General features: G+C 56.1%; 5 protein-coding genes and 1 non-coding gene across 17 annotated transcripts; 2 read left to right on the forward strand and 4 right to left on the reverse strand.

The window, feature by feature from the left end:
* Positions 1–9,136: 9,136 nt before the first annotated feature.
* On the reverse strand, positions 9,137–42,905 carry SAP30BP (SAP30 binding protein). 4 transcript variants are annotated; one of them, XM_061392822.1, is made up of 12 exons: positions 42,680–42,865; positions 41,355–41,464; positions 38,992–39,039; positions 21,968–22,010; positions 16,982–17,070; positions 14,709–14,800; positions 13,861–13,921; positions 13,144–13,195; positions 12,147–12,205; positions 11,299–11,379; positions 10,932–11,016; positions 9,137–10,719 (listed from the first exon to the last, which is right to left on the reverse strand). In XM_061392822.1, the coding sequence occupies exons 1-12, from the start codon at positions 42,783–42,785 to the stop codon at positions 10,538–10,540; spliced, it is 1,008 nt and encodes a 335-aa protein (XP_061248806.1). In that variant the 5' UTR covers positions 42,786–42,865; the 3' UTR covers positions 9,137–10,537. The 4 variants fall into 4 exon arrangements, with proteins under 4 accessions (XP_061248806.1, XP_061248808.1, XP_061248807.1 ...); XM_061392824.1 differs by lacking the exon at positions 11,299–11,379 and having other exon boundaries at positions 42,680–42,905; XM_061392823.1 differs by lacking the exon at positions 38,992–39,039 and having other exon boundaries at positions 42,680–42,867.
* TRNAC-ACA (transfer RNA cysteine (anticodon ACA)) lies at positions 36,405–36,477 on the forward strand. Its single transcript has one exon. It is a non-coding gene; the product is annotated as a tRNA-Cys (tRNA).
* A 55-nt stretch (positions 42,906–42,960) lies between the features above and the next one.
* Positions 42,961–73,179, forward strand: RECQL5 (RecQ like helicase 5). Of its 3 annotated transcripts, XM_061392819.1 has the most exons (20): positions 42,961–43,134; positions 43,656–43,793; positions 44,806–44,927; positions 45,916–46,434; positions 47,226–47,328; positions 48,024–48,135; positions 49,284–49,446; positions 51,347–51,426; positions 68,684–68,902; positions 69,141–69,240; positions 69,372–69,408; positions 69,530–69,588; positions 69,675–69,748; positions 70,265–70,358; positions 70,592–70,726; positions 70,975–71,513; positions 71,657–71,747; positions 71,942–72,160; positions 72,340–72,409; positions 72,499–73,179. In XM_061392819.1, the coding sequence occupies exons 2-20, from the start codon at positions 43,667–43,669 to the stop codon at positions 72,597–72,599; spliced, it is 2,964 nt and encodes a 987-aa protein (XP_061248803.1). In that variant the 5' UTR covers positions 42,961–43,134; positions 43,656–43,666; the 3' UTR covers positions 72,600–73,179. The 3 variants fall into 3 exon arrangements, with proteins under 3 accessions (XP_061248803.1, XP_061248805.1, XP_061248804.1); XM_061392820.1 differs by lacking the exons at positions 42,961–43,134; positions 43,656–43,793 and adding an exon at positions 43,819–44,709; XM_061392821.1 differs by lacking the exons at positions 68,684–68,902; positions 69,141–69,240; positions 69,372–69,408; ... (7 more) ...; positions 72,340–72,409; positions 72,499–73,179 and adding an exon at positions 57,971–58,053 and having other exon boundaries at positions 42,986–43,793; positions 51,347–51,435.
* Positions 53,041–58,133, reverse strand: SMIM6 (small integral membrane protein 6). Of its 5 annotated transcripts, none has more exons than XM_061392826.1 (4): positions 55,187–55,267; positions 55,033–55,108; positions 54,769–54,901; positions 53,780–54,074 (listed from the first exon to the last, which is right to left on the reverse strand). In XM_061392826.1, the coding sequence occupies exons 1-4, from the start codon at positions 55,239–55,241 to the stop codon at positions 53,889–53,891; spliced, it is 450 nt and encodes a 149-aa protein (XP_061248810.1). In that variant the 5' UTR covers positions 55,242–55,267; the 3' UTR covers positions 53,780–53,888. The 5 variants fall into 5 exon arrangements, 2 of the variants coding, with proteins under 2 accessions (XP_061248810.1, XP_061248811.1); XM_061392827.1 differs by having other exon boundaries at positions 54,769–54,796; positions 55,187–55,262; XR_009731498.1 differs by lacking the exons at positions 53,780–54,074; positions 54,769–54,901 and adding exons at positions 53,041–53,445; positions 58,047–58,133 and having other exon boundaries at positions 55,033–57,921.
* SMIM5 (small integral membrane protein 5) lies at positions 59,785–67,282 on the reverse strand. 3 transcript variants are annotated; one of them, XM_061392830.1, is made up of 4 exons: positions 66,320–67,281; positions 63,264–63,393; positions 60,845–61,004; positions 59,785–60,400 (listed from the first exon to the last, which is right to left on the reverse strand). In XM_061392830.1, the coding sequence occupies exons 3-4, from the start codon at positions 60,969–60,971 to the stop codon at positions 60,291–60,293; spliced, it is 237 nt and encodes a 78-aa protein (XP_061248814.1). In that variant the 5' UTR covers positions 60,972–61,004; positions 63,264–63,393; positions 66,320–67,281; the 3' UTR covers positions 59,785–60,290. The 3 variants fall into 3 exon arrangements, with proteins under 3 accessions (XP_061248814.1, XP_061248815.1, XP_061248813.1); XM_061392831.1 differs by lacking the exon at positions 63,264–63,393 and having other exon boundaries at positions 60,845–60,999; positions 66,320–67,282; XM_061392829.1 differs by lacking the exon at positions 63,264–63,393 and having other exon boundaries at positions 66,320–67,279.
* A 5-nt stretch (positions 73,180–73,184) lies between the features above and the next one.
* On the reverse strand, positions 73,185–103,076 carry MYO15B (myosin XVB). The gene is given in 62 exon segments (XM_061389889.1): positions 73,185–73,614; positions 73,782–73,922; positions 74,007–74,140; positions 74,253–74,398; positions 74,655–74,770; positions 74,912–75,057; positions 75,190–75,286; positions 75,413–75,490; positions 75,593–75,687; positions 75,780–75,895; positions 75,996–76,072; positions 77,261–77,337; positions 77,723–77,795; positions 77,892–77,952; positions 78,125–78,270; positions 78,688–78,845; positions 78,954–79,065; positions 79,271–79,412; positions 79,497–79,615; positions 79,749–79,867; positions 80,003–80,078; positions 80,823–80,882; positions 81,091–81,245; positions 81,654–81,870; positions 81,984–82,074; positions 82,191–82,632; positions 82,998–83,304; positions 83,307–83,567; positions 83,666–83,769; positions 83,938–84,027; positions 84,225–84,309; positions 84,429–84,505; positions 84,602–84,702; positions 84,978–85,139; positions 85,613–85,685; positions 85,914–86,092; positions 86,178–86,413; positions 86,516–86,611; positions 87,601–87,731; positions 87,932–87,989; positions 88,300–88,356; positions 88,988–89,081; positions 91,664–91,827; positions 92,062–92,179; positions 92,600–92,724; positions 92,876–92,921; positions 93,009–93,127; positions 93,332–93,409; positions 94,528–94,653; positions 95,601–96,074; positions 97,083–97,215; positions 97,291–97,349; positions 97,447–97,560; positions 98,467–98,628; positions 98,742–98,855; positions 99,009–99,072; positions 99,219–99,322; positions 99,575–99,694; positions 99,967–100,045; positions 100,185–100,294; positions 100,461–100,524; positions 100,908–103,076. Coding segments are annotated over 62 exon segments (9,771 nt in total). The 5' UTR covers positions 102,941–103,076; the 3' UTR covers positions 73,185–73,554.
* Positions 103,077–103,360: the final 284 nt, after the last annotated feature.

Here is a 103,360-nt window from a genome sequence, read left to right on the forward strand (position 1 = left end):
CTCCAGACCCTGGGCCGGGAGCCATCGCCCCTGCCCTGGGGAGCCACCAGGAGCCCCAGACACACAACCCGACAATCAACGCCGCGCACCCCCTCTCTGTGTGCCGGCACCTAGGACGAGCCCTGGGCTGCCCCAGGCCAGGTCTGCCTTCCCAGCATCTTCTTAGCCTCCCCAACTCCCCAGCGCACTCACCCCGTGTGCACAGAGGGAGCTCTGGGCAAGAACTGGTTCTCTGAGTGTCTGCAGACAAGCTAATTAAACCTTCTTAAAGCAAGAGTAATGCCCCTCAAGAGGCAGCACCCACCTGAGGTGGAGAGACACTCGAATGGTTACAGCTGTTCTTGACAAGCTGCTTCACAAATCTGAACTCCCCCCTCCCCATCCTCTCTCAAGTGCTGCTGGTTAAGTGATTAAACTCTCTGGTGTTGTTCCATGACCTCAACTTGGTCTTTTTCTCTGGCCCCACCTTGCACAAATGCCCCCTCTCTCCCCCAACCAAGCAGCTTCAAGCCAGCATCTTTTGCAAACAGCGACTGGGGCTCTTTTACACCAGGCTGGTCCCTTTACTTGGGGCCTTCCCACCCTCACCCAGCCTGGTTTATCCTCCTTATCCTTGAGGGCCTTATGCTGATGTCACATGCTCCAAGGAGCCTCCTTGACCTCCCTGAACCCTGGACTGGGTTGTGTGCCCCTGGGGCATGTTTGTTTTTTGTTTTTTTTTTTTTTTTGTCATTTGCCACACTGGTTTGAAATAATCTGTTTAGGGATCTCTTCCCTATTGCATGGTGAACCCCAAGGATGGACACGGTGTAGCACATCTTTTGATCCGCACCACCTAGCTCAGTGCCTGCACATAGCAGTTGCTCAATAAACGTGTAGTCAACCCAGAAGGGATCGTCACACGGCCTCCCTGAGCCTCAGCATTCTCATCTGTAAACAGACGCAAACACCGCCAGCTCTCAGAGTGACCCTAGGAACAGCTGGGATTGACTGAGGAGCCACCAAGGACACCAAGGGCTCACTGCAACTGCGCGAGCCACAGGACTCCCCTTTGCCACCTTGCCCAGTCATCTGAGATCTGCTCTGCATGGGCCAGGGGCTCAGAGGCTGGCTCCTGGAGTCGGGAGCTCTGCGGCAGAAACCCCAGTTTGGTTGGGGTACCCAGGTCATGCCCTACGGATCTGAGCTACTCCAGCAGTCGCCCAGTCCACCCCGGGAAATACAGGCTCAGGGAGCAGCTGCCGGCACCATCCATCAGGGGTGTACCCCACAGTGGGGGCTGCTGATGCGCCCTCCGAGAGAAGGAGAGCCCGGCCCAGAGGCAGTAATACCACAGACTCCACTGAGCCCAGCAACCCCTTCCTCTCCTCATTCCAGACCCCTTTAAAAATGACTAATGGAGCGCTTCCCTGGTGCCTCAGTGGGAAAGAATCTGCCTGCCAATTTAGGAGACACGGGTTCCATCCCTGGTCCTGGAAGACCCCACATGCTGCAGAACAGCGAAGCCGGTGCACCGCAACCGATTGAGCCTGCGCTCTAGAGCCCAGGAGCCGCAACCACTGATGCCTGCGCACTCTAGAATCCATGGTCCGCAGCAGAGGCCTCTGAAATGAGACGCCCTCACACCGCAGCTAGAGAGTAGTCCCCACTCGCAGCATCTAGAGAAAAGCTCGCACAAAGAAAACTTAGCACGGCCAAAAATAAATAAAATCATATATATAAAAAATGACTAGGGGGACTTCCCTGGTGATCCAGTGGTTAAGATGCAAGGGTCCAGTGCTTCAAATGCAAGGGGCGCAGGTTCGATCTCTGGTTGGGAAACTAAGATCCTACATGCTGTGCATCACAATCCAAAAAAAAAAAAAAAGACTAGGAGAGCAGGAGTTTGGCAGCAGTTGAGAGGTGAGACGTGCACCCTGAGAGGCCCTCAGAAGACAACTCATGAGGTCCCTCGGGTTTCTTCAAGTCTGGAATTTCATTACCCGGAACCTGAGTATAGACCTGGGTTGGGGGATGGTCCATGAATCATCTGAGATCACGTGTGAAACTCAAGGTGTATCTGACACGGGAATGTGGGTTTGCCAGGAAAAGGATCCTTTGATTACACTGAATTCCCAAATAGGTACTGGTCCCCAAAGGGTTAAGGAGCTTTGTACTACATATTACTTCTATATAAAAAAAAATAATAAGACAAAACCCCCTATTGTCTGATTCTGCAGCCTTAGGGCCAGAGTGAGTCTGGTATGTAGTGGGGTTTCCTTCTGCAGACTTTGCCAAAGAGCTGAGGTCCCTGAAACAGAGGTCCAGGAACCTCAGATGGCAGCTCCCACCTACCCACGCTCATTCCACAGCCTCAGGGAGGCCACACTTGCTCCCTCATTAGTTCAATCATTTATTCATTGACAAGCATTTAACGGGCTCTTAAGCCAGGTGCCTGGGATCGCAGAGGAATGAGCCACACCACCTGCTTGCTTCATGGAGCTCACAGTTTAAACCATGGGCATCCGAGGTGGGCGGCGTATTCTCCAGGGATGCGCCTACTTTTTGCTTGACCGTGTACATCAGTTACGGTACCCGTTTCTATAAAGAAACAACTTAAATGATAAATGGACAGTGGATGTGTGACCAGAACAGTTTGGTGACCCTTCTAGAGACCTTGTATTAACCCCCACCACAGTTGACTGTTTAATCTTTCTTACCCTTAAAACAGTCTCTCCTCTCTCACCCCCAAACATTGACTTAAAAAAAATCATTTTATTTATAGATTTTTGGCTCTGCTGGGTGCTTGCTGGTGTTCGGGCTTTTCTCTCGCTGCAGGGAGCAGGGGTTACTCTCTCGTGGTCGTGCAACTGTTTCCCATCGTGGTGGTTTCTCTTGCGGAGGGTGAGCGGGCTTAGGTAGTCATGGTTCCCCGGCTCTAGAGCACAGGCTCAGCAGTTGTGGCAAACGGGCTTAGTTGCTCCTTGGCACATGGGATCTTCCTGGACCAGGGATCACACCTGTCCTCTGCATTGGCAGGTGGATTCTTAACCACTGAGCCACCAGGGAAGCCCTCCACTATTTTTTGCTTGACGATGTATGTCACTTACTGGACGAGTGGTACCCATTTCTATAAAGAGCTTAAATGATAAATGGACAGTGACTGTGTGACCGGAACAGTTTGGTGACCCGTCTAGAGACCTTATCTGGATTTGTCTGGTTACTTCCTCATGGTGTTATTTGACTTGATTTTTATCCTCCTGTAAACTGGAAGTTATGTCTAAAAGCCTGATTAGATTTACAGTTTCTCGTCAAGGATGGTCTTAGGAGATGCTGTGTTTTATCGGATGGCACAGGATGTTAGCTGCCTCACCATCTCTCTTAATTGTAAAAATGCATTTTCACTTTATGATTAAGAAGTAATTAAGAGGGGGTGATGGCGTTTTGTCATCCTGCCCTTTTCCCAACAAACTTTCACTAAACAGTTCTAGCATCCATTGTTGATCCTTGCTTGAATCAATTATTCTTTGGGGGTTGAAGAGTAGACTTTCTGTTTCTATATTTAATAAAAGATATTCTTCAAATTAAAAAAAAAGGTTTCCTTCACCAACTGGGAATGAATTGTACACCTCCAAAATACAGGGTAAAATCTTTTCTTTTTGAGTTATAGAACTTTAAACAATTACTATTACATTACAAAACAACCCCAAAGATTTTTTTAAGTTGTAGTAAAAACATAAAAATTACATCATAATCAGTTATTTATTAGGCTGTACTTCGTGGCTTGAAGAATCTTAGTTCTCTAACCAGGGATTGAACCCAGGCCAGGGCAGCGAAAGCACCAGACCACTGGACTGCCAGGGAATTCCCTTAACCAGTTTAAACGTATAGATCAACAGTGTTAACTATGTACACGTTGCTGGGAAACAGATTCCCAGAACTTTTTCATCTTGCAAACTGAAACTCTATACCCATTAAATGGCTCCTCACTCCCCCAACCCTCGGTTAACTATCATTCTATTTTCTGAATCAGTGATTTTGACCACTCTCAGTTCATTTCAATCGCTCAGTTGTGTCTGACTCTTTGCGACCCCATGGACTATACAGCACTCCAGGCTTCCATGTCCATCACCAACTCCTGGAGTTTGCTCAAACTCATGTCCATCGTGCCAGTGATGCCCTCCAACCATCTCATCCTCTGTCATCCCCTTCTCCTCCTGCCTTCAATCTTTCCCAGCATCAGGGTCTTTTCCAGTGAGTCAGTTCTTTCAGGTGGCGAAAGTATTGGAGTTTCAGCTTCAGCATCAGTCCTGCCAATGAATATTCAGGACTGATTTCCTTTAGGATGGACTGGTTGGATCTCCTTGCAGTCTAAGGGACTACTACTACTCTAGTGCCTCACCTGATTGGAATCACACAATCTGTCTTTCTGTGTTTGGCTTATTTCACTTAGTATAAAGCCCACAAGCTTCCTCTCTGTTGTAGCATGTGTCGGGGTTTTCTTCCCTTAAGGCTGAATAATATTTCATTGTATGTATAGACCACATTGTTTTTATCCATTCATCTGTCAATGGACATTGGGTAGCTTCCGCCTCTTCAGTTCAGTTCAGTTCAGTCGCTCAGTCCTGTCCGACTCTTTGCGACCCCATGAATCGCAGCACACCAGGCCTCCCTGTCCATCACCAACTCCTGGAGTTCACTCAGACTCATGTCCATCGAGTCGGTGATGCCATCCAGCCATCTCATCCTCTATCGTCCCCTTCTCCTCCTGCCCCCAATCCCTCCCAGCATCAGAGTCTTTTCCAATGAGTCCACTCTTCACATGAGGTGGCCAAAGTACTGGAGTTTCAGCTTTAGCATCATTGCTTCCAAAGAAATCCCAGGGCTGATTGTAAATTAAGCTGCTATGAACACGGTTGTGCAGTCATTATCTTCCAGACCCTGCTTTCAGTTTTATTGGATATAAACCCAGAAGTGATGGACCGCGTGGTAGTAGTTCTATTTTAAATTTTAGAGGCCCACCATACTGTTTTCCATAGCAATTGCATCATTTTATAATCCCATCAGCAGTGCACAAAGGTTAATTCTTTTAATTCTAACTTTCAGAGTAGAGAGTTGATATATTCAACTTGAATGGTGGCAAATACATTTTTTCTGTTTTTTCAAATCAAATACCATGCACGAATGGATTTTCACTTACCAGTAGTTTACACTGGTGATGTTCTGATATAATAAGCAAGATATGTTTGGTTTTTGTCTACGGTTCTTGGAAAAGCTCTGGAGCAATATAAGTGAAAGTAGAGTCTTTGTTATTCATAAGAAGCCCCTTTCAATAACAACAGAGTTTATGTTAATGAGGTGACTTTTGGAAAGCCACTATGGTTGGGGGCACTGGTTGCCAACAGAGTTTATGTTAATGAGGTGACTTTTGGAAAGCCACTATGGTTGGGGGCACTGGTTGCCAGGGGAACCAACCACGTGTTGGAACTTTCAGCCTCAATACTCCCCCACCCTCACCCCAACCCCCAACCTCCAGAGAAGGGGGACGGGTTAGAGATTGACTTCCTTCTCCAAAACAATGTCCAATGATTTAATGAAGCATGTAATGAAGTGTGTGCGTGCTCAGGTGTCCAGTCATGTCCGATTCTTTGCTACCCCGTGGACTGTAACCTGCCAGGCTCCTCTGTCCATGAAATTCTCCAGGCAAGAATATTGGAGTGGGTTGCCATTTCCTTCTCCAATGCATGAAAGTGAAAAGTGAAAGTGAAGTCGCTCAGTCGTGTCTGACTCCTAGCAATCCCGTGGATTGCAGCCTACCAGGCTCCTCCATCCATGGGATCTTCCCGGCAAGAGTACTGTGGGAACCCCCAATTTACAGCCAGTCAGTTGGAAGTCGAGGAGGCCAGGACTTACAATTTGCTTCTGGGTAGGAGACAGTCTTATGGGATGGAGCCCCTTTCACCTCTGGGGTTGGTGCTGACTCTGAGCAGTTGGCATTAGAAGTGTTTGGTTGTGAAAAGCCCGCGCACTTGGTGTGAGAGCTTAGCAGTGTACAGTCAGCAAGGGAGTTTTTCCTTTTTCACAATAATTGGTCAGCGGGAGGTCTTTTCAAACCAGTTCCTCTGACCTTTGAAACCCTCCTTGCAGTCCTCCCTGCTTTCTGGGACACACTGGTGGAGTTCCACTTAGATTTCTGGATTAGCCCTTTCCCTGCGAGCAGCCCTGGTTCCTTTTTGGGAGGGAAGGGTAAGATTCGGGTGCTACATGTGCCCCTTGCTACACGGGGCCAGCCATTGCTTCTGGGTCCTTCCGAAGGACATAGCTGATTTGAATCATGAGCTCATATTGATATTTCCAATTCAAATTTAAAATGAGTTTTCTTTGTCTCTTTCCTCTCTATACTTTAGGTTTTGTATTTCCTCCCTGTCTTACACAAAAGCATATTCCCTGCACTGTTCAGCACCTTGCCCTTCATTTCTCCTGAGGACCATTCCAAATCTGGTCACAGCTACCTTTCTTATTCTTTATGTTCAAAGGACCTTGACTTTTTTTTTTAATTATAAAGATTTTATATTTTTGGTCACAAGGCCTGTGGGATCTTACTTCCCTGACCAAGGATCGAATCTGCGCCCCCTGCAGTGGAAGTGTGGAAATCTTAACTCTGGACCACCAGGGAAGTCCCTGGAGATTTTCAACATGCATAAAGGCGTTCCTTCACATTAGGGAGAACACCCACACCCTTTCTCTGCAGGTGTGTGTCTCTGCCTTGCTCCTGCCTTAAATAAACAAACTGTTTCTCTGTATGCACCTCCCACACCCTGATTTAAAAAAAAAAGAACAACAAAAAAACCCCTCATGCATAAAATTAGAGAATACAGGGACTTCCCTGGAAGCCTGATCCAGTGGTTAAGACTCAGTGCTCCCAAGGCAGGGGCCATGGGTTTAACCCTCACCTATCTGGGAACTAAGATCCTGCATGCTGCATGGTGTGGCCAAAAAACGCCCCCTCCATCCCTCGCATCACCTGGGCTCTTATCTCATGCCCGGCACTTGGGACAGTGCTGTTGGGCTGTGTGGACAGATGCTGCAAGGCAGTAGTGTTATCTGAGATGCAAGAAAGAGTAGGGAGCACCGAGAAAAGAGCAACTAACGTCCGGGGGAAATCAGGAAAGGATTAAGACAATCTGACCTGCATGAGAAACGCTGGACTGGAAGAAGCACAAGCTGGAATCAAGATTGCCGGGAGAAATATCAATAACCTCAGATATGCAGATGACACCACCCTTATGGCAGAAAGTGAAGAGGAACTCAAAAGCCTCTTGATGAAAGTGAAAGTGGAGAGTGAAAAAGTTGGCTTAAAGCTCAACATTCAGAAAACGAAGATCATGGCATCCGGTCCCATCACTTCATGGGAAATAGATGGGGAAACAGTGGAAACAGTGTCAGACTTTATTTTTTTGGGCTCCAAAATCACTGCAGATGGTGACTGCAGCCATGAAATTAAAAGACGCTTACTCCTTGGAAGGAAAGTTATGACCAACCTAGATAGCATAGCCAAAAGCAGAGACATTACTTTATCAACAAAGGTTCGTCTAGTCAAGGCTATGGTTTTTCCTGTGGTCACGTATGGATGTGAGAGTTGGACTGCGAAGAAGGCTGAGTGGCGAAGAATTGATGCTTTTGAACTGTGGTGTTGGAGAAGACTCTTGAGAGTCCCTTGGACTGCAAGGAGATCCAACCAGTCCATTCTGGAGATCAGCCCTGGGATTTCTTTGGAAGGAATGATGCTAAAGCTGAAACTCCAGTACTTTGGCCACCTCATGTGAAGAGTTGACTCATTGGAAAAGACTCTGATGCTGGGAGGGATTGGGGGCAGGAGGAGAAGGGGACGACAGAGGATGAGATGGCTGGATGGCATCACTGACTCGATGGACTTGAGTCTGGGTGAACTCCAGGAGTTGGTGATGGACACGGAGGCCTGGCGTGCTGCGATTCATGGGGTCGCAAAGAGTCGGACAGGACTGAGCAACTGAACTGAACTGACCTGCAATTAAGAAAATCTTCCAAGTGTCAGTGCTGAGGTTGGGAGTGAGAAAGTTGGGAGGAGCCAAGCATGGGGGTGTGGGGGGTGGGGAGGAGGGGAAAGGCTGGAGGAGTGATGAGAATGCTGGTGGCCTTGCCTGCCTGGCTGATGTGGGTTCTCCTGTGGTCAGTGGGAGACCATGTGACTAGGTAAGAGCTGGGGGGCAGGAAGATGCTGGCCAGACTGGAGCTTGGATGGAAGAGTTCGAGTCAGCAGATGAGGCGAGAGCAACTGGGGGCCGGGGCAGCAGTGACAATGATGGGGAGGGGTTCCTGAAGTGACCCACAGGGTGAGGGGAGAGCATGGGGGTCCAGGGTGCAGTGGCGAGCCCAGGGTAATCCTGATGTCATCACCCAAGATGGGGACCTTGGGGAGAGGGTGGGGCTGTGTGGGTGGGCGGGAGTAGAGTTCAGCTTGGACAGGCTGTGAGCAAGGACAGGGCACTCTGGGACACCCAGTCTTCAGAGAAGGCCGAGAACCTGCCCCTGTGGCTCAATGGGACTACAGTGGGCAGGCACTAGACCCGATTCACAGGAGAGTTAACCGAAATTCAGCAGGACTAAAGACCTTCACCCACTCACCAGGCTAGTAAGTGGAACAGCTCTAACTCCGGGCTGTCCAACTCCCAGACTTCTCTCCCCAGGGCCCTTGTGACTGGGGCCCCGAGGGGGAATAGCCATTACTGATCGGATGGCTTGGTGGCACGTCTGGGAGGGCCTGGAGGACAGTCGAAGGCCATGATCCAGGCTGATTTTATCATCTCTAGAGGGTGCTTCCCTCCTTGGTCTAAAACAAGGAGGAGCTGGACTGACCAACAACAAGCCTGGATAGAGTACTCTATAAACGTATCCCTGGTGGCTCAGCGGTAAGTTAGCCACTAGTGCCTGATAATGCAGGAGACACAAGTTCAATCCCTGGGTTGCGAAGATCCCCTGGAGAACACAATGGCAACCCACTCCAGTATTCTTGTCTGAGAAACCCCATGGACAGAGGGGCCTGGTGGGCTACAGTCTGTGGGGTTGCAGAGTCAGACATGACTGAGCAACAACAGCGATGCATAAATCATCTCGTAGGTTCCTCACAACCAGCTCAAAAAGCTTTATTACCATGATTTGACAGAGAAGACTTACAGAGCAAAAGGCCTGAGACACACATGACTCAAACACAATTTGTTTTAACCTGGGCTCCAGAGCAGAGGTGCTGACTCCGAGGTCCCAGCTGCCGCCACGAGCTCCCTGGGGCCCTGGCGGAGGCTGCAGGCGGGAAGCCCTCTCTCTCTCTATGTCTGAGGGCTGCGAAGTTCCTCAAAGAACAGGGAGACATGCCCTCTTCTGCAGCTGGGGATGTGTTTGTGGGGAGGGGGCAGGGGTGGCTCCATCTCTACTCTGGGGGCCGCAGGGCTGGGTCGTCACACTCCCCCAGTCATGCACCAGCATCCGGTGCCTCCTGGGGACCACTTTTCTGAACCCCTGCCCACTCTGGGGAAGCAGGTCAGCTCTTCACAGCCTCGCTTCCTTCTCTGACGCTCCGCCCTTCCGCTGGTGGGGAGAGAGCTGCCTGAGAGCAGGAAAAGCACTCTTTCCCTCCAGACCCGGGACTCCAGGCCTGGCAGCTGCTGGGAAATCTGTTCTGGCCCCAGAGGAGCCCAGCGGCCACTGGCGCTGCCCGAGGGCTGCTGTGGGGCAGAGATAACAGGCACAGGAAGGGTGGGGTGGCAGATCCTCCCAGGAGCTGGACTTAACGTAAACAATGAATGGCTGCCCAGCCAGGCCAGGAGGTGACTCATCTCCCCACTGCAACCTGCCCCCTCCCTGCGAGGGTCAGGGGTCAGCTCCCGCCCTTCTGGTGACTGGTGAGACTTCAAAGGCCAGGGTGTGTCCAAGAGGTGGTTGGAGGAGGGCTCAATTGCGCCCAGGGGAGGACAGGCTGGGCTCCTGACAGCTGGTGGGGTTCAGAGCTCCAGGACCAGGGCAGCGGGAGCCCGGGCCTTCCCCCCTCTACCCCTGCCTGCCTGTGCCAAGAGACGTTCACTGGGAATGACCGAGGTGACTTCTCGGGCCACCCCCTCTGAGCCGGCTGCAGGCTGCGGTCACCCCACTGTCAACCCCGAGGTGAGGATCCAACCGAGAAGACGAGAGGACACTTGAGTTTTCACATTTGCCTGAAAACAGACTGTGAAGAGACCAGGGCATCCAAGATGCTGAGACGTGAGGACGCGGCACTTTTAATCGGGCGCAGACCCCGTGGCGGGGACGCCGTCCAGAGCCCCGCTCCTCTGCAGCCCCGTCTCTTCCAGGCCAAATGCCACCCGGAGTTCCTCGCAGGGAGGAGGGAGAGGAACGGGTCCCAGTCCTGAAATGTACAATGTGGAACCTCCCAGAGGCCGCGGTCTCGTCAGGTCCCAGAGTGGCTCCTCCCCTCCATTGAGGGGAGACTGTCCGAGCCACCCTAAGCCGGTCCCTGGGGTCCCTCGCGTCACTGCTTGGCCTTCTTCACGATGGTGCCCACGGCAGAGATAACGGTGGTCTTGGAGCCGCTGGCGCTGGTGGTCACGGTGACAACAGCTGGCAGGGTGGCCGTGGTGGTGAGGATGGTGGGCTGGGCTATGGTCGTCACCGGGATGGCTGAGTCCCACTTGCTCTTTCTCTTCTGGGCATCTGGGGACGAGGCCAGAGAGAAGTCAGGGCCCACCCAGGCCAGTGGTCTGAGACCAGGGAGCACAAACGGCAGGGACAGCCCCAGGAAGCCGAGGGCAGCCGGGGAGCCGGGACCCACCCCAGGCCCAGAGCGCCACCACCCTGCTCCCGCAGATAAGGCGGGAAGGGCCTGGCTGCGTCTGCGGGGGAGGCGGGGAGCGGAGCCGCTGTACCTGCGACGGCTGTGCTGGCCGTGGTGGTGGTGGTGGCCGTGGCGTTGGTCGTGGTGCCCTTCTTGGTGCCCGTCACAAACTCAATCTGGGGGTGAGAGGGACGGCCGTTAGTCAGGACCTGCGCACAGTGCGCATCCACATCTTTTTGCCAGCTGTCTGCTCCTGGGGCACAGGAGGCAATTTGGCACTGCACGAGGGAAGCACTGAGAACCAGCTGTGACTGTCCAGCAGGGGAAGCGTTGGAGAGGCGCCTGGAGAGGACGGTTAATCCTCGGAAGAGAGCTTCCCGCAGACACCGGGCCCCTCCCGCCATGGCCATCTCTGCGCTGCTGGGGCACCCCTGCCCGCCCAGGCCCCGCCCTCACACCTCGGGGGAGGCGGTGCCCATGCGCACAGGGGAAGGACAGCTCCGGCCCCCAGGTGCTGCAGACACGTCCCTGCAACAAGCCTGGGGTTTGGAAAGGGGGAAGGAGAGAGAGTTGGCAAATTCAATCAAGGGTTAAGAATGAGGACCCCTGATCGCCCTAGCACCAGCTCCCAGAGAGATCAACCCTGTGGCCCCAGGGAGGGGGGCAGGGGACACACGTCCTGGAGTCCACATGTGCTGCGGGAGGAGGACCAGGCTAAACCACAGGTGGAAGGGCGGGCGTCCTGCGGCTGTGTTCTCTCTCTGAGACTCCGGTCAGAAAGGGCACAGCCCAGAGGACTTGTTTCTCACGGCCAAGTTTCGGTCCCCTGAAGGACCGAGACCAGAGGCAAGCAGCACGCTCAGGGTCCTGACGTGAGGGGTCACCTGGCCACGGGAGGCACACGGAAGCACTCAGGCGGGCTGCAGAGGCCAGTGCTGGAAGCCAAGAACGGCACAGACCAGGCACAGACCAGAGCGCCTTCCTCCGTTTAGGCTGAGGAGACTGCCGATGGGCCCAAAGGGAGAAAGCCCCCAGGGCTCGGCAGCTATAAGGGTGTGTGTCGGGGGAGGGGACATAATGCAGCCAACATTAAGTCCCGAGAAACCAAGTGGAAGCAGCCTGGGAAGCGTCTTCAAGCTGAGTCATGGAGGCTTAAAATCCAGCACATCTAAGGCTGCTCACAGTGTCGCCGGGTGATGAACCAGCGGTGGGGGGTGGGGGTAAGGGAAGCCCCCTGGCTCAGCCTGCAGGACCCATGCGCCTCAGACAGCTGCCCCCTTCATCAGGACGTCCACCCATCACTTACTTTGGTTCGCTCCTTTTTGGCCTTTTCCAACTTGTCCATTTCAATCTTCTGGGCTTTGGCTATGAAGACAGGACAGGTAGTCACAAAGCAGCGGATTAAACAAGAAGGTAATTTGGGCCAAAGCAGCCCAGACGGCTGCCTGCCGCTCTCCCGGGGCTCCTGCTTGCAGCATCGCTTTGTGATGGGCAGTCACGAGCCAGCCCTCAGCCAGCACGAAGCTGGGCCTCACAGTCCAAAGGCCCCGACGCTGGGGCTGCGCACCGTCTGGAGGGGTGAGCTGCTCCTGGGCTCCAGCCACGGGGGAATGCTGGCCTAGGGTAACCACCTCCTCAGCAACCGGGATCTTAGATTTGCACTGTTTCTTTTCTGGCCTGGCTGCACAGCACGTGGGATCTTAGTACCTTGACCAGGGAATCAAACTTGAGCCCCCTAGAGTGGAGGTACGGAGTCTTAAGCACTTGACCACCAGAGAAGTCTCTGGATTTTTAGATAAAACACTAGCACTAAATTCAAATTAAAGCAAGACAGAACTTATAGGGGCCAACACCACACACCACGGGCCAGCTCTGGTGGTCCACAGGCCGCTGCTTTGGGACCTGGCACCCGAGGGAGCGGGCCCCTTGAAACTCCTCCCAGTTCTCCCAGCCGGCCCCCTGCCTGGGACCCGCCCACACCTGCTGGGCCAGCCTCTGTGCACCTTCAGACCTTGTTCGGACAGTGTCCGCCACAAGGCTGCCCACCCTCCCCTGGCCCCTGGTTAGGTGGCCCAGCCTGCATCTTCATCACTCCACTCGTTATTGCTGGAATCACTCCTTTGATCCTGTCTTCTTCGCTGTGTTGTAAGCTTCTTAAGTCAGGGATGGGGGTCTGGATGGTTCAAGGCTGCATAGTCAGCTCCTCAGACATGGCCGAACACGGAGGAGACCCTGAAACCTGTGTTGCCTAATGACTGGAGGGACAGATGGATGGGTGAGTAGGCAGATGAACGGCTACCCACCTAATGCCTCATAGTAGGAGTCTTCAGACCAGCCGTGGGGGTCAAACATATCCTGAAAAAGAAAAGTTCAAAGTTGCTGCTGCTGCTGCTAACTCGCTTGTCGTGTCCAACTGTGCGACCCCAGAGACGGCAGCCCACCAGGCTCCCCGTCCCTGGGATTCTCCAGGCAAGAACACTGGAGTGGGTTGCCATTTCCTCCTCCAATGCATGAAAGTGAAAAGTGAAAGTGAAGTCGCTCAGTCGTGTCCGACTCCTAGTGACCCCATGGACTGCAACCCACCAGGCTCCTCCGTCCACGGGATTTTCCAGGCAAGAGTACCGGAGTGGGGTGCCATTGCCTTCTCTGTCAAAGTTGCAGAAAGGGCCAATAAATGGAAATGACTCAGAAACCACATGCTTCTCCCCAAGTCTTTCCATGGATCTTCCTGGCCTGGAGTCTCTGGCCTTCAAGGGCAGGGAGGCTCAGATGCTATCCCGTCTCCAGCCAACCCTTCTTAGGAAAGTGAGGGCAGAAAAGCACTGTGGATGGCTGATCTACGCGGCACGGCGAGTCCAACCAGCAGAGGCCCCGGGCTCAAACAAGGGAGAGGGGGACAGCTCTCCTCTGCTGGCAGCATGCCACACGGACCTTTCAGTGGCTCCAGGTTGAAGCCAGTGGAGAGGGCGCAGGGCCCTGGGTCCCCTCCCTCACCCGCCGCCTCTGCAGGTGGCACATACCTTTGGATAGTTGGTGCCGAGTTCGTCAATCGCACAGAACTGGATGAGCTTCTCATAGATGCTGAAAAAAGAAGACCACAGGGTGCTGAGCGGGCCTGAGCCCGAGGCCCTGCGTAGCACCGGATTCCAGGAGGTCAGAGCCATTTAGCACTTGCGTGCAGACCAAGTCTTTAGCCCAGTTGAACTATTCTAAACAAGTTTCCAAACAGGAGGGCAAATGTCCACTGACTTGACATTAAAAGTCACTTCTGGCCTTCCAACCTTCCACAGAGAGGGACTGGGGCCAGTGGCCAGAGCGAGTATGGTGTCAAGATGAGGTTTCAACTGGACATCAGACCTTCAGCCTGTGGGGCTGGGTTGGGGCCTCCCCATTTAGGCCCACAGGGGCAAGGGCAGCTCTCGCCAATCGGCACATGAGGCTCTTTCCTGGGTGTGTCACTTGCTTGAACACTGGACAGAGTGAGACCGAGACACAGGTCTGTTTGTCAAACCTGCATACAGAGTCAACAACTTTCTAGAGGTAGGAGGACCTGGGGTGACCATCTAGACAATCCCCTCCTCGCACAGCTGAGGACACTAAGGCCTCAGATCACGCACTCCAGGAGGAGGGAATGAGAGCCCAGGCAGAACCACCAGCCCACGTCTCGCGGCTTCCCCTCCGAACCTGCTGCCTGGCTCTTCAACGGCAGACGAAGCCTCAGCGAGGTTAACGCAGTCCGGGTGACAGTCCCTTTGGGCTCAGCTGGGATCTGAGCAGGGCCTCTCCCTGCACCTCTCTGGGGGCATTCCTGTCCCCAGTCCAACATCACCCCTCCCACCGTCCCCCTGCTGGCTCACAGAAAACTCACCTGGGATTCCGAAATTCCTTCTTCCTCTGGATAATGTAGTTCATGTCCATCCCCTCCTTTATCTTCCGCTCATACAGCTTCTGGATCTTGTCCTACAGAAGGGGGACAAAAAGACGATGGTGACGGAACCCCTCACGATCCCAGCCTGTGGTCATGTGCTGTGGACACGAGGACCTGGGGGAGCCACGTGAAGCCCTGCTCCGGCCAGACGGTCTTCCTCCACCCAGTGCAGACGAGACAGACAGAGACCAGTCTGCTTTCGCTGTGCTTTCTCCTGATCCCCTCTGGGTGGTCAGCAGCGGGAGGAATAAGAAGCTGGAGCTAGAGAAGCCATGGAGAAGACAGTGAACAAACCCCACTTGGGGATCAGCTACTGAATCATCTGAAGAGGAGCTTCAAGAGTTAGTGTTGACAGGTGGGGGCTGAATGCTGGATTTTAATTTTAACATGGGGTTAAGACCCAGCAGGAGACCTGGGAAGGCAGGAGAGGTGTCACAAGCCTCCCCAGTGTCCTCTGAGGGGAGGCTCACAGCTGGCCAGTCCTTGTCACTTTACCAAGAGGCACTGCTGGGGGTCAAGAGCCAGTTTCTCATCCAGTCTCCCCTCAAGCTCTGTTCTCTGGCTCAATGGAAAACCAGAGAACCACCTGGCAGGGTCCAGGCCAGTGTCACAGGTGTCCTGAGGCCCACAGAGATGATACCAGCAACAGATGGCGTCAGGGCTGCCCGGGGAGTTGAAGAGGCCCCAGGAACCCAAGCCTCAGGGCCGGGCCACCTCGGAGGAGGAGCAGGCTTACCCAGCGAGACTGGCGCTGGCCCAGGGCAGGGTCTCTCGGCAGCCTCCCCAACTAGTGGCAGCTAAACACAGACTGTCCAGGAGGAAACCACTTGGGGTGCTCTTCACCTGCAAGAGGAGGTGGGCGGGGGGGCAGGGCCTGAGCGAGGTCCTCTGGAACGTCAGGAAAGGAGACCCACTCCTGTCAGGAGTCAAGACTGCCCAGGGGAAGCACTGAGCTGGAGACAGAGGTCTGTAACATGTTTGCCAGGCAGAGAGAAGCCGAGCGCATGCCTCTGTGTCCTCGCTCTGCAGGTGATGGAGGCAGGCCTTCCCGGAAGGCTCGGCAGGTGGGGGCACTGCTGTATCTTACAGATGAGTTCTCTGTGCGCCCTCGGCCGTCAGGTGGGTTCTCCTATCTCAGGGGAACTAAAACCTTTGCTCAGTGTCATGGTTTCTGCCACTAGCAGGATCTAAAAAGGAGAAACATTTTGATATTCAAGGCTGGGGCTGGCTATCTCTGCCTGGTGACTGCTGGACTGTCCTTAGGCTGCGGCTTGTTGCCTGGAGCGTGAGTGGCACGGGGCCGGGGGTGGGGTGGTATGTGGTGGTGGTGGGGAGACGACTCAGCCAAGGGAAGGGGTTTCCAGGAAGAGAAGGGACTGTGTGCGGCAGCCCAGCCCTGCTCGGCACCCACCCAGGTCGCCGCATGCCCAGCCCCAGCCCCATCAGTCATCCGTCCGTCAGCGTGTGCGAGCGCTAGCGGCGTAGCCAGAGGCCCCGCTCGGGGGCAGCCGTGGGTGTCTGCCCTACTGTCACAAGGTCCCCTTCAAAGGGGAACACGCAGAGGGACAAGGAGAAACCGCCACTGAGGCTGACAGGGAGGAGTAAGGCCAGCTGTTCCCTGAGGGCCTGCTCCCGAGGTGAGCGCACTCCACACTCCATCTCCGCAAGTCAGGGATCATCAGACAGGAAGCCAGTGAACCGCCATTTTAGGAAAACGAGGACTGAAGCGCATGCATTTACACGCGTGTGCATTTGCGGAGAAGGCAATGGCAACCCACTCCAGTGTTCTTGCCTGGAGAATCCCAGGGACGGTGGAGCCTGATGGGCTGCTGTCTATGGGGTCACACAGAGTCTGACACGACTGAAGCGACTTAGCAGCAGCATTTGCATTCCTACTTGTTTCTTGAACATTCTGATGACCCCTCAGGTTCTTAGCCAAGTTCCTTCGGAGACATTCCCTGGGCTCAAGGAGGCCCAGAACAGGCATGTTGTTTGCTCTGCTGGCAGTGTCCCGGGGCAGGTGGGGGCCCAGCTGAGGCTGCAGAGGCAGCCGGGGGTAGGGCGCCGGCTCCTGGGAGCGGCCTAAGTGAGGTCACCAGGACTGCAGGCTCCTTCCCACTTGGGCTGTTTCTTTTCCAGAAGCCGCTTAAAGTCAGACCCAGCCAGACACCCGCCCAGTCTGCACGGGCCTCAGCAGCTGAGCGTGCACGTACCTGTAAGTGGTTTGAGCACCGGCCAGGGGGCTCTGGAGGGATCTTGATCTCATCAGGTGACATGTTCCGGACTCTTTCAGAAAAGGAGGCTGCAGAGAGAACAGAGGAGTTCTGTGGGTGCGCGGGAGGGTCAGGGTGGGGGCCCGACATGGACAATAAAAAACCCTTCAAGACAAGAAAGGTACATAAAGTGTTTTCAAGGAGGGATCACACACTACAAAATGGTAAAACAGGGCATGCAGAGTGGCTCTCTGAGGGTGCATCTGAGTTGAACTTAAATGACCTGAAGGAGCCAGTAGGTGCAGTGGGGAAAGAAGTTCAGGCAGAGGGCGCGAGCGGCCATATCACAGCCAGGCCCAGAGGAAGGACTGTGTCCTGGGGTGCTGGTGACTGTGGTGCTGGGAGGTGGGAGGGGCAGACCCATGACCCGCAGCCATCTGCCCCTTTCTCTGGTGTAAATTCTCCCGTCATGGCCAATCAATTTCAAGCTACCAATGTGAAGTTGTGAGCTCAGGGCTGGGAAGACATGCGCACAAGGCTCTGCCTCCCACGGGCTCTGCCCCTGAAACACCCTCCCAGGATCCTGGGGACTCAGAGCTGCTTGGTGCTGTCCTTCTGTCTCAGGCTCTGCTACCCAGGGTCCACCAGAAGCTCAGGGTTCCCTGGGCTTCGGGACTCAGCATTCAAAACTGCTTTGTACATAAATGACATCTATTCAATACAAAACGACCTGCTGGTTATTAGCTTCGGGTCCTTCAGCAGTAAATCAATCAACCCTCACTCGGTCCACTTCATTCCTGGGAACAACAGGCCTGATTCTGAAGTGAAGACCCACAGCTCCCAAGGGCCAATTCCCTTGGCGATGTGCCCTTGCCCACCCGTTTCTCTCTCCCTCCATTCCCCTCCCTGCTGCCTCCAGCCACCCTGGCAACTGCAGAGTCGTGCTCTGGATCACCCAGACAATGTGCTGCTTGTTGTAAGATTCTGTCTGTGCTTTTCAAGGCATTCGCTCAAGAAAAGGACTATGCAATGAGCAAACAGCAGGCAGAGCAGGGTGGGGCAGGATGAAGGCAAAGAATGGACAACCCAGCACCACTAACACCCAGCAAGTACCCACTGGGCACCGACATGTGCCAGCCCTGGCGGGACTCTCTCAGCCCCTAAATGGCCGCCTAGACTACCAGTGGACGGCCGGGTGAGCCTTTCCCTTCTCTCCTGGGGCTGGATTAATATTTTCTTAGCAGATAAGGTGCTTTGATTTCTGCTTTGAGCTTCACTTCTCAGCTGCTGCCAAACGAGCCTGCACACACTGAGGCTGGAGCTCGAGCCCAGGGACCATCTCCCAGCAAGGCTACACGTGCCGATTCTCACTGTCGGAGGAGCCTCCCTGGATATGCCCCAGAGCAGGGCGTCGGCGTGTCATCCTGCTGTGGACCGAGACACCAGTGCGGTCTGGGAGCACGCTCCACCATGGGGCCGTGTGCTTCTCTTTGCTCAGCCCCTTCCGTCTCCTGCCTCCTGAAGCAAGGGTGACACCCTGATCTCATCCCAACTTCCTCCTTCCTCCCAGCCCTGGGAGAGGCAGGCGTTCTAAGCTGGAGGCTCAAGCAGGCTGCAGAGGCTGGCTGAGAGTGGGACTGCCTGGGCTGTGCTGGCTCTCGCGTTTCATAAGCATCAGCACCAAAAGCCAGGAAGGCCAGGGCAGGCTCTGGGTGCACAGCAGGGGGAGACGGCTCCCCTGGGTGGGGAGTGTGTGTGTGCACGTGACAGAGAGACAAAGAGCGCCCTTTGGCGTTTGCCAGGAAAGCCTTTTGGAAAAACAGGGCGTGCCGCTGTTGCCATTAGCAACCCACCCACCCAAGCGGACAGAGTGACAGGGAGGGGAGAGTCCTCCCAAGCTCGTGGGCTGGGACTGGGCTGGGAACAGAGTGTTCCTCTCTGGAACAATGGCGAATGAAGGCACACATTCAGAAAACGCGGTACAAGTTTCTCTTGCAGATTTCAGGAGCAATCTTCCTGCAACTCTGTCCTTCCTAAGTCTCAGAATGCATCTGAAGCAGAAGACATCAGACCCACACATAGGGCTGCTGGAGCCGCCACAGCTGCCTCAAATCAACCTCCCTGGAAACACACCGAGACGTGTGTCCAGGCCCTCGGGGGCAGCCCAGGTCTGTGGCTGCTCTGGGTCTGCTGGGGTGTTCTGGGCGGGCACTGTACTCAGGCTCTGAGAAGCCTGCTGCCGTCAGCGTGATTCACCCTGGGTGCACGCCCACCTCACAAAGCAGCGCAGGTATCCACAGCTGCCAGGCATGGATCTGCACAGGCGCGGCTCGTCAGCGGGGCGTGTGTAACGGCAGGAGTCAAGGCACGCCTGGTGGGTGCTGTGGGGCTGGAAGCAGGAGGCAGCGGAGTGTCTCTGCCTCACCAGAGACACAGAGAACTCAAGTGGATGACCGCCCCAGGGCCACTGCTCCAGGACCGCCCACGGGGCACCTGGAGGGGAGGACTGGGTGTCCACTCACCTGTCAAGCAGCTACAGCGCTGGGGAGCCCTTAGCCAGCTTCTCTGCTCCACTAAACCTGGGCCTGTCTACACAAGTGAAAACGCTGTCCACACCAGCGGAGCAACCTGAGTCCTCCATCCAGAGGCAAGGACGGAAGGCGCTGGGCCCAGGCAAAAGGGGGACACCCAGGGCGCCATGAGCGGAAGCCACTCTGCAAGTCATCTACCCCCTCCTCAGTGAGAAATGGGAACAGGAATCCAAACTAGGAGGCTTCAAGTTTCACCCATGTTTTCTATGGGAGAATGGATTCAAGAAACTGTGGTGTAACCCCACAATGAAATAATATTACCAATCAAAAAAAAAAAAAAAAAAACTATGGATATGCTCAAAAACATGGAAGGGTCTCAAGAACATTATGGGAAATGAATAAGCCAGACAAAACAAACAAACAAGGAATCCATCTGTATTAATGGTTCTTGGGCAGGGGCAATTTTGCCTCCAAGTTGACATGTGGCAATGTCCAGAATCATTTTTCGGAGAAGGCAATGGCATCCCACTCCAGTACTCTTGCCTGGAAAATCCCATGGATGGAGGAGCCTGGTGGGCTGCAGTCCATGGGGTCGCTAAGAGTCGGGCACGACTGAGTGACTTCACTTTCACTTTTCACTTTCATGCATTGGAGAAGGAAATGGCAACCCACTCCAGTGTTCTTGCCTGGAGAATCCCAGGGACGGGGGAGCCTGGTGGGCTGCCGTCTGTGGGGTCGCACAGAGTCGGACACGACTGAAGCGACTTAGCAGCAGCAGTGTCATTTTTCGTTGTTGTATCTGGCAGGGAGTGGAGACTGCTATTGGCCTCTGGTGGTGGGCAGAGACCAAGGATGCTGCTAAAACACTGTACGACGCACAGGCCAGGCCGCCACAGCAAAGAATTACCCAGACGAAGATGTATGAGAAACTCTAAAGAGACAAACCTATAGTGAAGAAAAGAGATCACTGCCTGCCTGAGGCCAGCGGAGGAAACGTGTGCAAGGGGATGGCACGGGGGACACTCTACAGTCACAGAGACATCTTCGTCAGGACTGTGGCGGGGGTTCCACTCTATGTAAGCTGCCCCTCACAAAGCTGCTTTCAAACGGTGACAAGGAGAGGCAAAGTCAAAGCTGTTTATCGACGAGTTTAGGGCCGAGGTGGCTGAAGCCCACACACATTCCTGCCAAGCGAGCGCCGCTAGTAGGAGCCGAGAGCGCTGCCTGGCTGCGTTCCTGGGGGCGGCTCCGCCCCCACTCCGTCCTGCCGTGACAGCAAGGCTGAGGCTGCAGTCCAGGGCCGGCCCCGTGGACCGCCTGCTCGGGGAAGGCCACGGGTTTCCCAGGGAGCTTGCTCTGCTCCCTCTGCCTGTGAAGCCAACTGCACTGCCCCTATGGCACCATTTTCCCAAGATCAGGCTCTCTGGTTTTAGGAAAATTTGGGTTTTTTTTTTAATAGGAAAGACTCATACCCCATTCATCAGAAAACCCGGGGCTGAAGGGCAGAATCCCGCTGAGCATCTGGGCTTCTCCACGTGGTCAAGGTCCTACCCAGTCTTTCCCTCAGGAGACAAACGTAACGAATGATGCTTAGGTCTTTCAGTCACGATAACCAGGATGGGTCCCCACCTGCCATTCCTGGTGAAGGCATCCTGTCCAGAAAAAGGACAGGTTGGAGGGGCTGCTGGATACAACATTTCCAGCCTGGGGCTCACCCGGGCAGGGCGAGTGAGCCGCAAAGGCGCCACCTGGGCGAGGGGAGCAGGAACCCCGCTTTGTGAGGATTGAGTGGGCGGGAAGAGATGGGCAGTCTCGCCACGGAGGGGGAGGGCCAACCCCCGACAACGTGAGGCTGGGCCAGGCCTCGGGGGAGCCCTGACAAAGTCCATGGCAGAAATGAAAGGAGTCGAGAGACCTCCTGAAAGGCTGAAGAGGCTGGGCTAACACGGGGCTGGGATGACACGCGGGCCGCATTCCAGAACCGTAACCGCCCTGGCCAGTTACACAAAGGGCCCCAGGCTCCAGGGCTGGGAGGCATGCTCCCTCCCGGGGACAGAGCAGCATGCCAGCAGAGGCCACATGTTTGCGCCCTGAGCCCGTGAATATGCCAGTGGAGAGGCTCGGGGGGTCCAAGGCCGGAGGCCAGGCGCACAGCACAAGGAGAACAAGCTCCCAGCTGGAGGGGCCCGAGTCCCTCTTGACAACACTGGCAACTGACCAAAGCTCCCTGAAACGCACCATAAATACGGTTTTCAAAGAATTGTTCTCTGGGTGTCTCACCCAGACATCTTAGGAAATGCCAAAGGCCCTGAGAGTCAGAGTCCAGAGACAGGCTCGCAGCTGAGCTGCTGCCTCGGTGGAAGCAGAGAGAAACCACCTGCGTGGCTGGAAGCCAGCTGGCTCTGGGTGAGGCTCAGAGACCTGTCCCTGGCACCTTCCACCCCAGGGTACTCACCAACTAATTCCTGGGGATCTCGTTTTTCTACTTCTGGGTTATCCTGCAAGGAAAAAGGAAAACACAAGGAGTAAGTGTGCGGCTCCCGACCCAGAGTCACTCTCCTTACTGACACCACTCAGGATTTTTTAGGAAGGAGAAAAGGTAGAAGCATTGCAAGGAACTTAGAGAGCGAGCGGACACTTTGGGGTTCCTGAGACCCCTGAACCTCCGAATATCCCTTCTTCCTTCATCAGAGCAGCCGGGATGCTCCAGCCACCTGCTTCAGTGTCTCCTCCATGGCCTCCAGCAGTGACAGCACCCCCAATGCCAAGGAGAGCAACCAGCAGCCAGCCAGCCATCACCTGCAAACCTGGACCCTGCCCACGGCTCCCCCGGGCCTGGCCAGCCGCCCCAGCACACAGCACCCCGCCTGGTGCCCAGGAAACAAGAGGTGGCTAGAGAATCTCAAGACCAAAACGCAAAAGGCTATCTCCTCCCAAGAGATTTTTCTCACTTTCAGCTTCAGCAAAAAAGGGAGGCCTTATCACAAGGGGGCAGTTCATGGAACTGGGGGCAGGCAGGCAGGAGACCATCAGGGAGTCACACACCGCCCTCAGGACAGCCCAGCGCAAGGCGGCCTGGCTCCGTCTCCCAGCTCACCTGCTGGTTTTCTTCACACTAGCTCGGTCTCTCCAAAGAAAGCTCTCTCTGATCCTTTATGTGAGCCCCTGCCCCCAGAACCCACTACCACGCCGTGTCCTCTGTTCTGGAGGTATACAGAGCCCTAGGGGCAAAGGTTTCTCATCAGACCACTCCGGATCTCACTGCTCAGGTAAAGGCTTCCCTGCTGATCCAGTCGTTCCAATGCAGGGCGCACAGGTTCAATCCCTGGTTGGGGAACTAAGAGCCCCATGTGCCACGTGTTGTAGTGAAGAAAATCCAGTTCTGGCCACGGTCACATGGCTAGGCACCTACTTTCCTTGCTTTTGCTGCCCCAAATGCATAATGTTTGTTTTACGTTTTACAAACGTAAAAACATAGCTGTTCTCCCCATTTCTGGAGAAACCGAGCCCCTCAACACAGGTCGGGGTCTCAGGTGCCATGACGTGGTAATGATCGCAGTGGCAGAAGCTGTGCTCACGAGGCTGGATCTTGTGTCCCCTCCCTTTGATCAGTGAGGGAGGAGATAAGACAGTAACAATCATGGACCCGACGGGCACGTGGAGGCGGCTGGGCAGCGCTGTGTATCCCACTCATACGATGCGACTTGACACCAAGGTGACGTCTCAGAAGGCAGGCACAGGGAGGCCACCAACCCCCCACCCCCCAGGCTCTAAGACCAGAACAGCAGTTCTTAACCCCCTTCTCCAAAAAGTCCCTAGGATAGGCCAAAACTCCCTCATTCTTTGGAACACTGCAGCTATTCATTCGACCTAGACGGGCATAACGTCCAGGCCAGGCTGCTTAGCAACCACTGCCCCCAGTCACCCGCCCCCTGCCAATCAGGTGGGCAAAAAGCAGAGGCACCCCCAGAGGGCTGCTGAGCCAAATTCAGGTTGGTCATCAATCAGCCCCTCCACAGACAGCGGGTCTCAGCGGGCCCCACAACGATCCCTTTGTAGCTGTGACTCTGGGGGAACCCATGCTGAAGTGTGTGGCACGCTGGGCTATAAAGGTCCTAATTCTCCCTCCAGGGGACAGCTGTCCGGGTGCTCACTGTGGGAAAACATCACTTGGCCACATCCTACCTCCCCTCTGGGGCCATCTGGCTGGTCCCACAAGCCTGATGCACTAACTCTTCAAAGGCCTCCTAGGGCTCTTTCCCAAAGCGCTGCCCTGGACCCTTTGGAGGCCAAAATGCAGAGCAGCAAGGAAGGAGGCAAGCCAGCCACGTGGGAATTCTGCTGTCTGCTCCGGGGGCACAGGAAGTTAGTCACCAAACCAGTGAGGAGTCTCTTCAAAGGAGAAAGGACCTGTTCACACCACAAGCTCCTCGTGAGATTAAAAGGGGTGAGGCTCCTGGGCCTGCCTTTGCCCAGTGATGGGAGGTGGAGCGGGTGGGCAGAGGCGGAGATTCCTGCGTTTCACAAGGGCCTGGGCTGGCTTATCTGAGCTTTATTTAGTCACATCTTGGGGAGAAAAAGAGATGATGGGGCAAAATCACAGAGAGGAAGTCTTTTTTCGACTATCTTCAGGTTTTCCTTTTTTAACCTGGCTCCTCATTTTCCCCCAGATTTATCTTTCTATACATGCTCCCTTCCCCAAATTAACCTGGTAGTTGGTTTCAATATGACAACTAGTCTCTGCTTTTCTACTCTCACGGCGTGCACCTCAAGTCCCATGAAACTGTGGCCTTTTATTTAATTCCAAACCAGCACCCCCCAGAAAGAAGTTCTGCACCCTTGCCCCTTCCCAGCTGGAATCCAGCTCCACATTATCTGCAAGCGCAGGGACCCAACCGCAAGCAAAGATTCTCCTGCCTTGAGACAACCCTAAAAGCCAAACACCTGAGCCTCCGCAGGCTGGGAGCCACAGACTATGGCGAGGCTTTGGAGTCTGTGCTTGTTCAGATCCCCCACTTGCGTCACAGGCGCCTGTGTGATTCCTAAGGCCCCGGAGAATCCAACAATGGGACTCTGTGCCTCCTGGTGGCCACACCTTGTTATGCTTCAGCAGGGAATTCCTCTGCCCTCTGACGTGGACAAGTGGGCTGTGGGTCTGCTGAGCTCCTGGGAATGTGGCCTGGTACCAAGGTGCCCCTGAAGAAAGCTGACGACCCAAGTGCTTCCAGATCTGAAAGGAGCCTGAACCCCCGCTGCCCCAACCTGAGCCTGAAAAGGGCTGGACTACACCCCACAAGGACCTGGAGCCACGGCAACATATGTTTTTGGAATGGAGTTGGCTGCAGGACATTAGGGGATGCTGAAGAAAGTCCAGCAAGGAAGGAGAGTCAGGGTGTCCGGTGAGACCACTGAGGACAGGCGTCAAATACCCCAGAGACGCTTTTTAGAACCACTTATGCTCAACAGTCCATCGAGGCAACTTTCATCCAATGAAGCTGCTCTGAGGGCGAGGACGGGGCTCCGCATTAAACACAAAGACCCATGGGACAGTCACGCCTCAGATACCAGGAACTCAGCGCAAAAACAAACAAAATGCCCAGGATAGTTATCTTGGAAGCCAGCCATGGTGTTAGAAAAAACAACTGATGAAGTATTTAACAGGGCTATCTCCTTCGGAGACTGAAGGAAGGTTCACGTGTTAAACTGCCAGCAGTTCAAGAAACCGGTTTGACAAAACTTGCTAGAGAGAGACTCGGTATATCCTTAAAGAGGCAGGAGGGGAGGAGAGGACAAGAGCAAAAAGTAACAAAAACCCACTGTTCCTTTCCTTCCCCCACAGCAGGGTTTCAGAAGGCTCACAGGAAGCCTGCCTTGACTTGTCGAATCCACCCTCCCTGGCCTCCAGGTGGATATTCCGTTGGCCACAGAAATGAACTCAGCCTAGAGATCCAGTTATCAGACAGATGACCGTCTGCATCAGCCGGGAGGCATGAGTCCAGGTCTCCTGGACGTGACAGCACACGCCCCCTCAGACACCCCGGCGGGCGCTTTTCACCCAGTTTCTCAGGAAGGTGGAGACAGGGTGTCCTGCCTGGGACCGCGTTGCACATAGCAGTTCCTGGGGGAAAGACCAGGCAAACCTGGTTTCTGCCCTCCAGTTCAAGTCCTGTTAAGACACAGGAAAAACAAAGCAAAACAAAATCCGTATCATCCCACGAAGCCAAGTGAGAAAGGAGGAAGGAGAACCCTGATGCCTCTTCTTCAGACCGTCTGCACCCTCTATCCTCCCAGGGCTTAAGTCCCTCTGACCAGGGTATGAGGCGGCTGCCGTGGGCTGGGGCCGTCCCTGGAGGGCTGTGATCTGAACCTAACAATTTTGGTTTTGCAGTTCATCGTGTCTGAGACTTGGAAGAATCTAACAGCCCTGTGACAGGGGCCGCATTTTTAGGAATTACAGAATCTGAGATGTGGTTTCCTCTGCAGAGAATATAAAACTCCAGCCACCAGCAAAACCGTGACCAGAGCAGAGGAAGGAAGTGAAAACAACATGGCTCCATGACGCGGGACGTGCGGCCACGTGAGCTGGAGGGTTTACTCAGCAGAGGAGCCACAGCTCCTGGTGGCGAGGATGGAGGTTTACAGCCAACACTTCATCAACCCTTCCGAGAGTCAGCCCCACAAAGTGCACTTGAAGCTCTGGGGTCCAACCTGAGACAAGGCAAGTTGGCAGCTGGATTCCACCACATCTAAACTCTGCCTTTTCTCCCCACGTTCAGGAGCACTAGGCACAGAGAAAACCCTCTGAGCAGAGGGCAAAGGACAGCCGCGCCCCGCTCCAGGGGAAAGAATGTTCCAGACTAGGTTTTCTGGCCGATGATGAAACGCTGCATCTTAAAAGTAGGGGGCAGCTGGGGAGGCAGATCAGAGAAACAAAGCCTCCCAAATCTTCTGTCCTCTCAGACCTGGGGCTCCCGAGCAGTTACAAAGCCCTGGTGACATTGCACTCCATGAGCAGAGATCCCACTCAAAAAGAACCCTCACTGTGGCCTGAGGCCCCAGGCATGCTCTGCTGGCCATGTCGGCCTCCTCCCCTGCACCAGGGAAGGAAGCAGGCCTCCACCCCACCCCCACCTGGCCAACGAGAGGACACTTGCCCTGTTCTGTGCTCTGTCTTATATACCATTGTGTTCCCAGCACCTGCAACAGTCGGTGCCCGGCCCACAACAGGTGCTCAAACACTGATCTCACACACCCACCCTCCCCTCCTCCACACACACACACACCCTCCCCTCCTCCACACACACACACACACACACACACACACACACACACACCCTCCCCTCCTCCACACACACACACACACACACACCCTCCCCTCCTCCACACACACACACACACACCCTCCCCTCCTCCACACACACACACACACACACACCCTCCCCTCCTCCACACACACACACACACACACACACACAACTCCCTCCCCTCCTCCACACACACACACACCCTCCCCTCCTCCACACACACACACACACACACACCCTCCCCTCCTCCACACACATACACCCCCGCCCCTCCTCCCCGCCACCACCCACGCCTAAGCAGCCAGTGGTCAGTTTTTCTTCAGTCTAGTTTAGGGTTTCAAAGCAAACATCACCTGCAATGCTGAACCCCCAGACTCCAAACCTGTTAAAGTCCACAGGTAGTTTCAATGTGTGCACTCAACAGAAAGCAAGGCAGTGGAGGAGCTACAGGAGCAGAATTGCAATAAAGGTTGATACGGGGTAGGCAGGAAGGTGTGTGTGTGGCGGGGGCGCGCACCAATACTGAATTTAAAACACCTTAAGTCTACCTTGTTGCTTCTGATTTGAATACACAAAAAAATAATTATTGTAAAGTTAATTCATTTATTTATTCCACAAATAACTTATCAAGCATTTATTACGTACCAGGCAATGGGCCAAACACTGGGCACGTGATCTGAACAAAACTCAGTCTTGGGGAATAACGTTAGGTATCATGCTAAGCACTTCAGTGAAAGATCTCATTTAGTTCTCATGACAGCCTTGTGAACTTGTGGGCAGACAATCCTGCTGTTTCAAGAGCCAAGGAAGCCCCGAGAAGGCCCCTGAAGGCTTCAAGCTGACGGACAAACGAGGTTTTCTGTGACACGTGAGTCACTTCAGGATGCCCAGAAAGCAGCCATTCCAAATGGCTCCAAGCTCCAAAATAAAATCATTGTGGTCTGACAGACAGTGTTGGGGGCATGGACTAAGAGGCAGGAACCGCAAGACTCAGCAGCAGTCACTGAACCCAGTGCTGCGTGGGGGCCGCCTGGCAGGGGTTGCTTTACCTACACACCCAGGAGAGCCCAGGAGAAAGCCCATCACCAGCACATTTCCTTCAGTTGTATCCTGATGGTCAGGACTGGGCCACTGCCATGGCAGGCTGCCTGCCCGTGGATGGAAACACTCAACTTATCAAAACACTCAACTTATCAGAAAAATGGGCGGAAGCTGGTGGGGCCGTTTCGGATTCAATGGACTTGCCTTCACTCCCAGCTCACTGCTGGGAAGGCTCAGCTCCACAAAGAGAGGTTTCTACAGGAAAGGGTTAAACAGGTGTCTGCCAAGACAAACTAAGCCAGCTTCAGGGCTGGCCTTGGAGATGGAAGCAAAGGCAGGGAGGGGGAGAAGAATAGTCTCTCCGAAATCCTGGCTTCAGTAATGCCCCCATGGCTCCGCATGGCGCTAAGGCTCTGTCACGTGGAACCACCCAGACTCCATGTGAAGGCAAGCTCTGGCTGGAGCCACCTCCCAAGGGGAGACTATGCTGACTATTTCAAACGTAACCACAGATCTGATTCAAGACACTTGAAGATGCAGAGGGGGGCTTCTTTACCACTGAACCACCTGGGAAACCCAATGTTAATACAAATGAGTAAAATCCTGTCAAACCCAGGAATCCTACAGTAGCATCTCAAGGGACATGGACTGAAGCAAGGAACAGAGGTGGGAAGTGCCGGATCCCTAAAGACAGGCAGCTTCCCTTCTACAACATAAATTTCAAAAAGCTACGTCCTCACTGGGGAAGGAGGCACCCAGCCACACCTTGGTTAGAAATCCGTGGCATGTGGCCCCGAAGGGAAGGAAGTCTGCTGGGGCCTGCGTGGCTGGCGGGCGGGTGGGCCGGGCATGCAGCGGCTCCTACTTGGATGCAGAACCGCGCAGGGGCAGGGTGGGGCTCCTGGGAGTCTCCGCTTCAGCTGAGCGGGGCAAGTACAGTCAAGAAGGCCCTGCTGGCAGCGGTGGGACTGCCAGGATAGGGAGTGAGAGGGACAGTAATGGTCCTTCTTCCCTTTGCAGGAGATCACAACTCCCAGCAACCGCAACGTTTCTCCCAGCGGTGTTTCGGCTACACATGTGGCCAAGCTGCCTTCCGAAGGCGGTGAGACAAAGGACCTACCTTGAGTTTTTTTCAATCTGGACAAGAGAGCTATTTGCACAGCCTGCCCTGCCTCTGTCCCTCTGCCTGCTGCTCAGATCATCACCCAGATGGACTTGCAGACCCTAGCCTGGGGTGGGTGGGTTCTCCCTGGTGTGCGAATTCTGTCACTTACTCTGTGAAGACCACCTCCGCCTTGTTCAAGAGCAGCCCAAAAGAAGGCCAAACGGCCACTCACTGTGGTGAGAGCAAGGCAATGCTGGTGGTAAATAGGCCTGGGTATTTTCAACAGTTCAAAGGCCAAATACAACAGCCAGAAGACAAGACCAGATGGCTCACAAGCCGGGAATGGTCAAGGGCCATTTCCTTCTCTGCGCTTAGGTGAGTCACACTGTCTTGTTTTTTTCTAATCAGTACTTAAAAGGATCATGGATCTGGAAGGCAGAACACGGGGGCAGGCAGGAAGTGAAAACCAAGATGGAGGGACCGAGCACACACCCTGCTCCTCACACCCTAGACAGAAGGCACCAAACGCTAACACACGTCCATCAAGTCTAGTAACAGCCCCGTAAGGCAGACTATCCTCTCCACTGCAGAGGAGCAAACCGACGCAAAATACAATGAAGCAGTTTCTTGCCCGTAAATGTCTACGTCGGAATTCAAACTCCAGCCCGACTGCAAAGCCTAGAAATACCATTTCCCAACTTCCTGCTTCCTCCCTTGAGACTAGGAGGCTGTGAATGGCCACAATTTCTATGAAACCCTTGGTTCAACCACTGGAAAAAGTGGAAGTGTTAGTTGTTCAGTTACGTCCAACTATTTGTGACCCCATGAACTAGAGACAGCCAGGCTGCTCTGTCCATGGGATTCTCCAGGCAAGAATACTGGAGTGGGTAGCCGTTCCCTTCTCCAGGGGATCTTCCTGACCCAGGGGTCGAACTTGGGTCTCCTCCTGGATTGCAGGCAAGATTTTTTACTATCTGAGCCACCCAACATTAAAGAGCCAGGAGGTGAAATTCCTCTCCAGGAATGACTCCAGAGCAGGTCACAGGCAGACAGGTGTTACACCCTCCACTTAAGGAGAAGACGGCCAGATCTATTATCTTTTAACTATAATGATCAGGGGAAACAGCTCAAGAATTCATGGTGTCCCAGTGAGTAATGTCTGAGTTTCCGTGAACGGAAGGGCAGGTCCTGAAGACCTAATCACCCACACACTGGGCGCTGCCGCCCCATCCTCAGCCTGGAGATCTCCTGGGGCTTACAGAAGGAATACCAGATCCTGAAGCCTACTGAGCCGGCCTCCCTTACTGGGTGAACAATCCCGCAGACTTCCAATGAGAATTTACATTTTAAAGAATGAATTATTTCTTGTGACTTGTGTGAAGAGCATGGCACATTTCCTGTCCATCAGGGCCTCTCACTGAAAAGAAATTGCCTATACAACACTTTAGTCAACAACTACAAAAATACTTTCATATCTTGCTATTCTGATGTGCCATTTCTGGATTTTATCTTAGCTGAATATATGAGAAGGACTAAGGGAATTGGTGTGAAAAAATGTTTTGCTACTGACTGGCATTACTACTAGAACAAAAGTTGGTGAATCTCAACCTCTTCATCATTCTCCATTTGTTGAAGGTATTTAGAAAATTATAAAAACAATCTTTCCTAAAGTAGTTTTATTGAGATACAAAACCCACCTGTAATTCTCAAGTGTAATTTTTCATTTATGTCATGCTATTATATAATTATGTTTCCCAGGTGGCTCAGAGGTAAAAAATCCACCTGCCAGTGCAGAAGACGCAGGTTCGATCCCTGGGTTGGGAACATTTCCTGGAGAAGGAAATGGCAACCCACTCCAGTATTCTTGCCTGAGAAATCCCATGGACAGAGGAGCCTGATGGACTACAGTCCATGGGGTCGCAAGAGTCAGACTAAAACAACATTATAGAATTACCCAGACTACTGGAACACTGAAGATGTTTATAATACAAATAAGAACAAAACTGGATACAAAATAGTTAACCCTGTTACACTGCTGCGGCAAAGTCGCTTCAGTCGTGTCCAACTCTGTGCAACCCCATAGACAGCAGCCCACCAGGCTCCCCTGTCCCTGGGATTCTCCAGGCAAGAATACTGGAGTGGGTTGCTATTTCCTTCTCCAATGCGTTAAAGTGAAAAGTGAAAGTGAAGTCACCAGTCGTGTCCGACTCTTAGCGACCCCATGGACTGCAGCCTACCAGGCTCCTCCGTCCATGGGATTTTCCAGGCAAGAGTACTGGATAGAAGAATAAAAACGGCTACACTGTCAGGATCGTGATATTAGGTGATTTTTTCCTTTCATTAAATATTCAATCTTGCTATTATGATAGTCTGACAACAAAATATGCACAAAAACAAAACCCTGATAAGATAACCACCAGAAAAAGTGCCATATGACCCTTTCCATGTCAAAGACCTCTCAGAGGTCCACATTTAAACTCTAACAAGATAACCTTTGCTCTCCCATCCTGAAAAAGAATTCTCAGTACAACAATCCCCAAGGGTGGATTCCCCAGAAGCTCACCAAGCAAAGGCACACAATGGCCCATCTCCGCTGGCTGCAAAAGGCCTCTGGTTCCTCTGCCACCCCCACAACCTGTCTCTGGAGTATCCTTCAGGATGACTAGAACCCTATGCTGCTTGTTCGTGAAAAGTCTGGCATCTCCCTTTCTGATTCCAGAGCCCTGGAGGTACAGCCAACAGACCCAAAGCCCAGGGAGGAAAGCATTTTGCTCTGCACGGATCCTGCGGAAGCTGGCGCCTCTTTCCGTGCGTGGTCACTAAGAGAATGCTGGCAGGCTCCTGAAGTTCTTCCTAGAATGGTGTCAACAAACTCCTGGGAAACGAGCTCTGTGGGCTGCTTTCGGCCTCCAGACCTTTGATTCTGACATTTTCAAAGATCATTAATAATGCTGGGCTGGGGAGAAGCGGCTGGAGAGGACAGGAAGAGTGTGAGTTACTGAGTCAGTTCTGCCCTAGGCAAATCCTTCATCTCAATTCCAGGTCAATTAGTAACACTTGGAGACCAGGACGCTGGTCCTTCTTGAGTTCAGGTGTGTGCGTGCGGCCACTGAAGGCAGAAGCCCACTCAGCCCACTGAGCCAGGCCTCCACCAAGCCCCAGTGCTCTGAAACTCTATGAGTACCCACCAACACAGCGATGCCACACTGCCAAACTGTCCATCAAGGCACCCCAGGAAGCGGCCGTGAAATTTACAAATTTTAAGGCAAACAAATTTCTCAACATCTTGTCTGATACCACACTAATTTATGGGTTGTTTTTCCAATGTGACTACACTAAACTGTGGGGCTTTCCAGGTGGCTCCGTGGTAAAGAACCCGACTGCCAGTGCAGGAGACGCAGGTTCAATCCCTGGGTTGGGAAGATTTCCTGGAGACAGAAACAGCAACCCACTCCAGTATCCTTGCCTGGGAAATCCCATGGACAGAGGAGCCTGGAGGTCTACAGTCACGAGTTAGCAGCCGAACAGAAACACACTAAATCATGAGGACGCTGATGCTGATTGTTTGGAGAACATACTTACTGAACAGAACTGTTAGGTTATTTCTTTTGGCCTAGGAGTTCTGTGAAAAATTCCTGTGACACCAAGGATGCTGTGAACTGAGAAACTATAGTAACTTCTGACCTCCAGGATGGGGATGCGGAATCAGACTGCCAAGCATTGCTTAAAACTCCATCTTAGGCTGAGAAAGAACACATCCCTACACATTCTCCTCTATCGCTGCCACCACCGCCTGGTATCACAGCCCTGACTTCAGACGTGCCCCAAGTGGTTGAAGTTTGCCTGTTGGCCCACAACTGGACGGAAGCCACGCCAGCACTCAACCCAGGTCTTCCGACTCCAAACCCACCAGACTGGCTCTGGGTTGTGAATTCCTCATTTTTGCACTACTTTTGGGGTTTGAAGGATTATTGTAATGCTTTTTCTGAACTGGGGTTGTTCACGCCTTTTAAAAAATGCTGGAACAATTTTTTCCCCCACCCCATGTCACCTTCTTGACCCAGAAACACTATTTTGTTTTGACAGATGTTTGCTCCTTGGGCTTGGAGGATTCCTTCCCCGGGTCAAAGCCTGGACCAGCGCGCCTTGCCCCGCAATGGGAGGCTGGGCCTCCCAGTGAGTTGCCCACAGGCTGCTCCAGCTCACCTGTGCCAGCTCATCAGTGCCCGTGTTTTGTTTGCAGAGGAAGAGAGTGTGTGTCAGGGACAGTGGGTTGAGTGGAAATACCTTTATCTACAGGAACAGTGGGAGTGGGGAAAAAAGATAAACAAGGGGAAAAGTTCCAGGGCAACCGAGGTAAAACAAGGACAAAGGGGGGTGGCGCAAGGGAAGCGCGTGGGCCAAGGGCAAACAGATGGAGGAAGCACTTGAGCTTTAGGGGCCCATCCCTGCGGTGAGGAGCCGGACAGAGGGCTGCCCCGCCCGGTCTGCCTCTGTCCAGGACAGCAGCGCCACCTTCTGTTCAGTAACTGGAACACCTGAGTCTGGCTGCTTGTTGAGGCGAGGTGAGAACAAGACCTGATGGAACAGAAGTGCCCGGCATCCTATTTCTGCGGGACACTCTGCCACCTCCTCTAAGCCCCTCTTCTCTGGTTTAGGGCCAACCCCAGGGCCCAATCCCTGCCACCCTGGGCTGATGGATCAGGAACACAGGCTCCCTATGTGGGGGGAGTAGGGGGGTGGGGGCAGTGGGGCCTGGAGTTCTCATTTCTTCCTCAAACTCCCAAATATGGGACTCTGCACTCATAGGTCAGGGAAGGCAATGGCACCCCACTCCAGTACTCTTGCCTGGAAAACCCCATGAATGGAGGAGCCTGGTGGGCTGCAGTCCATGGGGTTGCTAAGAGTCGGACACGACTTCACTTTCACTTTTCACTTTCATGCATTGGAGAAGGAAATGGCAACCCACTCCAGTGTTCTTGCCTAGAGAATCCCAGGGACGGGGGAGCCTGGTGGGCTGCCATCTGTGGGGTTGCACAGAGTCGGACACGATTGAAGCGACTTAGCAGCAGCAGTACTCATAGGTAACCCCAAACATCAGCGGGATAAAAATGAGGGCCATTTCCAGTCTCTGTATTCTACTTTTGTACTCCCCAAAATTAACAGATAATAAAGTTGGAAAATACACAACTTTGCTTATCCACAATGCCAAGTCCTTTCCAAAGAAGCACCTTGGGGGTTTACTCCAACTCCAACCCTCATATTTCTTTTAGAACATTGGTTCTAAAAGACTAGCAGTTTCATAAAAGGCCCAGAAACAGAGTTCACTACCTCCTGAAGCAGCTTGACCCACTTTTGGCCTGAGAAGACGGGCAGTTCTTTGTTCAGTTCAGTCGCTCAGTCGTGTCTGACTCTTTGCGACTCCATGGACTGCAGCATGCCAGGCCTCCTTGTTCATCTCCAACTCCAGGAGTTTACTCAAATTCATGTCCATTGAGTCAGTGATGCCATCCAACCATCTCATCCTCTGTCGTCCCCCTCTCCTCCGGCCTTCAATCTTTCCCAGCATCATGGTCTTCAAATGAGTGAGTTCTTCACATCAGCTTCAGCATCAGTCCTTCCAATGAATATTCAGGACTGATTACCTTTAGGATGAAGTGGTTGGATCTCCCTGCAGTCCAAGGAACTCTCAAGAGTCTTCTCTGACACCACAGTTCAAAAACATCAATTCTTCAGTGCTCAGCTTTCTTTATGGTCCAACTCTCACATCCATACATGACTACTGAAAAAACCATAGCTTTGACTAGATGAACCTTTGTCGACAAAGTAATGTCTCTACTTTTTAATATGCTGTCTAGGTTGGTCATGACTTTTCTTCCAAGGAGCAAGTGTCTTTTAATTTCATGGCTGCAGTCACCATCTGCAGTGATTCTGGAGCCCCGAAAAATAAAGTCTGTCACTGTTTCCCCATCTATTTGCCATGAAGTAATGGGCCAGATGCCATGATCTTAGTTTTCTGAATGCTCAGTTTTAAGCCAACTTTTTCACTCTCCTCTTTCATCAAGAGGCTCTTTAGTTCTTGGCTTTCTGCCATAAGGGTGGAGTCATCTGCATATCTGAGATTATTGATATTTCTCCCGGCAATCTTAAATCCAGCTTGTGCTTCATTCAGTACAGCATTTCTCATGATGTACTCTGCATATAAGTTAAATAAGCAGGGTGACAATATACAGCCTTGACATACGCCTTTCCCAATTTGGAACCAGTCTGCTGTTTCATGTCCAGTTTTAACTGTTGCTTCCTGACCTGCATACAGATTTCTCAAAAGGCAGGTCAGGTGGTCTGGTATTCCCATCTCTTTCAGAATTTTCCACAGTTTATTGTGATCCACACAGTCAAAGGCTTTGGCACAGTCAATAAAGCAGATGTTTTTCTAGAACTCTTGCTTTTTCGATGATCCAGCAGATGTTGGCAATTTGATCTCTGTTCCTCTGCCTTTTCTAAATCCAGCTTGAATACTTGGAAGTTCACGGTTCACATATTGCTGAAGCCTGGCTTGGAGAATTTTGATCATTACTTTACTAACGTGTGAGATGAGTGCAATTGTGCAGTAGTTTGAGCATCCTTTGGCACTGCCTTTCTTTGGGATTGGAATGAAAACTGACCTTTTCCAGTCCTGTGGCCACTGCTGAGTTTTCCAAATTTGCTGGCATATTGAGTATAGCACTTTCACAGCATCATCTTTTAGGATCTGAAATAGCCCACCTGGAATTCTATCACCTCCACTAGCTTTGTTCGCCGTGATGCTTCCTAAGGCCCACTTGACTTCATTACGTGAAGGCAAACATCTTCCCTGCAGCTCTCTGCATTCCTTGAGTTCCACATGGGGCTGCCACCTCCCTGCCCTCAAACAGACAGAACTTCCAGCGATGCCCTGGTCTTTCCTCTCCCAGCTCCTTAACTTTCTCCACTTGACATCATTTTAAGTCCCCTCACCTCTGCTCTCCTCAGAGCACACTCCAGTTTAAAATGCGGCTTCCAAAATCCCAAAACAAGCCCAGTGACACGTGTGGCCGGCCTGGGAAGCGAGCCAAGGGGGCGCTGGTCGTCACAACTAACGACTGAAAGCTAAGTGTCTGTTACATTTCGTTAATCCTCATGAAACAGACCAGGCAGATTTGATGATGCAGGTTTATCATCCTTGGGATGCTCTGCTGCCCTCAACATGGCTCAAGACCTCCATGAGGCTAGCAGCCAATGGACATGCAGAGGGCAATGAAAGCAGCTATCAGTTAACTAACATTACCCACCCAAGATTTTTGGTTTTGAAAAACAGTGGTTCTCAAAGTTGATCTGTAGACCCCTGGGGGTCTACAGGGTCAAAACTCCTTTGTATAATACTGAGTAAGATATATATTTGCCCTTTTCACTGTTACAGGACTTCCCTGGTGGCTCAGATGGTAAAGCGTCTGCCTACAATGCAGGAGACCCAGGTTCAATCCCTGGGTCAGGAAGATCTCCTGGAGAAGGAAATGGCAACCCACTCCAGTATTCTTGCCTGGAAAATCCCTTGGATGGAGGCGCCTGGTAGGCTACAGTCCATGGGGTCACAAAGAGTCTGACATGACTGAGCAACTTCACTTTCACTATTACGTTTACAGAAGTAACAATGTAACTTGTTGGCCCTTTAGAATAAACTGAAGCGGCACAAATTTAGCAGTAGTTAAATCTCCGTTTAAAAAAAAAAAGTCAATTTCACTTAGGAACATCCCTGGTGAAGCATTAAAAATGATTAACCTTGATCTTTGACTTGTCTGAGTTCTTTTTTTTTTTTTTAACATTTTGTGTGACTGGGTTACAAGCTGAACAAGCTGCTTTCTTCATGGAGCATCATTTTTGCTTGAAAAAGTAACTGACAAACTAGTTATTCAGACTTACGAAGTTGGCAGGCATTTTCTTAAAGACTAAATCTGTCACTCATGGTTACTTACTGGCGATAAGATTCAAATTCTCTAGCAAAGACGAGAATCTGAGAAAATACCTACTTCCCACTGTGAGCACGACCGCTTTCTGATATTTATTGATTCGTCTGATGAGATCAGTAATGTTGTTAACAAATAAGCATTTTTTTGGACACCGTAGAACAAAATGTGTCAACACTTAGGGGGCCCACATAATGCAGTGAGCCGACACCGTCCAAATCACCAGTGTCTGATGATGTGATACCAAGTAGGAGAAAAAGAGGCATTGACAGTGGGAGAGACCCAAGGATTTTAACGAAGCGGAGAACGAACAGTTCATTGGTAAGGATTCACATTCCGGTCGCAACCAATCTTTAGGAAACTACCGTCTGCAGCGTTTTGATGACGCGTCAGAGGACACCCACAAGGACTTGTAGGGCTACCAGAATACTCTTTTCCAATGACCTGCCTGCCGCAAGCCAGAGTTTCCTCAAATTCTTCAACCAAAACACCATAATGCAACAGACCGAACACAGGAGCAGCTATAAGAACCTATTAATAGCTGTCTATTCAACTAGACATTAGACATTAAGGAGACTTGTAAAATAATACCATGTTTTGTTCTTTTTTTTGGTGATAATTTCTCATAAAAATGTTATTTATGTTAGTATGTAATAGGTATGTTATTTTAAAATTAAAAAAAATATATTTAAAACCTCAAAAGATAAAACCAAAATGAACAGAAGTTCTTTGGGATTCTTGCTTTTGACTGTGTAAAGAAACCAAATTGGGGGGTGGGTGGGCGGTTCAAGAGGGAGGGGATATATGTATACTTATAGCTGATTCACAATGTTGTACCACATAAAGTAACACAACACTGTAAAACAATTATTCTCCAATTAAAAAAAAACTTTTGAAAAGTGCTATAATTAAAAGCAGATCTTAAAAAGCCAACGTAGGGAGGAGGGCCATCTAGTGGAAAAGAGAGTTATGACAGCAACTCATTTGCTAACAAAATAAATGACATCTGCGGTGACACATCCTAAGACTAGAAACGTCACACACTTAAGGCAGAAATATGCAAAAGTAACGGTTTGAAAAGCAAAAGTACTGTTAAATATTGACCGAAATAAAACTTAAATGTGACAGAAAAGTTCCAGAAGAGGGAGGGGTGAGGGGGTTGAGGTGGAGACTGAGACCTGGACAACAGTGTGACGCCAGCTTGGGCAGAGGAGGGAGCTGGGGCAGGACGAAGGGCAGGGAACACGCAGAACTCATGCTGGGGGCCGCTTCTAGTCCTTGGCGATGCCAGAGGACTCAGTCTTTCTGCCCCACCCCCGGGGCCTCTGCTGGCCACTGGGGACCAGAGGACGTCTGAGCTGGTGGAGCTCAGTCTGGTTCCGATGCTCACCCTCCACGAGAACTGCGTTGGGTCACCCTGAAGGCTGGGTTTTGTGTTGATTTCCAAGGGCTCCCTAACATGGGGGATGGGGGTGGGCTGTGTGTATGTGTCTTAACCTTTATCACAATGGGGTCGAAGATGTGTGAATTACTCCTAGCTGCTACTGGGATGAAAAATAAGAAATGACCATGCTGTTTCTAAACAAACCATTCTGTATGGTTTACTGGAGAGTGGGAGGGCACTAGCTTGGAAAAACAAGGCTTAGGCTCAGCATCCCCAGTAGCTGGAGGAGGTCTCATTTTGTCTGGCCCTCGATGGCCCTTCTTCATGTCTGGACAACTAAAGAGAACCCACAGTGCACGAGGCAGCCCTTGTGGTTTCCTGATTCTAAAAACATTCCTACACCTAACCCACCTGCAGGGGCACAAAGCCCACCTGGATTTAGAGAACAGGTAGGGGGCTGCAAATTAAGCTGCCTCAAGACAGTCCAGGGTGGTCTCCAGTTCTCTTAAAGCTGGGTTGATCCCCACCCCACCCCACCCCCAAATTACACTGGTTACACGTATGTTAGTGGGACAGATCTGGAACCAGACATATGAACTGAGCCATGATGTTAAAAGTGCCTTGTTCATATCCAGCCACCCCACCACAGCCAACACCAAATACCTTTGGGTCATCAGCCTCAGGTTTTTCAGTCTCTGAATCGTCATCTTCCTACAAGACAAAGAATTTAGAGGATTAAGCTTAAAGGAGCGGGCCAGGTTCTCACATGCACAACTAGGGTACGGAGCAAACGTGCCCAGCCTGGCGCGTCCCACCAAGAATCCCTCCCCCACCACATGACCCAGGCTCCAGAGAAAGAGGAGGGGAAAAAGAGATGTTCTGGGTAGGAAAAACAGAACATCAGCCGCTCAAAGTCCTTACTCCAGCAGGGCCATGGTCTATATCAATGAAAATGCCTGAGATTAAAGACTGCACACACAAAAATGGAGAAAGGTTGCAATACACTTGAGAAAAGAAGATCAGGCCCCACAGGATAAAGCAGGCATGGAGTTGCCAATGAAATACACATGATTTCATAGTACAGAAATCTTTTTTCCCTTCTTTGCCTTTCATGTACACAAAGACATCAGACTTCGAGCTCCCGTGACAGCATTCACCTCCCTGAGTGCCATGACCCTTCACCCCAATGCTATACCCGAGCACGTCAACCCAGCAACATCTGCACAACAGCATGAACAGTAGGAAGGCAGGTATAAAATGACCAGGGCAAGTGATCTGGGAAAGGCAGGACTGTCCTGGGACCCAGCTGAGGGGACCCCGCTCCATACAGGCTTTTGGAGAACTAACCCATTCTAGGCAGCCTTGTTCCTTATCCAAATGGCCTGCCTGACACGGAGCATCATGTGGGTATGACATTTTCCAATGCGTGCCCCAGCCTCACACAAGCTAGTCCACCATTTCACTGAAACCCAATGAAGGTCAAAGATCAGCTACCCTGTCAGGCAGCTGTCTCCTGTGTTCTGTTCCACCATGAGTACACCCCAATGCACGGGAGCTGTAATTTCACATCCAATAGAAAGTTTCATTTGAAACTGCTGTTTTCAATCACTCTAAATGCCCCCCTCCCCATATGAAAGAGCACACAAGATGTGAATATAACCACCACCCGAGAGACTTCAACTAGCCTGATGGTTTTGAGACTGAATTGTTCTGCAAGGTGTCAAGAGAGCCACAGCTTTTAAATACAATCTGCTGCGAATGAAACCCATCAGGCTAAACAATCAGAGATGTAGCTCAGCTAGATATAGTCACATTTTAGAATGTCTATGTTGGGACTGGATGCGAGGATTTTACCAAAATGTGAAATAAAGCTTAAATATGGTGAAAATTCTATGCAAAGTAAATGCAGAACATCTCAAAAACACACATCATGCAAATTTGCTGAAGGAAATAGTTACTGGATGTTAAGCCAGTATGTGCTCTCTTAAGAACAGTCAGGAAAATGAAACAACTTACAAAGCTTTTCTAAACAATTTTAGTCAATTCTGAATTATTAGCAATAATGGGGGAGGGGATACCTCAAGGGATAAAAATATCTTCCAAAAGAACAGAATATACAAAACGCATTTTTGTTTAATTTGTAAAGCATTTTAACTCTAACGTTTATGTAGCAATGCATAACATTTTCAAACAAATAATACAGAACATTCAGTTCAGTCACTCAGTCATGTCCGGCTCTTTGTGACCCCATGGACAGCAGATGCCAGGCTTCCCTGTCCATCACCAATTTATTAGATGTTTTAATTAAAGCTGTTGCTAACCAACCAGATTTTATATTGAGATACAAGTTTGTATGTCTGTGTTAAGCACCAGTCTGAATCCTTGTTTTTCTCTAGACTTAAGTTCTCCAAACTTTTAAATTTTAGGTGACAGTGTATCTAAAGTCTTTCTGGTTAAATTAAGATGCAAGTTCTCTTTTCTTTGCTAGTCAGCACATACTAAACTTTAAGCAAGATTTGATGATCAAGAACACTCTGATAAAAAGTGCCAAGTAGAACATCAAGAAAGGATTTAATAAATACCGAATCACAAATAACGGTACTTCCCAGTCTTTTTAATAAACTGAAAGATTTGAATGAGCCCCAACCAAGATTGCAAATAATACAGAATTGACTGCAGATATAAACAATACATCAGTTGGGATGAATGCACTGTTTCAAATGGAATAAATTATCTAAACAGGGAAAACCAACATAAAACACCTATTGATATCTGGGGTAAACAAAACTGTCCACTACTGTTGCCCCCAAGTTTCAATACAAAGGTTAATACAAAATGGTTCAGGTGAAAAAATTAGATTTTCAAAGAGAACTACAGATATCCAATCCAATTTTCTCAACTGATACTAAACACACCAAAAAAAGGGGGGGAGGGGGAAATGGAACACTGTTGGTACAGGTCAGAAAGTTTCTGACAAATGAAATGATGCTTTGAGCAGCTGTGGATTTGGGAATAGATTTACCTACCGAAGGTTTGCTGTTCTCCTCCTCCTCCTCTTCATAACCATCTTCATCACCCGCAAGGCGAGAAAAGTCATCGTCTCCATAGGCTTTGGATACCAATCCGCCTTTCTCGTCTTAAACAGAAGAGAAAAATAAGATGAATTGGGAAGAGAATGGAGAAAAACATTTGAGTAATTTGAGTAGCCAGGACTATCTCTGAAGAGACAAGGAAAACCTAAATCTCATGTAAGTGACCACTGGCCCAGATTCTGTTTTGGGGAAGACTACAAAATTTAGTGTATGAATTCATTAAAAGAACAGGAAAGAAAGCAAAGTAATATTAAATTTCATTTTTAATGCTTCCAATCCACCTATGCCAACTGAAGCATACTTTTCTCTGAACCGTTATATCGCGTTGTTTAAGCCCCTCTTTTGATCTGCCTATGTCTACTTTGTATAATAGGCACCAATGAACTAGTCTTCCCATACAAGACAAGGACTCTGTCATCATCATTTTTGTGAGTCCTCCCCTAGGAAGTGGACCTTAAAACACGGGTGCCTTGAGAGGTTCCCAATCATATCTACTTGAGAAACAAAATATTTTTCTATGTTTAAAACAAAAACAACAATCCCCCCCACCCCCACCCCCCACCCCCGCCAAACAATGCAAATTACTGGGAAACCAGCAGAGAACTTCCAGACAGGCCAAGACCACTTGCACTGAGAAGCTAACAGTCCAAGCCCCTCCATCACTTCCCGATGAGGAAACAAAGGCTCAAATATGTTGGGTGACTTGCTGCCTCTCTTCACTCCCATATAAATCTGTTCCCACTTCTTACTACTGTTATTCTCAACGTGAGTACGGTAACAAAACACTGATGGGCTTTAAACAACTCACAAACTAACGGAATCGCCAAGAAGCCTTGGAAGGATCACAAATGCTCAGGTCCTTCCCCAGATCTACTGAATTAAGACTCTCTCGCGGTGGAGACCGGAGGTACAAAGCTCCAGGATATGTCTAGGGCATATTATTAATTAAAAGGTTCGCTCTTCCCCACAAACAAGCCCGGAGAAAACAGGTAGTGGTTCAGTAGCCTTGGATCCTCTCTCCCCTGTGTCCATCCTTCTGCCCAGCACGGAGACTTTCAGTAAATTACGGAAGGATAATCCAATCAACGGAAGGAGACGGTCCATTCGTGCTACAGAGCATACAACGCTCGGTCTAGCCCAGGACCCTGAGTGCCCTTTAGGGCTCCGGGGCCCGATACTTGGGACCATCTCTTTCCCTCCCGCCGGCTAGGGGAGCAGTAACCTGATTCTCCCTTTCCACTTCCCTTCTCGGGCCTCACCAGCCGCGCTGCCTGCCGTTTCAACTCCAGCCTCTCCATCAGACTCGGCCTCTGAATCTTCATCGTAAACTGCCAGAGACGACAGAACATTCTTCTTCCCCGCCATCTTACTTCCACAGCCCCGGCGTGGCTCACTTCTATGACTCCGAAGAGCCGACTTCCGCGCAGAAAGGCGACTTCTTCCGGATCCCAGGAGACCCCGCCCCCTTCCAGACCGAGAACCAATCAAAACGGCTCTTTCAGCGCTTGGCTCCGCCCCTCATGCCAACGCTTGCAGAACGTCATCACTGCGCGACGGACACAAGCTTCTGTGGGATTTACCTGACACTGCTTTTCCAGCAGTTTGGTTTTTCAGTTACCTGAGGCGTATGGGGGTCTTCGAGTAGTTCCCGAGCCAGCAGGCATCAGCGGCCCGACAAGAGCCCTTCGCTTCTCGGAGCCCACGGCCGGCTCTGATATCTTGGGGTTAAGAGAGGGAGGCTTTGGCTGGGGAAGGGAGAAAAGAGCGGATCTGGGGCTGAGTAGAGGAAAAGGGGAGGGCTGTCCTCCGGGGGGTGGGGGAGAGGGTGGTGGGAAGAAGGGGTCAGGTCAGGTCCCGGGGGAAGAATGGTTGTCAGTGGCAGTGCTTATGGAGAAGAGGGTGGATCTTAGGGAAAAAAATTTCATCTTCTCCAAACTGTTCCTAAGACATTTATGTTTCGTCTCGTGATCTGATTTCTAGCTCTGCGCTGTACTGTGGCCTGGAATAGTTCGAAGATTTTATTTTCACTGAGCATAAAAATAGAGATGTTAATTACTCAAGAATGTATTGCTCCAGGCTCTTCACCTGGATCTATATTACTTGAAAATAGTGCATTGTTTGAGTATAATAAAGCAAATTTATACTCATAGAGAAAAGTAAGCAGTCTTTTAAAAGCAGAACAGAGGTTTCTAGTTGCAACCAATGATCATCACCTTTGCCTTAACCTTTGGCCACTGTTGGTAAAGATGAGTACCCACCCTTCCTCTCCTTTTGACCCTGAGCGTCGAGTCCGGAGCACGTTGAAAAAGGTCTTTGGGTTTGACTCTTTTAAGACGCCTTTGCAGGAGAAGGCGATCATGGCTGTAGTGAAAGGTAACATTGCCAAACTATCTGTGTTTACATTTGTGCTGCTGCAGAGCACTTTCCTTTTTTTAAAAAAATATTTATTTTTATTTATTTGGCTGCATAGAGTCTTAGTTGTGGCACATGGGAACCAGTTCCCTGACCAGGGATCGAACCCAGCCCCCCTGTATCGGGAGCACAGAGTCTTAGCCACTGGACCACCAGGGAATTCCCTGCAGAGCACTTTCCTTCTGACCCTTCCTACCTCCCCACCCTTGGGTATATTTGGTTTTGGAGATATAGACATGTCACCCTAAACTTACATGTCACCCTAAACTTACAGTTTTATCGGCAGAACCACCCAACTGTTCTGATTCTGACAGTTCACAGTCAGGGCTAAGGTTGTCTTTGAAAACACTATACATTTCCATTCTCTTTTGTTTGGTGTAGACAGCAGTGTGTGTGTGTGTGTGGGGGGGTGTGGTTGGCAGGAATAGTCTTAAGGCAGTCATCTTCCAGGTAATTTCTTTGCTGAAGATAGAGTGGCTTGGGTCCCAAGTAGGGAAGGAGTAATAACATTATAAACCGGAGCTGTGTTGACAGACGGAGGTTGTCAAGAGGGGAGCAGGAATGTAATGTCAGTGACACGGTAATATTTATAAACAAAATCCCTCTAAGTGATGTTGTATCCATGTCTACGCAGAGAAGCTCATCCATCCAGAAGAATTCCGCTTTCGTTGAATCCTGATTCAGCTCTACCTGATTCGGTTCAGCCATCCATGTCCCAGCAGACTCTGACTCCTTACCCGTGTAGTAGTTACCACTTCTGGGAATGATTGGCTTGCATTGCTGAATCTCCCTGGATCGCTCCCCTTTTCCTAGAAAGGATGGGAAGCGAATTGCAATTATATTGAGACCCTTCCATGTGCCAGACACTCTGCTAGAGGTTTTTCTTACATTATCCTTTAATTATCAGCAGCCTTGATGAGGGGAATATACAAAAGGCAGGAGCACTGAGATGTTGCCCCCTTGTCTTTTGCAGGTGATAAGGATGTCTTTGTGTGCATGCCCACTGGGGCAGGAAAGTCCCTCTGCTATCAGCTCCCTGCTCTGTTGGCTAAAGGCATCACCATCGTGGTCTCTCCTCTCATTGCTTTGATTCAGGTGAGGCTCAGGGGAATGAAGATGGCAGCCCAGAAAGTTTAGGGGACTTTTTTTTTTTTAGTAGCTAGAAGTTTTACTTCTTTTGCTGGTCTCTTGCTTTTCTTTGATTTGTCTTTGTCCCTCTGTATTGGGTTTCTGAATTGCCTAAATGTGGGGCTCTCCACTAGTGCATATCACTCTGGTGGGTAATGATTGAGTCCTCTCTGTTTTGATGGCCTGAGGTTCTTACCTTCCTTTGTAACTTTTTTTCTGGAGGAACATGGAACTGTATGTGTATGTACACATACATTCTCATATGTATACACGTGCACTGTTGATGTTCTAGAAGATGCAGATGGGTAGAGCGGTAAATTGATATGGGGGAAGCCCTGGTATGTTCTGCGTGCTTCTGGTGGGCACACAGCTGTGAGACAGAAAAACAGATGAGAAACTTGTTGGGATGTTGTTAACTGTACTTCTGGCTATATTTAAAGCCTGCAGCTGGGCTGGTAGAATCAGAAATGAGGAAGTGTGGCTGTGTGGGTAAGAGCCATCCCCCATGAAGAAAAGGAGAAAGAGAGCAGGCAAGGCAGAGAACAACAGTGACCATGCTTCGTGAGTGTGCCCTAGTCTCAGGCTTTGTACTAAGTGCCTTCAGGGTGTTAACTTGCCTCTGAGGCATAAAAGTTCATTTAATCCTTGCAACAATCCTATTAGGTAGTTTTACTCTTTTTTTAGTAAAGAGAAAGAAAATGAGTTAGTTGAAAGTTCAAGGACCAGCTGAAGAGCATGTGGTAATTGAGCTGGGATTAAAGCCATGTCTGTCTAGCTCCACACTTCCAGGACTTCCTCTTCTGTACCTCTTTTATGCAAAGAGAAGACACGTTGGAGGGTGGGAGGAGGACAATTTATGCCTGTGAACTACCCTCAGGGAGTCGCTGCGACATTTACCTCTGAGTCCTGAGGGCCACTTACTGTCTGTCTGGGCCTCTCCCTCTTGTGCCTTCAGGACCAGGTGGACCACTTGCTGGCTCTGAAGGTCCGAGTGAGTTCCCTGAACTCAAAGCTGTCAGTGCAGGAGAGGAAGGAGCTGCTCTCCGACCTGGAGCAGGAAAAGCCCCAGACCAAGCTTCTGTACATCACGCCGGAGATGGCAGCCTCCACCTCCTTCCAGCCCACCCTGAACTCCCTGGTGTCCCGCCACCTGCTCTCCTACCTGGTGGTGGATGAAGCTCACTGTGTTTCCCAGTGGGGGCATGACTTCCGCCCTGACTACTTGCGTTTGGGAGCCCTGCGCTCCCGCCTGGCAGACGCCCCGTGTGTGGCTCTGACCGCCACGGCTACCCCGCAGGTCCGAGAGGACGTGTTTGCTGCCCTGCACCTGAAGCAGCCAGTTGCTACCTTCAAGACTCCCTGCTTCCGGGCCAACCTCTTCTATGACGTGCAATTCAAGGAACTGCTTCCTGATCCTTATGGGAATCTGAGGGACTTCTGCCTTAAGGCTCTTGGACAGAAGGCTGATAAAGGGGTGAGGGCACCGAAGTCAGGGGTTGAAGGGCCAGTGGGGTGCTAGCCACAGCATAGAGATAGATTCTCGTTTCTAAAAACTTTGGTTTTTTCCAGCTTTCTTAGCCAGGACTAGCTGTAGCTTCTCTTTTTGAGGGGCTGCACTGTGTGGCAGAGAAGGCAATGGCAGCCCACTCCAGTACTCTTGCCTGGAAAATCCCATGGACGGAGGAGCCTGGTAGGCTGCAGTCCATGGGGTCGCGAAGAGTCAGACATGACGGAGCGACTTCACTTTCACGCATTGGAGAAGGAAATGGCAACCCACTCCAGTGTTCTTGCCTGGAGAATCCCAGGGATGGGGGAGCCTGGTGGACTGCCATCTATGGGGTCGCCCAGAGTCGGACATGACTGAAGCAACTTAGCAGCAGCAGCACTGTGTGGCATGTAGGATCTTAGTTCCCTGAGTAGGGCGTGAACCTGTGCTCCTTACGGTGGAAGCCCCAGCTGTAGCTTCTTAAAACTCGCACACAAGCGTTTTGGTTTCCTGGCATTGTTTCACCTACTGGGGTTCCTGGACTCCTCCTCCTTTACAGACCTATCCAGGGCTTGAAGGGAGGAGGCAGAAAGGTTGGAAAGGTTGAGTTCTGAGCCAGTGTGGTCCCGCCTTGTTAGAAAGTGGCAGGGCTGTGCTAGGTGGTCTGCCTCAGAGGAGACTGTGAGGCTGAAAGAGCCACTTTTGAAGCGGCCACAGCATGATGGGCTGAGTGTTTTGTTTTCCCAATGCTTGTTTTCTCCCTGTGTCTCCAAATTCAGTTGTCCGGCTGTGGCATCGTCTACTGCAGAACCAGAGAGGCCTGTGAACAGCTGGCCACAGAGCTCAGTTACAGGGGTGTGAACGCCAAGGCGTACCACGCAGGTAAGGGGCGCCTGGGCTCCGTGGCTCTCCTCACTCGGAGAAGCCTTTTGGCCAGTCTCTTATTCCTTAAGAATCCTGGCTGATCAGATGGTCCATCATCTAGTTCCAGATACCCAGGCAGAGCTAAAATGATTCACTTAAATCCACAAAAAGGTGCCTAGACATGAATGAGATGTAAAAGGACCTCCTGAATTCTTGTCGTCACCCTGTGCCCACCCAGCAGCAGGTGATGAGTTTTTTTAGTCCAGGAATTGGTGTTGTGGCAAGAGCACAGGCTCTGGAGGCCAATGAAGACATGGGTGTTTGGGGGTTGCTTTTTGTAATATTCATTTGGCTGCACTGGGGGTTAGCCGTGGCACTTCCTTGTGGCATGCGAACTCTTAGTTGTGGCGTGGGGGATCTAGTTCCTGACCAGGATCAAACTCAGGCCCCCTGCATTGGAAGCACGGAATCTTCCCTGCACCACCAGGGAAATCCCTGGACTTGGGTTTGAATCCTGGCTCTCACATTTATGAGAGAACCTTTGCCACGCACAGGCCAGGGTCTTTATGTTGACTGGCTCAGGCTCGGTGGCTTAAGTGCCTGACCCAAGGTCATACACCTGGTGGGTGATGGATTCACAGTGTGTGTGCCGGTAGGCCCCAGGGGAAACCCACGAGAGATGTGAGTTCCCTTCCTCACCTTCTCTGTTCTAGGGCTGAAGGCTCCTGAAAGAACACTGGTGCAGAACGAGTGGATGGAGGAGAAGGTCCCTGTAATTGTGGCGACTATTAGTTTTGGAATGGGAGTGGACAAAGCCAATGTCAGGTGAGTTCTGGTTCTTGTCTGACTCCACCATTCGGGCCCTGGCTCAGGGTGGGGCGGGCCACCTGGTGCTCTGCCTGGAGGACCAGGACTGTGTGTCCTTCTAGGGTCGGGGGCCGGGGGGAGGGAGCGGGGAATGGAGGCCCCAGGACAGCGTCCCAAGTCCGTAGTCCAGACGCTGACAGTCCTTGTGTGGTCTGCCCCCTGGTGGCAGAGAAGCACAGCCCACCCTCAGGCTCACCCTTTAACACAGCCCTACTCACTCTCATCTTAGCCACTGGAGCTTGTGAGAGAGTGGAATGAAGTATCTTAAAACCACTCCCTGTGGGAAGGCAAAGGCAAAGATCCTGTTACTGTCGCCCCTTCTTGCTGCTTACTGGACAGTCCAGCAGAGATGGGTGCGTCCCAGCCTCCTGGCCCCACACTGGCCACTGTTGGGGTGTCTTTTACCTCCAGCCACTCTTGACCTTCTGGAGATATTTTGGGCTACAGCCCCAAGTCCTTTGCTCGGATTAATACCAACAGTAATGCCTTGTGTGACTTACAGAGCACTTTTGCACATTTGGTCTCATTAAGCCTCACAGTGACCCTGCCTTGATCAGCGTAGGAATTAGACCATGAACTGCACTTGAGAGAACGTGGACTTTGGAATCAGGGCTTGAACCTTGGGTCGGCTGTGTCTTGTTAGGGGCCAGCTTTGGAATCAGACACCCCTAGACGCAAATCCTAGCTCTACCATCTCCTAGTATGAATTTACTTTTCTGAATCCCAAGTTTATTGCCTATAAAATGAGGCTAGCTCACGTGGTGATGACTCTAATGATTAAACAAGACAAACATATACACTGGCTCATAGTAGGTATTTAGTAAATGTTATCTTTTTTGCTCTTCAAAGATGTTGTAGAGGACTTATCCAGCTTGTAAGTGTCCTAATCTTATTTAAGTCTGCCACTTTTCCTATGGGCTGCTCCATGGCAGGGAGGCCTGCTGGCGGGCTGCAGGTGTCCTAGCCTTGTTACCCTGGGGTCCCGTCTCTCCCTGCCAGCCTCCCCGCTCCTGGTACCTGTGAAGGGCCCTGCTCAGCCATCCCAGAGTCTCTCCTCCCCTCAGCCTTCCCCCCACATCTCATGCTGGTTGTCCCCTGGATCCTAGGTTTGTTGCCCACTGGAATATTGCCAAGTCTATGGCTGGGTACTACCAGGAGTCTGGCCGGGCGGGCAGAGATGGAAAGCCTTCCTGGTGCCGCCTCTACTACTCCAGGAGCGACCGTGACCAAGTCAGCTTCCTGATCAGGAAGGAAGTTGCAAAACTCCAGGTGAGTCCTGGACAGTAGGAGCCCTTCCTGTCCGAACCCACCGCTCCACCATTTCACACAGCGTATTTCTGAACCCAGATAGAGCTTCTGTAATCTGGAGGGGTGCTCCTGAGGCTCGAAAGTACAAGGGGGCGCATGGGGTGTTGTTGGTAGATAGCTTGTAACAAGGTTAGACTTTTTTCTTTATACTTAGTGTATCTTCGTACAGTCTGTTGTGTGCGTGTTATTTTCTGTAGTCAGGATCAAGCCTGCCTTGGTGGTCTACTGGTTAGGACTTGGTGCTTTCACTGCTGTGGCCCCAGGTTCAATCCCTGCTCAAGGAACTAAGATCCCAAAAACTGTGTGGCCCAAAGCAAAAGGATTAAGGTTAGTCCTGTGTGTCACCTGGGGCTGGAGATCCAGTGAAGATACTTCTGTAATGTAAAGTAAAAATCCATAAAGCTATCTTTTCAAAAAACCAAATATTTGGATACATAAATAATCTTAAGTTTCTATAAATCCTAAACCTATGGAAAAATTCTGTGTGGTGAAGATACCATCAAGAGAGGCAATAGATAAATAATAGACCTGGAAAAATATTTAACGTAAAAGGTAAACCAGAGGTTAAAGTGGGCAATAAATAGAGAGCTTTCCCAACTGACAAGAAAAAATAAAGGATACGAAACAAAAATTCCCAGAAAAACTCATCAAATGATATATCCAAAGATGTTCAAATCTGGTCATAGTCAAGGAAGTAAAAATTAAATAAAATCTGACACACGTGGAAAAGAGCTCAAACCCTGTTGCTAGTGGGCACGTGTAGGAAGGAGTGTCTACACTTTGCCAGGAGAAAAACGCAGTGTTACAGTCTTTTGAGGAGGGAAGCAATCTAGCAATATCTATTTAAATTTTAAAATACAGGTAGGGAATTCCCTGGTGGTCCGATGGTTAAGACTTTGGTCCAGTGGTTAAGACTCTGTGCTTCCACTGCAAGGGGTGAGGTTTGATCCCTTGTCTAGGAATTAAGATCACACATGCCAAAAAAAGATAAAGAGTGCATATACATACATACATGCTGCTGCTGCTGCGAAGTCGCCTCAGTCGTGTCCGACCCTGTGCAACCCCATAGACGGCAGCCCACCAGGCTCCCCGTCCCTGGGATTCTCCAGGCAAGAACACTGGAGTGGGTTGCCATTTCCTTCTCCAATGCATGAAAGTGAGAAGTCAAAGTGAAGTCGCTCAGCGTCCAACTCTTCGAGACCCCATGGACTGCAGCCTACCAGGCTCTTCCACCCATGGGATTCTCCAGGCAAGAGTACTGGAGTGGGGTGCCATCGCCTTCTCCGACATACGTATATACTTAGGTATATATGCTGCTAAGTCGCTTCAGTCGTGTCCGACTCTGTGCGACCCCATAGACGGCAGCCCAACAGGCTCTCCCGTCCCTGGGATTCTCCAGGCAAGAATACTGGAGTGGGTTGCCATTTCCTTCTCCAATGCATGAAAGTGAGAAGTGAAAGTGAAGTCGCTTAGTCGTGTCCGACTCTTAGTGACCCCATGGACTGCAGCCCACCAGGCTCCTCCATCCATGGGATTTTCCAGGCAAGAGTACTGGAGTGGGGTGCCATTGTCTTCTCCGTAGGTATATGTAGGTACACTTTAAGCTAGGTAGCCTATTTCTGGAACTGAGTCACCTGAAATTGCTTTAAAAAAGTGACCTGGGACCTGACTAGAGCTGGTACTTTGGGGAATTTCTATTTTCCAAAAGCTGCTCAGGTGAAGCATGGTCAGGTGTGGAGGAGGCTGTTTCATGAATGTCTTAATTAGTGTCCTTTGCTGTTTTTCTGTCTCATCATTTGTTGGGCTATGTGGTCGTCCAACTATGTAAGACTTTTGCTGAATAGTTGTTTCTTGTCTCCAGGAAAAGAGAGGGAACAAAGCATCTGATAAAGCTGCAGTCTTGGCCTTTGATGCCCTGGTGGCCTTCTGCGAAGAGTCAGGGTGAGTGACGTATCTCGTGTGTGGAGCCAAGTGTTGAGACCTTTCCCTCCCCCGTCACCATGCGTTAACCAGCTCATGCAGGGCAGCTCCTGGGCCAGCAAGGGACCCCTGCCTGCTGAGGGCCATCGTGTGGGATGTTTCCTGTCAGGGAGCATAGAAGGTGGTACTCCTCGGAAGGAGTTTCTGAGGCCCTGCACTTTTCCATGTAGGGCCTCAGAAACTCTGGCCCTGTGAGGATTCATTGCGGATTTTGGGTGGTCACCCACCCATCCCACTCTACCCACTTCTGGAGTGGCTGGCCCCGTGAATGACTCAGTTCCAAGAGATGTGACCAGTTCTGCACCACTGGCGTTGTGGTTGTCACATGCCACGGAGCTGGACCACTGGCTTCACTTGTAGGGTAGTCAGTCTCTTCCCAGACCCAAACAGAAACATGTGGCTCAGCTTATCTCTTAGGGGGCGGAGGGTGCGGTATTGTGCTTGGAGAGATATCATATTTCTAACGTAACAGCAGCCTGCCCACTTTGGAAACCACGTATCTGTTTGATCCGCATCTGCTGCTGGAGGGGGCTATGAAAGAGCCTGATAGCTGCTCAGGGTGGGCGCCGTGCACGAGCAGCTGTGGGCACACTGTGTGAGGGACGTCTGGGAGCATTCGAGACAGGCTGGGAGCCCTGGCATTTGTATAGCGCTTGGGTCAAGAAAAGTCTTTGATTCCTCTGCTCTCATTGGTTAGATCTCATTGGACAACCTGTAAGATAGATGCAGAACTTATGGCTTCAGACATCGAGTGGACCAGAGAGGTCATGGTCATGAAGCTCACAGTAGGACAGATGATAATCCCCATCTCCCGATTGTCAGGGACGTGCACGTTTTCATACACACACGCCACCTTGGTTTTTGCCGGACTAGATTCAGGAAGCACGGAGCTGATTAAGTGCATGGTACTCGTGTCCAGCAGAGGTTTGAGGGTTTCCTCTGGAGACCAGAGAGGCTCTTACTTGGGCTGTATGTTTTGACTCTCACCCCCTCCTCTTCACTGATGAGTTGGTAGCCCCTGGGTTGAAGCTGTTCCCTTCTCCAAGCGGCCATCTCTCATTTGGCCTCGCGAGACCATGCCCAGCAGAGGTGGTCAGGACCCTTGCCCACAGCCCCTGTGACCAGAGCCCTTTGTAGGCACTCATACTATGAACTGCTAAATTAGGCCTCCTTTGGCTTCTTGAGTGAAGCGCTTGTCCTGAAAGGGCTCTGTGTCCTTGCTAGGTATCAGAGTCCCCTGTTCTGGAAAGCGCCCTGGCTGGGTTCTTGTTGGGGATGAGTCTGAGTCTCTGTAAGGCTGTCCGGAGGCTTAGCTCTGCCACATCTAGGCTGCAGCAGCTCACCACACAAGAGGCCAGATCCTCCCAGGGGCCTCTGCCTTCTATCTCAGCCCAGGGAGCTGGGGCCTCTTAATGTGTCAGGGGCCGAGCACTGGGGGGCCTCCTGTTGCCCTGTAAGCCACCTTATCTCTTCTGTCTCTCTTGTTGCATGTGAGGATGTCTGATGCCAGGACTTCCAGGCCCTGGGATGGAGTCAGCATGGCTGGTGTGGCTAGATTTGAAATTGCTCTTTGAGTGAAAGAATGTTTCTTTATTGAACAGATGGTACATAGCACAAAGGCAAAGCCCCTTCTCCACCAGACATTTGCCCCTTTTCTAAGAATAGCCTGGTTTGAGGTTGACACTGAAGCAGCTGTTTGCGAAGGGAGGGCACCTGGCAGCAAGGGACAGGCCAGCATGGTGGCGTCAGCAGAGGCGGGGACATGTCTACAAAGGCTGCATTGTAGGGTCGGGGTGCATGGGGGCTGGGGGGCTCTGTAAGGGATACCTGGGCATCTCTGGGACCAGAGAAAAGACATGCAGGTCATATGAAGGCCAGTGTGGGGCATCCAGCCGGCTTCCTCTCTTCTCGGTGTGTAGCTGCTTTCTCTGAGTGTGACCATGAAATGCATTTGATTACTGATGACATGGCCAAATTTACCTTTGAGTGTAAAAAGGAATAGTAATTAGGTTGAAAGTAACCTCTGGCCCAGAGGCCTCTGCACCCTGAGATAGGAAGAACTGCTTTGGTTTAGGCCTAGGTTGTACTGGGCTCTGTCGTCTCCCAGGGTCTCCAGGCTCAGAGAGCCGACGGTTCAGGCATCCCTCTGTGTATCCGTTCCTTTGCTCATTTCTTTATTCATTCATTTGTTCCATCAGCAAACACTGACTGGTACTGACTCTGGGCAAGGCACACCGGAAAAGGGGTACAATGGGGAACAGAAAGAGACCCAGTCCCTGCTTTTTGGTACTTGAACCAGTGGGGAAGACAGGCATTTATCAGATAATCATATGAAAAATGTTTAATTCCAGACTGTTAAAGAGCTTTGAAGAAAGAGTCCATAGTGTTTTGAGAATGGCCCCCTTGCCCGGCAGAAAGTCAGGTCACGACTCTTCCTTCTGGTTGGTCGTTTTGTTCATGGGGAGGAAACCAAAGATAATAGCAAACAAGACGAGAGACAGGACCGTGGTGAAGAACAGGATGATCACTGCCAGGCCCCCCTGGTCCCAGGGGTTCTCCCAGAACTCCATCTTCCAGGAGTATTTCGAAAGCATTCTGTCCATTTGAACCTGGAAAGGCAGGGACAGAGGCCCTGAATGCCGGGGCTTCTCCACAGCCCTCCCCATGTGCTACTGCCTACTCCCCTAACTCCATCCTCTGGTGCCATCTCAGAACAGCAGCAATCTCTGCAGTTAGTGGGCACTGAAGGGACACTGGGTCTTGGGGCTCGGTGCCTCCAGGAGGCAACGGATGGGCTTTCCTCCTCCGCAAAAGTGAAAGCAGGGCCTGGCATCAAGGGCAGGGGTGGGGGTGGTCCAGTGCGCTCTGCCTTCCCCAGGCCTTTCCTAAACAGCCCTGCTGTGATCAGGGACTTTCTCTCCCATCCCTGAGACCTGCTCAGCCAGAACCTGCAAAGCACTGCTGTAGGGACTTCCCTGGTGGCCCAGTGGTTAAGACTCTAATCCTAACCCCAGTGCAGGGGGCACAGGTTTGATCCCTGCACGCCACGTGACACGGCCAAAAAATAAGTGACAAGCACTGATATAGACCCTTCCCAGTTTTTCTGCCTCAGTTGCGAACATCTGGGGAGCATTTTAAGAGGTCCTCACTGGAGCCAAGGAGTGGACAGACTCAAGCTGGGAGCTCAGCCGGCTTCCTTAGAGGCAGGACCAACTAATCATCTTGAAACACAGCTGAGACGGGCAGGCTGCGAGCCAGTAGCCAATTGAAGGGAGTAAAGGCGGAGAAGGAAGGTGCCATTACCCGGGTCTGCTGCTCTCGGTCTTGTGTCCTAAGAGAGGGTGGATCAGGGGAATCCTCCAGAGCCACGCTTTGCAGGGACCGAGCTGAAGACACTGCCAGGAGACCAGAGCTCTGCCCCGACTCAGAGAAGCAACTTTTGGGAGGAAAAGGGGTCGCCCTGATGGCTGGCCCTGACCAGACCTGTCTGCTGTCACCAGAGCAGACAAAGGTGGCCTAGGGCCTGTTGCCGAGCAACCACATTCCCTTTCAGCCTTTCACACTTACCCCCTCTGCTGTGTTCTGCCCTCTTGCGATGCTGTTTTGGAGGGCTGCTCAGGGCGTGTGGGTTGAAGTGTCCTGGCTGAGACAAATCAGAATTGGAGTCGGTGGGAAGAGAATGGCTCCAGGGCCCTTGCCCCAGGCCACCTGTCCCCCTCACCTGTGTCCACTGAAAGGACCTGCTCAGGAGGCCCCAGGGCTGGGGCGCCACCCATGGCTGTTTGCTGTCCATGGCACCGGGTAGATGATTAACCACAGCTCCCGCTGGCACCTCCTGGAACCAGCATGGGGGTGTTTATCACCAGCGAGGCCCCGGCTTCCTGCGGAGGCCTGACTTCTCCCTTGGTATCTTTGTTGCTCAGGCCTGCCTCAACTGTGTCTTGTGGGTTCCCACCCCTGGTGTGATGGAGCAGCCAGGAAGCAGGAGTGGGGCCTGTGCCCTGGTGCGTGGAACCTGGTGGCCGCCATCCCTCCTTAAAAGACAGGAGTCGAGTGTCCACGGTGGCCAGGAACTGCGCTGGCACCTTGTGTCCAGTTGTGAGCAGGAGAGGCGGGCTCTGCCCTCCCGGGGGTTCCATTCTGGGGCCTGTTAGAGGCATGTGGCAGCATTTCTGAAGGCCTGTTCCCAGGCCCCTCCTCTGGGTGTGTTAGAACCCTGTGCTTGGTAAAGCTCGCCAGGTGATTCTCACGTGCAGCCGGGGATGGAAGAGGTGGTGGGTGGGTTCTGTGAAGTCCTTCTTACCTCTCCTGGCCTCACTGACCCCGGCTCACCTGCTGCCTCGCATTTTCTTCCGTAAAACACACTGACTAATGCCCTTGGCCTGCCGGGGTCTACGCACACCCTCGGGCTTCCGCTCCATCAGCTTAGTTGGATGCTTATCAAGAGTCAGCTATTTGTTCCCCAACCTGTTTTGTGGCAGCTGTAGTTGTTATTATAATTACATAATTGCACTTAACATTACATGAAAACGAAGCAGTGGTGATAGCCGAAACCCCAGTTTTACAACCAGGGAACAGGCATGGAGCGGTTAAGTAGCTCACCCAAGGTCACACAGCTAAGAAGTTACTGCTCTGAGGTTTGGACCCAGCTGTTCCACTCAGCTGCACAATCTGAGCTCTGAAGTGCTTTGTCGGACCTCAGAACAAGCAGAGAGAGAAAGTATTTCTTTCTGTAAATACTACTTGACCACTTCAGAATCATTCAGATGGCATTTCTGTCAAAAATAGATGTGGACAAGACAGCTGTAAACAGTTCCTAAAAATGCAGAAGGATTTCACAATCAGGTTTCTTTGCAGATGCCTTTTTTTTAGAAAGCTGACTTCTATTTTTTTAATTTAAAACAATATTTATTTATTAGACCACGTCGGGTCTCAGTTGAGTCACGCGGGGTCTTTCACTGCAGTGCACGGACGCTTTAGTTGTGGTGCGCAGGCTCAGGAGTTGTGGCACGTGGGCGGAGTTGCTCCGAGGCAATGTGGGGTCTTAGTTCCCTGACCAGGGATCGACCCTGAGTCCCCAGCATTGCAGGGTGGATTCTTAACCACTGGACCACCATGGAAGTCCCCTTATTCTGCCTCAAAAAAGGAAAATTTAGCAGATAGACAAGTCAGGAAACCTGATCAGCAAACCCACACTCAGAGAAAAGATGTGTGCGTCTGTGTTTCCATCTCATGAGGAGTGTAGAATATGTATGTCTCATGTACGCAAACATTGCTTTAATTGACTTTTTCTATTAATTGCTGACCCAGGTCAGAAAATTCTTCTGAAATGATCGCCAGGAAGGGAGTGATAGACGGGAGAGGTAGAGGATGCTGTTGGTGCCCTTGGCATGGCCTGGGCCCAGGGGACTCCCCTAGGAGGAGCAATGATTAAGTTGAGATGTGACGATGATGGAAGAGTGAGAATTAGGGGACAGCCAGCTGCTTCCCGAGGAGAGTGAAGAAACATTTTCTAAGTACAGAATTATTTTGTTTTCAGTAATTTTTTAAATAATCATTTTGTTGTTGTTTGTACCGCGTGGCTTGCAGAATCTCAGGAACCTAACCCAGGGGATTAATCAGAAACTGGATCTGGACCATGGCAGCGAAAGTCCAGAATCCTAACCACTAGGGCACCAGGGAACTCCTTGTCCTCTGTGTTTTAGGCTGTGGAATTTGTTGTTACCCACAAGCAAATATCTTGTCCTGAAGGTTGGTTACTTGTAGATTGCTTTCAAACATTAATGTTCGGGAAAACAGATTTCAGAGCAAACAGTTTTATGTGGCCTCTGCTAATGAGATTCTTGCACCGGCGGCTTGACCGTAGTTTCTGAGATGTGATGTCTGGACAGTAAAGTGTGCAGATCCGAAGCGTAGAGTGAAAAACCCTCGTGAGGCACCGAGACCACAATTGTGGGCACTGTTGGAGCAGAGGCCATAAGCAGGGGTTGTGGCATGAAGAGGTGTGGAGACCAGCGCCGAGACTGGCGGGGACACTGCGGCAGTGACTGCAGGTAGACGCGGCTGGCGGCCTGGCCCAGGGTGGCACGGCAGTGGGAGCGGAGAGGTCTGGTCGCCAGCCTCAGCCGGGTGTTCTCTGGGCTTGGACAGCCTGACGGCGCCTCTCCCATGGCCCCCACCTGCTTTGCTGCACCTCCTTATATAGTCCCTCCTACACTGGGAGGGTGGTTGCTGTCTCCTCTCCATGCCTATCTTCCCCAGAGGGCCGATCAGAGTGTGTCAGGCTGCTGTTGTGCACAAGGAGGTCTGGTTGGTTGAGCCGCAGGGGCTTGGAGCCTGCTTGGGACCTGACGAGACAGCTGCGGGGGAGCCACTGGTGGCGGGGCTGTGCTCCTGGAAGCCCCTGAGGGTGGGGACAGCATCTTATTTGGAGTCGGCAGTTAGGTACTTCCTGGCCTGGAGGAGGAAAACACGAGTGAACTTCTGTCCACTTGCAGGTGCCCAGGGCTGCCCTGGTCCCCACTTCTTGGCAGCTGCACCCAGGAGCCTGAATCTTAGAAAAGAGGTTCAGTGTCAGTTACCCTGACGAAGGATGTTCTCGATGCTGATGAGCCTGCTGAAGGAAGATCACACGGGGCTGAGGTTGCTGTGTCTTCTGAACTGAAGGCTTCCTGGGGAGCCTGCAGCCACGGGTGCTAGGCCCAGAAGAGGCGGGGCTCCACGTGTTCCGCCTTCCCTGTGTTCTTCTTCTGGGAGGGAGCCCAGATGGGCCCCACCCGCTCACAGGGAAGGGTGTAGGGTGGGGCTCTTCGGGGCCTGAGATTGTTAGGTGGTGGGTGATGCAGCCTTATCAGCACTGCAGCTGGAGGCCTGGGTGTGGTGAGCCAGACAGGCGGGTCCTGCCACTGTTCAGCTGGTCCGGTTTAGGCAAGGTACCTACTTCCTCACCTTTGAAAAGGGGATCGTAATGGTCCCTTTGGCATGAGGTTGTTGTGACGATTAAATGGATTAATCTGTGTCAAAAGGCTTCAGACATGCCTGCGGGGGGGATGAGCCCTCGGTGCATTTTAGCTACCTCTGTGCTCACCGTTATTGTCATTATTATCACTATTATTCTGAACCCCATTCTTTCGTGATGGTGGTAGAAGGGTACAGTGTACAGACAGATTCTTGCATTTCTTTTGTTTTCTGTGGAAGCATTTCCTCTCTGGGTCTTCCACCCAAACCAAACCGTTAGACAAGTCCCTGGACACCAGGGAGGGAAACCAACCAGGGAGAGGGCTTCTCCTGCCGGCCTGCCAGCTGGAGATGGTGGAGTGGCGGGGGCTGGCATCCCCCTCTCCTCGCTGTTTCCCGAGTGGCTGGGGCTCTGCCTCCAGGCAACCAGGACAGGCTGCACAGGCCGAGACGATGGAGGTGTGTAAAGAACGCGGGGCTCTTTATGGCTCTGATGGACCGGTGTTGGGGGAGGGTGGCAGGTGCCATGAGAGCCTCTGCCTCCCCTGCGCTCATTCCTGGGTTTGTAGTTCTACCTGGAAAGTTCTGTGGAGAGAAAGTAAACTGCAGGGCAGGAGGTGGGCATGCTGTTGTCAGCAGGAGCAGTCCTTAAAATGGGTCCACGTTGCTCTGGCTCGGCCCCCCGAATAGAGGGGCAAATAAGGATGCTTCGTAGCGGTGGAGCTCTTAGGATATGCCCAGTGCTGGGCCAGGTCATCGTGCCAAGGCCATCTTGGTTTATCCTCACAGGCTTACCCCAGGAGGAGGGTACCAGGATTGTCCCCATTTCACAGGGGAAGGAAACATGGCTTTGGAAGGTCAAGTCGCTAACACCTATTCATGTAGCTGGTCGAGGGTGGGGGATGGTGGCGAGGATTTGAACCCAGACCGTCTGGCCCGTTGGGGAAAGGATGTTGCGGTCGGGAGGCAGGTTATGGATGACAGTAGGGACCTCACCTCTCTTATTCTGGAAGTTTAGGGGGACCTGCTAGGATAGGGCGTGCTGCCTACAGTTAATGGCCGTGGTGACCGTGGTGTGGCATTCTTGAGCCCGGCACCTGCCTGGGGCAGATACAGCCTCCATCGCGGCCGACCAGGCATCTGGGAGGCAGCGCTCGGCAGGAGGGGCCCTGCAGCCTCCCCTGGTTCCGGAGTCTTGCCACCTTCCCCCCATGTGGCATTCTTGCCTGCGTGTTTCTCCAGCTTCCATGGGCACAGGGAGAGCAGAGGCTGCAAGGAGAAGTCACTGGCCACACCCCCAGGATCCTGGCACGCCGACCTCCCGATGCACAGGGCCCAGCCCAGGGAATAGGGCACCACAGAAACACATAACCAGAAAGCCTTTACTGGAAAGAAGCAGGCAAACACTGGAAAGAAGCAGGCAAACCCTGGAATAGAACACTGACATGTTCCCCACTCTGGGGGGCGCTTGGGACCCAGTAGCTCCTGCACAGAGCCCCTCAAATTGGCCTGCTCCTCTCTGGCGTGGGACCTCCGAGGGCCAGCTCCCCGCAGATGCGGGGTATTCACCAAGTACGGGGACTACGCTCTGTGCTTTGTTAAAAAGTGCAGGTCGGCAAAGAATCCCTGATGGTTTTCTGTCTTCGAAACCATCGATCCCTCCTGGGCGCCCTGCAGGTGAGAGTTCTGTGGCCGAAACAGCCCGTTTCCTTGCTGAGGCTCCAGGTCTCAGTGTCCGGGTCCCTGGGCCCGGCCAGGGCTGAGCCGTGGGTCTTTGTCTTGAGGGGCGAGGGCTGTGGGGCTAGGCTGACACCTGGGACGTGGCGTCGGCGGTCTCCTCTCCAGCTTCTCGGCCAACTCCCTGGCCCTCAGGGTGGGGTCATGGGTCCCACCTGGGTCCTCCTGCCTCTCCGTCTGGGCCAGCAGTACTGACAGCAGCAGAAGCCGCAGGCAATCAGTAGCAGCAGCACTACGGTGGCTGGAGGGGATGAGGAGACAGCAGAGAGCCCGGGAAACTCAGACGGCGGGGGAGAAAGCGCGCCCACCTCGCTTCTGAAGAAGCCCCCTTGGGGGCCTGGAGGACCTTCCCTAGAGGTCTGCTTACTGGTCAGAAACACCGAGAATCTGGGGAGAGGAGTGACTGTCCCCACACCGGCCCCCAGAGCTTTGGCTCCCTTCATCCCTGGGTTGAGGTCCAGGGAGCACCCCTGGGCCCTGGTTTTCAGCACACCCCATCCCCAGGGGCAGCATGTCGGAGAATAGGGGGAGATCCCCTGCCCCCCACCCCCGACCCTCTGGAGACATCTGCTGCTCCTCCTCTGTCTGGGGAACCACCCAGCCCTCCGACTGGCACCATAGTTTCCTCTCCCAGACGCGAGGAAGAGCCCTGGGTGCTGAGGAGACTTTGGGAGCCCCGGCTTACCTGTAAAAACCACCAGGACCGAGAAGGCCAGGATCTCCACAGGCTCAGCCTGTGGCAGTCTCTGCAGCTTGAGCAGCAGCCTGTCCCCAATGGAGTGTATCTCCTGCATGAGCTTGCTGGCTGCCATGCTGCGCCGGGTTCCTGCTGGGCGCCTCCTGGGCTGCAGAGCAGAGAGAGGGCCTGGCGTCCCTGCGGAGCTGGCTCCGGAGAGTCCGCCCTCTCACCCGCCCCGGCCCGCAGAACGAGTTTGTCAGGCCTCACCCATCAGAGTCCGGCGGCTCACCAGAGAGGAAGCGAGCCGTGGGGCCCCTCGCTCAGCGCTGGCCCTCACCCCGCCTCACTGGCACTGCCCCGGCCAGGGACACGGGGGACCCTGAGGCCCCGCTGCAGGGCTGCCGGGCACAGCCAGCCCCGGGAGGGCTCTGCCAGCGGCCAGGGTCAGCCATGCTTGCTGGCCGTGAAGGTGACTGCCCTGTTCCGCTCCTTTGTTTTGAGACACAACTCCTAGGTGTTGTCAGGGTGTCTGGTATGGAAACAGCTCCCTGGTTGGTTTCCCGGTGGGGACACGGGGCTCTGGGATCCCAGCCTGGCACCCTTACTTTTGGTCACTTTTGGGGACAGAGGGTCCGCTTCTCCTGGGAGCAGGCTGATGGGGGCTGCTGGCCAGGGTCGGCCAGAGGTGAGAGCTGACTGGGGGGGGCGGTCTGAGGCCCCCTGGGGTCCCCACCCCTCTCATCAGCCCCGTTTCTTTCCTCATTCGGTGTCTTCCTGTGAGAAGGTGGGGTGACACCGTACTCCTCCAGTTTTCCCCAAGGAGTCTCCTCTCAGGATGGGACCAGGCGTCCCAGGGAGGGTGTAAGCGCCCTGCTCTTGCTGGCTGGGACCTGCCCTTCTGGCTCGCAAGAGGGTCCCCTTCCCCCAACACCCCCTCCCCCCGAGTGGCCGGTCAGCCTCCAAGCCCCATGACCCAGGGCTTCCTCCAGCCCATCCTGCCTGAGGGGCCAAAGGTGAAGGCCCAGGCCAAGTCAGTGAGTCAGAGCACATTATGCCCCAGACTTTCTTCCCCTGGTGCCTCATAGGTGGGCACGAGGGAGCCAGTACCTCTTGAGAGAGGGCTCAGAGACAGCCTGGGCCAACCCAGCCTCAACCTGTTCACCGAGGCGGGGCTGCCGGCAGCCCGGGGCCTGCGCCAGGCCTTAAGCTCTTGTTGCCACTGCTCCGTCCCTGATCTCTGCCTGGCAGGTTCGCCCGGTGTGGGCTGCGGTCACCCCTGGCCCTGCCACCGCAGCGTAGCGTCCTTAGAGCCGCCTGGAAGGTCATCTGCCGGGCCCTCTGCGCCGCCCTTGGCTCCCTGCCCTCTCTGGCACATGGCCTTTGCTCAAGGAGGGGAGCCCCCCTCCTGCCCAGCCCTTCCTTCTTGGGCAGCTCTGGTCGTTAGAGGATGGGACCTCCTGGTGGCCTCATAAGCCCCACCTGTGGTCACTTAGGCCACTTCTGCCCCCCATCCACTTCGCGGTCCTTTGGGGCCTGGACGGTGGCTGGCACAGGTATCTCCTCCACAGGGTTCCTGCTCCCATCTGGCCAGCCGGCCCCGTAGCACAGCATTTGAATCATTCTGGGTTTGATGCTGCCAGCCTCCTCCCTGCTTTTGTGACTTGGAGTCAGTTTGTCTCTCTGGGTCTGTTCCTCCCCTCATTTTACATGGAGACGGGGTGCCCGCCTTGAGGCTGTCAGGAGGGAGGGTTGAGCCCAGCGCCAGGCTCCGGGAGTGCCCGGGGCACGTGGTTCTGCTCTGGGCAGGGAGAGGCCGGACGGCCTCTGGGGCAGTCACGGCCCCCTCGCCGCGCACGCCACCAGTGGCCTTCTTCCAGCACCTTTGGGGAGTGTCATTTGTGTCCTTCATGCCAGGATGTCTGTGGTGTGTGAGGTGAAGGAAGGTGGTGGGCGGCCGGCTGGAGGCAGGGAGCTGTGTTGTAAGTGATGATGGGGGTAGCAGGCAGGTGGAGATGGCTCCGTGGAGGACTGGATGGTTTTCTGTCAGAGAGCGAAGCTCCTGGAGTCAGAGCCCCCCAGCTTCTCCCACGCCCCAGCCCAGGGTCCGCATCTTTCTACAGAGGAGATCAGGAGCCCAGTCTTCCAATGTCCTAGGAGGCATAGGATTCTAGAATGCCATGCGTCATCCCCTTCTGCCTCCTTTCTTTTGTACTTGGGGACCCTGAGACCAGAGAGAGGAAGGGACCTCTCCACGGTCACACCGTGCCTCCCTAGGCGCCTGTTCTGGGAAGCCTGCTCTTTGCAGACAAGATCAGGAGCCGCGCACCGAGGGCCTGGCCCGTGTGACAGGCTCAGCACAGGGCTAGGGCTGCGGAGACCAGTCCCACCCACACGTGGGAATCTGGAGCACAGCGTCTTCACTCACCGGGCCACGCCTGCCCTTTGAGAACCTCCTGTGACTTGTCACCAAAGGGCAGATCTCACGAGTCTTTCTGTGTCAAGTTCACAAGGACCCCTTTCCTCAGGTCACGCCGGGCAGACCACCTCCCGCTGACCTGGGGAGCAGGCATGCACAGGAGCGTTGTCCCGGGCCCCTGGCCCCTGGGCGTCCCACTCCCCGGGTTTCCTGGAGGATGGGAGCCTGCCCGCCTGGCCTGTCCCAGTGGGCTGACCGGAGCCCTTAGGGAGCGTGCACCAGGCTCCAGAGCTGGGCTGCTCTCGCCTCCCTTCTTTAGCTGCACTTGGCCTGGCTTTCTCAGCTGATTGGCCCAGGGCCTGCATTGCCTAATGGAGCCATCAGAGACACTCCTTCAGAGAGGAAGCAGGGAGCGCGAGCTGGCAGGGGGCTTTTCCACTTGTGCCCCCATGCCTAAAGGCTCAGGAGGGATTGCAGAGGGGGTGGGTCCGCTTCTGAGCGAGAGGTTGCTTGGAGACCCTGGTCAGTTGGGGTGTGGAGGGGGTGCAGGTGTGATCCCCAAAGCAGGGAGGAGGAAGGTGGAGTGGAGGCTGAACTGTGCAGGAAAGGTGGGGCCTGTTGGCCCTCCAGGGCTTAGGAAGTCAGAAAGCTGCAGACTCATGCCCGGGGGGCCCGGGCCCCCCTCTGGGAAGAGCGTCCGTCCACGCCCGCTGCAGGCCACAGGCTCTCACAGCCGGGGCCTGTGGGGACCGGAATCTGCCAGCTGTGCCTGGGTCGGCCCCGGCTGTGCCTGTGGGGTCCCGTCTGCACCGGGGACAGGAGTGGATCTGCCCCGAAGACCAAAGCCCCCTTTGCTCTCCAGTTGCTATTTCATCCTTTCCAGCTTGGCCTTGAGTGAAAGGAGCCTTAGTGGGGCCCGTGGGGGAGTTGGAGGGGCCTTGTACTCCTAGAGGGTGGAGGCACATTCCAGCAGGTCCCGGGCGGGCTTCCCAGCACGCTATTTAAAGCAAGGCCGAGGGTGCCTGACGCCGGGTGCCCGATATAACCAGCCGTCGTCAGGTGACCGTGTGGCCATGGCCCAGCCGTCGCTCAGCAGGGAGCCCTCAGCGTTCCCAGCTGTGGCCACAGGAGAGGGGGCCCTCCCAGGAGGGCTGCCTCTTGTCCCCTTAACCTTCCTCCCGGGTTTGGAGGGAGATGGTCAGGGAAGCCCTGTGGGCCTATCTATATGTTTTGCTAGTCTTCCTAGCTGAGGTCCGCCACACTCCTTCCCAGACTGTACTTCCTGCCTGTGAACCAGGGAAGCTAGAGTATCTCCCAGCCCCATGCCCGGTAGCACCTCGGTTAGGAGCAGCCAGAACAAGTGGTGGCTTTCCCTGGCTCTTAGCCCGCATGGCCCTTCATGGCCCTGCCCCAGCCAAAGGGGCAGCCTGCAGAGCGGGGAGATGAGCCAGGCTGAGGGAAGGCTAGCAGAGCTGGAGGGACTAGGACACGTGCCTTTGGGTGGCATCCCCTGGCACAGAGGGCCTTGCGACTGAGCAGGCAGGCATCCTGCAGGCCAGACAACTGCCACCTGGTACTGAAGCGGCCCTGTTTCCTTCTTGCCAAACTGACACTCCAAGTCCAGGCACAGCTGCCTGGGGAGAACCCAGCCTGCGGGTGTTTGGTGACTGATATGGGCGTGTTGGTGCCTCAAGGGTCCAAGGGCTTCTTGCCCTGCCTTGTTATTTTATCAAAGTGGGTTTCATCCACCCTTACTTGTTGGAGAAACAACCAGAATGAGGCATAATTAAAGGCCGTGGGTGTCTTAGCAGATTCCCGAGGCCTAACGAGCGAGACAGAGATGCCCACTGTGCTCTGCGCTTCTGGCCTTAGCCCCACCTTGCGGTGGAAGGGAGACACTTGTGCCCTCGGCAGCCCGGGGTCTCCAGCCGCATAGCTCTGCTTGCTGCTGCTGACTCTTCCTGCAGGCCCAGGAGCTGGGCATCACCCTTGTGTCCCTGCTCAGGGACTTGTGTTTGGGGGGCTCCATCCACTTGTGTCCTCTGCATCTGGGGACTCTAATCCCTGCCTGCCTGCCTGGGCCGTCTTGCAGTGGCTCACCGCTGCGTCCCTCCCTCGCTCGGGGTCTGTTCCCTCTCTCTGTCGTCACCGCCCGTCGCTGCAGGGCTTTTAAGCCTCCCCAGCCCGCAGCCCAGGCCCGTTCCTACAGCCTCAGCGGAGCCAGGAACACACAGGCTGGTCTTTGGTTCCCACTTTAACCTGGGTGGTTGTTTCCAAGTAGATGTGGACTTGTTTGCCTTGGGGAGACATCTGGGGGGTGGGGGTGGCTGGGGAGGGAGCCTTTAATGCTGCTTGTGTGAGGACAGGGAGGCTGGAGCAGTGTGTGGGGCGTCCGCACTGTGGGCCCAGCAATGGGGCGGGGCAGTCCCCCCCAGCTTCACTTCCACCCCACCCTGGGGTTAGGGCCCTCAAGTGCTGGCCTGGTGCTCAGGGAGATTTGGGGGCTCCTGGAGATCTCAGTGGGCACCGGAAGGAGGACCTGGGCCTAGCCCCCCACCCCGAGTCAAGAACACCAAGCGTCCCCCAATAAGAGGTGGGAGCTGCTGCTCTTGTTCAGGATATCCACATCCTGGGTGGTTTGAACTGGCTGGGCCTCCTCAACTGGGAGAAAGCAGGTACTTGATCCTGGGGGAAAAGGGAGGCTCAGTGGGCAGGCGACTGCTCCCTCCCCGGCCAGGCCAGCCAAATCCCTCATTTAAGCCCCCTGAATAGAAAGAGCTTAAACTAACTTCTGTCGAATAAGCAGGCTCCCCAGGCCCCTCTGCCTGCTCAGCAAACAGAGGAAACCACCCTGTGCCAAGGGCTGTAGCCTCAGGCCAGGGCCCGTGCTGGGTCCCAGCGGGAGAGGGGAGAGCCCGGGCTCGAAGGGGCGCTGTCCGGAGACTGTGCCCAAGTGTGTCCCTCAAAAACCTCTTCTCCGTGTTCGTGGTGGATCCACCCTCGAGGCAGGGGACCCTGGTGGCGCCCTTCCCTCCCTTCCCCCTCCTCTGTGACCGGCCACTCACCTGCGAGTCAGGTGCGGCAGGGGGCGGCCGCAGGTGCAGGGCAGCCCAGGGGCCTCGAGTTTCTCCTCCCTGCCTCCACCGGCCAGCCGGGCTCACACCTCTTCCTTCCTTTGCGGACGCGTCTTTCCTGACCCGCGGCTGCGCCCCGAGTGCCTCTGCTCAGCGCAGCGGAGCTCCTGGCTGTTGACAGCCAGCTGCTGTCTCGGCTTTTTTGTTGTTGGTCGTCCTGGAGATTCAAGTGTCACATTACTTGGGGCGGCCGCTCAAGTGGGGAGCCAGTGCCCCCGCTGTGCCCAGAGGGAATCCCTGCCGGGAGGGCGCCCTGCAGGCTTCCTGTGCCTGCTCCCTGCCTCGAGGTCTGCCGGCCCTCCTGTTCCTCCTCCTCTTCCTCTCCTCCCTCCTGGCGGGTGTGGGCTGGGCCTGGGCTGCGAGCTGATGAAAGAGGAGGGCGACTCGCACGTTCCCTGGCAAGGATGACCTCTGGGAGGCTCCACCTGAGCGGAGAAGTCAGGCGGGAGGGGGGCTTGCAGCTCTCCAACCCTTGGCACCCCGCGGCCCCCTCGGGGGGGACCCATGTCCTTCAGCCCCCACTCTGTCCTTCAGGCGACTCCCCAGCAGGGCCCCCTCCTCTCTTCTCCTGGGAAAGAAAGCCGGGGAGATGCCAGACCACCCAGGCTGTCAGCCCTCTGGGGCGGCATCTCAGGGAAGGACTCGGGAGTCCCGAGTGACCCGGGAGTAGTCCAGGCTTAACCCGTCCCTCGGGAGGTGGCCCCGGAGGAGAGAGGACACTGCTGCTCTTTTCTCGACAGTGTCTGCTGGGGCTGTCTCCACACTCCTGGCCCGGCCGGCAGGGACGGGCTCCAGAGCAGCCCAGCGGCCAGCGGGGCCGTTTGACATTTGGCTGGTCGTGCCACCCCAGCAGACCAGGCGGTACCCGGAGCAGGACAGGGGCCGACCCCAGCCCGCATCTGCGAGCTGTCAATGGAACCCTTTGAGTGTGAGCACAAAACGCCAGTGAGTCAGGGCTTGGGGGAGGGCGCGGGGAAGGAAGCCAGGCTTGTGGCCACACCACTCGGATGCCAGAGCGTCCCAGAGGCGGGACAGGCTGCCACTGTGCGGTGGCACGGACTTGGGACTTGGGCGGCGGGGTGAGCAGCGTGGGTTTGGGCGCGGCAGGAATGGCGCCCTCTGGTGGCTGCGCAGCCAGCCCACCTTTCCTCTGGGCCGTGTTCTCTGAGCTGGCCCGGGGTCTCCGCTCCTAAGCCTGTTCCTTGCAGCCCCAAGCAGTGCTTGTGTTTAAGTCGTGTCCCAGCTAGAGCAGTGGTGTCTGTTCTTCTTATCTTTGGGACGTGGTACCTGGATGGCCTTGCCTCTGCTCTGGCCTCCCCAGAGGCTTCGCCCACCCTGTGCCGCATGCCTGCTGCAGGGACCACTGTTTGTAATGGCCCGGATGGAGCTGTGCCCTCCACCCACACCCCCGGTCTCTACATCTGCCCCAGTGATCCATTGGGCCCCCACAGGAGAGACTGCTGGAGGCTGGCACCCCAAGGGGGCTATGGTGGGTCAGGGCAGAGGAAGATGTGATGAGGAAGACCACGGGAAGGCTGTGCTCACCAGTGCCCGGCATGGGGTGCCAACCCAGAGCTGCCTGGTTCCTGCTCTCAAGCAGTCTCCCGGTTCCGGGCCGTGTACACTGGGTCAGGCAGAGGCTTGTTAGGGACAACAGGGAGGAGTCGCCAGGAGACAGAAGCAGAGCTGAGCGCTGAGGTGGGGTAGGGCCACTTCCTGCTGTTCACTCTCCCCAGCCCCACTCAGAAGAAGAGAGTAAGGAGCGGTAATAAGAGCCCTAAGTGCTAAGTGCTGTTACGCACTTCCGAGCGCTGTCTCGGCTCTTACGCTGCCCGAGGGGCCAGGGCTCTCCTTGTACCATGTTGTAGGTGTGTTGTGCTCGAGGTGCCTAAGCTTCATTTCAGGAGGTCAGGCGTTTTCCCCAAGGACACAGCCTCAGCTGCAGAGTCAGCGTCTGCACCCAGAGGCGATGCTTCTCCCAGGGTGCCCCACTACTGGAGGATGGAGAGGGGGCTGGGGCCTGGAGCCCTGAGGAGTGCCCCATGGAGAAGCAGAGCGGGTTTGTGCCCTGGCTCCCCTGGCACGTGTGTTACATGACTTTGAGGACTCTCCTTCAGCTCGTCGTCCTCATCTATAAAATGGGCACACCCCCCCCCCCCGCCCCTCGCCCAGTGATGCCTTGTGAAGCTCGCGTGAGATGCTAGCCACAGTGCCAGACAGCCATGCTCAGGCAGAGTTTGGGGACTGAGTAAACGAACGCTGGCCCGAGCGGGCCCCTCACCACCCCTGCTCCAGGTGCCGCCATGCTGCCATTGCCAAGTACTTCGGGGACTCGCCCCCTGCCTGCACCAAAGGCTGTGACTGCTGCCAGAACCCCACGGGTGTGCGGAAGCAGCTGGACGCTTTGGAGCAGAGAAGCAGCTGGAACAAGACCTGCATTGGCCCCTCCCAGGGGAATGGCTATGACCCTGAGCTGTACGAGGGAGGCCGCAGGGGTTACGGGGGCTTTAGCAGGTAAGGGGCCATGAGGCCAGGGCCCCCCAACCCACTGGAAAGAGTCTGGCATTTTCTCCCTGGGGCCAAGGCCAGATCAGAAGTGACACATGTCCCCGCCCCAAGGGCCACACTGGGGCCAGGACATCAGCGTTGCCCCCAAGTGTCCAGGGCATCAGAGACATCACTGCCCTACCAGACACGTGATGGGAGGGCAAAGCCCAGACCCAGGACGGCTCACGCCCAGCCTGTCGCCTAGGTATGACGAAGGGTCTGGAGGCAGCGGGGACGAGGGCAGAGATGAGGCCCAGAAGCGGGAATGGAATCTCTTCTACCAGAAGCAGATGCGCCTGCGCAAGGTGAAGGGAGTGGGGTTCAGGGGGCTCTGGGTGGCCCCTGTTCACACCCTCTCAGCCCCTCTCTTATGCTAGACTGGGAGCTGTGTTGCTATGGGACAGGATGGCTCACAGGACTTCATGTCATCTTCCAGGGCAAAGACCCCAAGACAGAAGAATTCGTACCCCCAGGTCAGTACAGAAACGTCCCCTGGGGTGGTCCCAGGGTGTGGGGGGAGGATGCCTCGTTGGAGGGTCAGGGACACCAGAGAGCAGGAAGTAGGGTGGAAGGACTTGCCTCTCCCCCCCGCAGATGAGGACTGTCCCCTGAGAGAGGCTGCCAGTAGGAAGATCCCCAGGCTCACTGTGAAGGTAAGAGGTGGGCAGCTCCTCACACCTGCCCCCAGGCTCCTCCCCCAACCTGGGACCTGTGTGACCACCTTCCTGCCCCGATGCAGGCCCGTGAGCACTGCCTGGGGCTCCTGGAGGAGGCGCTGAGCAGTAACCGCCAGGCCGCAGGTTCCACTGACGGGTGAGCGTCGTCAGCCCCCTGGCTTGTTTGGGCGTGCGTGCTCTGTCCCTAGTAGTGTCCGACTCTCTGCGGCCCCATGGACTGCAGCCCACCGGGCTCCTCTGTCCATGGGATTCTCCAGGCAAGAATACTGGAGTGGGGTGCCATTTCCTCCTCCAGGGGATCTTCCCGACCCAGGGATCGAACCCTGTGTCTCCTGCATTGGCAGGCGGGTTCTTTACCACTGAGCCACCTAGGAAGCCCGGTTTATTTGAGCACCTCTTCCCAAATTGTGACTCATCTTCTTCCCAAGGGGGTGTGGGTCTTCACACAGCCCCACCGGGGGGCAGACTTGGCCGTGACAGGGTGCCAGGAACTACCGAAGGACAGTAAGCCACAGGGGCCAGACAGTCCAGGCTGGAATCCCTGTGCCCAAGGCCATTCCCACCAGGCCCTGAAGCCATCTCCAGGGTTCCCTGGGGGAATCTCACAGGGCTGACCTCAGGCCTGACACCTTAATCTCATTGCTGCCCTCAGACTTGACCTCCAGGCCAAGGCAGTGGAGCTGGAACACGAGACATTCCGAAATGCCAAGGTGGCCAACCTGTACAAGGCCAGCGTGCTGAAGAAGGTAGGCGCCGGGCAGGGGTGGGCAGGGCAGCTCCCCATCCAGGGGGCCACTTAGGTGGAGAGAAGCCCGACTTCCCTCCTTCCCTGGCTGCAAGGATTTCTAGCCAGCCCTGTGGGGACTAGAACTTGTTCAGTGTCCAGTTGCCTGCAAGCGTGAGCCACAGAAGCCACTCATGGAAAGCCTGGAGCTAGCGGGTGCCAGCCAGGGCGTTCCCCCCTCCCTCCCCGCCCCAGGTGGCTGAGATCCACAGAGCCTCGAAGGATGGGCAGCTGTACCGTGTGGGCGGCGGCGCCAGCAGCTGCAGCGCCCAGGCCGAGCCCCCGGAGCCCACCGAGCATGACATCCTGCCCGCCTCCCAGGTGTACTCGGTGCGTCCACCAAGCCACCGGCGCCCTGGCCCCTCGCCCTTCGTGTCGGCACAGTCCTTGCTCCTCCTGGCATCACAGCCCTGACCCTCGCTCTCCCCTGCCCTGGAGCCCCCCCAGCACCTCTCACCAGCCTGACCCCCAAGCCTCCGCCCGCCCAGCCTTGCCTTCCCCGGCCCCCGCGGCCACACCCGGACCCGCCAGCGAGTGCTGAAGGGGCCTGTGGTCAGCGGCCTCTTTCCTCCTCGCAGCTCAAGCCCAAGCGGGTGGGAGCTGGTTTCCCCAAAGGCTCCTGCCTGTTCCAGACGGCCACAGAGCTGATGGAGAAGACGTGGGTCCCGGAGCAAGAGCCCCGGCCTAAGCAGGGCGGCGAGCGGGGGGCCCCTAGCCAGCCCTGTGACTGCCAGGGTGCGGAGCGCGCCAAGTCCCTCTCTGGGCCCCAAGGAGAGGCCCCCAGGAGCGGTGCTGTTTGTCGGGGGCCCTCCCCTGAGGAGGAGAGAGGCCCTGCCCGGGGCAGCCCCACCGCCAAGGCCCGGGTCAATAAGAAGCAGCAGCTCCTGGCCGCCGCGGCACTCAAGGACTCTCAGAACATCGCCCGCTTCTTCTGCCGAAGGACCAAGAGCCCGCCCCCACTCACTGCAGCCCCGGGGGCAGATGGTACCAGCCCCTCCCGTGATGGGGCGCGGGGACCCCTGACGTTCCTGGAGAAGGGCTCAGGGCAGGAGGATGGAGCCGTGGGGCATTTGGCTGCCCGCCCTGAGACCAAGGAGTGTGCTGAGGAGGGGCCGAGGTGAGTGCGTGGGCAGTCCTGGCGTCCCTTTGGCTCCCTGGGCCTCTGCAGTGGGGCTGGTTCCTGCCACGGGCTTTGCGGGGCTGCCCGGGCTGAGGGGGAGGAGGCGACTGGACCCTGACGCCTGCTCCCCCTCTGGCCAGTGCCTGCCCGCTCAGAGATCAGAGGCCCCCCGAAGGCCAGCCCAGCCCCACAGAGGAGGCACAGAGAGGCAAGCGGCCCAGACCCCAGCAGGTACCGAGAGGCACGAGGCTGCCATGCTGGAGCCTGCTTGGGGGGTTTCTGAGACAGTCTCCGCTGTCCACACCCCAGGGCAGATGGGCCGGGCCAGAGGGAGCCAGCGGGCTTGGAGGCCCCATCTTCTAGAAGGAAGGGAGGGGCCCAGAACAGGGGACCCCAGAGTGACCCTCTGCTGTGGCCCTGCCCAGGAGAGCCCAGGGAGCCAGGCTCAGAAGAGGCCACGTCCCTCAGCCAAGGCCTCCATCCTAGCTGAGGCGAAGGGCAGCGTCTCAGCCAGCGACCAGCGCCCCTCAATCCCCCAAGGCTCCTGCCAGCTCTTGGCACCCAGCATCTCCCTGAAGGAGGCTGCGAACGTGGTGGTCAAGTGTCTGACCCCCTTCTACAAGGAGGGCAAGTTTGCATCCAAGGTATGGTAGGTGGTTGGGCCCTGTTCTCCCCTGAGCCTGGGGCACTGGGGTGCAGACGGCGTGGGGGAAGCATGAGCCCAGGACAAGACAAGGCGGAAGCCCGCGGCCCCCTCCAGGGTCTGCCTTGCTCTGGGTCCTGGCGTGGGAGCTCCTGGCTCCTCCCTACACTCTCTCTCCAGGAACTGTTTAAAGCCTTCGCCCGCCACCTCTCACACTCACTGACCCAGAACCCCTGTCCGGGAAGAAGCGGTGAGTGTGAGTGGCACCAGCTGGGAGGGACTTGTGGGGGCTCCGCCGGGAGGGGACTGGCCCTCATGCCCCCTCCCCCCCGAATCTAGTGAAGGAAGAGGCGCAGGACGTCATCAAGCAGTTGTTCCACGGCCGAGCCCGGTGTGAGAGTGAAGCCGACTGGCACGGCCTGTGTGGCCCGCAGAGATGACCGATGGGGCCCGCATTCCTGCCTGCCCCCCAGACTCCAGCATGGCCCGCCCGGCCTCGCTCAGGACCAGGGAGGGCGGGCGGCCTGCTCCTAGGCTCTCCCCGCCTCCAGCCCCACCTCACTTTGGAAATGGGCCTAGACGCCTCCCACAGCGAGGTCAGCCCACCTTAGTTTTTGCTCGCAAAGCCTGAGGCCCTCTTTCTCCTCGCCTGCCTGCCTTCCTGGCCCTCGCGGTTGAGTTTTCTGGGCCAGATCCCCAGGTGAGAAAGGGGCATATGGTGTGGTGGCTGCCAGAGGAGCAGAAGAAAACGGTCCCTCCCCCTCTTAAAACACTGTAAACTCAGGGCGAGGCCCAGCAGGCCAAGGCCGTCAAGCTGACTCGAGGAGCTGCCCTTGGTCCACCCCACCCCGCCCTCTCCCCTCCAGATGCCGCCTGCAGCCCAGCCCAGGGGCAGAGCTCATGCCAAGAGGGGCAGCAGCCCGCTCTGCCCCAGCTCAGCTCCTGGTCAGGAAGGCTGGGCGGGACGTCAGCATTTACAGGAGAATAAAGTGTCCGGTTGGTTCTGACACGCACGCGCACAGCCCTGTTCTCTTGGGAGTTTTATTTCTTCAGCAGCCGCTCCTCCCAGGTCTGGGCATGTGCTGATGTGGGGCCAGGCCCCAGATGCCCCAGTGGACATCTCCCCGAGGCTGGGTGACCCCCCGACACCCAAGCCGAGTTCCCGCAGTCCCCACTGCAGGCCCACCCCAGAATGAGGCTCGCAGCACTTCCCCAGTTGAAGTCCCTGTAGCAGCCCCACTGTGGGCCGTGCTACAGTGGATTCCAGGACAGCCAAGCACTGAAGTCCAAACCAGACTGGCCTGACCGCACCCAGAGGAGATTGTCGAGGTGAGACGTGGGCCGGGGAGGGGTCCTGTCTCCGTCTCTGCCCCCGCCTTGGGTGTAGCGCGGCCACTAACTGGAAGGAGGGTTGCCGTCCAGCAGGAAGGTGATGGTGTGCTTCAGCTCCTGGGCCTGTGCGGGCGTGGCACATGAAGGCAGGGCTCCCCCGCCAGCCCCCGCCTTTGTCCCCAGCTCTGCCATGCCAGAGCCCTGGGTAGCAGCCTGGGCCCAGGCAGCTGGGCACACCGGGCCTGGGTGAGGCACTCGCCACCTTCTCAGGGCGCGCAGAGTCCACCCACCTGCGGAAGCTCAAACCAGATGGTCTGGGGGTTGTCGGCTGAGCCGTAGTTGAGTTCCAGGCCAGGGGAGCCCTCTGCCTCCAGTGGGCTCAGCAGGTGGAGCCGCTGCAGGTCTCTCAGGGCGATGGAGCAACACAGTTCCTGGGGGGTGGGGTCAGTGTCGGGGGTGGGAGATCAGTGCCCCGAGGGTGCCCAGGCCAGCAGACGGGCAGAAGCCCGGCCCACCTGGGAGCCGGGGTCCATGAGGACGAGGTGCTGGCGGTTCAGCCCCAGGAGGCCGGGGCTGGGCAGGGCCGGATTGCTCACTCGTAGCACCAGGTAAACCGTGTACCCGAAGAGGGGCAGCTCGCTCACAGCCTCTGCAGATGGAGAGCAGGGCTGGTGGAGAAGCTGCTTAGCTCCTCTACCCTTGGCCCTCCTTCCTGGGCGCCCCCGTCCCCCTCCCTGGCCGTCCCCCTGCCCCAGACCCACTGATGAAGCTGATCTGCGCTTCCTGGGGGCTGCATCCTTGTAGCTGCCTCAGTTCCCGGCCCATCAGGCTCTTCACAGTGGCCACGTTCATCTGCCATTGCTGCTGCCACTGCTGCTGCCTTGGCACGTAAGCCAAGAGGTCTTGCCTAGGACACAGCCTGGTCAGGCGAGGCTGGGCAAACAGCTGGTGCTAAATCAATGAACTAGTGGCTCCCGTGGGTGAGACCAGGGATCCAGACACGTGGATGAGGTGTGGGCCCTGCCCTGGAGGAGTGTGGGGTAGGATGGGGGACAGGTGTACATAGCCCGCTGGGTTAGGGCCATGAAGGGCACCAGTGGCCTCGACTTTGGAGGAGGGGGTAAGGGGGTGACAGGAGGCATGGTGGCTGCGTTCACGCTCACTCTGAGGGGGGCTCCTCCGTGCTCCTGCTGAGCTGCTGCAAGGCAGCCAGTCTGGCAAGTCGGGCGTCTTCCTGGGGGCTGAGCCCCAGCTTTCCCTGAAGGTAGTCCCGCAGCACCTGAGCGGGGCGGGGGCAGCAAGGGGGTGGCTCCTGAGCCTCAAGCCCACTGCTGCCACCCTCCCTTCTCCTTTGAGGGCAGGGAGTCTTGGAGGGCCCCTGCCCAGGCAGCTGAGGCTGGCACTACCGTGCAAGGCTGACCTGGCCGTAGTGGGTGCTGATGTAGGTGGGATTGTCAAAGTGCAGCCGGGTCTCCCAGCCGAGCCGCCGGCTGTGCAGGCTCATATCCGGACCCCCCAGCACGCTGTTAAGGTACTCCTGGGGCCACAGGGGCCGCACCAGCTCACCTGCACCAGGAGTTCACAACCTGAACAGGCTTACCAGGGCCAGCCCCGCCCACGGCCCGGCCAGCCCCAAGCGTGGGAACTGCCTCCCTCAAGGCCACAGCAGGGGAATCCTCCCCAGGCCAGGTGGCTCACCGTCCCCTTTGATGAGGAAGAGGGCAAACTCCTGCACTTCCTGGCGGTCCGTGATGCCCATCTGCCTGCACAACTCCTCCAGCACCTCTGCTGCCACCTAGACATGTGGACAGAGATGGGGGTGCCAGGGAAGGAATGGGACTTCGGGGGTGGGGGGGTTCCCAGGCTTCCCGTGTCTCCCCTGCCCCCCCCCCCCCGCCCCCGGCTGTGGCCCTGCACTCACCGTGAAAGTGCAGATATTGGTCTTGTAATCCACACCCCCAGGCAAGTGAATTAGGACCAGGTGGACTACCTGTCCTTTCTGCCAGGGCAAGCGCAGGGTCAGTCCACCCATGGAAAGAGGCCCCAGCTCCTGCCACCCACAGGGAGTCCTGGAACGCTGCCCAGCCCGCACCCCCAGTACCAGGAAGGCCTGCATCTCGCCTGGGGAGGGCAGCCGCCGGCGCCCCCCATACTTGACTGTGCGCTGCAGGTGCTCTTGGCTGCTCTGGGCCAGCTCTGCAGAGAGGAGCCAGGCCGGGCTGTGAGCGTCTCCCAGCCCCTCCCTGAGCAGCCAAGACCCCAGCCCGGAATCCCCTCCCTGCCGGCACCTTGGTGAGGACCCCAGTCCTGCAGAAACTTGGTCACGTAGGGCATCAGCGTGTTCGACGGGGGGACGCAGCCCGTGAGGAGGCTGAGGAAGCGCCAGCCTCTCGTGCAGAGTTTCCTGCAGGGCAGAGAGCCTGGGCTTCAGGCTGGCCAGGCCGCAGTGCTCTGCTTTCCCTGAGAGGCCCCCCCCTGCCCCCCCACCCCCGTCCCCCACTCACGGCCGGGGGTGTCCTGTGACCTGCTTGATGGCCTGGCAGTAAACCTCATCCCTGAGATCCTCCTTCTCCTGGCAGAGCTGTGGGGACAGGAGGGGCAGGGCGGTGGGGGTGGGATGGCGTGGAATCTGAGGTCAGAGAGATCCTACTAATGGCCATGGTAGGGGGGCAGGTCGGGGTGACAGCCATGGTCCTCTCTCGGGCTTGGTCTCATTCGACTCAACAGCATCTGCACCACTGGCCATTCGCCAGGTCACCAACTTCACCCGCTTCCAGGCCGAGCTGGGTCCTGTCCTCTTTCTCTGGTCCCTCTGTCCCAGTCGTCTCAGCTGACTCCCCTCACCACCGGGACCTCTAGAGGCTGCAGTGCCCTTGAGCCTCTGCCTCCAGCCCAGACGTCTCCCCTGAAGCCCAGACCCTCCACTTGAAGACTGGAACTTCAGACTTCAGCAGATTCCGCCACAGGCCAGCCCTGCTCCCTCACCAGGCATCGTAGTGGGAGACCAGCCAGTGCCCTGGCCAAAGCTTTGGTGTCATCCTTGGCCTCTCTCTCACACACCACGTGCATTTCATAGCAAACCCTTCCTGCTGCCTCTGGGCCTGAGCCAGCACCACGTCTAACCTAGGATCATGGCAGTAACCCTTCCCTTGCCCTTAAACTCCCAGAATCACAGACAATAGCCAGAGCAAACCCAAGAATTGTAAGCCACGTCAGTCTTTCAAATTCTCCAGTGCTTTCCCCAGTCTTGAAAACTCAGACCTCCTGACAAACGGCAAGGCCTCCGTGCCCTGGACCCACCGCCCTTCCCGGTCCTCACCCTCCACTCCCCCTCACTGGCTGGCGCCAGGCTCCTCCTCTCCCCTCCCCGCCCCCCACACGCGTTGCCCCGAGGCACGCAGGCCTCACCCCCTCACTCCTTCAGGCCTCTGCTCCAGGGTCACCTTGTCACCAAGTCTGCTGCACCACAGCAGCCCCGCCCCTGCTCTCTCTCTCCACGGGACTCTTGGCCCTAGGCGCGCGGCATCAGGGTTTACGACCATCTCTTTAGGTGGTAAGCTCTGTGGGGGCTTCACCAACTTGGCCCAGTTGTCCTGGGCCCAGCGTGTAACAGCTGCTCAATGAACATTACCGGATGATTTGAACACGTAAAGAGGATGATGATGAGCAAGGAGAGGGGATGCCCTGGAGCCCCAGCAGGAAGGTCGAGAGGGGCCCCCAGGGCTCACTGTCTCCTCTGCAGCTTCTGGCACATTCAGCCCATGCTCACCTTCAGCAGCCCATAGAGGAGATCCAGCTCGTTCTTGCCCCGTGGCTTGGACTGGTCCCCCATAAACTGCATCAGAGCTGTGGGCAGAACAAGATGCATGGTGAGCTGGGACGGGGCCCTGGCCCTGGCCCTGGCTGGTGCCATCGCTACGTGGGGCCATCTCGTGCCTTGCTGTCAAGATGCATGGGAGCCAAGCGGAGTGGCAGTCCCAGCCTTACCAGTGAGACAGGGTTCAGAGATGCTGTGGGCCCCAGGGCTACACAGAGCGCATAGTGAGCTGGGCCCACCACTGCCTTCCCACACAGACCCCGTACAAGCCACAACCCCTTGAGCATGAGTAGAAGTGGGGAGGGCCACGTGGCACAGGAGCCACCAGTGCGCCTCCCTGAGAAGGCAAACTCAAGAAGGCAACTGGACTCCTAGGTCGCAGGCACAGGGACCCAAGAGGCTGTGGCCACTCACCCTGGAAGCTCTCCACAGCTTGCCTGTTCGTGTCCTCATCACTGAAGCTGATGAGCGATTCCTGGATGGGAGCCTGCAGCCAAAGAGGCTGGGCTGTAGGTCTGGGGCTGGCGGGGCAGGGCCAGCAGGCAGGTCTGCGGGCCTGGCTCCCCCGCACTGTCCCCTTTACCTTGCTGTACTGCACCAGGCTGACCGTGGCCTTCTCAGCATCTCCACCGGTCTGGGCCGGCCTGAGGGGGGACGGGGGAGGACACCTCTGCTTGCTCAGCCCTCCCCACCCCTCATCCCAGGCCGGGTCTAGAGGGTACAGATAACCCTGGCCTGGGGGCTTCAAGCAGGGAGGCCCACTTCAGGGGGACTGAGGATGGGCTGGCGCAGGATGGGGGCAGGAAGGGCACTCACAGGGTCTGGGGTTTCCGGAAGTAGCGCAGGGCAAACTCCTGCATGGTGTAGTCGGAGTCCGTGGGCAGGGCCACGTAGGCCACAGAGGGGGACAGGCTGGTGGCCAAGTTGTCACTGCGCGCCTGGCTCCAGGCGTGGGTGGGAAACTTGGAAACACAGGAGACCTGGTGCCACCCGAGGGTCCACTGGCCTGTCCCGAGGCCCTGCCCTAGCCCCCAGCCCCCAGCCCCGCCCACCCCAAGAGGAGCAGGCAGAGCGGCTGCAGTGAGCACACCACCAGAAGCCAGGGAGATCAAGAGCCATTTATTGAGCATTTTTCAAGCGCCACCATACTAGGTACCACGAGGGCCACACGAGAGGCAGACAGCCTCACCCCTGCCCACGGGGAGCTCACAGTCTTGCTGGGGAGAGACAGGGCAAGAAACTGGGAGTAGGTGGAGGGGCGGCACCAGGCCAAGCGCTGCCCACCAGGCAGGGGGGTGGTCCTCGGCCGCCTGGGGGCCACGGAGCCCTTTCCTAGGCTCCTAGTGAGGCCTTGCCTCGGCTTCTCCCGTCTTCCTCACCTCTGATGCCCTATCCCACTCTCTGCGCTGCAGCTGACCCTTGTGCCCCTGGCTGCTCCTCTGCTCCATTGAGAAGAATGAGTCTGGAGCAGCTGCCGGCTGCACGATGTCAGCAGGGAAGAGTCCGGAGCGGCCGCCCGTGGAGCCGAACTGCCAGCCTAGAGACGTCCAAGGACGGATCCTCACCCACGCGCTGTCCACCCCCGCCCCGTGCCCACTGGAGGCGCCGCCTCATCTGCCCGCCACCCTGCTTGGTCCACAGATACCTGGCTCCAGGGTGGCCACCGGCAGCAGCTTGATGAGGTCCCCACGTTGGAAGCTGAGGAGGCTGTGGTCATCGGTGATGTAGCTTCGCAGGGCAATGACATAGCCAGAGTCCTGCAGGTGGGCAGGCAGGTGAGGGGCCAGCCTGCTTGTGACCCCTTCCTCCCTGTCCCCCCTGCTCCCCTGCTGGCCTCACTCTCCACCCAGCGTCCCCGACTCCAGGCAGCTCAAAGGAGCGTGGCTGACAGCCCCGAGACCAGCCAAGGTGGACTGGGCAGCAGGCAGCAGCGGTGGAGGCCCCCTGCCAGCCCACACTTGCCTTCTTGAGCTCGCTCAGGAAGAGCTCGACCATGGCCTTGATGGCTCCCGCCCGAGCCGTGTGCAGCACCAGCTGTTCACTCTTCAGCGACAGCTCCAGGGTGGAGCTGGCCGGGCACTCCACGCCCAGCACCTCAGCAAAGCTGCACCCAGGGTGAGGGCATGAGCCGGGGGGCCGTCTCACCAGCCCATCCCCGCCCTCTGCCCCAGCCCTGGCCTCCGCTCACCTGTACGAGCAGAGAGTCTTCAGCTGGTCGGGGTGCAGGCTGGGGCCCTGGGTCATCTTGAGCAGTCTCAGCCCCCGGTGGGACACAGCCAGCAGCTGCACATCGCTGCCGCTCTCGCCCTGCTCGGAAGGCGGGTGGGTCACAGCCCGGCTCCCCGCTCCAGGCCACTGTCCACCCAGCCCGCCCCAGCTCTCATCCTGCTGCCGAGGGATCCAGGTGGCACCCAGCCGCTGCCAACCCAGCCTCACTGACCGAGACAGGGAAGATGCGGGAGAAGTAATTGGCCCAGTTGTTCCTGGCGGCCACCACGATGCGCTTCTTGACGCCGTCCTCAGCCGTGTCCAGTGAGTCCAGGCCCACCTCCAGGTCTCCTGCGGGTGGGAAGAGCCCCAGCCTGTCCCCAGGCTCCTTCACAGCGGGGACCCCAGAGTTTACTGCCTCCCTCTGGACAGGCGCAACCTGCATCACTCCAGCTCCCTGAGCCTCCCGTGGTCCCTGGACCCTACCCAGCAGGTCTTTCATCTTGCGCCTCTCGTCCTGGGAGATGCGGATGCAGGACTCGGCAAAGGTGTCCCTCAGGATCTGGGGGCAAAGCCATGTAGTCACCATCCGGTCCCGAGGGCTCAGCGCGCCCCAGATGCAGCCACGCACAGAGGAAAAGCTGCAGGGCCCCATGGGCACGACACTGAGGGACGCAGGGGCTTCCAAGCTCAGGGCTGCATCCACCCGGAGCTCCCACCTGCCCCCCCAGATGCCTGCACTAGTCGAGCTGCTGCTCCTCCTTCAGCTAAGCATCCCTGAAAGAACAGACCTGTGGGAGGAGGGGGTGCTGTAGAACTGGGGGGAGCAAACACGAGCCTCTGGGAGCGTCCACGGGCGGCAGGCAGGCGCCGGTGAGCACCTGCTGTGTGCCTGGCCTGTGTTGGGTGCTGCATGCTCTTCGTTTTGAACCCTCGTTATGAGTCAAAAAAGGGCTTCCCTGGTGGCTCAGACAGTAAAGAATCTGCCTGCAGTGCAGGAGACCTGGGTTCGATTTCTGGGTCAGGAAGATGCCCCGGAGGAGGGCATGGCAACCCACTCCAGTGTTCTTGCCTTGGAGAATCCCATGGACAGTGGAGCCTGGCGGGCCATGGAGTTGCAAAGAATTGGACAGGACTAAGAGACTAACACACAGAAGTCAAAAACGGTCCTCATTCTGAAGGATGTTGTGAGGAATAAATAAAGGCAGGCAGGGCTTGAAACACGCCAGCGCCCCACGGTGGTAGCCTGGCCAGGGGTGGGGAGCGTGGTCTGTCTGCACATACCCCGGTGGGGCTGGGTGCTCACCTGCTCACAGAGGAGCCTGAGGCAGTAGGGGTGGCTGAAGCTCTCCCGGGGGTAGAACACCTGGATGGGGGCACGGGAGACCGAGAGTGGGCGGGTGGTCCCCCCGCCAGCCCGGCTCCCGCCCCACCTCGCCTCCTGGGCTCAGATGAAACCAGGCAAGGAGGTGGGCAGTGGGGAGCCGACGCCGGGGTCCCAGGCTGGCTCCTCCACAGCCTGTGCCCCGCCCCCCACCCAGAGCAGCTGGGGTGAAGCCCACCCTGGTGCCCACCTCCTTGCGCAGGAACAGCCTCCAGGGGGCGCTGGCATAGGAGAAGCACACGCTGCCTGAGGGCACGAGCAGCTGGGTGGAGACCCCCTGGTCCCCCATGGGCTCCACCAAGCCTGGCAGATGGAGGGGCCCAAGAGCATCGGGTGTGGACCTGCCTGGGGGCACGGGGTGATGGGGGCACAGGCAGAGAAGACCCTCCTCCCCAGAGCCCCGCACGCCCGGCCAGCTTCATCTCTGCCGCTCCCTCCCACCTGCTGTCCCAACTCCCGCCTCCAGCTGTCCCAGACATGCGTGGGCCCTCCCTGACCACGTCAGCAGGGCCACTAAATTCTTGCCAGGGCCAACGCCCTATGTGTAACAGTCCGTCTGTGCCAGACAGGCCCCGGGGGTGTCCCGGCCCTGCCCCCAACGGGAACGCGGAAGCTGGGGCTCCTCGCCTACGGCTCCAAAGTCCAGAAGCCCGAGCCGCTGACCTTGGCATTGTGAGCTTGGATAGGTCCTTGGGAATCCCCCCTACCGTGCCCCCTCCAAAGCCCACCTAGCAGGAATGTGGGGTTCCTTACTGCGGGGCTCAGCTGGAGGGCTTGCTGGCTCCCAGGGCGGAGGCAGTGGAGGTGCGGGCGGAGGGGGTGGTTTCTGGGCAGTGGGTGGGTTCTGGCCAAACAGCTCTTGAAGGGGCCCCTGCTTCTCCTTGATGGAGCTGGACGGCATCAGCCGTGGTCGGGCCCTGGGTCGAGGGGCCACGGCCGGTGGGGGGGCCTTCCCTGGGCTGGGGAGCGTCTGGGAACACAGGGAACACACAGAGGCTGTGACCCAGGGCCAAGTTCACCCCAGGGAGCCTCAGGAGGATTCCAGAGTGGAGCGGCTACGCTCTGGACCAGAGGGCACCTCACCTGAGGGGGCGAGGAGGCACCATTGATCCCCAGCTTAGCCAGAGCCTCATCCTTAGGGTTGTTTTTCTTTAGGAAACTTTGGGGGGGCTTCCTGAAAGAAGGAAGAGGTCACAAGTTCACAGGGTGACTCTCTGGGGAGCGGTTAGCCCCTCCTCCCCTCCCCCCTTTCCTCTCCCCTTCCCCTCCCCTCCCCCCTTCCCCTGGCACCTCGCCGGCTGCACGGGCACAGGCACCGGGCCAGGGCGGCTCTGGTACATGCGGATGATGTTGCGGATCTCCCTGCTGGGCTCTGCCCGCCAGGGCTCAGGGTCCGAGCTACGCACCACGGCTTTGCCCCCGGCCGGCCTGTGCCCCCCGCCAGGCCCCACCTCCGTGGCTGGCTCAGCCTCGGCCTCCTGTGCAGCTCTGGCTGCACCTTGCGACAGTGGCGGCTTCTTCACCACCTGGGGAGGCGGAGCTGAGGGCCCTGCCCACGAAGAGAGGAAAGACGTGAGACCCTGTGCAGAACCCCGAAGGCCCAGCCTGCCCCCCGCCTCCTCACCACCTGCTCTCTGTTCCTCCTCTTCTGGCTCCTCGTCCTGCACCTCTGCCTGGGGGATCTTAACCTTGGCTGGAGGCTTCATGGTCTTCACCTTGCTCGGCTGCTGCCCTGTAAATGCCCCCCAGATGGTCCTGTCTATTACCTTCCACTTGGCCCGCCCCTCTGAGCTTCCCTGGTGGCTCAGATGGTAGAGAATCCTGCCTGCAATGCAGGAGACCTGGGTTCGATCTCTGGGTTGGGAAGATCCCCTGGAAGAGGGCATGGCAACCCACTCCAGTATCCTTGCCTGGAGAATCCCCATGGACAGAGAAGCCGGGCAGGCTACAGTCCGTGGGGTCACAAAGAGTTGCACACGACTGAGTGACATTGGGCTCCTGGATGGGCCACCCTGACTAGAGGGCAACCTCCCATCCCCTGGCCAGGCTGGGGCGGTGTCTGAGTCTGTGTCTGATTGCCTCCCCAAGGATGCTCACCCAACTTCTGGAAATAGTCTCGCTTCTGTTGGAAGCTCCTGGGCCGTGGGTGCCTGTCCTCAGCCTCCTGCGGGGCCTCCTGCTGGCAGGAAGGGGAACAGAAGGAGCAGCCTTGCCGGCCAAGTTGCCACTCGCACAGTGCACCCACTCGGACCCGCAGGGCCGAGGCCGGGCAGCATCTTTTCTGTATCGCCCTGTGGCCCCATCCCCAACCCCCCACGTCTCCCACATCTGCAGCCCTGAAACCAGCTGCCCATCCCAGGCCCTGCCATCTCCCCAGCCTTGGCTCCTCACCCTCAGGCGGGCACCTACCAACTCCAGGCCACTCTCTGGCTCCTTCTGGGGGGTGGGTGTCTTGGGCTTGTGGGTGATGGCTGGAGGAGGTGAGGTCAGGGAAGCTGCTGTAGGGGCTGGGCCCGGGGCCATGGCTGGGGCTGGAGCTGTGGCTGGAGCTGGAGCTGCAGCTGGGGCTGGGGCTGGGACCAGGGCCAGGGCCTGACTCTGCTTCTGGAGTTGCTTTGCCTGCTGCTCCAGGGACAAGGTCATGGCCTGGGTGGTCATCTGCTGGGCCTGATGGACGGGGCGTGATGCGCCAGATGAGAGCCAGCCTCGCCTCTCCCTGCAGGCTGGTACCCACAAGGCGATCCGTGGGCCCCACCATTCCTCACCAGGATCCGTGCTTGCTGGTTGATGAAGTCCTGCTGCTGGGCCGCCAGCTGCCTCGCGTCCAAGCTGGGAAGCACGGGCTGTGGCTGTGGTGGTACCACCATGGCTGGGGGCATGGTGGGCAGGCAGGCAGTCAGGGCAGATTAGCGCCATGGCCGAGCTCCCAGCCCCCTGCCCACTGTGCCCTCCAGGCGGGACCTTCCCTCCTCTAGTCCCGGTCCGCCACACCCCCACCCCCCGAAGAAGGGACCGGGCGGCCACAGTCCAGTCTTACCTGGGACCGGCCCCATGGCTGGCATCATGGGCATGGGTGCTGGCATCATGGCTGGCTGGTAGCTGGGCATCTGCACCATCCCTGGGTACACTGCAGGGACAGGGTCCTCCCACATCAGTGCCCACCCAGGCCCTCAGACAGCCTCCCTCCAGCCCCAGGCGAGGAGATGAGCATGGGCCACCGGGGTGCAGGCTGGAGCTCTGACGCCAGCCGCGTGGGAAGCCCGGCCCACGCCTCCCCCCGTCCGTGGGCAGGGAGACCCCGGATGGGCTCAGCCCTGCACTCACTCATGGGGTAGCTGCCTTGCTGCATGGGCCCCATGGCACCCCCTCCCTTCATGCGGCCACTCAGAGCCCTGCCTTGCTCCAGATCCTGTGAAGGCAAAAGTCACAGGTCAAAAGGTCAGAGCTAGAGTCCTAGGAGGGCTGGGAGAGGCAGCAAAGGACCCAGAACAGGAGGGACCGGGCTGGGCTGGGGTGCAGGACACTCACGCTGAGGCCAGGGGAGAGGACTGGCTTGAAGAGGTGGTCCAGGAAGCCATCCAGACTCCCTGAGGTCCGGGACTCACCTACGGAGAATTGGTGTCACCTGCTGGGGGCAGGGGCTTCCTGCAAACCCATTCTCATCGCCCTGCCCACCCGAGTGTGCCCACTCCCCGCCTTACCTGTGAGCCCCCTGCTGGGCAATGTTGGGGCTGGACCCGGAGGTGGGCCTGGGGGCAGTGAGGGGGCCTGGATGCTGGGGGCCAGGGGGATATTCTCGGCTCTGCAGGAGACAGTGGGCCCAGCTAAGGGGTTGGTGGGGCCACCTCCAGCCATGGAGGCCCAGCTAAGGAGGTGGGGTGCCCAGGCTGAGGCAGGGTGTAGAAGCTGCCATGGAGAGGGGCGGGGGGTGGTCGGGGTCATCCCCACGGGATGGGAGGAGGCTTGGGGGCTGGACCTGTGGCAGCACCAGGGAACCCCAGGGTATGACAGGGTGGCGGTGGGGTCGCCTACAACAGGATAGGGACAGGAGCCAGAGGTGCTGGGGGTGGCACCTACAGGCCATGGGGGGCGATGGGGTAGCTGTGATGCCAGGCTGGGTCCCCCGGGTCCTCGGTCTGGCCAATCAAGTCCAGCACAAAGTCACAGCCGGCCAAGTCTCTCCAGGAGTCCCTGCAGTGCAGTGACACAGACCAGCCACGCGGGGGCGGGTCCAGGCCTCTGGGTGAGACAGGGGCAGGGAGGAGAGGGTGGTCAGCCAGGCAGGTGACCATCCGGAAGCGGCAAGGACCTGGGGGTGCAGCGGGGGGAGGCGCTTGCAGAGGGGGGCGAGAGGACCCGGTTTCCGTTCCTTTTCTGCAAAAAAAGGCCCTCTACCTCTGCGTTAGCTCTGATGTATTTGTTTTTGTTTTTATGTATTTTTCTGCTGTATTTATTTTACCAATTTGATCAGAATCTGGGCCAAATCTAGCAGGAATACTCCCTACTCGTTCTCCATCTGGAATCTGCTGTCTGGACCCTGCCCGATGACTCCCACACCTCGCCCCCACCCCTTGGGCAGCAGGCCTTGGCCTGCAGGAGCAGCCGCAGAAGGTGCTTGGTGGGACAGCAGGCTGAGAGGGCGAGAAGGACTCAGGAGGTGGACGGGACAATGGTCAATGTCAGCCAGACTCCCCCATCCCCAGCCCCCAGACCTGCTCTGTAGAATCCACCCGGCGAACTGCTCCCCTGTGGTCCAGGACTCCACCTCGGCCGAGTAGCACTCCTCTGCAAGGACGAGGGGCAGGGGTGAGAGAGAGGGACAGCAGGGTCCTCCCTGACGGGGAAAGGGGTGCTGTCCCGTGGGGGTCCCACCAGCAGGACGGCAGGGAGGTCAAGGTCACATCGGGAGGTCAGGATCACATTGGGAGGGCTGCGGTGGGAAGGGGGTCTGGGGAGGGTGAGGGTGCCAGGCAGACTCTGCCGTGGGAGCCCTGAGCAGGACGCACGCCTCACCATTGAAGGTGGACACGTCCAGCGCCATGCGGCCCCGCCTCCATCCGGCCGTCCACTCGAGCTGGGTGGGTGGGTGGGCCCGGGCAGACCCAGGGGCCAGCTGCATCTGCTCCAGGGCCCCCAGCAGCTTGTGTTGGCACAGCGCTGCCATGCCCCTGGGGGCCTGGTCGGAGACAAACCTGCGGGCGCAGCACAGGGCCGCTGTGAGCCTGGGGTGGCCTGCTGACCCCGTCCGCGGGGCCCCCCACCCACGGAGCCCCCTACTTGAGCAGTGGCTTCTGCAGGGTGTGCATCGGCGGGAAGGCACTGAGCAGGATGGCCATGAGGGCCCAGCCGCGCTGGCTCTGCTGCTCGTCGGGGTTGCGCCAGAGCTGGGCCACCAGCTGGCTGAAGAGCTCATCGCGCAGCCCCGGCCGGCGCTGCCCCTGCCGCACCAGGTACTGGCCCATGGTCTGCTCCTGCCAGGGCGCCAGCGACCCGTCCCCCAGCAGCCGCAGCATCTGCGGACACCAAGCCAGGGGAGGCAGGTCACGCAGGGCTCCCTGTGCCCACCAGCACCCCCGCATGGGCCCACCCTGTCCCCTCCCCGCTGGGTCACTCACCACCTTGTTGATATCCAGGGCATGCTGAGGGTTCTCACCGTCCAGCCGGGTCAGGGGCTTGGTCAGCAGCTGCCCAGGGTGGGGCAAGGAGAGCTCCTGCAAGGAAGGCGGGTGCCACGTGCCTGAGCAGGGGCTGACCCGTGCTGACCTGCCAGACACAGGCCCGGGGGAGCCCCGAAGGAGCATACAAGAGGAGGACGGGCTGGAGAGGAAAATCGCCTTAAAAATACACCTTGATTGGGCTTCCCTGGTGATCCAGTGGTTAAGAAGCCACCTGCCAATGTAGGGGGCACTGGTTTGTTCCCTGCTCCAGGAAGATCCCACATGCCACGGGGCCACTAACCCCGTGCGTCACAACTCCTGAGCCCGCGCACCGCAACTACTGAAGCCTGCACCCTAGAGCCTCTGCTTCGTAACAAGAAAAGCCACCGCAATGAGAAGCCTGCTCGCCGCAACCAGGGAAAGCTCTCTCAGCACCAAAGACGCAGCACAGCCAAAACATAAAAATCAATATTAAAAAACATACACCTCAATTACTCTTTCTGATTAGAAAACTAGAGCCCGTGCATATGGAAAACTCAGAAAACAGGGAAAAGGATGAAGAATAAAAACCACCATCAATTTGCCACTGTGAGGTATATAACCAGAGTTAACATTTCCACCTCTTTCTTCCTAGTCTTACTTCCTGTGTGAAGGTACACACGTCATCTCCCCACCCGCCCGGCTGTTGCCTGGAACATCGGGACTGTGCTTGGGCACTTTTGAATCTTGCTTTTGTTTCCAACACTGTTGCCTGGACACTCTGCCTTGTCATTAAACACGCTTTAACGGCATGACTTCAGCGTTCAATGGCAGGGCAATGCCACAGGTGTAACAAAGGTGTGGCATCACTGATAAGTAACAATAGACTGAGATGTGGGTTCAACGGATTTTCCGAGCAACGCGGCTGCATCCACAATTCCCACAACAGGAGATGGAGGAGGGGGTTGGAGAAAGAAGGACAAACACAGCTTCTGCCTGTGTTTGGGGGCTCATGTCTGGGGAAACATGGGCAGCGGCCAGCGAGCTGAGGCCTGGGAGCCCACCTGAAAGCCGATGGAGATGAAGCTGGAGAAGGGGAACTGGTTGATGTCAGGCGGGAGGGTCAGGCTGGGCCGGGCGGGAACTTCCGGGGGCATGGCCTCGGTGATGCTCTGGACCCGGGCGTGCTGACGGCCTGGAATGACATGGAGGCAGCCCAGAAACGCCCAGGTAAGGTGACTGGCTCTGGTGTCGCCTCTACCTCCCAGCATCAGCCCCTGGCTCCAGTGCAGAGGGAGCCAGGCAGTGAGCTGGGGGCACCCAGAGACAGCATCAGAGGGAGCGGCCACTGGGAGAGGAGGGGGTCGTGGAAGAACGAGGCCCATCACGACTCACCTTCCGCTGTCTTCAGCATGACAGAGAGCTCAGCTGGGATCTCCAAGCGCCCCAGCTCCTGGTGGAGAGGAGCAATTGACCAGAAACTCAGGGAGGGGGCACAGCGACCCAGGGGCCATCCTCACCCCCGGGGCTATAAGCTTCCCCTCCAGAGACCAAGGATCCTAGTCCTGGGCACTCCAATAAGGCCCCCGAACCCTCAGAGCGAAACCAAGGGCACCCAGGCCTCTTCTTGGGGGGCACAATGGATGAGCCCGAGGACAGGACCCATCTCGGCACCCTTGGGATCCCCACGCTCCCCCTCAAGCCAGGCCAGGTTCAGCAGGCTCACGACCCAGCAGACACTCTCCAGCTTCCAGACCACCTACCATGCTTGGCACCGTCTCGAAGGCCCCGACGCTGTGCCAGATGTGCCGACGCCCAAGCTGTTGGAGGAGATGAGGGAGGAGGTGGTGTCCCCGTGAAGTGTCACCCCGAGCTCCCTCGAGGTTCCTCGCCGACTGGGCAGTTCAGCTGACCCCTCCTCCTCCTAGGAGGCCTGGGCACCAGCGGAACAGGTGTGGATGGACCCCAGGGGGCTGGCGTCTGCCCCCTGCCCTCCAGAGCCCTCACCAGCCGAAGTGCTGTGGGTGTCACTGCCTGTCTGCCAGGACTGGGAAGAGGGCAGGAGGAAGGGAAGAAATGGTCCTTGGGGAACAAAGTCCAGGCAGGGAGGGGCAGGAGAGGGAGCTGGCGTGTAGGCATTGACCTTCGAGCTGCTTTATGGCCCTCACATCGGAGTCATCGGGCAAGACAGGGAGCAGCCCAAGGGGCCCGGAGGGGATGGAGGCACCCCAGCCGGCAGAGAGAGTCAGGCCCTGGCATGAAGGAAGGTGATGAGCTCCCAGAGGCCCTAGGCTGCTCTGGCCAGGCAGCAGTGGTCCCCGAGGCCCCGCCCCTCGTGTGGCTGGGCGTGGAAGGTGGTCACTGTCGTCATTCGGCCAGCTGGACGGGCAAAGGCTGGCTTGGCTTCTCCCCTGAGCACACCCCAGGCAGCACCCCACCCGTGGGCTTCACCTGTGGTCTCCGCCGTCTCCAGAGCAGGGGCCGGGCCGCCAGCACGATGGTGTTCAGCTGCCCCAGAGCTGCCCGCCGCCGGAGGTACCGCTTCCTGGAGGCCGGGAAGGGGGCTGGTGAGGAGTCCACGCTCACACCCAATACCCGGATCCTCCGAGTCAAGACATGAGTGTAAAACCAGAGCCCAATGAAGCGCCCGGCTGCCTAACAAGCAACGGGGAAAGGACAGGACAGAAGAGCAAGTGAACGCAGAGGCTGCTGTACACACAGGGCTGAGGCCTGAGGCTCTGGAGCCAGCCACCCAGGCGCCTTCCTCTACTGTTTCGTCACAGCAGTCTTGGATAAGGTCTTTACCTCTCTGGGTTTTTGGGGGTTTTTTTGGACATGCTCGTGGCTTGTAGGATCTTAGGTCCCCAACCAGGGATTGAACCCACACCCTTGACGTCACCTCTAAAAGGAGAATTAGTGGACTGTCTGCTCCACAAGAAGATGAAATGAATTAAGAGGTGTGTTTGGAATAGAGTCTGGCACATTACTATTTAAGAAACAGAACTTTTTTTCCCCTCCCCCCAAGAAGAACTCCTAAAAATGAAAAAAATTACATCTCTGGAAGTCTAGTAGATCCCTGAAGAGACAATATCTTTGAGAATTTTCCAGATATAAGAAAGACCAGACTCCTCAAGGAAGCAGCCCTGAGCATGATGAATATTTAAAAATTAATCTATACACACTACTATATATGAAATAGATAAACAACAAGGATCTTATTTTTTATTGAAATATATTGGTTTACAATATTGCTGGTATATAGCAAAGTAATTCAGTTACACATGTATACATACATATATATCTATATCTATATAGAATACAGAATAGAATAATATTCGCTATCTTATAATTACCTATAGTGGAAAAGAATCTGAAGAAGAATATATAGAGAGATATACAGGCATGTATATATTTGTAACTGAATTACTTTGCTATATACCTGCAACATTGTAAACCAATATACTTCAATAAAAAATAAGTCTACAGCTTTTTTTTATATCAAAGTACACTATCAAGAGAGGAGACTAAAAAATAAATAAATAAGAGAGAGGAGACTGCTTGTAAATCAAATATTTGATAAGAGTTTAGTATCCATAGTATATAAAGAATGCCTACAACTCAATAAGAAACAAACCACCCAATTAAAAATCAAGCAGAGGACTTGAATAGTTGTTTCTCCAAAGAGACATACAGATGGCCAAGGAGAACATGAAGAGATGCTCAGCATACTAGTCGTTAGAGACATGCAAATCAAAACCACAATGAAATGCCACTTCACATCCACTAGATTGGCAATAATTTAAACAGCAGAAAATAACAAGTCTCGGCGAGGATGTGGTGAAACTGGAAGCTGCACACACTGCTGGTCGGAGGCTAAAACGGTGCGGCCACTATGGAGAACAATCTGGCAATTCCTCAAAAAGGTAAAGACAGAATTACCAGATAACTTGGAATTCTGCTCCAAAGTAAAGACCCCGAAGAACTGAAAGCAGAGATTTGAACTGTGCCTTGCATGCTCATGTTTATAGCAGCCTTATTTGCAATAAACCCAAAGGCAGAAAAACCCACACGCACATTCAACAGACACATGGATAAACGGCTGTGGTCCACTTACACAACGGAACAATTTCCAGGTGTAAAAAAATATACAGTGTTCTGACACATGTTACAAAAGGGACAAACCCTGAAAATATGTTTAGTGCAATAACCCAGATGTAAAGGGAGATATTGTATGAGTCAACTTAGATGACATATCTAGAACAGGCAAATTCACAGAAGCAGAAATTATCCTGGAAGCTACCAGGGGCTGGAGGGAAGGAGGAGTGGGGTATGATTGTTGAACAGGGTACAGAGTTCCTGCTGGTGATGAAACGATTTGGAGGGACTTCCCTGGTGGCTCAGACAGTAAAGAATCTGCCTGCGTGCAATGCAGGAGACCTGGGTGTGATCCCTGGTCAGGGAGCTATTAATAGATTCCACACGCCACAACCAGCGATCCTGCATGCTTCAATTAAGACCCACTGCAGCCAAAAAAGAGAGAGAGAGTATTCTTGCTGCAGAGTGCAGAATGGACTAGAAAAAAGGACAGTTGGACTTTCCTGGTGGTCCAGTGGTTAAGAATCTGCCTGCCAATGTGAGGGATATGGGATCCAGGAAGATCCCACGATCCAGGGATCTCCCTGGTCCAGGAAGATCCCACATACCATTGAGCAACTGAGCCTGTGAGCCACAACTGCCGAAGCCTGCGTTTGTACTCTAGAGCCCGCGCTCCGCAACAAGAGAAGCCACGGCCACGAGAAGTGTTGCAGCACAACGAAGAGTAGCCCCTGCTTATTGCAACTAAAGAAAACCCACATGCAGCAATGAAGACCCAATGCAGCAAAAAAAAACACAAAAAACACCAGTCAAGGAGTCAAGACAGCAGGTTTGAGTGCCCTCAGCAGGTAATGAGCTCCTCGTGGCTGGGGGCATTCAAGAAGAGACAGCAGAGGTATGGGCAGGGGTGTCGGCAAGAAGAGTCCAGTGCCTTTGGGATGCAGGCAGACAGACTTGCCTCGAGGCCCTATGTCTCCCAGAGCCTGCCCCGCCACGTTGAGGAGGCCTACAGTCTCAGCGCCCCCCACACACCTGGCCCGGAGCCCACGCACACGAGCCTGCATCCGCAGCAGGAGGCGGAGGCGCTGGTGGGAGATGCAGACACGGAGGCCTCGGTGCAGGGTCAGCAGGGCCTGGGCGTGCTGCTGGGCCCGGCACTGCTCCAGCTGCTGCCAGCCCGGCTCCCGCAGCAGTACCTGGGGGCAGAGGTGTGGGCTGGAGGCAGGCCAGGTGTGCAGGCAGGGACCACCCTGCCCTTCTCCTGAGGCCTCAGCCTCCTTCCAGGCAACCCGTTCTCCTGGGGTGTCAGGGACGCCCAGCCCACTCTGTCTCCCCGCCACCTGGAAGGACCCCCAGATTCTGAGAGGATCCCAGAATGCTCCTCCCACTTGCCAGCCCTCCCTGCCTCTCTGCACACACACACCACCCACCTGGGTGGCTCCCAGGTGACAGAGGGGTGACTCAGCCGCCAGCACCTGGTTCAGGATGATGCCACACCTTTCCCGGTCAGAGAGCTCGCCCTGCTCCTCTGTCCCCAGGGCCCGGAACCTGCCCAGGGATGGATAACTCAAGTCAGAACAAGCACATGAGCACCTCTCCCCACACTCATTTGATCCTCGAGCCCCTTGGGTCCATTCAGTCTGTAAGTCATTCAACAATGATTATGGAAAGCACCTACTAAGTGCCAGACACCCAGGAGAGTTTTGCTAAGAGGAGGAGAGGTGAATAAATGCACAGAGGCATGAAGAGGCGTGGGGGTGACGAATAGTGGAAGGAGACACAGATGGAGGGAGAGAAGGAGAGAGACAGAGAGTGGAAGAAGGGAGGACTGGACAGCCGGCCCAGGGTCCCTGGGAAAGTGGGTCCGTCTTCCCCAGAAGGAGCCCCAGGTCCTCCAGCCACTCCAGGTGGGCCTGCCTAGTGAGTCCTGGTCCTGAGGTGCCTGCTTCCCCCCATCCCGGGCCCTACCTGTCCAGGAAGGCCTGGAAGGGCAGGCGAATGGGGAAGTTGGCGCTGCGGGTACACACTGCCTCCAGGATGCCTGCCTGGCGCAGTTGTTCTGCCACATGATCCACGTCGAAGAGGCCTGGAAGCTGTGGCCAGGCAGTGCAGCAGAGCCAAAGACATGGAGTCGAGGGGCTCACAGCCATGGGGAGCACGGGGCAGGGGACGGGAGTGGCGAGGGTGCTGAGAGGGCAGGGCAGGGACAGGAGGGCTCTGCGGCCAGGTTCTGGGAGGGCTCACCTTTCCTGGATTGGGGTTGAGGCACTGGATGAAGCAGACATGGCTCCTCGTGGGTGGAAAGGGGAGTCACGTGAGCACAGACTGGCCCCCTATTCAAACTCCCGGGGGTCAGGTGTGGGGGCACTATTCTCACCTGCCCAGCTGGGCTAGGAGGTCCCCCAGGGACTTCTGGAAGCGAGCGGCCAGCGTGGGTTTGCCCCGTCCTCCCCCAAACTCATCAGGCTCTGCTTCCTGGAACAGGCAGCTCACCAGCTACGGGGGGAGACAGGGACTGCGGTGGCTCGCCAGGCCTGTCCATAGCCCAGCCTGCTCCCCGTCCCCACTCCCTGGGGCGCTGGGGTGGGTCGGCCAAAGGCTCAAGGTGCCAGGATCTTGAAGGCCAGCCCCTTGGGCAAGACTGTCTGGGCGAGGAGGACAGAACAGGGTCGGGGGGTACAGGATGGCCAGCAGGGGCACCTGCAGCTGGCTCTGGGCAAGCATCTCCACCACTGCAGGGTCAAGACGATCCCGGTTTCTGTTTAGAAACTTGTGAACCTGCGAGAGACAATGTGAGGCGGGGAGGGGACGTCAAGGAGAGAAGGCGGGTGTGGAAGCCAGTCCCTTCGGCAAGTGACCCAGCCTCTTCCCTCTGTTAACAGTCCAACTTCAAAGGTGGCCTTTCATCTCACACCATGTACCCAAATCAACTCAAAATAGAAGGATCAAAGACCTAAATGTAAGACGTGAAACCATAAGACTCTTAGAAGAAAACAAAGGGAGAAAGCTTCATGACACTGGATTTGGCAAGGATTTCCTGAATAGACACGAAAAGCACAGGCAACAAAGGAAAAATAGCTGGGTTTCATTAAAATGAAAACCTCTTGTGCATCAGAATATAGTGTTGAGAGTGAAAAGACAGCTCACAAAATGGAAGGAACTATCACATATCAGATAAGGGATTAATATCCAGATTAATATGCAGAACTCCTACAGTTCAGTTAAAAAAAAACAACACAATTCAAAAATGGACAAAGGACTTGAATAGATATTTATCTAAGAAAAATACACAGATGACCAAGGAGCACATGAAGAGATGCTCAACATCATTAATCACTAGAGAAATGCAAATCAAAACCACAATGAGATACCACTTCCCACCCACAAGGATGACTTGTTCCACCCCAAACCAGTCACCCAAATATGCCATTTATACCACGCCCCCACCCCCTGAAACTCTCCTCCTGGGTAGGTGTGCAGTCATCATGAAACTCAGAAGGGGGAGAGGAGGTCTCTTTACTGAGTACCTCGGACGTGCCAGGCACCTGTCTCACCACTTCCATGTAATTACATCAATCCTCAGGACAATACTATAGGACAGGTTCCCCTTCCCATTTTACAGATGAGGACAATGGAGGCGCAGAAGGAGAAGCAGACTCCCTGAGGTCATCAGAGCCAGGTCCCATGCATACGCTCTGCCCCTCTGGGTCTGGAGGGTCCCAAGACCTTGACTCCCCCATCCCACAATGCTTGCCCAGAGCTCAGTGATCATGCCCTAGGTGAGGCAGAGGGGCCAGGCAGAGAGAGATGGTTAAAGCCTTGGAAGATGCCTCCCCACACTTACCCCGCTCACCCGTCAGGTGACTCCCCAGGGTCACTCTGCCCTCACCCGATACCTGGTAGGTGACAGGCCCGGCATAATGTCGCACGGTGAAGATGGGAAGGGGCAGCTGGGGCTTGGTGTAGCGCGGGTGGTCGCCATGGTGATAATGGCACTTCTGCAGGAAGGTGTGGTCCGTGGCCTGATGAAAGGAAGAGATGCTCAGGCCTCTGCAGGTGTGGCTCCCCTGGCGGGGCTGTGCCTCTCTCCCCTGCCCCACAAAACCACAGCACTGAACACACGGTGAGCTTCAGTTTGGTCTCCGAGCTTTTTTAGGAGGTCGCTCCATATCTGAGTCTTTATAAAGGGCACGACCTCTTTCCCAGGGACTATTTTGAACGACCAAGAAAAAACACGGAAGACTTGCACACCTCAGTCAATAAGATTTGGCAGCTTAGAGACGTTTGATAAAATTATTTAAAACAAACGGGTTTGGGGGATTTGAAGGCAGTTTTGGCAATGACTCCTGGGAGTCTGGTCTCACAGTTACAGGTGTTTCTGAGCAAGTTTTTCAAAGATACTTTTAAGAACCCATCCAGGGACTTCCCTGGCAGGCCAGTGGTTAAGAGCCTGTGCTTCCAATGCCAGGAGTGTGGGTTTGATCCCTGGTCAGAGAAGTAGGATCCCATATGCCGTGTAATGTGGCCAAGAAAATAAAAAAGGGGGAAGGATACAGTACATTTAAATGAAACATTAAATAGATGGGATGTGTTTTTTTTTTAAAGATTCACATATAAAAAAGTCATCCAGTAAGAGGCTATTTTATGGAGTTTAAGAACTTATAACAAAGACTCCTGATGAACCCCCAAGCCCCTCGCGCAGCCTGCAGAGTCTGCACCACCTGGCCCCTCAGGCACGATGGTCCCCCTCCTGCAGCGAGGACTCTCAGAGAGGTCAGCATTTCACTCAGGGTTATCCAGAGACTAGAGATCTGAACCCAGTGTGGCCACTGCCTTCCCAAGCTGTGCTGAGGGCCTGCGGGCAAGGTCCCAGGACCTCAGACTTCATTTCTCCCCTGAGAGGCACTGCTGGCTCTGGCTTGGTCACCAGGCACCCCCCACTCCTTGTCCCCCAACACGAAGGGCTCACCTGGGACAGCCATGTCTGGGCATCCAGGATACTCAGGAGGCTGTGTGGCTGGTCTACCAGGAAGTCCAGGCAGGACTCCTGTGGAGCCTGCGGGATGGGCACCCAGGGTAGCAACTCCCTCCGACACTCCTCCTGGGAACAGCCAGCACTTGGTTTGTGGAGATCACCCGTGTCCATGGGGGGCCTCATCTGAGCCAGAGTAGGGCTGACCCTCCCATTATACAGATGAGTAAACTGAGGCTCGGAAGACTGAGACGGCCTACAGCAAGGGGGCTCTGGGGCAGGGCTCTCAGTGCAGTGCTCTCTCTCCCCCAGGAATGGCCTCTGTTCTAGGAAACAGCTGGGCATCCCCGGCCTCCTCCAAGCCCAGTCCCATACCTCCTCCTGGGCCAGCAGCAGCCGATTGCACCACAGCTGCAGGCGCTCGCTGCCCAGGTTGTTGTACAGCTGCTCCAGACCGTTGACCCGCAGGGCCTGGGGGCACGTGAGCAGTGAGGTGGGCACCCACATGAGGTGGGGGGGCCAGGGCAGCTAGGGGGGCCAGCACACAGGCCTGGTGCCCTTCTCCCTGCTCCCACCGCTGCCCACATTCTCCCAGCACCAGGCAGGATGCTGCCCCAGGGCTGATGCTGCCACCTCCAGGGTCAAGTCCAAAGACCCTGGCCCAGTGTGCAGCCGCCTCAGTGCTGCCCCAGCCCCAGTTGGGCCTCCCCTCCAGCAAGCCGTCCCCCTGCCTTCTGCCTCAGCACTGCTGTGAGCCTTCGGGCCTCTGATCACAGCCATCCTGTGGTCTGGAAGGCACCTTTTCCTACAGCCTAGCTCAGGGACCATCCGAATGCCACATTCTCATAAGCAGAGTTCCAGGCTGCTGCTCCCAAGAAGCCTTCCAGGAGTCCTCCTGTTAGAATTCCAGGCTCCTTCCTCTGTGCCCCCAACACTTGACCAGCAAGCCTAGCAGAGCCCCTGCTTCATGCAGCTTTGTACAGAGTTTTGTACATGCTCTAAAATACACACAAATGTGCATATGAATATACATAAACACATACAGGTGCCGTGGAGAGGAGGCAAGAGCAGAGGACAGTGACCGGTGCCCATCTCATCCCTCCTCCCTGGCCTGAGGGGGCCGGATATTCTGGGAAGGGGTGACGAGCTTATGGAAACTCAGGGTGATTTGTGGGAGTCCCCTTCTCCCCCAGCCTGTTGGACACAGGAAGTGAGGCTGACCAATCCTGGGGTCTTTCACCACCTCAAGGCTCCATGAGACTCTGCAACAAGGCCAAGCAGCTAGGACTCTCCAGAGGTGATATCATGACTGGACGGGGCAGACGGCTGCACCTACGGAGCCTGCAGTGTCTCATGGACCATCTTACGGTCAGAGAGGCAAGCAGTGCATGAGTGTGCCCCACAGAAGAGCTGCTGGAGTCCCCAGGAATATCCAGGATGAGGTGGACACCCCTTTCTGGGCCCCACCCTCAGGGTGACCTCAAAGCCGTAGACATCGATGACGGTGATGGTAACCGTGCTGCCTGCCTCCACAGGGGACGCCAGCCGCGCGTTGGCCATCCTCAGAAGCCAGGTGAAGAGCCGTGCGTACAGGGCCTTGGCCAGGGTGTCCCTGGGGGCACGGTGAGTGAGCCCCGTGCAGCAGGGGCCAGGCCCACTCCCAGCTCTCTCATGTCCCCAGGGCTACCTGGCATCGATGGCGCTTTCCATGGGCAGGGATCTCGAGACCTGGCCATAGGGTGTCTCCTGAGGGCAGAGAATGTGCAGCTGGTGTGCCAGGCCCAAGGCCCACCCCGGGGCTCCCCAAGCCTTTGGGTGGTCTGCTCAGGACCCCCAAGCTCACCGTGACCCTCCGGGTGACTGCTCCCTCCAGGCGCTCGGGCGGCACCTGCAGCAGCCGGGCTGCAGCATGGATCTCGGCCCAGCTGGACACGGCGGCCACCTCCTGGAACTCCCTCTGGACGGAGGCGGGAGGGAGGAAGGAGCACTCTGCTTGTGGACTGGCTGCTTCCCATGGACGGGGGCAGCACCACGCTCAGACCGGAAAGGTGCCCGTGACCCAGAGGTAGACCTGGGTGGGCGGGGGGTGGCTAGCTCTGGAGTCTGAGAGCCTGAGTGTGAATCCGACTTTACCTCTGTGCTAGCTGGTGGCCCCGACCAGTCTCTTCCTCTCTCTGAGCCTCCACTGTCTTGTCGTTAGAGGGGAAATAATAAGCTTTATATGACGGTGTCCTCAGGAGCACTAAATGGACTTCCCCGGTGGTCCAGTGGCTTAGACTCCATGCTCCCAATGCAAGGGGCCTAGGTTTGATCCCTGGTCAGGGAACTAGATCCCTCATGCCATAACTAAGAGCTGGTGCAACCAAATAAATATTAAAAAAAAAGAAACTCTATGTAGGGAATTCCCTGATGGTCCAGTGGTGAGGACTCTGCTCTGTCACTGCTGAGGGTATAAGTTTGATCCCTGGTTGGGGAACTAAGATCATGCAAAGTGCTCGGTGTAGACCCCCCACCCAAATACACACACACACACGTGAAGTCCCACGTACATCAGAGCCACTCAGTTAACACCAAGCGCCCGTCTTAGGGTGGGGCCTTAGTGGGATGGGATTAGTATAGAGGCAGAAGACCCTAGTCTCAGTTTTCTTGTTTATAAGATGGAAATCCAAAACCACTACAATATTGTAAAGTAATTAGCCTCCAATTAAAATGAATAAATTTATTAAAAAAAAAAAAAAGATGGAAATCCATCCACTTTCCGGGACAGCAGTGAGGCCCTGCGGGTGGCCTCCTGCACTCTGAGGTTACCACCGGTGATGCAGACGAGCCAAACCACCAAACCAGCACCTCCACGGAAGCTCACCTCTGACGAGGAGAAGCAGATGTTGCCCAGCTGCAGGACGGAGGCCAGCACAGCCCAGACGGCGGTCAGCTCCTCAGTGCACAAGCCCAGCGCCTGCAGGGCCCTCACCAGTCCTGTGAAGTCCTGGGCATCGTCCTTGTCCTGGAGCCTGCAGGCGCAGCCCTGCCAAGCACAGCAGAGCTCGGGGTGAGGGGCCTGCTGAGCCTCCCTCAGCCTCCCTCGCCTAGGCCCTGAGCAGGCCCTGTCACCCGGCACTGGGGAGCGCCTCCCCTCACCTGGTTGAGGTAGTAGTAGGTCTCTGGCCCCTGCAGGGAGAGCTGCTCTCGTTCCACGGGGTCCAGCCCCGCCAACAGCTCATAAAAAACATGGAAGCTCCGCTCAGCCTGGGCCTTGGGGGAGAAGGACTGGCTTAGGGGGAGCGGCAGCCGGGTCTTGTGCCCCGGGGAGCAAGGACAAGCCCCCGGGGGAAGGCAGGCCAGGGGAACGAGGGGTCACAGCGCCTCCCTCTCCCCTGCGCTGGGAGCAGCGGGCCGGGGTTGTACCTGAAACACCACCCTCGAGGTCTCGAGCAGGTGATGTGACACAGAAGCACCTACGACGACCCCACTGTGGGCACAGGACACGGTGAGGGTGCCCAGGGTACACGCGGCCCAGGGCCCACCGAGGGCTGGACCCAAGGGTGGCAGTCTCGGGTTCCCAATCTGGGGAACTGGCCGTGGGTGCCCCTGCCCACCTGGATCCCCGTCACTCACTGCTGCAGGCAGAGGCCCAGGACCTGGCCGAAGCGGCTGGCATTGGCGTTGAGGACTGTCTTGGCATGGCCAAAACTGCTGAGCAGGGGCAGCACGGTGTCCAGCTGGGTGGGCGGGGGGGACATTCAAGTATCTCTGGGCGCAGCAGCCCCGAATGAGGCATCCCAGACGAGGACAGGACGTGGGGGCTCTGTCGGCCCACAGAGGGGTCGGTCTCCCCAGCCCACCCTGCCCCGCAGTAGGCCATGCCTGGGGCTGCCCCCGAGGAGAAGCCAGAGGCCTGAAGACCACTCTCCTGGCCCAGAGGAGTGGGAAGGTCCCTCTTGGACCCCCGGGCATGGCGAGCTGCCCCTCACCCGACACCCTCTCTCCCTTTGCTCCCACTCCAGGCTGTGTAGGAACTGCACCATCTTTTTGGCTGCCTCTGTCTTCCCAGAGCCGCTGTGCCCACTGCAGGAGAGAAGGGCTGGCAGGGCCTCCAGGAAGGGGCACATAGGGTGACCCCTAAATGAGCCCCAAAGCGGGGATGTGCCCACCTGGAAGTGATTCCCACCCTAAGGGAGGCTCCCAGAAATACAGAAACATAGATCCAGGGCAAGGAGGCCAAACAGAAAAAAAGTCCCCAAGGGCACTGTCTTAGCAAGGCCAGAGCTGCTGCCCAGCAGTGGACCGGACAGGCAATTTCAAATACGGACCTCACATCGCCCTCCTCCCAGCCCTCAGCGTGGTCTGAGGGCTCAGCCACCACTCACCCCAGAAGGATGCAGGTGGCCTGCCCAGTGCTTTCAGACAGGCTATACGCCGATGCCACAACGGCAAAGATGTGTCTGGGGGAGGAGAGTGGAAGCAGATGAGAGAGAAGGTTACCAGCGACGCCAGGTCCTGCCCACCGTTCCCTTGACCTCAGTCAGTGTGACATGCTGGGGTAGCCACCCGGTGGGTGCCTAGTGGGGCAAGTTCACATACGGGGTGGTGTTGGGGGTCTTCCCAGGGCGGTAGCTGGCCAGGACCTCAGGTGCGTAGAGAGGCAGGGCCCGGCGGGGGTTCAGAGCGAGCAGGAGGGGCCCCCCGAAGGTCTAGGAAGACAGTGAAAGCTCTCATCAGAATGTGAAGGGAGCAGGGTTCAGCACCCAGCCTAGGGAGGATGGAGGGGGACACTCTGGGGGGTGTGTGCCCAGAGGGCCCTCTGACCCCAGGGGAAAAGGAATTCCAGACCACCACCCCCTCCTGGGTCCCCCGTACGTAGATTCGGCCCAGGTGAAACCTCTTCTTCAGACACAGCAGCACGGAGCTGTCGCACACTGGCCTGCAGGGCCGTGGGGTGGAGGAGAGGGGAGTTGGGAGCAGAAAGAGGTCCTGGGTTAGCTGGCTGCAGAGACACCTCCACCAAGTCCCGCAGCCTCTCCAAGCCTGTCCATAACACAGCTCTCCCCCGACTTGCCTCTGCTGAACAAGAGATCCTACCGTGGGGGCTACAGGCAGGACTAGGCTGCTGAGCCAGAAGGAAGCTTTGTGCCAATTAGAGAAAAAAAGGGCATCTGAATTCTCACCCCTCTCCTGCCCCTTCCAGCCTGACGACCCTGTATGGCAAAACCCCTTCGAAGGAGACCCTCCATAAAAATCGGAGGTAGGGTGGAACAGGAGAAGGTGTGACCCAGGCAGGGCAGGTTTGGGGCCGCGCCCACTCACCGAAGCCGGGCCAGGTCCTCGGTGTCTTCCAGGCCTTCCCCCACGGTCCAGCCGTCGGCGCCGCTGGGAAAAGGAGGCTCCTCCGGGCCGGGCACGAGACTCAGCTCCAGGTCCCTCTCCAGCGCCTCCTCCACCTCGTCCTCTGGCTCCCACCGATCCCTCAAGGACCCGCGGGGGCCGGGGCTTCCCTCCGGCAGCCGGCGGGTCTCCAAGGTGAGTCGGGGCAGCAGTGCTTCGGTGCCAAGCCTGGGGTCCTTGTGAGGGTCCGAGCCCTCTGCCCAATGCACCGGAGCCGCGGCTCCCAAGGTCTCGGGCTCCGCTTCGCTGCTGGAGCCGCTCTCGTCGACTGGGGGCTCTTCGTGGGGATTCGGGCCGAGAGAGCCGCGGGGGGACTCCGCCACCCCTTCTACACTGGCCCTGCGCCCTGCACTGTCCGCAGACGCCCCAGCACAGGACCAATCGCGCCCCTCCCCGGCGGGGGCGTCCGCGGACCCTTCCTCTGAGCTCCTGGGGAACACGACGGCGAACTTGGGATCTGGAGTCGGGTCCTCGTCCTCCGATGGGTCGTGAGCTGGGCTTTCTGCAACCTGCGGGGAACTCGGGCCGCCGCCAGGGGGAGGCCTTGGTCGCCCCCACAGCCCCGCGACGCCCGCCAGGCTCAGCGCTAGACGGCCGCGGCGCGGCCCCTGCCCGCGGCTCGTCCCCTCGCTGGTCCCGGGGCCCCGCGCGCCGCCCGCGCGCCGCTGGAGCCGCAGCCGCAGCCACCGCAGGAGCCCCAGGGCCCGCGCTACGCGCACGAGCCGGTCCTTGAGGCTGCCGCGGCGGGGCCCGGCGGCCTGGGGAGCGGGGTCCGGCGGGGCCCTCGCGCGGAGCCTGCGGAGCGCCACTAGGGCGGCCAGCGGCGCTGGGGCCCGCGGCCCGTCTCCCCCAGACCCCTCGTTGCTCACGCCCACCGCCTCGTGCGCCTTCCCCATCACCTTTCCAATCTGGCGGCGCTGACCCCGAGCGGTCGAGACCTCGGCTCTTTCGGGCGGGGCGCCCCTCGGCTCAGCTTCGGGCTGCACCCCATCGTCTCTTGCATCCCCGCCCTGCCTGGGGTCCTGAGAACCCCACGAGCTCCGGGGGATGCAGGCGGGGCTGCCCTCGAGGGGGCTGGAAGCTGCGGCTTTTCTGTTCGGGTCAGCCTCGCTGGCCTCAGGGGCCCCGCGGGTCGTTCCTGGGGCTGCTCCTGGGCTCCGGCACGGCCCGGCCCCCTCCTGACTCGAGTCTGGGTCTGTCCCGGAATCCTCGGTCTCTCCCTGGGTCCTCGCCCCTGACGATCCTTCTGGGCTCTGGGGCTGCGAGGGGGGCTTGTCACTGCCTCTGCCGTCGCTGCTGCTTGGGCTGTCGCTGTTCTGGGGAGCTCCTGGCGCCTCCAGCGCTGAGTCTGCGCTGGTTTGAGTGCCCCCCGAGCCCATGTCCGTTTGCTCCAAGTTGGGCCTCCGCTCTGGGGTCCCACCACCTTGGCTGTGGCTCTCCTGGGCCTCGTGGGCTTCGCTGTCCAGGCAGGAGCTGGCCCTGTCTCCCCACGATGTGTCCCCGTGGAGGCTCCGTGTCTCTTGGCGGCCCCGCTGAGCCGAGCGACCCCGTTGTTTTCCTCTCCTTCTGCCGCGGTCGTGCTCGCGTGTCCTTCCTCCTCCTTGGAGACCCTTCTCCTCCAGGTGCCCCCCGTGGCCGTCCCCCCGCTTGCCCCTCTCCTTAGCCCGGCATCCCCCACGGGCATGCCCGCTGCCTCCTCTCCCCTTGGCGTCTGGCGGCGGCCCTGCCTCTGCTTGTCTGTAGTCCCTGTTCTTCCCTACAGTGGGCTTCCTGTGGGCACCGGGGGGCTCCTGGCCTCGCCTGGCGCTGGGCTCCCTGTGGGCCTTATGGTGGCCCTTTCGGTGTTCCCGGCTGGGCACGCTGTCTGTGCTGGCAGACCCAGATTCCTGCTCCCCCGAGGGGGGCCTCCCGGGTCCCTCCGGGCGCTGGGGCGCTTTGCCCTTGCTCCTGCCCATGGCTTCCTGGTGTCTGTCTCCTCTTCTCGCCTCAGGAGCCGGCTGCCCGCAGACGTGCCCTCAGCAGCACACCACACGGGCTCTGCGCTAATGGGGGCTACAGGCTCCATCTACCCGCCCCCCACATCTCCCGCCTTACCAGAGGGCATCAATAATGCAGGTGGCTGCCGGTCCTGACCTCCTCCACCAACAATAGAGAGGAGGCCAATCAGGAAAGAAGAGCTGCAGGTGCGGACAAAGGCCGTGGACAGGGCAACCCTGCTGCCCTGGGTTGCTGCCAGCCTGGCCAGCCTGGCACTGGGCCAGATCGAGGGGGCCTGCCCTCTGCTCTTGCCTCACTACTTTGGCATCAGGGGGTGGGGGCGGGTGCCAAAAGAACCTGTTTGGGTCATCCTCCTCATCCTGGGGGGCTCTAGGGGA

This window comes from Bos javanicus, chromosome 19 (assembly GCF_032452875.1).
Source record: "Bos javanicus breed banteng chromosome 19, ARS-OSU_banteng_1.0, whole genome shotgun sequence".
Classification (NCBI taxonomy): Eukaryota; Metazoa; Chordata; class Mammalia; order Artiodactyla; family Bovidae; genus Bos; species Bos javanicus.

What these genes read in the sequence shown, in the direction of transcription:
- SAP30BP (XM_061392822.1), bottom strand. Translation starts at nt 42,785, where the DNA reads ATGGCGGGGAAGAAGAATGTTCTGTCGTCTCTGGCAGTTTACGATGAA. An exon ending in AGATCCCCAGGAATTAGTTG is followed by an intron (nt 17,071 to 21,967) that starts GTGAGTACCCTG and finishes TTCTCTCTGCAG; the next exon opens with CCTCCTTTTCTGAAAGAGTC. An exon ending in AAGGAATTTCGGAATCCCAG is followed by an intron (nt 13,922 to 14,708) that starts GTGAGTTTTCTG and finishes TTCTTTTTTCAG; the next exon opens with CATCTATGAGAAGCTCATCC.
- RECQL5 (XM_061392819.1), top strand. Translation starts at nt 43,667, where the DNA reads ATGAGTACCCACCCTTCCTCTCCTTTTGACCCTGAGCGTCGAGTCCGG. An exon ending in AGCGGCCCAGACCCCAGCAG is followed by an intron (nt 71,748 to 71,941) that starts GTACCGAGAGGC and finishes GGCCCTGCCCAG; the next exon opens with GAGAGCCCAGGGAGCCAGGC. An exon ending in CCCCTGTCCGGGAAGAAGCG is followed by an intron (nt 72,410 to 72,498) that starts GTGAGTGTGAGT and finishes CCCCGAATCTAG; the next exon opens with TGAAGGAAGAGGCGCAGGAC.
- SMIM6 (XM_061392826.1), bottom strand. Translation starts at nt 55,241, where the DNA reads ATGGGTGGCGCCCCAGCCCTGGGGCCTCCTGAGCAGGTCCTTTCAGTG. An exon ending in GGCAGAACACAGCAGAGGGG is followed by an intron (nt 54,902 to 55,032) that starts GTAAGTGTGAAA and finishes TCCTCCCAAAAG; the next exon opens with TTGCTTCTCTGAGTCGGGGC. An exon ending in ACCGAGAGCAGCAGACCCGG is followed by an intron (nt 54,075 to 54,768) that starts GTAATGGCACCT and finishes CTGCCTTTCCAG; the next exon opens with GTTCAAATGGACAGAATGCT.
- SMIM5 (XM_061392831.1), bottom strand. Translation starts at nt 60,971, where the DNA reads ATGGCAGCCAGCAAGCTCATGCAGGAGATACACTCCATTGGGGACAGG. An exon ending in GGTCCTGGTGGTTTTTACAG is followed by an intron (nt 60,401 to 60,844) that starts GTAAGCCGGGGC and finishes CATCCCCTCCAG; the next exon opens with CCACCGTAGTGCTGCTGCTA.